Raw genomic sequence first — 125,563 nt, 5'->3', positions numbered from 1 at the left:
TCCTGGTTCAGCCTGCACAGTGAGACCTGGGGGCATCGCATGGGGGCTTCCCATTCCTCACCCTTTGGGGGAAAAAATTAACATTAGGTAAGATCAAAATGACCACGTTCTGGTCACGAAGAAATCAGGCTTTTAGCATCCTGGGTGCAAGTTAGCAACACTTCTCCTGCAGCTCCTGGGAGTTTGCAGAAATGAAGGCTGGCTGGAAAATGGCTCAAGTGCCTCTGCAGCTTTGGGCACTCCCTTGTGCCACCGCCCCTGCCCCAGCACGGGCAAGCTCACACCTGCCTCTGGCCGCTGTTGTAGGGGCATCACTAAGGGAGCCGGGACTCCGTGCACACAAGTGTGTTGCAACATAAACTATACTGAATGGCAGGAAGTTCTTAGAAGGGATGGGAAAACTCTGGGAAAGCACCAAAAAGGAAGGGGAGGCAGAGGCTTTTTGCAGCGCTTGCAAAATCTGAACAGAACTGCATGTAAAGATTGTGTAGCCATAAGCATCAGGTTGCATATTTTGTGCAGACAATATTGTTAATGTGTGAAATGTGCTAAAAATTGCCTGATAGAAGCACCTGGATATCTCAAACATAAATAGAGCAGATCAAAATAGATACAGAACAGATGGCCCCTCTCCCTCACACCTTGCTGACCAGAATACTGCACCAACACACACAGCCAAAATCTTGCTGTCTTCAAAGCTGATCAACGCTTGCAAAAGCAAGGGTTATCCTTGTGCTACCCTGTCTCTGTAATGCACTAACGCTCCTGTGTGCACTAATTAATACATCCTAGAGAGATAAAGTTTCCCAGGCTTGCCTGGGCTTGCTAATGCCCCAGCAAAGGAAATCATCTGCTCTGGAGAACAGGCTCCCAAAAGTCAGTTAAATGCAAAAAAAAACAAAAAAAAAAAGGATTAAAATTGAGCTGAAATCTGATCTGTGATGGAAAGAGCCCAAAGCCCAGGGAGCTGGCTCTGCTCGGCAGCTCCCAGCACCGCCTGGAGCTGATAACCACGCAACAGGGGCTGTTCCTTGCTCTCGTTTTTACCTCGGATGCTGAGACCAAACACCACCAGGATGGATTAACCAGGATGTAAGGCTTTTCATGCCTTCTTGTATGGTTCAACAGATGTAAAAGGGAATTATCACTTCAACGTGATATCAAGACTTTTTTTTTTTAAGAGCTTATGGCAGATTACTAAGCCTGAATTCTTGTTTAATTTTAGTGTGTTAATTGATGGGATAATGAGCATTGATTATATGTGTTTTGGCTGCGTCATTGCAATTATAGGCTCTGTTTTATTCATGAGCCAGTCCTAAAGAACGCACTAGAGATCTAAGACAGCTTAAACCTCTCAGAAAAAGGCTCTGAATTGTTTGAGTAATGACACTCTTAGATGGAAAATTAAAGGTTCTCTTTTCCCATGCTTTTTAAGATAATTAAAATCCAGGAACAGTAAGGTGGTGAACATCCTTATTCATTAGCCTTCAGTAATTTAGCTTCTACTAAACGAGGAAAACATTTTAATTCTCTAGGCCATCTGTTGCAGTCTCCTTTGCGTGTCCTGTTACATAAAGTCTCATTCTGGGAAGTTTTGACATCGCCTTGTATCCTTTCCCCAGGAAGGATGTGCTGGATGAGGTAGCTGAAGACACCACCTTTTAACAGCCCCCCAAGGATGAAAATAGCCACTTGGTCCTCTAGGTCACTGTCACCCTGTCTGGACACCTCTTGGCAAAGGATGCGCGGCAAGAACGTGCCCAGAGATGGGCGGCGTGACAAGCTGTGTGTTTTCTGGTAGCGATATCCATGCCAACAAATAACAAAGTTCATCAGAGCCCTTCCAGTTCCTCCACTGCGCGGCTGCTCTGCCAGATGGCTCGGTGCTGCTTTTGGAGGCAGGCAGTGTCTGCTCAGGTAAAAACCGAAGCCAAGGCGTGGTGTTGGGCGCTGCCGTGCTAGTAGCTGGGGCACCAGCAGAGCTTTTTGTGCTGCTCTCCTAGGATGATGCTGGGTCAGGATTTGGGAGACACCTGGTTTCCGACTGCCTATAGGAGCAGCTCTCTTCACAGCCTGGGGCAAGTTACTTTATCCCACACCAGGAAGGCTTCTGATTAAAATGATAATGGGTGCTGCTTTGGTGGCTGAGTTAGTCCTGGTACAATTTTACATCCCACAGATGTAAGGGGATTCAGGCCCCATCCGAGTCTGGTTTGTTTCTAATAAGTTATCCCAGAAAATAAAGAGCAACTCTACCTGCCAACGTCACAGGGGCCGTTCAGACCCACGTACTTGCTGGTCCCGTGACCAGCAGGTAGCACTTACATTATTGATGGGGCACGGCTGCAGGCAGGCTGCTCGCACGGGGCAGAGCCTGAATCCACCTGTTTGCTGTTACTCCAGTTGCTTAGAGATCACAAACAGCCTGCCCTCACGATGTGTGGCTGCAAGGCCAGCGTCCCCAGCACAAAGCACTACTCCGTCAATCCTGCCTCCCCCCAGAAGAGCCCTCCAGCCGCGGCAGGGATGCCCAAGCGGTAAGTGACTGCTCTGCTCTTTGCATCTCTGGTGATTTGTTCGTGAAAGGCTTTATTTGGATCTATTTATCTGCAAAAATGTTATATTTATTATCAATGTCTGCTCCCAAGTGGGAGCACCCCTGGGCAGGGGATGGCAAAGCCCTCTGTGCTTCCCTGGGGACAGGCTCAAAACCCAGGAACTTCTTCAGAACATGAAAGAGCTCCAGGAAGAGACTTGCCGCAGGCTGCAGTGCCTCTCTCCAGTGATCAAGTTATTTAATTATCATCTCTAATAAAAACTCCAGGCTACTTGCTTAGGTTAAGAACTGGGAGCTGTGTGATGTTGTGTGCCGCTTGTGAGGGATGTTGATCTTCCTGCTGTGAAGGAAAGAGAGTCTCCTTTGGGAAGCCTCAGGTTTCTGGGGGATTAAATAAAATAAAAGTGAGGAAGCTTATTATGGAGAAACTATATGCTTGCTCAATTCACCAGGTGGTAACTGTGTGTCCTTTCTCTCTCCCTACCAGCATGCCTATAGCCAAGCAGCTGGCATCAATAAAAGGTAAGGGGACCCTTCACTGCCCCCGGATGCCCCAGCATTCATCCATGTCTCTTCTGCTTGTCTTTCCCTTAAAATCACAGCCCAAACCACCTCTGGTACCTGCTGGGAACTGTGGGCTGGGAAACTAAGGTCTTTAGGATGTGGTTTAGGAGGGGATGAACCCAGCCAAATATTTCAGCCCAAATCCTGAACACACTTCAACACTGGTGTGCAGCTCTATCACTGATACTCAGACATGGGCACATCTATTGGGCCACGTTTCCCCTGCTGGAGGGCCCTGAGAGTCCTCACACACACAAGAGGTGTCTGGAGTGGCCTATCCCCATGGTGCAGCAGGTCCCCAGAGGGGACAGCCAGGCAGGTCTCACCCCCAACCCTGTGTCCCTGCCGGCTCCCACCCTGGCCATGTGAAACCTGCCTTCGGGTGTGTTTCCACGGGACAGGAGGTGTGTTGCTGGCCCACTCCAAATAAAATCTAGGCCAGGTCCTCTGTGGGTACAAACAGTTTCAGGCTTATTAACTTTAATGGAACTACACTGATTTCCACCCACTCAGGATGTTTCTGACACATTCCTTTCAATTATACCTCAAACACTGCTTTTTCTGATAGGCTGGCAACATTTTTCCCCCTAGCTCTAGAAAAAGGCTCAGACCTTGAAAAAGCTGTTGCTACTGCTGCGCTGGTGTATAACAACGCTGCTGACCCTGAGGGCAAACTCAGCAAAGCTGAAACCAAAAACCTGCTGCAGACCCAGTTTTTGAGTTTCATACAGGTAAGAGTTTGGGTGAGCGGGCATCTCAGGCTCTGTCTCACTGCTGTGTGTGCATCCATCCATGGGGTGAATTGGTAAAATGTCTTTGGTGAATTAGTTGCTTAGTGCTGAGCCTGAGTCTGGTGTGGGGCTAAAGAGGAGCATCAGCAATAACCCACTGTTGATGTGCCTGTTTGTATTGTTGCTGGAAAAGGAGGGCAGTTGTAAGCAAACAAAGAAAAAAAAAGCTCATGTAATGACAAGTATTTGTGTGTTTACGGGATAAGAAACCCATTGCATTTAATTAGGGATTTGGGAGTTTGCCAGAACGCTGACCCCATGCTACAGAGCCATGAGCACCTCACCATCCATCGCCCTCCCTCCAGTAAAACCAGCAGCCAGCTATGGTGGAAAACCAGTTACATAAGTACTGGTGGCTGCAAACTTCTTGCTTTTTTTTTTTCTCCCTTTCTAACCCAAAAGAGAACAGGAGTTTTATCAAGTGGTAGGAATGCTGCAGTTACCAGCTGCATGCATCACTACCAGATTTGCAGTCGTGATCAGGGATCTTCTAGAAGATGTATTCTGGATCCAGGAAACTTTGGGGACTAGTTGTTTTCCTGTCTGATTACAATAATATTTCTGTTTGAGTTTCTTGGGATAACTTTAGAAAAACTAATGTGCATGTGAACATAAAACCCTGAATATGAAGATATGAAACAAAAAATGATGCTGCTTCTTTTTTCTTTACAGATGATACAATAAAAAAGGAATGTAACGTCTTTTTTTTTTTTTTTTCCTCCATTTAAAATTCTCCATAGGGCCAAGAAAACAAACCAAAATACCAGGAAGTAATCTCTTCCCTGGATGAGGAGACAGAGAACAAAATTGACTTTGAAGATTTCATGATCTTGCTGGTCAGTCTCACTCTAATGTCTGACCTGCTGCAGGAGATCAAAAACATGAAAACCACTAAATGACCAGTGCTTTAAAAGAAGAAATAGCTTTGCACTTTACAAGGAAAGCGGGTGTGAAACACGCACAGAGATAACACCGAGTGCCTGAATCCCCTCTGCTGTTCCCTTTCAAATGGAATAAAGTCTTGTCCAAACCCTCCTGACCTCACTTCTGTGCAGAGAAAGTGCCCGTGAGCGGTGTCCTGGCAGGAATGGCTATGAAATAGGGCCGAGGGCTTTCTGTCTGTCCCAGGGGGCTGAGCCTGGGGTCAGCTCTTGCCCTGCGGCCCCCAGGGAGGTTGGTGGAGCAGCACCCCTGCCACTGCCACCTGTGGGGCAATCTGCTGCAGCCTTCAGTAAGAATTGAGTTTAGTCTGTGTGCTTTTCAACTAAGCCTTCTGAATGGAGCTTTATTTATTTATTTGTATTTTGTCCTCCAGCTGGCCTGTTCATTGAGCAGTCACTGCAGAAGGAATTTCCAAGTCCAGCCTTTGCAATGTGTCCTTGGCAGAGGTGTGCTCGTGTGAACAGAGCGGTGACTTGGTTCAAAGAGTCAGTCAGCTGGGCCCGTTATTTTCTGAAAATGTGAAGAGGAGAGAGCAGATAAGGTCAGGACCAGGGGAGGTGGGAAAAGGGCAGCTAATGAAGTGCAGGTGTTAGAACTGGGTGGGATCCACCACCCTGCTTGGTTAGGGCCAGGGCCTTGGTGCCAAATGCTCATCATCCTTGTGTTTGTTTTGGTTCCTTCCTATAAGGTCCTGGCTCACAGCCAGCATTTACCCCCCTGTAATAGTACTCTGGGGCACAAAAAGCATTCTCATACCCCAGTAACAGATCATCCTCCGTATGAATTTAGCAAGCCTCTGGGCAAACCAGCAAAATAGTGCAACTCCTTTCCTTTTCTCCTCTCCCTTGCTGGAAAAGGTGACATTGATTTAGCTTTGGTACATAAAAATATATATAAAACAGGATGGGATGAAAACCTTCGGTGCTAAAAGAGGGAAATTAATGTTAGCTGAGTAACCAGATTTAACTCCTTGGCATGAAAAGGTTCTTAGTGTTTGCAGAAATGAAGAGGATGTTTTGCATTGGATTTTGGTCAAGCTGCGGTAGGAGGACAGCAGCCAGCTGTTTGGAGAGAACAGGTCTGTGTCTTTCTGCAGCTTGGGAAGGAGCTGAAAGAAGTGATGTGAATGGGTTTGGGAATGGAGCTCAGCAGGGAAGGGGCTGGTCCCAGAGCAAGGGCCTGGCCTGAGCTGGAGGCTAAATATTCACAGATCAAAGCAAGGCCTAATTCTGGTATCTTCATCCATGTGGGCATCAGAGATTTGTACAGTTAATGTGTCCCCAGTCTCTTCCCTCAGCCCCTTGCTTTTTGCCCAGGCAGAAGATCTGTGGAAGCTTACAGAATAAGCAGATGCTCCTTCTCCAGGATAGAAAGATTGAATGCAAGAGTCCCTAGAAGGCTTTTCCCATTACCAAAGTAAAGAAATCGTGGCATAGCCCTGAAAAGCTTGTTTGAGAGCCACTGATGACTTTGAAAACATGAATTTATTAATATCCCTCTGTTACAACAAAAAGGCAAAAGGAACAATATTGTGAAGCCAATTAAGAAAGTGTTCTCTGAAATCGCTAAGGTCCTAACACAGTTTCTGTTATTGCTGAAACATTTCTTAATCTTGCGTGACTTGAATTAATGACTTCAGAGCCTTTTGTCAGATCAATTCTCTCTGTCATCTCGCCATGTGCAAACCCTTCGTATTCTAATGCAGTCCCTGTTGTGCACTAGCATCCAGAGTGCCTGGCTTCCATCAAACGCCTATTGTGCACAGCACAGCAAAAATCCAGAGTAAGAAGTAAGTCCTCAACAGCATAGATATTGAAAGGGTAGGGAAAGAAGCAGAGATGCAGAGAAACCAGTGTGTGCTCGGTGCGTGTAGCAGAGCTGGAACTGAGTGCCAGTCCGCACTGGGCTTCCCACACCAGCCTGGCTGGAAGAGCTTCTGAAGGAAGGGAATGGGATGTGCAAGGCTTGATCCACACGTGCCCTTGACAGTCCTGCCTGATGCTCAAAAGCAGGGTGATGCACTTGGAAGAGCCCCAGCATCTTCTTACAGGTAGGAGTAGGCAGAAGTTTGCAACTCGGCTGCGGAAGGTGCTCTTTTATTAGCTCAGACTATTTGTGGCTGCCCCGAGCACTCTCAGCTGACGACTTTGAAGCTGATCTGGCGTAGACAGCATGTCTGCCTTCATCCTTGGGGAGCTGGCTAAAAGCTTGCTTAAAAGGCTACTGTTGTGCTTTATTTTGTTCCTAGCTCACTCCTATTGGAAGCGATGGGAGCTCATCATCGATTTCTCATAGCAGAGCCCACGCAAGTGCTCAGGAGTCGAGCAGGCAGCTAAATTGATGAAAACTACAGACTCTTCTGCAAGTGTGAACATCGTATCAATATCTGATCCCGCTCCTAGAAGTGAAGGCAGCATGAAGCAGCTAGTCAAAACCTGACCTCTGTGGGCCTGGGCTGGGATTTTTACAGCTGTACTGCTCAGGTGGGCTCTGCAGGCTTTGGATCTGTGTCTCAAGGTCTGTTCGGAGGAGTCTGAGTCATCTCTGCAGGTCTGTGAGCTTTCAGATGACTGCCAGAGGAGAAATGGGGGTCAGGAGGGCTGGGCTGAAAGCTTCAGCCTCAGATCTTCAGCTTCTGGTTCCAAGTGTTGTCTCAGAGAGACAGCTTCATTCTCGTACTCTGATTAGCTCACCTAGAGCTACTGCTTCTCCCCATGAGGCTTACTTTGTATCTGGCTTTAGTACAGCCTGCTGGACTTGGAAGGTTTTGAAAATCTGCTTTAGCCGAACCACTGAGGTGCTCTCCCAGGGTGCCAGGGAGCTCTCACAGCCCAGCCTGCTGACTTTCGGGGGGTGAAGCACAGCAGAGTGTTGCACAGAGAGCTTTCTGCCAGGACCCTGAGGCCACACGCACTGTGCCAGCAAATTTTCATAAAACTTTTAGGAAAGAGAAATATGTTCCCCAAAGGGCTCGCTGTTGTTGCACCTTCAGTAAGGCCTTCTGCCCGGGACCTGAAACCTTGCCTGCTGAGGGACATGTTGCTCCATCCCTTCTCCCCTCAAAGCATTGTGTTACTTTTTTATGTAAAACAAAACTTGTCTGGGTTGCACGTCCCCAGCTGGGTCTAGTTGTGTGCCCACAAAAGCACCTTGGCAGCTGCCTGCCACGTGCGCTCCTGCTATGATTTCCACAGGTCACTGTGGAGGGGGCTCAGGTTTGCATGTCAGCCTACCAAGACAGCAGTTATCTCCTCTTCAGGAGTGCTGCCCTGACTCAGAGAGGTGCTACGTGGTGCATACCCTCGGGAGCTCGCTTCAGAGCGGATGAAAAGCTTTGTCTTGGAATTATGTTCCTTCCGAAGTGCTATAGTTTGTGAGCCACAAAGGAGCACTCTGAAACGCCTTCTGGAAAAAAAGAAAAGCTCTTTGTTTCAGGCTCAGTCAGGGAAGCTAGATAAAGAAGAAATGGTGTGTTTTTTTATGGCTTGCTGAACTGACAGCTTTTAATTCCTGCGCTGACTTTTACTGCAGCCAGTGCTTTACAAGGTTTCCAGCAGAGCTACGTCTCCTCTCCTCTCCTTGCTCATCTGCTGCTCCCTCACCCTCCGAGTGTTTATAGCCCTGGTCCCGAGTCCTCCTCCAGCAAAGGTAGACAGCAAATGATGCTCAGCAGCCAGATATATCGGGCTGTCTCTCCAATCCCCAACTGCACAAATCAGCCATTAGATTTAGATAGATTCAAAGCCACGGGACTTATCTTTTATTCATTATTATTGTAGGAGTGAGTTTATGTTATGTGTAGCCATAAAAAGTGCCAGCCCCAACCTCCCAGGCATACCGAGGGGGTGAAACCATGCTCCCCCAAACTGAACCAAGTCCAGAGTTGGGTGTCTGTAGCAGAGGCTGGTTGTGCACAGCTGAAACGGTGCCTCGTTTGTCATTCTTCCTTTCTTTCCCCTTCACCCTTGATCTGGCTTTCTCAGCTGCTATGTGCTGGATTTTGATGGTCAGAGCTACACAAGGCACAGCACACGCTTCTGTGAAGCTGCTGAAATCGATGAGGCCAGGACCTCTCATTGGAGGAAAACCGCTCCTCAGGTGGGATGGTTTTCAACCCTCCAGTAAAACCAGCAGTTGGATAAATGCAGAAGTTCATCAGCGGGCAAAACCAAGCCTGTGTTTATCCTGAATGATCAATAAATGACATCTCAGGACCTCAAGAGCTTCCCCACCCTCGCAACCCACCAAAAACGAGCAGCCTCTGGGCACCCTGCTGTCACCGGAGCAAAAGAGAACAAGTGTCACAGTAAGTGATCCTTAGTAGAAGTCTTGCCTTACTGCATATGATTACTGCGAGGCTCAATAAGTGTTAGTCAGTGTTACAGAACAAACTTTGAACTCCTTGAAAAGGCAGCTAAGGCCAGCATAACTTTTTTGTCTGGATAGGTCGACATACACCAGCCCTCTTGATTCTGTAAAGCAAAGCTGGGTACTGCTGGAGATTAACCGAATATTCCTTCAGTGGGAACAAGTAAAAATATCTACAGCCCAGCCCTGAGACCTTTCATTGTCCTCCAGCAGTGGTCCAGAGCCCTCCAGTCGTTTCTCTGTTTCCTTTTTACAGGAGTACAAGCATGGTTTGTTTTGATGCTGGGGGAAGTCTGTGCCCAAAGCTGACCTATTTCCCGCATCTGCAGGTGGATTATCCTTGAGCTAGCTGTTCTGTGCTTGGGTCCAGCCTCCACCTGATGCTCTTTTGGGGTTTGTTTGGAAACCACATGCACTTACAGAGACACACAGGTTAGGCTTTAGATGTGAGAGTTTGTTTCTTGAGAGCTGCAAATACTGCTGTGCTTGACAGGTATGAAAACCACGTCAGGGACAAACCACTGGAGGTGGAACATCCCCTTTCCTCAGACACTGCAGTTGGTGTCACTATTTCCTTGGGTTTGTGCCTGGCTACAAGGATTTTATAGGGTTTTGTCTAATTAATTAAAGAAAACAAATTGCAAAATTACCTTCTTATTAAACTGCTCTCACTACGGAAATAAGGCTGATTACTTCCTTGACAAACTTTAATTAGGCAGCTACAACAAGCTGTAATAAAGAGCACAAATTAAAAAGAGATCATATTAAAGGTGGCTTTGTCAAATCCTGTATTAATGCTGGGCAACACACACAGTGATTAAATGATATGGAGAAGCTCCTCTTTCCTACCCTGGTAAAAATCTATCATATTCCTGGAGGAAGAACAGTTTATATAAAAACATCACATTAATAGCCGACTCATCAATGAGTGTTTAGCAGCAGTTTCTTTCCATCAGCAGCTCTTAACTTGCATTTTTTTTGAGACTCAGCCTTTACAATGTTCTTTATCTTTTCTCTAAATTTATGCTTGTACTACACATGACCCAAGGGTACTGCAAAGCCTCTGAGAGATAGAGAAGCTTTATTACCTGCGCATTTATTCCCCAATTTGTCTTTCCTCTTCTGGTATTTTAGTGCTTAGATTCAGCTCAGCTGAAAACAGAACACAATTTGAGAGCAATTTGCATAAGAATTGTAAGCAGAGGCCCACACAAATTAGGCATTAATTAATGATCACCTAAAGCCTTCTGTTGAATGCACCCTGAGGAGAAGCAATGCTGAGAGTGCTCAAGTATATGTGAGGGAAAGAGCAGGTAAGCATATCAATAGAACAAGCAATGCTTAATTCTTCTCTAATATTTATTGTAGCCCTTGGGAGCAGAAGGGAGCTGAGGCTCTTTGCTCCCAGAGCATGGCAGGAGCTGCCCCCGCAGCAGAGCTGGGTTAGGAGGAAAGCTCAGTGTGTTTCAGGGAGCAGCTGGGAAGCTGGGCTGGGCTTGATGTTGGAGGCTGTGGTGTGGCAGAGGTGATGCCCTGGTGCCCTGAGACATTGGATGTGTGCTGGAGGAGGCAGGTCTCTGCTGCCCAGTGTGGGATCCAGGGGGGTTACCCACCATGGGGTAACCTCTGCTGCTGGTCCCTTCCTGCTGCTCTATGTGACACAGCTTGCCCCGGTCTGCCGGGTGCTGAAGCCAACAGGTCTCTGCACCCTGGCTCCTATCCCAGAGCTCTCTTGAAATCCAGTATTGTGGAAGTCATTCCTCATGCCTGTAGTGTTGATCTCGGTGAGAGCAGGGGCATCCATCAGCAGCAGTTGTGAAATATGCTCTTCTGTTTGTGAGCTGAGGACTAGTTTCTTTGTGATAAGAGTGTGAAGAATACAAACCCATCCATTTTCCTAACTTGGTTTCGTCTTCTCTCCTTCCCTGCTAGTTAGAATCCAAAAGACATCAAATATTTAATGAAGGATGTTTTCTGATGCGTTGTTTGTTCAGAAACTCCTCCGCCTTAGAGTCCATAAATTTATAGGGAGAATAATGAGGAAGGGGGCCCTGCTGACAACACAGACTTGCTGCTTTGCCTTTTTTTTTTTTTTTCTTCTGTAATACACTGCTGCATTGTAACTGCATCTCCCTGAAGGTAATTACCACAGAAGCCATCAGCTCACTCTCAAGAGATGCCTGTTCACAGGTGTGCATGGTGGGAGCCCAGCCCTGTCTTCCATGTGATGTGCACACAAGTGAGCTCTGAGATGCTGCTCTGAAATCAGGTTTCTCAATTACTCATTAGTTAATGGCTCCTTGGGGAGGGCTGGGCTGGGACTGGGGAACCTGTCTAGTGATACAGGACCAAAACCATAAAGGTTTTATGTGAATTACAAGAACAGAGGCCGCTGGTGCTGCACTATTAGCCCAGCCACCTCCTAGCTCCCAGTGCTTTGCTGGTAGGTTTTCGCCTGTGTTCATGGTGCAGGCTGCAGACCCTCCCCAGTGCCCACCAGCTGGGACAGCCATCCCACAGCACACGTACCACCCCGTTTCCAAGCCTCCATGCATGTCGGAGCCCAGCTCCTGGCTATCTGTGACTGTGGTGCTTGGGGAGCCCTCCTGCCCAGACCTTGGCCCATCCACTCCCTTGTGTGCCTGGTGGCCAAAGTAGCCAAAGTAAACCTGCACGGAATACTTAAGCTCTTTTCCAACTTTTTTTTTTTTTTTTTTTCTCTGCTTTACTGCAGGGCTCTTAATTTGATGAATTCATGTAAGACATGCTAATGTAGCAGTAAAGACAGCAGGCAAAGCTCTGTCTGCTGATCCCAGACACAACAGACTTCAGCTGCACCGCTGAGCATGGTGCATGCTGATACCACTTAAAAACTGCCATAAAGAGAACAGCAGTGTCTGTGTCTCTGAAGAAGGCGATCGTGGCTTTTCGGTTCTCTTCTCTCCCTGTGAAAGGACTGCAAGCAGTTGTCTGTGCGACAGGAGAAGGCTGCGGGGCTCTGCTCCCAGGTGCTGAGGGCAGGCCTGCATTCTACCCACTGGTACAGCCAGGTCCTCTGCTTGGTGCCAGGCTCTTTTATGCCTGAGGATATCAGGGGGTGATGCTGTGTGTCTGCAGCTCAGTACAATACAGCCACTGCAGTGTATATTTTGTGTGAAGTGTAGCAAAAAAAAAAAAGGCTGAGACCACTTCTGACACCACCACAGAGTCTGTGTCAGGCAGAGGTGATGGATATAGAGAAATGTTGCTGTAACTATAGTTATACATGTATACACTTCTTCTGTTTGACTTTTTCTAGTGTTATCAGTCCTTGAGCAGCTCCAACTTCCCACACTTTACCTATAGAAATAGAGGTCTGTTACCGGGTTACAGAAAACTCGCTTATTGTGTTTCCAGAAGCAGTTCTCCTGTGGCCACTGGGCATGGCGACGTGTTGGTACTTCCACAGCACACAATAATTGTCATGGTTTGCATGTTGAGAAGCAAACTTACAGTGTCACTGTCTGCTTGAACTTGCCCACAGCGTGTTCTCATGTGATGTAGATTGAAATGAAGCCACCTTGGGATGCCTGTGCCTAGAGAGAGCAGCTCCAACAAGAGAGGACAAGATTGCTGGGTTGCTATTTTGAAAGCAATTTTTTTTGCTTAAATTTTTGCTCTATTTTGATAAATGACCTGACTGAGAGTGGCTGTCTGCTCATATAAGGAGCATTTAGTCATGTGGCATAAAGCAGCATATCTAGAGATTAAGGTGTGTGGTTTTGCAGTGCCTAAATAAGTCACAAATTAGATATTCTGTGTGGCTGCTCACCCCTTGTGTGCAGCACTCCAAGTGATTACCGCTCTCCTCTTGGTCTAATCAAAGATCCTCAGCTCAGAGCAGGTTTCTAATTGAAACACTTGAGCACAACATATCTCACTAAATTAAATAACCTTTACCCAGACAAATCACTGTGTAGTTTTGAGTCTCATACACAACAGATTTTGCACCTACCCAATGTATTACTTTTTTTTTTTTTTTTTTTTTTTCCCTATCTCTGTAAACAACTTCTCCTGAAAGGTAAATACTAATAACCTGGACTCTGCAGTATTTCATCTTCACACAGCTCCTTTCAAGATACCTACTAAAAATTATAGCAAGGCATTTAACTTTAGATGAGATGCTTGGACACACTTGTGCTGGGAGAGAGGCTGCTCCTTGCCCTCCCGGTGGTTAAAGTGAATTAACTTAGCATGCTCTAACTTAGCTTGGGCTCTAACTCACATCTAAGGATGGCTTTGAAGGGCTTGTGGGCTTTCTTCCTCCCTCTGTCAGGGGCAGGGACATCTCAATCTGTTGCTGAGCTGCTGCAGCACGCAGCTGAGCATGTAAAAGCATGGCAAGCTGGCTGGATTTGCTGAGCTGGGGCTGCAGCCCCAGTAAATCAGAGCTGGCTGTGCATGCATGCAAGCATTTAAAGTCACAAATGCAAGCTTATGGCTTGTGCTGAAGATACGCAGCCATGCTCTCATGCTGCCTTGAGTCTGCTTGTGTTTTAACGCTGCAGCCAGAAGACAGGCTTTATAGGTGGAGGTCAGTGGTTAAAGAGCTTATCCTAAAAGGATAGTGAAGCAGATCTCTATATGCAGGAAAATATTCAAATATATGGCTGGAAAAGGTGCATAAAATTGTGTCTCAAAAGAGATTCTCTTTGTGAGGTTATAGGAGGTGGGACCTTGTGTGGAAGGGGTCAGCCCCGCTCTGCCTCTTTAAGAGCTCAGCTGTTTGTTGTCTTGGGAAGAGCTGCTGATTTCTCTCTTTCTCTCTTGGTTCCTGTATAAAAGTGAACCAAAGTGGTGTGTGGCCAAGGCTGTCCCAGAGAGCAACCTGCCCAACCCACGTTTCCTCCCTCTAACAGAGCAGAGGGAGCTGGGCTCACTGCCCCTGCCTTGCCACCGTGGCCATTTGCCATTTGCCCAGCTGGATGTATCTGGGCAGAAATGGTGTTACTGGAGCCTGCAGGGCTCATCAGTGCTGTCTGTGCTCCTCTGTGCAAGGAACTCTAATGCTCTGGATAGCAGCAGCACTATTTTTTGGCCAGGCTTTCCCCAGGATCATGACAGCAGCACCACGGGCTGGAGGAGAAGTGCCATCCATCAGTAACGCGGTGGCAGCTATTGATGGGAGCTGACACAGCCAGGTGATAAGCTGCAAATTAGATCTCTTTCTCAATAAGCAGTCATTTACAAGGCACTTTTGTATCTTTCTTTTTTTTTTTAAAGTGTGATCAACAGCTCATCACTTATGGATGGGTATCCTCCAGACAAGGGACTGCTCACAGACAGTTCACTGGAATTGTTCCTGCTTTCTGGTTTTGATCTAAACCATCCGCTGATGAATTAGAAATATTTTTAAGGACAAGAGGATGGTCGATGCCATATTTCTGGTGTAAACTTTAAATAGGGAGGCATGTGTTAAAACTCATGGACAATTTGTGAGCATCTCTCAGACATGCCAATCTTTCCTTGGCATCCGAATCATCCTTAATAATGAATAAAGCTGCTGATATCCCCAAACAAATGTGAGCCTGGAGTTTGCCAAGGGAACAGATGCTGAGTTGCATCCCATTGTATGGTTAAAATCCCCAGAAAAGGCTTCTCAGAAAATCTACTAGCCACATAAAATTGTTCTTGGGGTGAACGTAAAGGGGACATGCAAGTATCCCCAATATACTCTGCAATGGTATAAATTAAAAATCTGCTGTAACAGCTGATAATCTCTGGAAAACAGCATCAAAAGGAAATGACTGGTCATCTTTGTGCTGGCTAGTGTTTTTTCATGGCTGCCTTGCAAGCTTTTTTTGGTCAGTCTGCATCCTGATATTGCCCCCAGTTCATACAGAAACGTGTTAGCTCATGGGCAGAGCTTGCTGTGTGCCAAGGTGTGCTGAAGTGTCACCCCTGAAATCCAGCCAGGCTGCCTGGGGCTCTGAGTGTGCACCCTGTGTCACGGAAGGATGAGTCTATATTTCTTACTTAAAGCAAGGTGTAAAAGAAGTGGCAAGTGCCTCTGGGGTGGTGATCAGGGCTGCTTTTGCCTGGCTGTGATTCACCCCTGCCACTTCTGAGGAACTGCACTGCACCCGGCAAAAGCTGTGCATTTTTTAATCATGATAACCTAAATGAAATTAATGCAGTTAATAGGCTTGTTATCTACTCTTTTTAATAAACTCGGCTTTCTAAATGGCACGAAGGACCCCACTGTGTCAGACATGGTAGAAGTTTACCCATGAGATGTGACCAATAGCCCCTCAAGCAGTTGTGAGAGGGTCTGCTAATTACAGCACTGATGGACCTTCTGAAATGTAGGGGTTTTGTTTCTTTTCTCAACCTGATACATGGGCTGCAGAGCATCACTCTGTCACGATGCTGAAATGCAATTGTATTCCCCCACACATGGAAATCCCTGTGTCTTGGCTCCTCCTGGAGCTCTGGAAGCTCTCCCTTCTGACTGCAGGGAGAAAGCAGAGCCTGGGGAGCCTTCCTCTGGTGCGACGCACCTCGCAGCCCCTGCCAGCTGGATGACAGATGTTGTCACCTTGATGTTCAGCTGCAGAACTTGATGGTTTTGTGGGTGGGTGGGGAAAGCTTTTTATTCACATTGATTTGTTTGCTGTGTTTTAAAGGACTGCTGTAGTTCAGTGTCTCCTAAAAGATGAAATACTGCTCATGGTGCATCCTAATACCCAACCCTTACGCTCGTTTCCATAGGGTACTGTTTGCTCAGGAAAATGGGATAGTAAAACGACAGACTGTGCTTGAGTGAGCTATTAGGAGAGTGGAGCTGTATCAGAAAAGTTGTATGGGGATGTGGGAGACTGACGGCAAACAAGGCTCTGGTTGTTCATAGGAACTTCTTCATCTGAGATTAATGACAGGAGGTTACTGGCATCTTGCTCCGTACCCTTTTTTGGCTCTGGGACACTTGCCAAAGTTTAGACTCCAGCTCTGAGTGTTGACAGGCGGAGAGATCGCTTCAAAATGTGTTATGGACATAATTAGTTACTGTTATCACAGTTTTCTTAATTAGAATATCATAAAAAGGGGAAGTGTGATGATTTACATGGGGAAGATCAGGAGAGCAGCAATTCTAAAGGCCAGAGACTGAATGTCAGATAGCAGCAGAAAGGTTATCTGCCTTTTGGATGAGCGATGGTGCTCACCTGGGATGTGCAGAGGGATGCCTGGAGGTGCTCTCGCTGGGCACTCAACTTTTTTTTTCCCCTACTTTCCACTAACTCAGCCAAATTGTGCAAGCCTTTGTTCAGCAATTGCCCATCCATCTCCTGCAGAACGGCTCACCCCTGCCAGGATCCTCTGCAATGCTGATAACTTGTAAATGGTAAAAGAAAGCTTAATTTTACAAAGGCAGCAGCTTCTTTCATAAGCTACATTTTCTTCCTGCTGCTTCTAGACAAGAGAACGTAAGACATCTAAGTTATTTATTTTTATAATTACAGGGAGGAACTAGAAACTTGTTCAGAACAAGAAAGGAAGCAAACTGAAGAAACTCAGTTATTTTACTGATACCTTCCTTGGCAGAAATACTTAGATCCCTGGCAGATCCTGTTCCTCCCCTCCCAGATCCCTCCTGGGGATCCTGGGAGGCCACACGTGTGCCAAAATCCTGTGCCCCCAGTGTGTCCCCTAACCTTGGGGAGCCTGCAGCAATGCCAGGGCAAATTGCCTACTCAAGGGAGCACCATGAATTCCTCCATGCACCTTGCAGAGAGCCGTGGCACTGGGATGCACAGGGGTTAACTAACCCTTGCCTCCCCTTCTTCCCTTGACAGATTCTGGTGAGACTGAACTTCAGGTGCTAAAAATTCAGTGTGACTCTCCTCCCACCCATCCCATGAAGTAGTGACTGAATCATAGTTCTCCTGAAGGCAGAAGCTATGTTTTTTCTGACTGGCTTTTCCTGTGCATACAACTGCACCAACTCGCTCCTTTATATGCTCGGCTCCTCCGCCCCCTCATTGAACACTCACACACTTGTTGCTCCGAGAAGTAACGATTGCAGGAGCCAGGAAGTGTCTGTACCCATCAGGGACAACAAAAACCACTGCTACAAATGCAAAGAATTGGGATTTTGGCTCTGAGCTCGTTCCAGGGAAACGTCCCCATTTGCCCTGGGATGAGCGTGGGATGCTGCAGCAGCATCCTGTGCACTGAGCTCCCAGCTGTGGTGCTGGCATCACCTCACAGCAGCCCACGGGCGATAAGAAGGCACGGGAAAGGAGCCTGGCCTCATACATGGGTTGCTTTCCTCTGCTGCTGTGCTGTTTCTTCTGCTCGGGAAGAATGGAAACGCAGCGCGGGTTAGCAACGCACCAAGCCCTGCACGTTTGTGCGAGGGGCCTGCAATTTTCGCATTTAACACTCCGTTAGAGCTAATGGAAAGCTGATATTTTTCTGTAGGTGTGAAATTAACCTTTCAATAAAACTAAGAGCTATCTCACGCATTTTTTTCTGAGCTGAAGTTTAAAATAGAGCAATTATGAAACTTGCTGAAAGACTGCCAAGTTTTCTTGTTGAAAACTGCTGCAAATGAATTATGTTTCCCTTGTGATTCACAGCATAGTGTGAGGCAACTTTAGTTTGTATTTAAATCTGCTTCCGCTGAAGACTATTTACAGCTTAAAGAAATCTAATTTTTTGGACAAAGTTGTCAGACTCCATCAAATAAAATGGGCTGCAATGTCTGATACTAAATTGATTTTAAAAAGACATTAAAAATGACATTGTTTTTATGAATGCCACATGTAGTAACTCTGTCTGTACAACAGAAGATTGTCTTTGAGCAAGAATGGCTGATGCTGAGCAGAGCGGCTCCTGTCCTTGTGGAGCCTGTTGCAAGCAACATGGAGAAGAGTGGAGGCTTTCTTTTCCTTAAATCCTAGCAAAGGGCAGTTACTGGGCCAGCCCTTTATCCTCGTAGCCTCTGTGTAGAGGCCAAAGTATGCCAATGGGATTGCCATGGGACACTGGGAAACTAATAGAGCTCACATCCTTTCTGGAAATTCAGAGGGCTTTGCATCCTGCTCCTAAAAACAATGGGTTAAACATTACAGCTCGCTGCTCTTTTACCCAGTGCCATTCGCTCTGGGCTGCAAGGAAGAAATTCCTGGGAAAATGGAAAATGTCAGCTCTGGTCTGTGGCAGTGCCACAGCTGTGGTGTCTCGAGTGAGCTGAGAGCTGCTTTGCTGGCCAGTTTGCTGGGAAAGGGATTGAACTTTGTGAAATTTGGCTCACAGGATGTGAAAATGAAATGGGTCTGCAGAATGGATTTTAAATAAGGAATTAACATTTGAAATGTTTCTGTGTGGAAAGGCCTTGTGTCACCATATACAAATATCTTCCTTTCGTGTGTACTGACACCTGCACCTTGAGTTGGAGTCCCATAAACAAACTCCTTGTGACCCTGAGAGCCTGACAAAGTGATTCTTACTGGTGCTTGGGGGTTATGGAAAATCCACATACCTAGAATCATAAATTCCATGTAATGGCAAGGTAATTCTTTGAGGTATTTATATCTGAGGTTAAAAGAGCACTTACCGATTTATTTTCTAATTGCTTTCCAAAAATAATCCAGAGGAGGAAACAATCTCCTGCCTAAAGCAGCCCCAGCACTCAGAGGTGGCAGCAGCAGGTCTGAGGGCAGGTGACAAGGCCGTGCCTGGAGGCTCTGCTGCAACTTTTTGCTGGGTTCTGGCACGGGAACTGGGCAGGCTACCTCCTGAAGGTGGAGATGAAGCTTACAAGCCAGAGCTAAGAGCCTTGCTGCTCTTGGGACCCTGGCTGCTGCCCATTGTGCTTTCCCCACTGCCCAGGGACCCTGTCCCTGCAGAGGCAAGGCAGGGTCTGCTGTGACCCCGTTCACAAAATCAAGGTATTTTGCCACTCACTATAGCTTAAATAATTACAGGTGTGACTGCTGCAGCTCACACACCGCATATGACTCTACTTTTATGGGAACACCGTGGTTTATCAGCAAATCGTGACCCAAACCCCATCCGCCTCACCTCCGGTTTGGGCCAGGCTGGGGCACCACTGTGAGCAGGGCAGGTTGGGATGAACAAGGCATGTAGGGCTGGGTTTTGGCTCCCAAATGGTGCTCCCAGCCTTGGTCTTGCTGAAGGACTTTCCTGTGCTCCATGGGCTGCTCTTTGGTGCAGAGTGAGGTGCGTCTGGGGACCTGTCCCGGTAGAGAAATGTCAGCTCAGCAACAACTGAATTATTTGCAATCACCTCTGTGCCTGTGTATCTAATTAAAAAGAAACCATTAACATGTCAAAGTAACTGATATTCTAGCAATCTCCATAATTATCCTCTGGAAATGTCTGTCAGCTGTACCAGGTTCATATATTGCCATCCACCCTAATGGGAGGTGTGCTTGTGTAATGGGCTTGGTGCTAGCAGCTTGAGCAAGGTGAGGATGATTTACTTCGCTGGAGACCTATTTTGATAAATGTAATAGCTAGTAGATAATTGATTTCTTGGTAAAATTCAGCTGAGTGTGTCATGATTCTTGAAAAATACAGCCAAGTGGCTTCTAAAAGTGATGAATAATGTTTCTGATCTCGTTTATGTCAGCCTTGCATCAGTGTAGCTGCAAGATCTAGAGGGCGAAGGCTCAGCACCAAAGTCAGCATTGATTTAAAGGATGCTGAAAGTAGGCCTGTTGTCCCACAGCCATTTGCACAGCCCCATGATGGGAACAGGCTCCCGAAAAAGCAGAGGACCTGGTGCACAGCTGATGGTGTTTGGAGACACTGGAGTGAACCAACCACCCAGCACTGCTTCTGAGCATGAGAAGCAAGTCCTTACAAGAGCAGAAAAAAAGGACTTCTGTTGTTGTGGACGGTGTGTGTCAAGTCAGAGTAAATCACAGTGCAGAATTAACAGCCACAGAGCAATGCTCACCCTGGAGGCTCCAGTGCAGAGTAGTGGGCATGCAGGGAAGTCCAGGTTTCACAGCCAGAATATTGTTCTACAGGAGCCAAACCTCATAGTTGAGATTTTCTATGTACTTTTACCACAAAGAAATTCACTAGAGGTTTTAAAGAATAGAAGTATGGAAGTTCCTTTATATCATAAAGGAAAAAAAATATGTGTTTTCCCCTCACGCTCATGTTCTGCTAGAGCTGGAACAGCAGGAGCTCTCTTCTCCATACGTGTTCACATGGGAGGGTCCTGACCCAATGGATAATTCTGGGAAATTACCTTGTCTCCTGTCTGAAATCACTTAACTGCAATAATAGTAAGTTGTCAAAAAGCTGTAACATGTGGATTTTTTTATTTTTTTTGCCAAAGGTATTCTTGTAGAATGAGCTATGCCTGGACTTGTGCTATAAACAGCAGCAAGAGCTCATCAGAAAATCCCCATTATAATATTGAAAGTGTGACCATACCGATGATAGCAGAAGCCATGAGTTTGAGCCCATCCTGGCTTATGGAGTGTTGTCAGTGCCAGGGGTAGTTTTGGGCTGTCATTTATTAAGGGGGAACTCTCAGCTGTCTTGTCTACGATTCTTTTCTTGCAGCTTGATCATAATCACCAAATTAGCTCAAATTAGTTGCTAATTTTTTATGTAGCCACTTTGTCTGAACAGTTTTCTATTGTAAGATGCAAGAGGGAAATATTTGTGCTGGGTTTCTGAAAGGATTAGGTTCTTGTACAGCTATTAATCTTGGAAGCTGATCAAAAGAAAATTGCATTTCTTATTTCAGTGTATAACACTGTTCCTTATGTAGTTAATAGCACAAGGGGCCTCGTGTTCATGGAAACCTCCAAACTTTTTAGCTGTCAGGTGCCAAGCAAGTAAGATGTTCTCCAGTACACCACCTCTCCCCAAGGTCCTTCAAAATTTCTGTTTAAATAAGAAAATTAATTTTACTCAATAATGCACAGTTGAGGGATTTCAACCAGCTCTCATTTTAGTCAAATAAATTAGCAGAACTCTCTCTACCTTGGATAAAAGAGATTTCTCTGGTAGTGAGTTACCTGCTGGTGCCAAATCCTTCTGGTTTTGAGTTCCTTGAGTGTCATCGGTGGGGGATGCTGAGCTGCAGAGAGGGCGAGTGGCTGCTGCAAGGTGCTTCAGACCTGTCACGTGCATTATTTGTCATCATTATTTCCTGTTCTCACCACCAGACCACCCTGATTATGACCTCATGTGAAAGAGAGAGAAAAATTCTGCCCGATTTAAATTAAGTCTCCACAAAGTGGAGTAGAGGGTGTGAGGTGTGGGAGTTTCTAAATCTGCCACCAGAACAGGGGCAAAAGCACAATATCCATAGAGCTCCCCAGGAGGCTGCTTGGGGAATTTCACAGAGCTTCCAGAGGCAGGATAACTCATTAGGAAAAAAATTGCCTGTTAAAAACAGATCAAAAAAAAAGAATAGATTTCTCTACTTAACAAGGCCAGGCAATATTAATATGCAAGTGCAGGGAAATGGCTAATGAATAGGATTCATCCTTACGAAGGCAATCTATAACCTCTCTGAGTGCTACAAGTGGTGGGGAAGTCACTGCTGAAGTGACTGGAATTAATGAGCCGTCACAGGAATTTTATCAAGTTTTATAGAAAAGTCTTTCACTTGCTCCCGAGGAGATGGATATATTCAGCGAGAGGCGGAGAAAAAAATCCTTTGTATCTGCTTAAAGGTTGAATGATCATGAAGGCTATAAAACCCATGAGCTTAGGAAGCACTTGATGCTGAATTTTTATGGGAGCTTTGAACGGCATCAGTCCCATTAGTAAAGAAATACATTTAACCTCTTCAATCTGCTGGTTTACCTCCTACGGCTCCGATCCGTCAGGATTCTTCAGCGCATGAGCGCGTTCAGAATGCGAGCGGTGGCATGAATAGGCTGGACGGGGCGTGGGCTTTGATGGAGGTTTTTAATAAAGACGCTCGTCTGCAGCTTGCACAAAACTGTTATTACTTAACGTTTTCCCAGGGCCAGGCAGATTGAAGCAGCCTGCTTTATGCTGATTAGCAATCGTAATAGTGTTAGTGGAAAACGAAAGCTTGAAGGTCTAACGTGCTGTGTCGGTGACTAGGTGGCAGGTCAGGCTGCCTCAGTTCTCTGCCAGGTATATTAGGGTGGAGAAGAAGTGAAACCCCACTCTTTCTGTAGCTATAAGGTGAAGCTCACAGTTGCCGTGCCAGGTAGTTACCATCCATGTGTGTTACCTTACATGAACTGGAGGGTAAACATTTATACCAGAGTGGCTGTGCTATCAAGGACAACTTATTTGCATGCCTCTTTCATAAAAATACATGTCCTCTTGGATCAGAGCTCATGAGAAGTGCTCGAGTGTACATTCGTCCCCTTCTTTGCTGCTGAGCTCTTGGTTTGAGCTTCACCCTTCTCTAGAGGTATTTCCTTTGAGAAATTGAAAGGCTTCAAAGGATCAGGATGTGTTTGTGTATGCATACAACTGCTCGTAATTTCCTGTAGCAACTGTCATCCTCTTTTTATTAAAAAATCTCTCACCCATATCTACAGTTATATACATATATAAATTGCATGTAGGAGTTGCTCTCAAGTATCCTAAGAAGAGTGCAGAATAAATAAGGGAGGACACAGTACAGAAATGTGCTTCCCTGACATTAACATTGTGCCTGTGTGTAAGAGCACTACAGATAATCAGACGGTGCAGGCAAACAGCAGCAGTCTTTCCCCTGCTTTTGCTCAGGGTCAGTCCTCAGTGGCACAAGGAGACAGCCCAGGATCTGCCCCAAGCTGGGATAGATCCAGACTGAGCTCTGCTCCAGCACCGTGCTGGATGCAGCAGGGAGCACTGCCAGGGGAAGGTGCTGCTGGCCAGGCAGCCGCATGTAACAGCAGAGACACGGGCAGAGGGGAAAATAAATCCTTTCACGGGGTCTTGATGAGGAAACTAAGCTGCTGCTTTTATTTCTGATATGAGACAGGGCACTTGAACAAAGAGCTGGGAGTATGTAGATAAGAACTGCATGATACCTGGAGAGCTGGATGTGCAGAACAAGTGAATGAACTCAGGGTTTGCCCCGTCAGCCTTCTAGAGATGCAACTTCAAGGTTTTGGGAGGGTTTTTTCTAATTAGGGAAGGGGAAAAAAAAAAGAGGCAGAAGCTGTTTTCATTGGCTGTTTATGGTTTTAGAGGGGAAATGCAAGCTGTTCAGGGAGGATTCTCTGAGGAGTGATAATCACTTTGTTGAAGCTAGTTGTAAAAAGAGAGCTAGCCGAAACACTTTTAGCTAGGGATAAAATAAATAGCTTCCAGACTGAAAGAGGATGCTGTACAAATGGTTCCAGTGTCATCAGCAGCAGATGCTTTGTTCCTGGATAAAAGCTCTAGGCAGTCCCGTCACATACACGGAAAGGAAAGATGCCACAAATCCCATAGATGTAACCCCAACGTTTCTTAGTGTCTTATACAGAGAAGAAACTGAGGCCAAGCACAGGTAAGAGTAATAACATGCCACCATTTACCGTTTGGAGAGAGCCTTCTCTACTAGCATTGAAGATCTCTGCAGCAGAACTTGAAGCAAGGGCTGCACTGGAAAACTTCATTGTAAGGTTTTAATAACATGGAAACTAAATCCCGTGTCAAACGCTGGGGCTGCCTGGTGTTCTGAGATGTCTTTATGCAAAATCTGCTGCCAGTTCAAATTAACATCTCGCATAAGCAGCCCTGGCATGAGAAGTGAAGAACAAGCTGTGGTTTCTGTCCTTGCTCGTGCCCTGCCCTGAGGCTTATCCTCCCGCCCTCAGCCCAGCACCTCAAAAACTCCCATTCAGCTTACGGAAAAGGCACCGGGCTGTGGTTTGTGGGGTTTCAATAGGGGCACCATCCCCAGGCAAGGAGCAGGGACATTTCTGGGCCGCTACCATTGCATTGCTCTGTCCTGTTAAACCCCTTGCTGCCCAGCCTGACCTTGCTGGCAGTGCCTGGTGTGCTCGGGGACAGCTCTGCATGGTCTCATGGGCCCACCTGGGCAAGCACCTGGTGCCACGTGGTGCTGGGGGAAGCTGCCACCCACCCAGCAGGCTTCGTGTCTCTCTTCCCGTGTCAGCAGTGCCAGGGAACACCGGCTCTGGGTAACAGACACAGCACACCTCATTCAGCAGGGTTTTTACCCAGGTGTTGCCTCTGCTGAGCTCTGTGGAAACCCTTGTGCCAGGCCTGAAGGACACGAATCTGCTCTCAGAAACCTGTGCCAGCGTGGGTGGTGTTCCAGGCAGTGGATGTCTGTGCAAAGATGAGCATCTCCATGTGCCCCGAGGCAGGGGGAAAGGGAAAGCCCGACCCTGGCCCCCCTTAGAGGCTGGTGCTGCGAAGGCAGGGAGGTGAGGGGGGCTGTGTCCACCTGGGGCTGGGCCCAGGACCAGTATGCAGAATCCCAGGCTTCAAGGACATCTTTTTTATCTTTTTTTTTTTTTTTTTCACCTGGACTTGGCTTGCAGCAGCTTGACCTAGTGGCATCACTTACCCAGTGGTATTTCCATGTCAGTCCTACACAGTGCAGTGGGGCGGGCAAGTTTTCTGCAGAAAACTCCCCAAATAGGTGCTGCCCCTGTGTTCTGGGGTGGCTCAAGGTGCAGGAGCCAAGCTTTGCCTGGTTTTTAATAGTCTGGATATTGCAAACTGGTGAGTTCTCAGCTGCCTCTTTGTGCTTAATGAAGTTTTATTTAAAACATATTCTTAAATTTTAGATAAGGATAAATAAATGTCTGGTGGTGCTTAGGGCACCTTCTAGATAGAGTTCAGCAGCACTGAGCAATAACTGGCCCAGTGCTCTGAAGGCACAGTGTCACAGGCTTCAGTCTAATAGGAGGCCCTGGAGGAAACCTAATGAGACACTTGGTGGCTTTGGGATGTCCCCACCCTGTGCCGGGATGTAGGAGTAATGGAAAGTTAAAGGAAAGCCACTATTCATTAACATAAGGACCTTGCTGAAATTTCCCCAATGCTTTTAGTAAGCAAGAAACACATCTTAATTAGCAAGAAGTCGGAAAACTCCCTAAAACTTTAATCGCTGCTCTATAACTCTGGAACTGACAGTCTCATTTTTACCATTCCTGCTGTACAGCTGAATTGTCAGCTGCTGAAGATATTAGTTTATAATTATAATGCTGGCAGTTCCTTAATTATAGGCACTGCCACAACATCATTCATCACTGTAACTGTTTACCTTTCTGATGGGGAACATGACTAATTATTTCTCTTTGGGATCTTCAAATACAATATTGTTGGGCAGCGTACTGTCACCGTGCCATCTCCCTGCCAGTCTCCCCGTTGGGCTGGTGCCATGCATGGTGTGAGCACTCAGCGGGGGACTGCAGGCAAAGCTGCTTCCAGAGGGAAAAGTGCAAGGGGAAGGTTTTCATCCACCCAGGGTGGTGCCAGTGTAACACCTGACATGGTAAATCCCAGGGCTGTTCTCTGCCCCCATGCTGTAGGAGGGCAGGGAGGTTGTGATGCTGTCCAGGAGCTCAGTTCCTGCGTTATACAAAGTCCTACCTTGTCATCTCCCCTTTCACTGCAAAAAATAAGAAAGCTGCTCATACCATTGCTTTTTCTTTTTCTTTTTTTTTTTTTTTTTTTTTTAATTTTTATTTTTAACCTGTCCAGTGCTTTGGCTCAATGAACAGTTGCAGAACTGCATACTAACATCAGTGGCTGGATCCTGGCTGTGGCAAGCACAGCTGGTGCTGGGGAGGGAGGTCACATCCAGGTGATGCTCTCAGCTCTGCAGCAGCCTTACCATTACCTGAAGGCTAGGACGAGGCACAGAGCAGGTTGGTTGGTGTGCAGGGCAGGAGGGATGTACATACCAGATACTTTGGGTGCACACCAGGAGCTGCTCTGTTCTGCGGTCCTGGAAACAAAGACCTCAATGCATCTTTCGGGCTCAAACACACCAACCAAGGAGGTTTACAGCATTACAGTGAACACACACAGCCTGCTCCTGGTGCACTCGCAGGGAATTGTTATTGAAATTAATGAGCAGAAGGAGGGCTGGGGGCTGCAGCCGGCCCATCGCTCACTGCCCCACTGCAGCTGACATGGGTAATCAGGGGCACAGCCACCGGCAGGTAGCAATTTGAAGATAACACAACCGGGAATCTTTCTTGTCTCATTTGCACTGATGTATCCATGTAATCAGTTAATTTTGGTCTGTTACTATTATTTCTTGGCAAAATTGCTACTCTCTGCTCCCCATACCCAGTCTCTTCCCCCGCTGCTCCCCGAGAGATGAGTAATTGCGCAGCAAACAAGCGGAGGAAGTTTGACAATGGGTAATAACAGGACAATGCAAAATAGCAAGGTAGCCTAACTTTCCAATGCTTCCTCAAGTGTCGTGACAAATAATAACAAGTATTTACTCATCCACTGGGGCTCTGTTTCTGTATCGCTGGCAGAGGCATGAAAGCGCAGAAGCAGGGGGGCTGCAGGGTGGTGGTGCCAGGGCTGGCTCAGTCAAGAAGCCGCAATAACGTGTGTGAAGTTTTGAGGTGTAGGTGGGAAAAAAAAAAGGAGCCACTGAGATGTGTAATTCCCTCCGTTTGAGTTTCCAGAGGTGCTTTTGTACAGTGTGCCTGAGCATCTGCAGGTTATGCAGTTGGAGGGATGTGTGTGCACATGCACCTGTGCCTACAGATGCACATACAGAGGCTAAAGGTCTAGTCCTGGAGAATGAGAACAAGGCAGGGACAAGCAGCTCACAGTTAATATTCTTGGCTTTTTCTTGCTGCTGCCTTTTTTTTTTTTTCTTTTTTTTCCCTTGTTCTTCTCCTTTCAGCTCTTCCAAGAAAATAAGCCCACTGGTTCGCCTCTCTTACTTTGTCACTCCCTGCAGGCAAAGCAGCACTGGAGTGCTACAGCCTGTCTTTGAGCACTCTGCTCTGAGGATCTGTTAGGTTTTAACTGTCTCTCCCTATGGAGCAGTGTCCCACAGCTCCTTTTTGCACTCAGCCAGGCTTGGTTTGCAGCTTGCTGCACATAGGTTATAAGGTTTTTAAAGTTGTCTGCTTGCTGCTTGCATTAGCAGGAGAAAGTAAATATTCCCACTGCTCTTTAGCAATTCTCATCCTCAGGCACTGTTAATGGCATAAACCATCAATCAGCTGGCAGCAGGCTACAGGGGGAATTGGCACACTTGAAAACACCATGACATTGGATTAAAAAGCATCCACGGGCTAAGCAAAGCCCTTGCCCATGGGAAGAGGGAGCAGGCAGCTCCATGCCAGCAGCATCCCTGCAATCCCTCGCTGCAGCACCAGGGCTGGCCTCACGCAGCTCAGCCTGCTGCCCATCCTGCGGTCTGAGCTGTGCAGAACAGTTGTGCTGCCAAAATGGCCTTTTTCCTTCCCTTGGGACCTTGCCCTCAAGCCATGCTATGATCTACGGTGTTTTCATTCTTTCTCACTTGGTTTTCTTCTTCTGCTGAGTGGTTTTGCAACCTCCTTGCATGGTTTTCAGCACCCAGAACACGGGATTAGTGTTGTTTCTTTCTTAAGATTTGTTCCTAAGGAGAAGTGCTTGTTGGGTGCTAACTACAGCTGTTAATGTCTAGCAGATCAGCATCATATGACAAGCCTGAAATATATGTGAACTGCTTGGTTTCATTACGTATTACATTATTTGGTGTAGGAAGGCATAGGCATGTCAGGGTTAACTCATGTATTTGTAGATTTGGGGTTTCAGCTTAGTCCTGCAAAGCTTTAGGGAATGTCTCTGCATCTTGGCACTGAGAGAGAGTGCACTGGAACACAAATCCCCTTTCAACATCTATTTAAGTTTGGTAAATATGCTGGTTATTTACTGTGTTGGAGCAAGGAGATTACTGGGGGGGTGTTCTCTTGTGCCTTGGGATCCTTTGTCATTGTTTGGTGTACTTAGTCAAGCAGCTGGCAGGCTTGATGAGTTAGACAGCAAGGAGGAGAAAGGCAGAGAACTTGAGCACAATGTAAATACAAATATAATCATATAATCTACCCATTCAAAGAGGGATTTGCTGTCTCTTACAGAATCCTCCTGAATGGGTATTACGGAAAAGCCAAACCCCAAACACACCCCGAAACACCACTCTATTCCCCCAGCTCCTCCGCACTGTGCAGACGCCCAAGCAGGTGTCCTGGAGAGCCCAGCTCCCTGTGCCCCCTTGCCATCACCCCCTGCCCTGCATGCACATATTTTGGCTAATATGCTCTCTGTTCACCCAGGGGCCAGCTGAAGCTGCCTCTGTGTCAGACCTGCCCGTTGCTGCTCAGCAACTTGGGTGACTGCAGATGCTGGCCTAAGGTATGGAAGATGCATGTATCCAGCAGTTCGGGGGTGGTTATAAGCAAAGGGGCCCACAGATGTTGCTGAAGCCCTCTCAGTGAATTTTACAGGGCCTAGAAAGGTTTGTCCTGGGGCTTTTTTTCTCTCCATCAATGTGCTGGGAAGGAAGAACCTGCTTTTATGTATGATAAAATGAGTGAAAATGCGCCCCTGACAGGATGAGTCCCAAAACACAGAAGTTACTTCATTCTTCCAGTGAATCATGCTGTTGTCACATACGGGCAAATACTTCTAGGTACTGGGGACAATAATGACACACGTGGCAGGAGTGGTAGCCCTGATACTCCCCAGCCTCCATCTCTATCAGTCACAATAGCAGAGCAAAGCAGAATTGATTCAAAGGCTTTTTGCAAGTTCATGCAGAATTAAGTCAAAGGTACCAATGCTAACGGGGACTACTAACAAACAAAGATATCGAGACACATTGGAATATATATATGTATATAGGCTTCTTATCCAATAAATTTAAATGCCCCCACCTCTGAATTTCCACCAAGTTGTGGAAATTTCCTGACTGTTACTGGGAGAAGCTGCTCTGGGCAGTGTTTGTTTCCATGTGTTGTGTCTAAACTCGTCTCTTGTGCTTGGTAAGCAGAGGCTTTTGTTTCCAGCTTTAGAGCTTCGTGGTGTTGGGAGTTTTGTCAGCAACAACACAATGCTTTAGGGAAAATGTTTAATTTGGAACGGGAGCTAATGTATGTGGAATTTGGTGCAGCAAGTTCAGTGTGAAGATAGATTTCACAGAGGCTCACATGAGGAGATTTAAGTGAAATGATACTTCATCTGAGGCAGTGGAAAGGTGGCTGCAGACAACTTGCCCTGCCATCTCATAAATTATATGTTGGGTTTTGTTCCAAAAGGGCTACTAATGGGGCCTATTTGTAACATGAAGTACACTCTGTTACTTCCAGCATGTACTTATGATGAAACTGTGTTTTGTTGAGAAGAGCACGATCCTTTTCTCCTCAGAGAAAAAAGCATCATTTTAAAATCTCTCGGTGGTGACTTTTTCATTACAAGGCAAATTGGCAAAAGCATAAAAAAGGTCGTTTAGTTGGTTTTGTTTTGTTTTTCTTTAATGTGAGAACAATTTTAAAAGCTTATGTCTCTGCTGTTGCCTATTTTAGGAGTTCTCACACAGTATAACACTTTCAGCAACTTTTGCCAGGTTTCTCATCGTGATGCTGCAAATTCTGAGTATCCCAGTAACAAATGATCCCCAAATGGCTCTTGCCTTGGCCTCGGGCTGCCGGGGCTGAGTGTGCTCAAGGCAGGAAAGCCTCGCACACCAACACGTCTGTGGGACCGGGCTTGGCCCCGCTGCCATGTTCTGCTCTTCTTGCCCTAATGTGGGAGAGACAGCTGGAGGATTTGCTCTCTGCTCTTTAACTTCAGTGGGAAAATGAACTATTGGTTACAGTCTGCTTATGTTGTGTCCAAGGGTGTTACAAACAGCAGTGGTTTTAGCATGGCACTGTGGTGGTTTTACTGTGCTAGGCAGTTGAACACAACAACCGCTCTCTCACTCCCCCTCCTCTTTCACGGGGAATAATTGCAATCCCTTTTCACACCTTCACAGCGTTTTATATATTTGAGTGTTTTAGGAGAGGTTTTAGGGTATTTTAGTAGAGACTTTGAGAAAACTAGGGTCGTTTATGTGAGACACTGCAAACCAACAACGCTGGGTAAGCAGAGGAAACCCAGCGTGGTTTTTTTTTACAACTGCAGGCAGTGGTGTGGGACCGATGGCACACTGCAGGCTACAGGCAGCACCGGAGCTCAGCTAGGACTCGCCAGGTTGTGGAGCAATGCCGATAAAACCACTTGTTCGGCCTGTTCCCAACGAGAGGCTGGGAGCACAGCAGCGTGTCTGTGGGGAGCCCAGAGCCGTTCGCCACTCGGGCAAGGCTGGCGTCTGCTGCCCCCTGCCGCTGCCGAGGGGCCGTGCCGGAGCCCCCCCCAAACCCCAGGGTCCCCCGAAGACCCTGGGGACCCCCGAGCAGCCTCCCGGCCGGGCTCAGGGCCTCCTCCTGCCTCCTGTCCTCCTTCTGCGGTTTGGGCCTGCCCAAAGAGGGCCGCGTCTCCGCATGGAGACCAGGGGAAGGTGTGCCAGATAACAGGCTGGCTTGTGGGGGCTCAGTGGTTGGTTTTGTGCTGTTTGGGTGGAAACCGAGCACTCCCTAAGTCATCCTTCCTCTCTGGTACTTCAGTAAACGCTCGCCTGCATGGCGATGAATCATTTCAGGTGCGAATCTCAGGCCCGGCCATGAGCACAGGGCCCAGCCCCAGCTTGCCTGGCTCCCAGCAGCTGTGAGACTTTTTTTTGTGTGTGTGTGTGGCTCCCTGTGAAAGCTACTTGAAACACAAACTTAAACTCATTTCAGAATCCTTCATTATGTGTTCCTCAGTTAATACTGGCTCCTGCCATGCAGGCGGCAACACCAGCAGTGCTGCCTTGTGTGAGGATGGAGCCACAGCTCCCTTGAAACAAGCGCTCCCTCATTTCATCCTGCACAGGGGTATGAGGCCACTCATCCTCTTCAGGATGCTGCTAACCTGGACAAAGACCACAGCACACCGTTGTCCTTACTTCAGGGTTACTCTTGAATGGGTGGAGAATCTCTTCTTTAACTTGGGGCCAGGCTGCTGAGCCCCCTCAGTGGGTAGGTGCTGGCCCTGGTGCCCCCAAACGCACCCCAAAATTCAGCCATGGGGGGCTGGCAGCAGGCAGCTGAAGGATGCTATGTCAGGGCAAACAGCAGAGTGTTTGCAGGTGAGCCACTGTGTGTGCTCTGCTCAGGGCACTGCTCCAAAATGGTTTTAACTGTGCTGTCCGGTGCCTTTGGGGCAGGAGTGGCTGCTTTGTTCTGCCTTTGCACAGCGCCTGGCAACACGTGGGCCTGGGCTGCGAGTGGCACTTCTAGGGACATCTAGACATGGATAATAAAGTTTATCTAATAGACCTGGGAAATGAAGGTTGAGGTAACCCAAGAACATGTCTGGTAACTGGGATGAAGCATGAGAGATACAGAACTTCCCTACTTCTGACTTGTTTTCTCTGGTGTCTGTTGTATATATGTTTTCAGTGGCTCATATACTAGTACAGGATTTCCCTGATGCACATATTCTGTAAAATAAAAAGCACTCAGGTTCCCAGAGCAAAACTAATACAACTTGTACTTCTTTTGCTTTTCCTTTCCCACAAAAATCTTCTGAGACTTGAAATAAAGGAGTGGTGGAAAGGATGGTACAAGCCAGTTGTGACAGCTAGAAAGCTTGCATGACAAATATCTAATATAATTAATTTCTATCATAAAATTTTGGGCTGTAGTTTTGCAATTTTCTTTACTGTCAGCAGCTGTCTTCAAATTACCATGGTTTCAGAGGGATCCCATCACTTTGCAGTGTGTCACTGTGACCTTCTTTCTCTCCCTTCTTGCTAAATCTTTGTCTAAAATTCTGCTCAAGTTACCAATTCTGTCCAGCGTTCCCCTCTCCCTCTACCTCTCTTTTGTTTGGAGAGGACAGAAAAACAGCATAGAAAATGTCAGCTTGTCACTTCAGCATCTCTTTCTGCCTGTATTTTTGCATCTGTATGGCAATGAAATTAAGATACAGCATTTAGATATCTTTCAGCTCAGATAGGGATGAGGCAGATCATAAAAACAGGAAAGATTTCTTATTTAAATGGCTTGGCTATTGAGACCTGGAGTTTGTAAGTGTACAGATCTTTATATGTGTACATCGAGAGTCAATGAAGGTAAGAAACATCATAGCAGGGCAGCTTTCCAGGCAGGGATGAAACAATGACAATCATCTGTGCCTTGGAAATATGACAAATTAAAATTCATCAGAAGAATAAAGAGGGAGGCAGTTATGTATTTTCAACTTATGCAGAGCAGATAAGAACCTGGAACTTGTGCTTTAATAATGGAGTGGTTTAAACACTGCCTGGCATTAGAGCCTCATTTGGTTTTGTTTCTCTTTGGGTACAAATCCAGTGCTCAAAAAGTTAGAGGTATGAATACTGGAAAAAAAAAAAAAAAAAAAAAAAAGAGCGAAGATTGTGGATGTCCCTCTGAGGCTGCATTTGCAATGAATTGATGTCATACTTTTTGTGGTTACTCTCCAAGGCAGTATGGTGACACCAACCTCTTGCTGCCACACTGCTCTAGGGCGAGTTGATTTTCTAGGGCAGTAATTTTTTTCGAGATTGCATCACTGTAATCCAAACTAGAATGTATTCCTTCCTTTGCCATACATTTGTATTGCTTCTCTTGAGTACAAGTTTCAATTCTGTGTATGTATTACTAGGTGGGCAGACTGACACGCTGGCATGTTTCTGGTCAGGTTCAGTGCAAGATCCTGAGATTAATGAGATCAGTCCAAGTTCCTGGAGAAGATACTTGAGTGGTCCAAATGATTTCCAAAGAACAGTGTAAAATAATGAATAGGAAAACATGATTATTTTTTTCATGCTGCTGCTGTTACGGAAACCAGTTTTAGTTGTTAAACGTCACCCACTCCTGTGGCTAACAGAAGGCCTTTCAACAACAAAAAATTTAATACACTTTAAAAGTGTCTTCAGACTTTGTCATTTATGATCCTCATAATTCATGAAGGTGACTCCTCCCTGATTTAGCAATAATTTAGTATTGCTGCTTTACAAAATATTTTGCTGTTCACTGTTGTTAGGAGTGGGGGAAAAAAACACAGAACAGTAAATACTTTGACAGTGTATTTTTCATATGAAATCCTTTTTGTTTGCTTACTACCACCCCCGCCCCAGTCTGCAAAACCTTAAGAGCACAAGAAGCAGTGCATGTCTACACAGGCTCTATCGTATCAGCAAACCTGAGCTTCCCCTGTGTTCTGAGTTGACCAGCTGTGAAGTGGAGGACTTTTGACAGCTTCTAAGTCCAGGGCTGCACCATGCTACTGAAGTTGTACGACTTCTCGTTCAGCTGGCTTGCCTCTAGCAAACTTGGAATGCAAGCAAAACAAGCTCAGATATGTCTGTGCAGCCCAACACACGCAGATCCACCGCCACTGAGAGTGGGAATTACATGGCATTTAGACTACAGAAGTCCAATGCTCAAGCCCCAGAAATCCCTCTCACCTGCCACCCAGTTTGAGGAGTCTCCATTCTGCGTAATGTTGTTTTACTTTAACCACATACACTTACATCACAGTCTGAGCAAGATCCAAAATGTGTTCCTTTACCCAAGCCACGGAACGGTTGATTTAACAAGTGGTTTTAGAACACAGCTAACAGGTACTGACATGACCTGCTACTGCCCCTTGTTCCTTGCCCCTGTCTTACAAAATCTTATAAAGCATGCTCAATTCTCTTCTCCTGTTGGGATGGTAGAAACCTGTATTTCTTACCTCCCAGCAACCTGCTCAGCTGCAAGCTACAGGACAGTCCAGGTGGATACATTCCACCTATTAATAACAAAAGTATCTGATATTCTTTAACATTACAATTGCAGCTCTACAGCTTACTTTTGTCATCATGAGGAAGGAAGGGTTCCACCGTCAGCGTCTACTGTTCCTGTTTCAGGAACTATGATGCATTTCATAATATGTTTAAACAGAGAAAATCCAGAAGCAGATAACAAGTGTTATCAGGATTAAACTCCTGGTTCTACAAGAACAAAGCACTTACACAGCACTTTTAAATGTATCAGTTTCAAATGTGACTTTTGACACGGTTGCACAGATTGCTGCAGTTCTTTGCATCGGCTTAAAAAACAGTACAGTACGATTTTTGCTGTCTTGCACCCTTTGACAAATACTCACTCACATAAAACAAATAGTCTCTACAGAATTAGATTAGCAAATGCTAGCCTAGTCACACACAAGTTCTAAAATGGCAACTCCTTCGAAAAACTAAGACCTTGGTTCTGTTTTAGATCCCATCTGGACTACGGTATGGAAACTGGGACTTGTGCAAATGTGCACTGACACCAGAGCAATATCAAATAACAAAGAGAGCCCTTGCTATTAGACTCATGGCCTACTAAATAATAGAAGAGTGTTTGTAAACACCTTTTATTGACACTGTTTTGCAAACACCTTAGTTCACAAATACTGTACAGAAGATTCACCCTTTGACAAGAAATGTGTTTTGGTTTACAAAGTTTGTGGACTAACACAAAGTGTCTGCCTGTACAGACCTGGAACTGTTTTTACCTGAAGCATAAGCAAAACAAAACATAAGCAAAACATTTTTGTATAAAAATTCAGAGGAGCAATAGGAAAAAGTTTTTAGCTCCTGCTCTTTCACTACTGGCTTGAACACAAAGTGAAGATATTTGGACATTCTTCAGTGGTTTTCACAACGTATCTACTGTTTGGTCTCTGTTTCCATCTGGGTTTCTTGAGATTCTTCAGCTTCTGAAAGTTTTTCATCATCTAAAATAATATATTATCGTTAGTCAAATATGCTTAAATTATATTTATGGACTATATTGGGAAAAAAAAAAATCCTCCTGAAGTTTAAGGCTGATATATGCTACAGCTACTACAGAAAAAATTGATTAAATTCTATAGGATCAATTAAAGCAAATAGTGCCAGACTGCTTCGAATTACATGCCTTATCTTTGTTTATTGACGGTTTATTTATTTCATATAAAGTTGTGCCTTCCACTAAGCTGTTATTTCTTTAACAAAATTCTGGACACTGAAAGGTAAACCATACATCCATATGAAAATGTATTTTAGAGACTAATATTTAAGCAAGTGTTAGTAACACTTTAATAACAGTAACCTTCTGCAAAAGTGCACCTAGGATTAACTGTTCATTCTGCTTAAGAAGATCTAAAGGGCCTTAGAGAATGGAAGTCTGCTCTTATAGCCACCTATGTATGTTAATCAGGTCACATTCCACAGACTATACCAACTATTGTGTCTTTAAAAGGCATGGCAAATATCCAGCAAATAATATTTAAAATGATATTGCCTATATTAGAGCATGAGCTGTAAACATCAATTTAAAAATATTCTTTGTACGATAAAAGATTAATGACTGCATTCCTGAATTTAGCTCATGTTTGACAGTTTTAGTTTCCGCTCTATTACTGGATTCTTGCCTGAGTAGGTAAGTCATTTGGCTTTTCTATATTCCAATTTATTTTTAGTAATACCTCCAATGATACCATGAGGACAGTGACATGTTCACTATTACTGAAACCTGAATTATACAAGAAAGTTTGGAAACTATGCACAAGATTATTTTTTTTGTAAAACAAACAAACAAAAAAATCACACTTGAAATAGCTATTCTCAATCTCCACATTTTCAAGTTGAAAGAAGTCTGTTGCCTACAGCCTAAGGCTAGTCAGGAGATGACATAGTGGCTAGCTCATAGAATTAAAAAAAAAAAAAAAAAAGTCTGAACTGACTCAGATTGGAAATAGATGTTGCCGATGCAAGAGGTCACCATCTTCAATTGCACTTAGCCAGTCCACTGCTAGAAGCTGTCATTACTTGTGATCTGCTGACACCCAACCCCTACGTATATCACTTAAGGACACCACTTACTTTCCAATGTTTGCTGAAGCTCATGGATAGTGCTCAGGAGAACATGAAACTGCTTTCTTCTCAGCTCCAACTGGAATGATAAAGTATATATTTAGAAATCTGAGAGCACATACAACCAACCAACTCATAGCGGACTATCAATTATTTATGTTCCTATTAAATAATTATATAACAATCTCTATGAAAAACCTACCTTATCTTCAACGTTTTCCTTAATGTGAGAAAGATGTTGAAGTTCTTTCCCCAAAGCTTCTAGCTGCCTGAAAAGAAATTGTCACAGTATTTTTAAAGTTCTGTGAATGTCTTGAAAAATAAATTTGAACTAAGTAGAGGAAAAAGAACCATTAAATAAATAGCATAGGTAATAGCAATGCAAAGGTAAACAAAGTATAGTAAATTAAATGACATACAAGCAAGGCTACTTCACTTAAGTGGTTAAACTATAATGTTATAAACTTATAATTTCATGACTTTTATAGAAAACAGGGCTACCAAGCTGGAATACAACTGCACACCGGGCATTCTGCCTGTATACATATTATTTCGTGACCATAAAATAAAATTTAAAGAAGCGGGTTACACTAAACACCTGTGGTATTTTCCCAGGCCTTGCTAGTTCACAGTTTCTCTATGTTGACAGGAGTAGATTAATAAAAAACATAGCATCAGTGTGGAGAACATAACTGATAAACTGATAGAGCCAACAAACACACACAGCACCTGCCAGACTTGACTCAAACACATAGCCAAGTACCTTATCTCTAACAATGGCAGACAGAGCAGTGGATAACATGCAAAATTCACAGCAGAATATGTAAAATAATCCATATTTTGGATGATACTGCATGATTTAGTTTGTCACAGCAAACAAAATTTAATACTTTCATTAGTGTGATCCATATAAACACTTCCTTCTCCAATCCCAGTTCTTATTTTAATGGAAAAATAAGAGATAATGGAATTAAGAGATAAAGGAAGCATGCAACATCTATATTCTTTGTTATTATTCTTATCCTTTTGACATGTAATCTGTCAAGACCTCTTGAGGACCTTTCTGCAAGTATCTGATTGGTTTTGATTCTTATTTGGACCCACTGTGGTCCACCAAAATTCCTTTTTGATAGGGTAAATAACGTACTGTAAGTTAGGTAGCTTTCAAATGAGGATGAAGGATAACTCCTACACTCAAACCTCCAGTTTGGCCCTTCTCGATTTCCTGTAATGTCTACTATAATTTATGCTCCATAAGACGAGAACAATGTTTCTTTACAGGTCAGGTGGATTAAGGCTGACCATCCCTGATTAATTAGCAGGCAGAGACATATAGAGGTCAGCAAGGGAATAAAGGCTTTTTTTCTGGAGCACTGACAGCTATTGCAACCAGTCTGGGTAGGGAATCACAACAGACCTTCCAGTCCTGAGTAACTCATGATGGTTGGGGAAAAGTTCTGGTTTAGTGCTACCTAAGGGTATTGTCTTTTTCTTTTTTTTTCCTTTTTTGTTTTTTTTCCTGAAACTCTGTACTGGTATCTTGAGGGGAATGCTTGAAAGAGGGCTGGATGTCACATTTAAACCTTCCTATAATGGAAACAGGTTAACAGATTATGGACTTATTCAATTATTTCACTAGTATTTGGCTTCTGGTTTCTGAAAGGCTTCTATTTTGCCAAAGGTGGTTGTTTATGCCATGCTGTCAGCTGTAAGACTGTGAGAAGACATGTAATTTTCTAGCTACATCCAAGCTACACCTGGTGTTTTACTTCTTTTACTTTCAGCTCCAGAAAATCTTTGCCTAATCTTCTCATTTTTATATCTCCTTTTCTAAGACAGTGTCTTTTCTCAGTGCTGTAACAGCTCTTCTGATACTGCAGCTAATTACACCGTGGGCACTATCATTTAGTGGTTCAGCTCCTGTCACTTCCTGAATTGGCTACTGTGCATTACTCTTGACTAAGTCAATAACTACTTCTCTTCTTTTGTGCTGCAGGACTGGTTGTTCCAAGAAACAGTCCCTTAAAAGCATTAAAAAACTATTTCTCTGAACTTTGTCCTATTGTGTCATATGACCTGCAAAAGCTATAAATGTAACTCTTGCGATAAAGTATGACGTTTTTCCTCACAAGACATTTTCTCTAGTGTTTTCAGTGATTGAGTTCAAGACATTGTTAGCAAGGCTTCCTCCACTCTGATTTAAGGGTGGTCTTTCTTGATTAACAGTACTTGATTTTTCTGTACCTCCCTCAAACTGGAGAGAAAGGAAGCCTTGCAATAAAAATACTAGAGGAAAATTTCATCTAGCTTCTGTATCTAGTGTTCACTTGGAGAGGTTAGTTAAAGCTAAAATACCTTTGAAGCAAGTTCCCTTCAAACTTTTTTTCTATTATGTTCCATTTATAAACTCTGTAAAATGGAGACTCAATCTGTTGTAGTTCAAGTCTGTATCTTTGGCTACAAATACAAAGGACTAAGGACAAAAGGGCATATATTGTAGACACTCTTACAGTGCATGAGCATGCTGGTATTTCTAACAATATATACCCTTCTAAAGAGAGGAGAAAATGATGTTTAAGAAAAAGACAAAATGCTAAATTTACTAGCTGTAAGTTACTGCCATTCCTAGCTTTGCTCAAGAAACTCACACCTAGATGTGTTGCACAAAATTAAAACTAGCCCCAAAAAAATCTAAACAACCTGGAATTCTCTTTTTTAAAAAAAACAAAACAAAAAAAAATATATATATATATTGTTTAGTTATTTCCATTCTTAATCAATTGACTTATCTGAAAAAGCTTCACTTGTAATAATTCTTTATTAATGAAGTGTCACTTGATAAATGGCATATGCTGACTAATGAAGTGAGAAGTAGCTCAGCCACATGAGAATGGACTGAAATAATCCAAATTGTGGTAGTAAAATCGAAAGAAAAAAAAAAAAAACATTCAAAAAAGAAGTGTGTGAAATAGTCCCAGAAGTTTATAGCCATAAAAATGTTTATATTAGGGTAATGATATGATCAAAAAGCTTCATTTTGCTATAAAACACCATGAAACGTGAAATAACAATTTTACTGAAAGAAGACATCAGGATAGGCACAAGTTGCATTTAAATGAGAAAGTAATCCAATGCTACATCTTCAATCATGTAAAGAACAAACTCACAGATAGAATGTTTTTGTGGCTTGATAAAGTTCAAAAGATGATCTCCCCATGATTATTCAAAATGACCCAAAAGCACAAGCAGTGATCCAAATCCAACTATGACACAGGTAGTACTGTAAGTTATAATCAGGACACACCGGACAGCAGGTAGGTCTAATCTACGTGCTAGGGCAGGTTATATTGTGGTATATAAGGTAGTGATTTATAACCGGGCATGCAGGAACAACTACTACAAGGAAAACATAGAACAAGCCTAAAAGCTTTCTCCTGCTTTCTCTAATTCTATCTTACTTGCCTGTGTGATACATATTCTGCATAATTACTTGCTGGTGCACTTTAGAGTACTGCCGCGCTATCTCTCTTTCCTGATCAACTTGTCACTGATAAACTGTCGTGCATTTACATCTGAGTTCACTCATTCACCTTAACAATGGAAAAATTTCAAATACAAAATTATTAGCAATGCTTCTGAATCCATACAGATGGAGATTAATTAAAGAAAGCTCATATGGGCACAATTTTAAAATGAAACCTAAGTTTTTCTGGTGTCAAATTATTTAACAGTAAGGAAAGGTCAAACTGAAACCAAGGAAATGTCAAATCTCATGATTTGTAACTTTCTGGGTTATTATACTTTAATGCAGTCTCATACTTACTTCAGTGTTTCATGTCTGTCTGGATGATGCTGTATTACTTTGGCCAGTGCATCATATTCTGAAAGAAATGTAAATGTTATTAGTCTAAGCAATTCTGAAAATAGAAATTGAAGAATTAAAACTTTCACACCATAGCATAGTGCCAGTTCTTTCTACTTCTTGAAAAAGTGTTTTAATATTTTCAAATTTGTACGTAATATGTTATACACCTAAAAAAAGTATTTGTGCAAATATACATATTAAAATGTATGTTATCTGTCATATATATTATATACGCATATAATATATAAATGTATATAATTTATGTCGTACCATAACATTTAAAAGTAGATGATCACATCAAAAGCTGTTTTAAATAAACTTCAGATATGATTGTAAGCTATTATTTACTCACTCAAACTTACCCAGTACTAGAGCTTTGCAAAAGATGAGGCCAGAAAACATGATCTTTAGATAACTGCACTGTTGCACACTTGGTCTTGTGATTCAAAAATACTGCTTTTAGATACCATATTTTATATACATATTTAAAAAAATTGTGTTGATAAGATACTACACAAACATTTAATTTTTTTAGAGAAAAATACAAAATACTACAAGAGAAACAACTGAATGTATTTATTCAATATTTTGCATGTTAAGAACAACATTATTGTCATATAGGCAACTAACATAGACGTTTCCTAATGGTAATATTGTACGTATGCTGAACACCTCATTCAGATAGAAAAAATTGTGTAGTAGGCTAAGACTGTATCACAAGGAAATGCTTTAAGTTTCAACTGAAATTACCAGCATATACTTTTAAGAGCAGGGAACAAATATGCCTCTTGTACCTGGTTTAAAGGTATTTTGTAAGGCTACATATGGAGACGGTGGGTGTGCAACTGGCACAATAGTTTCAGTGTTGGATACGTCTTCTTTTTTTTTTTTTATCTTGCTGTTAATAATACGCTTTAGTTCTTATGTCACCTGAATTGCCATTGGATGCTTTTTTTTTTTTTTTTTTCTTTGGCCTGAAAACAACTCCCTGAACTGCTCTTCAGGTTTTCCTGATGTTGTATGTCACTGAGATCTACTGGCTCTTCCCCCAAACTTATACTAGCAGGTATGAAACCCACCAGGCTACATATAGTATTGACGATGCTAGTATTTTCCCCTATGTTTTCAAAAATTTATAATCTATTTTCTGGTACAATGTATGAAACCACACAGTGTAAATGTGTATGTTGCTTCTTACCCTGGCGATTTTTTCGAATTCTTTTTGCTTGCAGGATTTGTTTCTTGCATTCAGAAATCTTCTCGTGTGCTGCAGCTATACTATTTTCTTTAACAAAAAGATGTACAGAGTTAGACTGAAGTCAAACAACACATGTCAACAAGCCATTCTACTAAACTATAAAAATATAAATAGCTGTTTTTGATATGGTGGCCTGCTAGTTCCTTAAGCTTCAAAACTACATACTCTTCAGTAGATTTAAAAAGCTTTTATTTATATGTATTGTACATGTGGATGAGAGGCTTACAAGGTAATCATGGGTGCTATTTAAAAAGAAAGAAATTACTCATCATATGTATATATTATGCTCATCAGAACTGGCTCTAGTTTCTTCATGAAAGAGAAATAGTCAACAACAACAACAAAAAAACAGATAGTATTTTCTCATCTTTACCTATATCCTTATAGATTTTTTCATAATTTTCCATTTCTCTCAGGTTCATATCATATACCAGAAGAGTTTTTCCCATTGAAAATTCACACTGCGATAAAGTACTCAGCATCCGTTGGTACTGACTGTAACTGAAAGCAGACAAAATATTAATTCCTAAGCAGCATGAAAATACCTGTCTATATAGCAAGAAAACAAAGCCTCAGGTAATGTAAGAAACAGTTAAACAGTAATTACTAAACAAATAAAATATTTCAAAGATTCAATGTATAATTTTTGGAAGTGCAGTCAGAAACACTGTATCAAGTAATTCTATCATGATGTTCTATAAAGTTCAAAGTTGGTATTAAAGCACTGCACAGGCTGATCCAGGCATTGTACGCTCTGTGACCACCAAGATTAACATTTAAATACTCCAGTGCTTCACTGTACCTGCTATCCTTACCCGGTGTCCTCCTGGAATTTACATCTGTTCTTAAAACAGCCCCCACAGCAGAACACTGTATTATCTCCCCCACTGCTTTGGTCTGATTTTTAAAAAATAAAGACCAGCAGAAGCAGACACAGGAACAGCACTGCCCTTACCTAGGGGAACAACTGCACAACCACCACCTAAACTATTCAAGTCAAGATCCTGCTATGATATCGTGACTGATGGATCGTGAAGCAACAAGGCAATCTTGAGGACATTAAGAGCATTGTTAGATTTCATGAGGGGGTTGTGGAGTAATTTTTGAACCATCTCCAGTCCGCATCTCCTACCCTAACACCCCGTCTTTGTCCTGGAAACACCACAGAGCCAAAGCAGAGCAGCAGATGCATGCATTTTAACACAGCAGATTTGCTTTTTCAAAGCAGATCAAGCCCCATTTCCCACAGAAACGCAGACTAAATAGTCCAAAACAACAACAACAACAACAAAAAGACAACAAATACCCTTCCTCCTGAGATCCGGAATTGCACCACTTAATGAAACTCTTCACCAACAAATTGATCCGCCTGTCGTCACCAGCCCCGTCGCCATCGATTAGAAGCCGTTTGCGGATAACTTCATCTGAGGGAAAGAAAAAATAAAAAGAAAAATAAAAAGGTTTTGTTTTGTTTTTTTAGTGCCTGTCCCGGGCCGGGTTAACCCGGGAGGACCCGCGGAGGAGAAGCAGCGGGAGGGGAGGCCGCGGACAGAGGAGGGCGGCCGGGAGGGGGGCGGGGGGGAGAGGTTGGGGAAAGGGTCTGGGGGGTTTGTGGGGTCGGATAGGGCTGGAAGGGGGCACGATGAAGGGAAAAGGGCAGGAGGGAGGGCTCACCGTCGGTCACGGCCCCCATGGCGGCGAGCGAAGGAGGCGGCGGGGCGGCGGCAGGGAGTGAGGTCAGCTCCCACAATGCAGCCGGCGGGAGCGGCCGCCATGGAGGGGGAGGCGGCGGCGGCGGCCGGGGCCTGAGCGGCGGCGGCGGTGGCAGCGCCGGTGAAGGAGGACAGGGGACGGAGGAGGACAGGCGGTGGGGAGGGCCGGAGGGCGACGTGAGCGGCCCCCTGGCGAGGGGCGGCCCCGCCAGGTGAGGGGATGAAGGGGGAGGGAAGAAAAAGGGCCCCGATCCCCCCCCCCCCCCTCCCCCGCCCCGAGCCAGGCTCCACCTCTCCAGCCCCGAGCCCCCCGGCACATGGAGCCCTGGCCTCGACGCCTCGCTGAGCCCCTCAAGACTTCATCCTGAGGCTTCCACCTCGGTGTCTTCGTCCTCTGGGTCCTGTGGACCCCGCTGTGGGGTCCTAGGGGTCGGGGTTCCCCGAGGGTGGCTGCAGCGGGGTGTGGGGATGGAGGTGTCCTTGGGGGTGTGTGGGGGCTGTTGGAGCCCTGGGGTTGTCCCTGTGGGGTGTGACACCGGGAGGGCAGGCAGCAGGGCTTGGAGCAGGATGGCCTGGCGTCATGGGATGGCTTGGGGTGGAAGGGACCTCCAAGCCCATCTGGTTCTAGGGATGCAGAAATCTCTTTTTCTGGTGCTTGGGTGTCCGGAGATACTACGGTGTTACCGGTATCAAGCGTTGAGTTTTAGCTTTTTGGACCACAGGCTTGGACACCTATGCCATCCTAAAGTTGGCAACATTACCATAATTTATGTCCCACTGTAGTAATGGTACATCCAGGGTTGCCACCCTGGTACTCCCTCGTGGTTTTGGCCTCAAACCTGCAGGTTTGAGGACTTGTTCTGTGCAGGGCCGTGCACTGACAGCCCCAGGGTCATGCAGAAAATGGAGGTAAGAACAAAATCACGTGCAGCGTCATCTGTTCTCCTGCTTTTAGAGCTGTGGGTGATTACCGGTTCTTTTTTGTTCTGGACAGAGGCATTTAACAGAAATTTACGTATCGCTAGGTGGTTTCAAGCCACTACTTTGCCTTCAACGGTGGCAACTGGTCAGGTTCTTTGGAAGGTGCTATTGGGAAAGTGCTTCAGTGAGGGGTCATTGAAACACCAACTGAACTTTTGAGAATAAACAACTTCCAACACTGAAAATCTAGATAAGCTAGATAAGTAATTTCTGGTTTTGACATCTACGTATATTACTCAATATATGATTTGTGAGTGATATAATTTTATGTGAAAATCTGACTATTCAGTTATACAAAGTTTGGGCCAAAGAATGGACCGTGCATACATGAACTGTGTTTGTACTATGAAAAATAAGTTCTTTTCTTCAATTGTTGCCATTTAATATACCTGATTTGACAAAACCCTTTGCTTTTCCTAAGACATCAGTCCCTCTGATGCAGCCCTTATACTCTGGCACAGGGTGAGAAGAAAGCTGAGGTGAACTCCTCTACACAAGTTTTGTACAGTGCGGTTTGTTGCTGCCTTTCCCTCTTTACCCATTGGTTGCCTCTTGGAACTAGGATCTTCAACGTCTTGAAGCATCCCAGTCTTATGAAGGCTTAATATTCTTCTTGACCTTCTGTATGCTCTTTCTGTTTCTATTGTCATGAGAAGTTGATCAGAACTGGAGAGTACTATAGGTGAGAATCCACAATTATCTGTTTTATAAAGTTAGAAAACTTTTGTGTTATTTTCTGTCTTTTAATCCAGTATAATCTCTCACTTTTTGTTTGTCATTCCAGTGTTGGTCAGATAGTCTTATCAAACCCTCCACAATGACAAATTCCTTGAGTAATTAATTTAGAACATAGCAGTCTGTATAATTAGTTAATAACACTGAATTACTTTTATGCCATTCTTGTCATCGTTCATATTACTTATTACAAAATTCTTGGAAGTTCTCTGTTCTTGGTCTTAAGGATTCAGTATTGCAGACTGATGCAGTAGGAAAAAATGTCTTGCGCAGGGTATATGGCACCTTCCTCCATGCCAGGTCATTTGGAATAAGTACCTGTGTGTGCAAGCTTTCAACCAAGCTAAATGTGAAGTAGTTTTTCCTCTTGCCTTGAATTCCTTTATGTGTGCCATATGGTAAGACCTTGAAGCAGCTTATACATAATAATTTGTTACGCACCTGTCCTTGTCAGAAGTGTGAAATGATCCTCTGTAATGTTTCCAGGTGACTCTGGGTACGAGAAGTATAAGCTAGGTAAGTTTAGCACTGCAAGATGTTACACGTGTGTGGAACTGGCTCAGATTTTTCATCGTTATCCTTTTTTTTTTCCCCTTGAAAAATGGCTTTTAAGTACACCTGATTTATTTTGTTTTAATTGAGGAAATCTGTTAATGTTGAGTTTTCTTTCTTGAAAAAAATTTCTGAACTTATTTCATAAATTTTAAATTACCTTTATAACTTCTCCCCTTTATATATACTCTGTGTATACATATATTTTCCAACTGCAGAAAAAGTTAAAGGGGAAGAAGCTTTTCATAATATTCAAGGGTATAATGAGCTATGATTTTTAGAGCTAAGAAAACAGCTTTAACTATTGATGAGGTGGATTTAAAATATTTTTCCTAAGCTACCCTAATAATTTATGAGGTGGTTTTAGGTTCCAGGTTTTCTTCGTGTTGAATAACTTCTAAATCAGACTTGCGTGGCACTAAATCTTACAGAGATCTAAGTATAGCAGGTCAGAAACTACAAGGTATTTTTATCCAGTCCAACCTATATTCTTGTCAGAAAGCCACGCCGCCTTTATTTAGTGAGACCTATTTTCTGTAAGCCTATGTTTAGCGTTACTTTTTACCACCGTCCTTTATTTCTTTGTTGATTGTGTTCCATGATTTTGTGCAAGACAGCTGTCAAGCTAACCTACTGGTGTCACCCTCTTTTCTTGTCTTAACTTAGTGCTGTGTTTTCTTTGCCATCGTCTTTGGCTTCTTTAGCCTCAGTGCTTACTGAAAATCAGCAGCAGTGTTTTGTGCTTGTCATTCCGTTCCGTAAAAATTCTTAGACACTTGCTGCCTAGTTCTGCAGATACGAAAATATTCACTTTTGGCAGATAGAGCTGGATGTTTTCAGTCCAGTGATGGGAAGAAAAAAAAGTAGTAGGCTTTTTTTTTTTTTTTTTTTTTTTTTTAGACACTACACAGTGTGGTTCTTAGCCTTGTGAAAAGCTTTCCTAACATGGACCCTTGTGTTTCTGCAGAGCTAGCACATTTTCAGAGAATTACAACATAACAAGAGAAGGGAGAGTAAAAATGCTCATTGCAATTGGAACGACAATAGCAATAATTTAAAAATGCTACGTTTTGTTATCTGAACAGAAATCAATTTTGCTGTCTACTGCCTGTGTTACCAAAATTGATTAAATGTATCGTTAACACTTTACATTATTATCTGATAGAAGGCTGGGTTTTAAAGTAACCACAAGTTGTGGCTATGTGTTTTTTTTTTTCCTTGTTTTGCTTTTTTATTTTATTTCATATTTTTTACTTCATTACTGAAAGAAACATGTAAAATTCCAGATTTTTTGATAGAAGTACTTTGCAAATACAAGTCCTGAAAATATTTTTTGTGTTAGAAACATTTCATTACTACTGCTGCTTTTCTCATGAAGGCTTATTTGGGGAAACAAAATTTCTCTTAGTCATTTTTTGAAAAAACAGTGTGCTGCATGGTCCTTTTAAGTAACTTTTTCCCAAGTAAAGGCTCCGTGTCTTGGGGAACGTGGCTTCCACAGGTGGCATTCTGGTGCTGCCCTTTGTCAGAAGTCTTCTCAGGAATTATCTAACTACTCCCAGCATTTCATATCTGGATCTTACTGAATATTTATGAAGCTTGAAGATCAATTATTATATGTTTTAAGGTGATCGGTTACTAATTGAGTAAAACTCATCAAACCCGAGTTGAAACCAAGTAATACTGGAAATTGAGGTATTCAGTGTGGAAAGCAGAGCTTGCAGGTGTAGGGGTGCTGCCAGCAAAGGAAAGCATTCCTCACACATGTACCAAAAGGTGCGTTAGTTGTGGCAGTGGAATCATCAAAGCTTAGGGCTTTAGGTGATTTAGGTGGCATGCTACATCGTGATGCTGCTACTGGGAACTCAATAGGCTCCTACCTGGTAAGGACGTCAGGGAGTTGTAGCAGGTAGCTCGCGGATGTCAAAGTATCATGAAACTGCTGCAAGGTGTACTGGATCGTTAGGTTTTGTTTTTAACCTGGAAATGATTAACAGCAGAGCTTTCAGCTGTGCGATGCAGAGGAGGTTCCGCGCTGTGCCTGCATTCTGTGGTTTACAATGACTTGGGGAAATTTAGGGTGGCACTTCGTGTTTCATGTATTTTGTAAGGAAGCAGCTATTTACGCTTTTGGAGCTGTTTTGACAGGTTTAGTCACTTATCTAGTAGCCTCTTTGTTGGCAGGATGTTTTTAGTGTGGCCTTTATCATTATATTTATTTATTTATATGAAAAAGAGCACATGACAGATTTGGTGGCATTCATGTTGTGCCCTGAAGATCACTGATGGCATTGCAGAGTTTTCAGAGGAAGAGGTGGGCGTTGAAAGAGATTTTCCCACTAAGAAGCAGAATTGTCCTTGTTGGCACTGGCCCAGCTGGTAAACGTTTATATTTAACCGTGCCTTTAAACAAGGGATGAACAACCAGCGGGTTGTGAATGCCATATTTACTCCTGTGACATCTAAATAAATAACTGTTAGTGCTCCTGAGGAAATTTTGCAAAAAGCTTCCGAGGAAAAGCCTCGGAAAGTTTCCTCCTGTGGTAGGCAGCTCGTGCCCGACCTCCATCATGAGCATCACGGTGCCCTGACTTGCCAGGAGAGCTGAATCAGAGCTATTGCGCAGCTTCTGAGTCAGCCCCTCAAGTTTATAGAAGGTGCTTGGTTGGTTTTCTTGTTTGTTCCAGTTTTTTTCCTTTTCAGAAGCAGTGCAGATCTATGAGAGAACACCTAGAAATTTTTACAAGGCTTTGAGCTTGGCGAAGTAAGGCCCCGTGCTGTGGAAAGGTGTTGGAAGAAGCATTTTTGTCTCAGGAGATGGAGAAAAAGAGTATCAGGTCTATATTGGTAATCTTGTGGTTCTGATTTTAAAATGGTTTTCTATTTTGCCTTGGATATTTTTATTGTTTAAAGTATATTTTCTTTTAATAGAGTAACTCTGTCAGTTTGAGAACAGCTACAATTTACGGTTCCCGTAAAACATGATACAGTGAAGCACGTGCTCATACCCTGATTTCTAGCTCTGAGCAATGAAACAGGCATGGTACACACTTTGGTGATGCCTGCTCATCTTTATGCTTTTCATATGTCGCACGTCGAGTGGTAACACCATGCTTTGTTCCTGAGCATTTTTACCCTACTGAGAGTGACTGGGAGCAGGGTAAAACTGCAAAGAGAGGCTGAGGCCTTCTTAGGGAGAAAGCATGCTCTCCTCTGTCTCGTCTTCTTTTGTGAGTGGGTCAAGTGTTGCTTCTAAAACACTGCTTCAGTTGCCGTGAAGACAAAGGGTTTACACCGATATTTCAGGAGATGTACGTGGAGAAGATAAGTGGTCTTTTCCGGCAGAGTCCCGGCCCCAGATGGGGAGATGCAGGGCGGGCAGCTCCTCACTCTGCTCCAGCTGGGTGTGCCAAAGGGAAGACTCGGTCTAGCTGGGGCCAGATGGGTGGTGTTACCACGAGAACGGGGAGAGCCGAATGCCTCAGAATTTTCTGGTATTTCATTAGAATTATACCAGCTGAAGCAGCTTGAAGGAGCTGATGAATCTGCACATTTTCTGCGCAGTAGCTGAAGAAGGAATGTGCTTAAATCCTGCCTATATCCAGAGCTAAGCACCTTCCTCCGGGGAGCATTTTGGATTCACGCTCTCTTGAAATTAGGATCATAAGCTCTTTCTTTCAAACAAGGAGTAAAGGTCAATCTTTGCTTTCAAAACCCAGGAGGTGGTAATGGTTCTGGTTCCCTTTTTGTCATTAGCGGGGCTGTTATCCGCTACAACGCTCGCCACATGTGTGGGGGACTTCAACCCAGCCATCCTCCATCCGGAGGGGATTAATGCCCCTAATTCTTTCCATCAGAGTGAATTTTGTAATCACCGGGCTGTAGACTGGTATAAGGTGGTGTTGCTGTTGGAAAGTCAGAGTGAACACGGCTCTGTAGCCCAGCACGTAGTTATGAGACGGCTCAGGACTGAAGCATTTAAGGAAATAATCCATAAAAGCAAACCAGTGGTTTCAGAAGTGCAAGAGCAAAACATGCAAGCGTGGCATGGCATGAAAGATCACTTTCAGATTGAAGATCAGATTCTGTTCAAAGGCATCCGAGTGCCTTTGTGGCCACTTCCAAATTTTATGTGCAAGCAGGAATAGAATTTGGGCTTGAAAAGTACAGGCAGACTGAGAAAAACACCTCGTGGGGAAAAAGATCTGCTTCATAAGCTATTTCAGGGAATTGCAAAAGGTAAATAGAAAAATTAATTTCAAACTTACTGACAGAGGAGAGATTGGCCATAACATATGCTATATATGTGGAGTATGTATACATGTATATTTATTTTGATATATTGCAAATTTGCAATTGAGATACGAAGTGGTGATATGTGTGGCTATGAAAGCAACCATGTATGCAAACAAATTCATATGAAAGTCAATACATTCAGCCCCAAATGTTATTTCTCTTTAGGATTTACAAAACACCCAGTCCAACTTGTATTATGATAATATTTTAGTAGAGACTTGGTGTAAACAAACATTCTGTTTTGGTTTTGTTTTGCAAAACGTTAGTGTAGAATGTGTGAAATCCATGAGGGATTCTTTCTGGTCCTCTGCCTTTTGCATTTATTAAGATAAAAATGTACATGTTGATTACATGTGGATAGTAATGATCTAATAAAAGAAAAGAAGCAGATAAATTGGATTTTACTACTGATATGAATAAAGATTGGCTTCTAAGAGTTGAAAGTAGAACAAAGCCATGCTACTAATAGCTACAAGTATGCACCTGTGATTTTGTGGTTCATTGTAAATATTTTCACTTCGGTTTCATTCCAATATTGCTTTGGCAGTTACGTTTATTTAATGTTTTTTCTTTTTTCATTTTTGAGATCTGCTTGTGGTTTTTGGTGTGTGTGTGTTTATGTAAAGCTAGAGCAGTTTTGAACAATATAATATTCTAAAATAAACTTGTGCATATGTATATTAAAGCAAAACATATGGGATTTTTTTTACATGATGTAATGAGTTTGAAATTATTATTTTTTTTTTTAAAAAGAAAAAACTAAATTGCACTTGAGCTGCAGCCGCTTTGCCAGGCTTGGAATAGGAGGGTATTTACAGGCCAGTTTCTAGTAAAGCTTTTCTTTCCTACTATTACGTGAAAGATTTGTACAGACAGGAGCAGCTAACTGTAACTGTAGATAAAATGTCATCAAACACATGGAAGGAAGTAGCTCACGAGCTGCTATTTTCAAATGTTTATGTTAAAGAAATCTGTCCTGGTCTTGCAAGCTCTTGAACTTGTTCTGAACTGTACTAGTGAAAGGCATCGAATGATTTCAGTGGGATTTTATGCAGTACTAAGGTAAATGACTAGCTTTTTTAAAAAACAAACAAACATTAAGCCCTAATTCTGGAATTAGCTCCTTTTTTTCTTTCTTTTTTTTTTTTTTTTTTTTTTTTTTTTTTTTTTAATTGTGCATAACTTAAACTGCTGAGGTTGTACTTTTCTTTTGGATGAATTATTAACACCATGAGCTGCATCCTGTGTGTCACGATAATAATAGTACAGGGCTGCGTGGTGTTTACATTTCAAAATAGCCTTTATCTTTGAAAATGTCGACAATAAAATGTACTCACTCTATGTAATATTTTTGGCCCCAAGTGTGTAAGACTGTTAATTGATTTTCCCTTTAAACTGGTACAGTAAAGCATGGTGGTTACTTCTTTTGGAGGAGCAGGCATATGCCACCAGTGATCTCAAGCATTGGCATAGATTTGTAGTACGGCAGTAACCCAGGTATTGAGTTTCCTAATGGCTGGATTATTCATACTGAATCTTCTTTATTTGTAATTGCCTCTTTATAGAGCCTGTTCCCCATCATGTCTTTCTAGGACTGGCTTCCTAAATTTGGCACAGAGATTGCAACTCTAAGAGAGCCATTTTGCAGCCTACGTTTTCTTCTCTTTCTGCTTGCATCAGTGAGTATGACCGCTGTTCTGGGTCTCTCTTGCTGCTTTTCTGTGGAGATGGGTGCTGCGAGAGGTGTTACTCCCTCGGAGAGATCTCTCTCGCTAAATAGTTGTTCTCCTTGGCTTCTGTGCAGCTGCCATTGCTTGGGGAAAGATTAAAAATGACCAGCCCTAGCACAGGACAGCTTCTAATAGGTATGGGTAAGGACTGTTTGGTGTGGTTGCAGACAACATTACAGTAATTAATATCAAAATGTAATTCTTTTCTTTGACAAAGCTGTAGAAATAGGAAAAAAATATTAGCTTAACTACATGGCACTGTTGTTAAAGGGGAAGGATTTCTGCTAATCCAGTTGTTGGTGGGGCCCAAACCTTACTAGGCTCCATTGTCCTGATAGTTGAGAAAGAAGAAAAGAGTCATTTGAAATTCCATTATTTCTTTTGCCAAAAATCATCTGATGTCAAGTCAAAGGTCTTCCCAGACAAGTGTCTGTATTACGAGGAATTGGAGAATTTAAAGCTTAAAGGGTAAAATATGCCTTAGGACTACAAATGCTTCAAAAACTACAAACTGTATCTATTGGGAGGTTGTGCACAAAAATACAATGTGGCTACATTTTTCAAAGATCTACTTTGAAGCTTTCTGTTTATTTTTTGGCTTTTTATTTTTCTTCCCATTTGGCAAGCAGTTTTTTATGTTTCTAGTGCTTCACCAGCTCTTCTTTGTGCACCATCTGTGATGTCAACAGGAATGTGCATAGTTCTGCTGCTGGGCAGTGGGGCCAGCCTCCTTTTTCTATTTGTGCTCACACCATAATAATGACGTTTTATTATCTTGGGAACAGAACTTGAGCTTTTTAAAGTGATAGGAATATCACATATACTTCTGCTAGGTTTATTTATAAGTATGGACAGCACATATGGAAGGAGTGACTATTGTGTTCCAGATGAGTTTCCTAAATTTTGTTAGGCAAAAAATAAATAAATAAATAAGAAATTAAGGGTCCTGAGTTCATGAAAATCAGGCTGCTCAGTCTCCTTCAGTTTTGAATTAAAGTATTAATTAATAAAGTATTAATTAACTACACACTTGCAGGAGACCAGAGTCTGTGTTGAATGAAATTAGGAAAGAGGAAGTGTGGAGATGCCAGTGAAATTGCTTCAAGAGTTGAAGAATGTGACGTGTAAAGAAGTGCCTAAAGAATGTAATTCCTTAGTTTAAAGGAGATTTAGGGACTGAGAGAGTGAGAAGACAAATTTATTGCAGAGCATTGCAAAGTGGGGGCTTTATTTTTTATACAGTATAATAAAAGCCCTGTAGACTATGTAAGAAATCCTATTGGCTTAAGTGGGCTTTTGTAGGCATTTAAGCCATTAGTATGTTGGGGTCAGTATGAATATATTTCTTAAAAATGAAACAAGGTTTTAAAATTAAGGTTTATGTACTAGAAAGACGTTTTAATGTCATTAGTATCTCTAATGCCATCAGTGTTAAAGTTTTTGTCAGTGTTTTTACACAGGTAGTCTTATAAAGGTGTGTATTGACTTACATCTTCAGCTGAGGATGAAAGTTCACATTCAGATTATTAACATGAGCAAACAGTTAGAAACACAGGATTTACTTGAAAAGCGGTGTAGCACTATTTTATATTGAAATATCATGAGAAAATATATATATTTTCTCCACATATACAGGCAACTTCAGTGTTTACAACAAAATGAAATTGCCTTTTCATGTTTAAAAAGAAAAGCTGGGAGACATGGACCAAATGCTCATTAGCCAGAAGGCTCGTTAAGAAGAGAACCCCAAATAATTTTTTAAGGTAGATGTAAATTTCTAGAATATGAATTCTTTCTTTTTTTTAGTGGCTGGGATTAACATTTCTCTCATTGCTGTAACATTTTTCTCCTCTCCTGTGAGCCGGTGTCTCTGACTCTAGATGGCAGTCACTGGTAGGCGGAAGGGAAGGATCACTTCGGGTGGTTTGGCTTGAACCCTGCTAATCTCCGCACTGGCTGGCTTCTCTAGTTGGAATTTTTATGGTGTTGGGTAGCAATAAAACTGTCACCTCAGCTTCTCTCCCTTCTGAACTGAAACAGAGATGCTATGAAGAAAGAAAAAAAAAAGAGAAGAAGCATCGAGTAAGGGTAACTGAGGAAGTAGTGCAGTGAAACATTCACAAAAGAGAGCTCAAGAAATACTGAAAATAGTGAAGTGACTTCTTTTTAGATCCACAAGACTCTTGTTCTACATTAACAGAAGCAGATTTGTGTTTGTAATGGGAGGAATACTTGTCTCCCACTAAATTCCATTTCAGAGAGTAAGATAGTTTGAACAAGCTGCAACCAGGGATAACAGGAGTGGAGGAATGTGTGATTGTAATCTGATTTTAATTATTGAGGATTTCCTCACACTCTTCTGGGCACGTGGTGTTTGAGTAGTAGTTCTCTTCTTGCTTCGGATGCTGTCTTCCACCCCAACCCTGTCCCCCATCCTCCTTTTGCTGTGTCCATCCTCTCCTCTTAATTTCTAATCTCCCATTCTTTTACAGATAATCTCTTTCCTTCATTCCTGTTAACACTGTCTTTTGACTCTCAGCTCTCTCTTCTTTTAATAATAGGGTAGGCTTCCATTTTTTTCTCTCCTTTTCTTTACCTGGGTGCTGTTTACATGCCTAACCAGTTGGATATAACACTGCAGTTATAAAAGGCAGCAGCACTCAAGCAAAGGAACAGCAATTTGTCAGTACTCGCTGTGTAGGGATGATTACATTTCAGGAGATGAATACTGCTTGATAAGAAAGCTATTGTTATAATAAATACAGGTCAAAAGCAGGAATTAATCTATAAATTTTATTGATGTCTGGTTTCAAACTCAGTGCCAAATTACAGGCTTCTTTACGTATGTGCAAATCCCAAGAAACTCTTTGGAAAGCACTGGAGTCATTCTGGATTTACAGAGGTATACTTAAGATCAAATTTTGGCCTTCAGTCTCGATAATTAGAAAATGATTTACTGCTATATTGTATATATGTTTGTATACCAGCATTAGTAAAGGGGCTGTGATGCTGTAAGCACTTGGCAAATATTCTGCAAGACAGTACTTGCATTAAAAACAGTTACTGCAAATCAAAATACCTTGATTTTTGCTTACTACAGTCCTATCAACAAGCCTTATTTTTTTTATGTACTAGTTTAACTGTGGAAAAATGCCAATTTTTGAAAGGAAAGGCGATTTAGTTGCAGAAAAATGAAAAGGCAACTAAGGCTGCAATTAGGTCTTTACTTTTACATTCTTATATTGAAAAATACCATTGGCGCTTTATGTCAAGCTTTGCAGTTCACAGTCAAGTGCATTTCCAGAGACAGCTTGACAAATGTGGTTTATCATTTGTAAAAGAAAGCTTTCTGAGAGTTAGCAGTAATCCAGTATGTTTTTTTGTGTGAGGATCATATGCGGGAGAGACATGATAGAGATAATTTTGGAATTATGTCAAGATTATATGTTAGTATGACAGGTATCACAGTCCCTAATAGATTGCACAGTGCAGAGATAATGAAGAGTGATGCTTTCTGTTCCCAGCCCTGCACTGGGCCTGGTAACTGTGGCAAATCATTCTTTCTTCCTCGATTTCTCTGTAAAAATTATGATAACGATGCATATTATTTTGTCTTTCATTTTGATATCTAAAATGAATACATAAAAATGAAGTGTTATGAACATGATGGGAAATAAAAGGTGGCAAAATAAGCATCTGCATTACAGACAGCTTTATGCTGGCAATCGGTAACAAAATTACTGATCCTGCTGTTCTTCTCTCCTATTGGGGGTGTTGCTATTTACTTGCTCACAGGAATGTGGAAGAAAAAAATCTTGCTATTTCTTATGCTACTCAATCCTTCAGCTTCTCATTGGGAATCTACCGTGATGTTATTCTGCCTTTATTCTTGTCCGTTACCGTCCTCATGAGGGACAGCTAAAGCTTTAGTTAATGGAGGATAAGGACAGAAAAGGTCTCTCTGTCTTTCTTTTCTCTATCTCCTCCCTTTCTATCTCTCTGTCTCTCTTTGGCCATTGAAAATGTAGGTCATATTGCATCACCATAAAATGGAACAGTCAGAAAGGTGTTTGAAAAATGCTGACATCCTTAGCCCCGGGTGCACGCCAGTGTCCTTTGTTTACATTGAGGATGGTGTTGGACCCGAGTAGGAACCAACGTCTCTGCTCAGGTTAGTGGTGTGCTACCGAAATTACGAGTCAGATTTTTAAGATGACTTTCATCTGCCTGCAGTGATATAAAAGCAGACAGACAAAATGCAACCACTCACAATAATGATATACATGAGGAGCTAATTTGTAATCTTTAATCTGCAATAACCATGACTGTGTAGTTTGAATAATATTATATTTAACAGGAGCTCAGTAATAAATTTTGCAAATCACGTTAATTGTGTGCTCTGCATTGGCTTGATTAGCTGTGCCTTTCTGTCTTGAATAATATCTGTTTATATTATATGTTTATGCATCCTTTGTAACACTATTGTCTTACTCTGTGAACACTTTTAAATGAGCTAATCGGGGTTTCATTTATTTTTAGAAAAATGGAAAATTCTGATGTCCAGAATCTTTTTTGCTTGCTACCAGTCCTTTGTTGCTTGTGTTTCTGATGTAATACAAGTTGTAACTGGTATAAAATGTTCCTATTATATAAAATACTGAACGTAGAATGTGTCTTTTTCTTCTCTACAGTTGTATACAAATACACTTTTTAAAGAAACATATAAATACAATTTCAACTGTAATTATTTATCTTAGCTTGCTGCAGTAAGCTAACGTGTTTTATAGATTGAACTTCCAGAGGGTGACATAAATCACAGAGGATAAGAAGTAGGTATTTTGAAATGGAAGACAAGATACCTCCTTATAGAGTATTTTTATTTCTGAAACCAAGTATTTTTTAGCCTCTCTGTTCTGTGCTTTGTCTGGTTGCATTTCCGCAGTTGAAATGCAATATTCAAAGGCTTCTTATGACTTTGTTAATTGTACCGCTGAAGAAAACTTCTAAGATAAAAGAAAAATTGCTGCAAGATAAAACTAAAATTAGTGATGAGTTGCTGAGGAAAATAATGAATGCTAATCTTTTTTTTTCTGTTGTAATTAGGCAAAGGAAAATGACACTAATCAAAGTTAAGATAGCTCAAGTACACTTTGCTGTGCACAATTATTTTTTTTCAGTTTTTATCAGTTTAGTGTGAATTGTTCCAAAAGCACTGTTACTTCTCCTTTGACTAAGGTATCGGTTATTAAATAAACTTAACTAGTATCTTAATTGACCCTTCTCATTAGCTACAAAAATGCCTATACACGTTTGACATAGTTTTAGAGTAACCGTGCATCATTACTGTGTTTAAGCACTGGATATTCTGTTACATTTGTGTTTTTATAAATACAGAGGAAATATTTAAGTACTTGTGAGAAATATTTAGTATTTTCATACTAATTATGAAGTCTTGAGAGGCTGCAACCTTCTAATTGGTATTTACAAAAGTTTTGGTATCTAGTCTCTATTTGACGCATGTAACTGGTACTTTGTTTTTCAATCTGTAAAGATGTAAAGAATTACATCTCCAAAGGGATGTAGGAGGACCAGTTATGTAATTAGTAGAGTTTGTAGTTCTTTTATCTTCTTTGACCCACTGATACTCTGTAATGGGCAGGTCAGGAGTCAGTTTCCAGCGCAAATGAGATCAACCTCAGAATTGCTGTTTTACTCTTGAGCTACTTGCTAGCCATAATGGCAGCCCATAGCCTCATCCTGGCCATCTCCTGTTCTTTCAACACAGACCTCCCCAACCCACTTTCCTAAGGGGCAGAATAAGATCTCATTAGGTTATGGCCATAAGCATAATATATCAAAAATAAAGCCCAATTTTGGGATGATTATGCCTAACACACCTAAATCTTTGTTTACATAAATGTAGATATATAAACATTTAAGACAAAATACAATTTTGTACCTAACAAAGGAGAAGGAATGCTCCACAGCTCAGGTATGTGCTGTTACATATTTCTGAGATTCAGTTTGTAAAGGAGTTAATGGCGTTTGGCTAGCTGAGGCATTTGTTTGGATACTTTCAGTAGTTAGGGATGCTTTATCACAGACATTTACATTTCTTTATTTTGATGAGTTGCTTTGCAATTGCAATTTTCATGTAACTATATTTCCCCTTAAATGGATAATATTCATTAGTCATCATGACTAATTATGTCCCAGCCAAAACTGTATATATAGCTTTTACTCTGCTCGATTGTGGTTTCCTGTATCTCGTAGTATTAAGTAGCAATCGCAACCAGATTTCTTTGATATTCAGCCATATACACTAAGTCTGCTTCATTGGTTTGAAAATGCCTTTTTTCATTTTCTTGGATTGCCACTTTGACTGTTTTTGTCATCTTTCCATCCTTCAGCCAGCTCTTCCTTTCCCAGTGCACCGAAGTGCCTGCCTTCTGGAGTGAGCTCCTCCTGCCTTATTCTCAATCATCCCATCTCTTCCTTACAATACTCTTTGCTGACAGTTGTGGTTGTAATTGACCTGCTGTAAATCCTCAGTAAGAATCATTCCTGTTCTTTGCCACCTATCATCCAGAGAAAGAGCTCTCTTTAAGAGTCGTTAAGCTGTCACTTTATTCTTTTGAAATTTATTCTGTTAACTTCCTTCAAACTCCACTCCAGATGTAATCCCTACAGCAAAATTCACAGGTGGTGACATAGTGTGCTCTGTTCTCTTGTATATAGGAATAAAAATTTTACTGTTCCTTCCTTCACCCTCATCTGATTCATTGTTTGTACTTACCACTTACTTATTGCCCAATTCCTAGATTTTTAAGTCTTTGGAAAGCATTTTATTTTATAGGTAGCTTTTTTTGTTTTCATTTTTGTGTGAAGCGATGGAATTCGCCTTTTATCCAACTAGTGCCATTTAAATCAGGATAAAAGAAAAGGCATTTTGCATGCAGAGCTCCCATATCCCCTGAAGAAATTAGGGTAGAGATGAAGGAGTGAGTTACCTTCACAGCAGGGAGATGATATGCTTGAAGAGATTGAGGCTCTGAGGCTGAGCACTGAATGATCTGTAAAGAGGGAGGTCTGTATGAATTCAGTCTTCATGCCCTGAACAGACAAAGGGAAAAAAAGACTTTTGACAAACACCACGTTTCCCTTCCCAATGAGCAGCAGCAAGAGTTGAAGAGAAAGTTGTAATACTGTATTATTCAATGCGAGTTGTATGCGTAACAAGGAAATTAAATTTCTGAGAGATCTGGCATAGAAATTTGTTAATGATCAGTTACCTCGAGTCCTATTAACCATAAAGCAGAACGATGCAGAGGAAAGAGAGAAGTAATACAGTAGTAGCTGTCAAGAGTTGTCCACTAAAGACAAGATTTTTATTTTATTTCACTGATTAACTAAAATATCTTAAAGCTCTGATGTGCTTCCTAGGATCAAGTACCTCACTGAGCAGGGTAAACCTCAGTAAAGGTTAGAAATAGTAAATATATCTGTAGGTGATCTCAGTCAAAGCAGTGTCAGCTGGTAAGCTGCAGTTTGAAAGGAAAAGAGGGTTTTATTCTCACTGCATTAAAAGAATTTAAAAGCATGAACTTGGTTTGCAGACGGCTTCCCAGAGAAGTAGCAGAAGCCAAGAAAAGCTTCGTTCTGCACCTTCCGTTGGGGCAGAGCCCTCCAGCCTGTGGGGTGGCTTGGATGCCCTCTTGGACTGCATTCCTCTTGTCTGGACTTTAATCCTTGGAGGGGAAAAAAATAGTTCTTTATGAAGTGTCATGCGTCCCCAGCACTAGATTGGCTTATTTATAGCCAACTTCATGACTTCTAAGAAGATGAAAAAAAATTGCTAGTTTAATTTCAAAACACTTACAAAAAAACAATTATTTGATCTTTAATATAACCCATGCACGAGGATGGATGAAAATAATTTTTAAGTTTTAACTGGGCTTTGGTTTAGCTTTAACCAATTAAGCATTGATTTATGGTAAACCAAAGCAAACTGTGCTTAAATTTATGTAAACAGTAAGTTTATAAGCATTAAATGAAAGGATTTAAAACCCCCAAGCTTGCAATAATTGATGTTCCTCGTGCAGGAAGGGCCTCAGTTCATTTGTCTTCTTAATTTTTATTAAACTCTGCATCAGTTATAGAGTGATAGTCACCAATGACTTTTACGTGAGGGATCATTTTCAGCTATCTACGTTGTATGACATGGGGGTAAAAATGTCAATGACTGTGTACCAAGAGCTCGTGTTGTTGGAGTCACGCTGTATTCTAGAAAAATCCTGAGCAGAAAACCCAGTGCAGTGGTGTTAGCAGCTTGTGATACAGACACAGCCTTCTGCTCCGAAATCTGGTCAGTAATCGGCGATGTGAGTGCAGTAACTGGGCTGAAGATTGAGATTTAAACCAATGCATACCTTTCTGGTAATGTCAGGCTGCCATTTAAAGAGCTGCTCTGTACATAAGAGTGTATAACGGTTCCCTGCTTACCTTTCAGTTTTAACTCCATTGCAGAAACTGTATTTGTAAGAATTGATAAAATGCTTCATATTAGCATTTAAATAGATATAATCAGAGTTAGGGAACTGAGATAAGGTTTCAAATGCCTCACTGCTGTGCTCCTGTTTTGTTTCAGAATTAATCAGATACAAGTTAGAGAAAGCTTCCGAAATCTGAACAGATGAAGATCAATTGATAAATCAACCCAGCGATTCACCGTAATTTCAAGGTACTGTGACATGCTTACCCACATATTTTCCTTAAGCATAATATTCACATACTTTAGAAGTGAGAAGCGTGGAGAACAGGATATTAACAGGGTTGCAAAGCAAGTCTGAAGTGTTACCAGATGCAGTGGAGAGACTTAAAAAAAAAAATAAAATAAAATAAAAATGCAGGTGTTTAATATATGTTTCAGTGAGAAATAAAGCGACCTTACAATCCATCTAAAGGGAGTTCAAGCATGGAACAGTCAAACCTCAAGATAAAATCAAGTTGTATGACATATTTTGGTCACCTAGATGAAGTGAGCTGGTCAAGGAAGGTTTGGCATACAGGCAATTTAACATTTTAGATTTATTTATTATATTTTAGAAGGCATAAACTTCTTCTAAATAGTTATTTTGTCTATTTCAACATTTCTGTGGTACTTCAAGGTATTTGAAGGCTGTTATACTCTGGTATAAATCACAGCCTACCAGCTTCGTCAGTGCCATTGTCTGACATGTTCAGAAAGTAGAACTGTAAACTGAGGCGAGAACTGTACAGTTACTTGACAAAGAGAGAATTATGATGATAAAGTGAAGTTTTGGCTAAAAAGCTGGTACTGCAGATTATCAGGTACTGCAAATTCATTGATACAATATCTATTTCTTTCCCTGCTTCCCCGGTGTTTATTTCTACTCTATATCATCATACACATTTCACCATTTTGTGTACTTTTTCTGATTAGAACGAAAGAAAAGATTTCATTCAGAGTCTTCATTTTTCTTATGCACAGACTTGGATAATCCAGCCTGTTACAGTCTGACTAGTATTTGCTGTGCAAATCATCTTTTAATATATTTTTTAGAATAGATTGTAGCAGAAAGGACCATTACAGTTAGCATGGAGCTGGTCTGCAGAATTTATTTAAGTGGTGGAGTTGATCTGAGCTCGAGAAGAGTGAGGAATGTTTGTCATGGCGTGGCTCTTAAACTGCCCCGTTCTCTTGAACAGCTCAGCCAAAACTCTTTTTTTAACCTTTCATATTGCATTTGAAAATTCTTTTTGGAAAGTTTATGTGAAGCCAGGTGCTATTTCAGAAGGAGAAATATTATAAAACTGTTACCTTTGGGTACTGCTTGCAAGACTGTACAATTTCTGGCACGTGGAAATGGAAGAGCATTTAAGTCGCATTTGATAAGTAAAGAAGGAAGTGTTTGCAAGGTTTTGTTAGATACAATATATTTTATAAAACAGATACTATAAATTTTAGAATAAATGGCAATGGCATACATTTATCATTTGGGTCTTAAAATGTTAAGTTATTTTAATATCACAATGTAGTCATCATGAAGTTTAGTTAAACTTGTGGGGGTATCCATTGCATTCTTATCCCAACTCAGAACTCTTCTCAGATTTACTTACATTTAATTGCTTCCACTTCTTCTCCTCAGAAACAGATACTTCAAGTTAATTTCTAATCCTAACAATATTATTCTTTTCCCTGGTACACATAGGTTATAGTAAGTATCTGCAATAATTTCACTTTCAAGTATATAAGGTAGATGTATTCCAACACTTCTGAGCATCTTCAACTCCCTTTGAAGGGTTACTCATAAATAAAATTAAACACATCAACCTCTTTCCAGGATCTGTGGGAAAAGGGTAATAGACTGTTATGGTTTGGTGTTTGAGTTTTTATCACATGCTGCTCATGGTTATTATCCTGAGGGATCACAGTCCTGTGTATAAAGGGAGAAGTTGGTTGATTTCACTGGAGGTGAGATTGAACTACAGATTACCATAATGTATGTTAGTAATGTATTAATATTTTTCTGTGATGTGGCTTAAATGAAATGGTCTGTTTTGTTATGTCTGCGTAGTTTTCTCATCACCTGGACATGATGATTTATATGAACTTTTTATCTCTTGCCTCCCTGCTTTCCCAATTATATTCCTGCACATCTCAAACTGGAGACATATTTTAATATGCACAAAATGTGTTCCTAGTTCCACTGCTGTCAACAGGAGCTGACACCAGGGTCAGGATATTGCTTCAGTGTATCAGCTGCATGAGTTGTCATTTCAGCCTGAATCTCATTTACCAACAAGTCTTCGCTAATAGTTTTTGTTCTTAGTTTTTAAGTCCCTCTTGATCACATCAGATTTTTTAGCTATAATTAACTTACTTGATTTTCTTTAGTGCTGTAATGCCCCTAAGATCTTTTCCTCAACAGACTTTTTTATGAATTCACTTTTTTTTTCTTCTAAGTACTGATAAAATGACACCCTTGCAGGCTCTCCCTGTCTCCCCCTTCACGCTTTTAATTCATGCATCCTTTGCAGTCACTGTGGAAAATCACCAGCGACTCAATCGTATCGTTATCCTTCTGTTCGTAAAAGAGTTCAGCTGCAGACTCATCCTTGCTTTTTCATTCCAGATAAGAATTATCATATCTCAGGTCTTTTATGGTGGTTGTCTCATAGATTCTAACGAAACACCTGACTAAGGTGTTCCCTGTTTGAACAGCTTCCCAGGACCACCTGGCAAAAGGAGGAAACCTGCCAGTACAGGTGAAAAAATGCCGGCAGTGTCATGACACAAAATAACCGTCTTCTGGAGTTTTAAGCAGTCGCATGCTGTTTGTAGGCATGCATGTCAGCAGAGCATTACCAGCCGTGTTTAATATGTCGTTAAATCTGTTTAGTGAGCTTTGAAGCTGTGGTTTTCCCTTTCTTTGTGTGTTTCTTTTCCTCTTCCTGACTTTAATTCTTTCTTTCCTTTCATAGGCTGTGATGTATTTCTTTGTTTGTTTGTTTATGCTTTTTTCACCCCCACTATTTGTCTCTCTCCTCTACGTTACCTGCTGCTTTCTGTTTTCCTGCCTCCCATTTCCTTCTCCACTTCCTCTCTCCCTGAACTTAACTTACTCCTCCATGTTTGTTTTGTGTTTTTGTTTTTTTTCCTCTCAGCTCTTTGATGAATGAGTTGGGTATGTGTTCTCACTCACACACACAAGCAGCGTGTGGTTGTTTGATCACAATCTCAGTCCCAATGCTGCTCCTTGTGCTGTTTTTTTCCTTAGTTAAACCCCTTGAATTGTAGCATTTCTGGAAAACTTTGTTCTGTTAAAGGAGCATGTTTAAAGGAGCTATTCTTGACCAGATTCATCCCTCTTGACTCTGGGTGCCTAATAGAGGACCCTAATTCAGGTGCAGGGTCATCCTTGTCTTGCATGGTCTATGGGAAGAGAAGGGCTTCTTCAAAAACCGTTTGGGACCAGGAGGAACCAACCTGATCTCAAAAGTATCCCTGGCTCTCCACTGAGTGCCAAGGGAACTTTGAATGACCACGCTCCTTACCTGGGTGTCTCAGATTCATAACAGTCACCTGTTTAAAGTTTACAAGGTTTTGAATTCTGTCCTTCTTCTAACATGATGGATTTTCAGGGGTTTGTCCCTAAAATCATCCATGCATCCATGTATAGCACTACGGAAACAATATAATTGAACTTATGTGCCTTAAAAAACAAACAAACAAACAAACAAAACCATATTCAGCATAGTGGGTTTGTGGAAAAGAATATTCTCTCCACCTCCAGTCCTTTTAAAAGGAGTTTTTCGTCTGTCCCTATTCCTGCTCTCTGACTAATCGGTCTTGTGCACTGAACTGATGAACTGATCTTTCTGCTGCCACTTTCCTCCCTCTGCTGGAATACCGATGCATTCACGACACAGTGCAAAAAAAAAAAATCACTACAGGAAGAAAGTTTACTAAAGGACAGCCTGAGGCCCAGGCAGCAGAAGTAGATCTTGAGTGGGTATGTATAGGAAAAATAAGTTGTGAAAGAGGGACAGGAATAAAACACAACAACAGGTTTGAAAGAGGAAGAAGATCTTTGAAATAAAGGTACCTCTTTGGCTGGCACTTTTAAAGCAAGAGGCACTTCTGAGTAACTTGATGAGTATCAATGTTAGAAACTGAAAATTTGATAATCTATTAGCTTGTTAAAGTACTTGGCTAATCAACAGTAATTTTGCCAAATTAAGCCATTTTACTTTTATGTAATTTGATATACATACGTCAGTAATGATTAAAGAAAAGAGTCATGATGTAGAGCATTAATTAGATATATCACAGTAAAATCTATTGCTATTAAAAGGCAGGTGTTGGTGCTCTATGGCTCTGTATGGACACCCATCACTATTTGCTTTAGGATCAATGTAAAATAAATAATAATAGAGGATTTTTTTTTTGTAAATTTGAGGAACTAAGAATGAAAGAAATCAGTAGTAGATTTTTGTTTTCCTGTCTGGTTTTTACACCATAAAATTAGCTTAGGTTCTGCTCAGAAATTCAAGATTGCTTAGCACCTGACTGACATGTCCCACTGATGTTTTTAACTTTCATTATAAGTAGTTATTTATTCCTTTATTATGCAAGAATATACTTAAAAATATAGGGTCCTTCATTCATCATTTATCTTTCAGCTCTGGCCCCATAAGCACCTCCTGCTCATGCTGCGACCTAAAATGAAGAGAGAGTCCACCCTTTTGGGAAACTGCAGCTCAGTTAGGAACAGGTGTAACCGACAGATCAGGACCCAGCTCAAGAAGTCGATAGCCTTTGTTAGTCCTGTTACAACTTCCTGCGATAGAAGTTGTTTTTATCTAAATCTTGTAGAGTTTGAGTTATTTTAAGGAATTAGACTTGGAGTGACAGGGGAGAAGAGTTTCCCTCGCTGTTCTGCAGCAGCTGTGCAGTTTTACAATACGTCCTGCGTGTGACAGAAGTTATCACTGGGGCCGAACACTGAATCTCCTTATAATTACAGCCTGTCCCATCCCTTGCCACGACTGCCCGATGTGTGTTCAGCCCCCTTACAAACGAGGCAAGGCACATCCCTAGCGGGTTGCAGTGCTGTGCTCCCAGGCTTGTATTTCACCCAAAATAGCGAAGCCTGGGCCGAGCGTGCACACACACCTCCGCAGCGCTGCAACGGGGCCGTGCAAACCCTTCTGTTTACTGTTTGGCCTGCGGCTGCCTGGTTTTGCAAATACCAGCATACCACCTAGGGGACTGACGGGCAGCCCCCGGTGCTGCCGCCCGCGGTCCCACGCTGCCGGGATTTTTGTGTGGGACGCCGCAGGTTTGGGTCCCAGCGAGCGGGGTGGGTGCAGGGGGGAGCACAGGAACCTGGGCAGCAGAAAGGGTGCAGGGAGAGAGCAGCTTGCGATTAATAAATTAATTGCAATTAATAAAAATCTAAAAAATTAATAAAAATCTAAAAAATTAATAAAAATTAAAAAATTAATAAAAATCTAAAAAATTAATAAAAATCTAAAAAAAAACAATAAAAATCTAAAAAAATCCGTTTATTAAATAACTTCACGGTGCATAATCGCAGAACTTTGTTAGTGACAGTTTCTGGCCAGGAGAGCATTTTTCCCAAATCCTGCTCGTTTTTAGTGCTTAATGAGGGGGTAATTAAGAAGAAAGGCAGGTGGGGCAGCAAGGCTGGGGGCCCGACCCGCAGCCCCGGGACCCGCAGCCCCGGGACCCGCAGCCCCGGGACCCGCAGCCCCGGGACCCGCAGCCCCGGGACCCGCAGCCCCGGGACCCGCAGCCCCGGGACCCGCAGCCCCGGGACCCGCAGCCCCGGGACCCGCAGCCCCGGGACCCGCAGCCCCGGGACCCGCAGCCCCGGGACCCGCAGCCCCGGGACCCGCAGCCCCGGCCCTAACGGCGGCGGTGCCGGTGCCGGTGCCCCGGTGGCCGTGCCCTTAAGGTGGCTCCGCGTTTAAGGAGGCTCCGGCGGGGCGGGGCGGAACGGGCGATCCCGGCCCAGCCCCAGGCGGCCCCGTCGCAGCGGGGGGCCGGGCGGGTTCGTTACGCGGCCGTTGTTTTTTTTTTTGTTGTTTTGTTTTTTTGTAGGGTCGCCCCATGGAACCGGGGGATCCCCGCCGCTCTTGAGGCAGCGCCCGCCGGCCCGACAGGCGCCTCACTCACCTGAGCGGCGGAGAGGGAGGCAGCGCCCCGCGCAGCATGGGCACCCGGCTCCGGGCCCTCGGGCCGCCGCGCAGGTGAGGCCGAATCCCGGGAGGTGTTGGGGTGGACAACGGGATTTGGGGCAGAACCGCGGGATTTGGGACTTGGAGGAGAGAGGAGGGGGGGGGGGTTGAGGGGAGACGCGAACCCCGCGGCGCCACCTTAAGCGCGGCGCCACCTTAAGCGCCCGCCGCCTTGTCTCGGTGCATTGTAGCAGCGGAAAGAATGTCGGCGCGGGCCGCGGGTGACGTCAGAAGGGAGCAGCGCACAGCGGCGGCGGCGGCGCCCAGGCAGCGGCAGCGGCAGCTCCGGGCCCGGCCCCGGCCCCGGCCCCGGCCCCGGCCCGGCGAGGGAGGCGCGGGCGGAGGAGGCGGGAGCGGAGCCGGCCCCGCCGTCACCGCAGCGGCAATGGCGGCCGTCGGGGAGCGCAGGTCCCTGCCCAGCCCCGAGGCGATGCTGGGGCAGCCCTGGAGCCACTGGGTCGACGCTGCCAAACTGCACGGGAACGACGGTGAGAGCCCCGCGGGGGGTCGCCCGGCCCCGCAGCCCGCTGCCGTGCCCCCCAAACCCGTCCCCTTTTCCCTTCCCATCGCACCGGGACTTGGGGCAGCCCCAGCACGGCACGGCGGGGTCCCCAACGCCACCCGGGTGCCCCAACGCCAACGGGTTCCCTAGCACCGTGCCCCCAACGCCATCCCCTGCCGCCCCTCCGGCCCCACGGACGCCGCTTGTCACCGGGTGCTGTGCTCCCCGACCCCGTCTCGGCCCCACACCTGTCCCTGTCCCCATCCCGGGGGGCTGCGGGGGTCCCGCCGTGCGGTGTCACTGAGCTCTGGGGGTTTTCTGCTTGCAGGGGCAGCGTTAGAAGAAAGTTTCAAGGAATACGGGAAAAATCGAGAAGCGATGCGACTCTGCCGAGAAGGTGAGTGCGGGGTGTTCTTGACCGAAAGCGCCCCAAGAAGTTTTCCTGATGGTGACTCCTGACCAGAGGACACGTGTGGGGGAGAAAGGAGGCTTCTTGTCAGTGCTGGCGCTTCAGTTTGGGGACCTGTGGCCTGGCAACCAGGGACGTGATTGACGTTGTTATTAACACCTAACCAAAACTCTGAGGTTGAACGTAGGTCACTGATCGCATTGCGTTTATCGTGTTTTCAGTGGGATTTTCTTTGGCCCTAAGCAGTCCCGAGGAAGTTGCGTGACCAGGGCCGCTAATATCTTCTCTTGAGCCAGCCTATTTTCACTCGGAATATAATCCGTGCCGGTAGCTGGACGCAGGTCTCCCTCCCTGTCATGTCAGTGCGTTGTGTTTATTTGTTACTGCGAAGCGAGAGTGACCTTTCACCTGTGATTAGCAAAAGCACACGAAGGGCCGGGTTCGCTTCAAAAGTAGCACTGCTGCTTGAGCTTGTAACCAAATGATGAATGACACCGGTAGAGTATGGTAACTGTGTGGCAGGGAGTGGGAAAAGCAGCAACAGCCTGACTTTTGATGTGCAATTTTATTTCTTTCCTTTTTATTTTTTTCTTTTTCTTTCCAACTTCCTAAAACTTTCATGTTATTGTTAATGCAAGTTCACTTCAGCAGACTTTGTTACTGAGAAGTGCAGGGTGCAATAGGCCTCACTGCTTTAAATACTAGCTCAGTTACACTCGAGTCACTTATTTGACACTGTTTGAAATGGAAGACTGAGTTTGTAAACTTCGTTTACAGTTGTAGAAGGTGGGACTTGCCAGGGACCTTAGGGGACGATCTGATTCAGCACTTCTCTGTTTGTGAGCTACAAGCAGCAAGTGAAAATTACAGAGGCTGTGCCAGTGTGCTTTAAGATGGGGAGGCAGTACAGAAGCTGATTCAAAATGTCTACTTATTGTAGAATTTGTAGTGTTGCTAAAATTTAGAAAAAAAAAACGATTATAGGACCAGATTCAGTGGGCACTGGGCTGTAAGAGAGATGCAGTAGAATGCTATGCTGCGGTATACAGAAACGCTTGTACTGTTTTGCCATCACTTTTGTGTGTGTATAAGTTCTTGGGTGTTTGAAAAGCACCTTATTACTTTATTGCTGAGTTCTTGTGTAGTATTTCTGTTGGATGTTTAATTTATTTTTCTGAATTGGCAAATCACTCGTGCTAAAACAACGCTTGTAACAATAAGCACACATTATCCTAGCAAAGATTTTGCTAATAAGGATTTTCAAACATTCTTTCTTATTTCTACCTCATAAAATACAAGCATCTAAGGTTTCCAGTTTTTAAAGATTAGCTGGCAGGGTGAGGAATAATCTTTTTTCTTTTTTTTTTTTTTTTCCCCTGGAGAGAGATCATGAAACTGCTTTTTTTGCATAGGCTGACCACTGAGACACAGCTTCTCTCCACGGTCTCCAACCATGTGAATGACTTGTAGGATTATGGCTTGAAGGAAGTTTGTAAAAATTAAAAAAAAAAAAAAAGAAACTTCAAGATCTAGAAATGGAACTTAGTAGCTCTGTCAGACATCCAACAGTCTTTTTGACTGCTGTATGACATGTGAATGAGACACTGACTTGGCATACACCTATAGTTGGTCTGCAGGGAGCTCAGCCTACAAATTAGAGCAAAAGATAAAGTTGTGCTAATTAAGTGTGCGCTTAAAGAACTAGGGGAGTGGCAAAACGTGCTGGCATGTGTATGCATTATGTTATCAAATAAGGTTTTGAGAACATTGTAACTGGTTCCATTTCCCAGGAAGAATTTTGCATTCAAAATTGAGGAACTGACATTTATTAAGTAATTGGGCTGTCTAAACAATGGATCTTAACATGGAAAATATGAATCAAATTATAAATTTTACCAAATCAATAAAAACTTCAAGATTTTTGTCATACCACACAGTATTTATGTAAGGTTAAATACAGAACTCGCTGTATAAAGTTTCTTCTCTTCAGATTGGGCGTTGAGTCAGAGGCCCAACTCGACAAAAGGATTTCAAGGTTATTTAGACTAATTTAACCTTGTATTGCAACTCTTCCAGTTTGCATAAAAGAATTAAATATTCATGGCCTGGAGAGGGAGAGAAGAAGGGAATATGAATTTACAGTCCACTTATTTGAAGTGGGTTCAAAACCAAGAGCTGTTTTCTTTATTTAACAATTGTCAACTTCCAGATCAGGCTCCCACTGGCCTGTACCCACTGGGTTGTAGCTTTGTAGCTGTTTCCTTTCCCACATGGTCTTTCTCTAATTTCAGTCTTCTGGTGGGAATTAGCTTCAACATCAGTCTGCCTGATGGTGAGAGATGTGTTTCAAACTTTCAGGCAGCGGAGCGTGGATCTCCTGAACGAGGAGTGAGTGTTCTCATTGCCGTAATGCTGTATGGTTAACGTTACCAGCTTGTGTTTTGACGGAAAAGAAGCATGCTTGTTATTCTTTTACAGGAATAAAGGACACGAATATGTAATTCCAGGACATACCTGTAAGCTTTGAAGAGAGGCAGGGTTTCAGGCATTTGTCACTGGAATTTCCTACTTACTGATCAGGCAGCTCCTCTCAACGTGCTGGTTGTTGCGAAGTCTGATGAATCCTTAATACCTGTCAGGAATGCCAGTTCCATGGAGGGATCAGGAAACCAAAATTAGTTCAAAGTCTCAAATGTGTTTATTATATCAAACCCTTCTTGACATACCCAAGCTTGCATTGAAGTAACAACTAGAAATTGGGTTGTCTTCCCTAACTCCCTGTGTTCCTCTTGTACTTCCCCAATCCACTGTTCTTATGTGCTTTCTCTTCTGCTAATCCATAATGTACAATCTTTCCTGCTGGGCTCCTCGAAGACCTTCACGAAAGTGAGAATTTCACTGGATGCTTTCCCACATGTCGCTTTCTGAGGCAGTAAGAGTCCATGCTGAGCTTTGATGTAGAAATTAGAACCACGGGAATATGGTACAGGCCCAAAGCACTTGGCTCGCTTGTGGTATGGAAAATCCCCAACAGATGGAAACGAGAAATGGGCATCCTTCAGCATGGGAAAATCTTATTTTAAGGTACACTCTAGGCCTTACTTTGTCTTCGTACACTGAAATCATCTCATGACAAACTGCTATCAATGCACGGCCACGTTAGAAGCAATTGTTCTGCAGTTATTTTCACAAGTAGTTCATACGACAGAACTTAGCTCATCCCAGCACTTAATTGCTTGCTATTTGCGAACCAGCTGAAGGTGTGACTTCTCTGCCACATGGTTTGCTGCGATGAATAAACAGAAACATGTTGCATTACAGTCTGTAAATGCGTTTTAAAATGAGGCAGAAAGTCTAGTCATGTTCATTTGTCTTACATTTTAAAATACGACTCACGTTATAGATATGTGGTTCATCTTAGAGATGCAGTAGACATCAAAAGGAGGTTGATGCATTTGTACCCTATGACACTTTCTTTTTTGTGTTAAATTCTTAGTGTTAAACTGTCATACTCTGATTACAGCAAACATAATAATTTTTCAGGAGATTCTTGCTGCCCATCGTTGGATTTGGTTTGCTTTTGAAAAGCATTTTCTAACCTATTCTTGTTGCAAAGATGATCTTTAAATGGAACTGTGGTTGCAGGCGTAGAGTTCATTCACCGTAACTTTGTCAGGCTCCAACAGAATGAACTTTTGCTTCTTGCAGAATTTGACAACAGGTTGATTCATTTCAATCTGTGGATCAGGAGAGCTTTGAGTAGAAATGATGTGGCCTAAACCTGGTCCTTGGACTGGGGCTTAACCCTCCCATGGTCCCTGAGACTCCCCGAACCAACCAGCAACCCCCACCCCTTCCAGTAAAGTTTCAGTTGCTACCAACTGTCTCGTACGTTATTCTAAAACCCCGCCCTTCAAGAAATAAACCAAAACCCACAAGGCTGTATTAGGAAGGCAGAGACAGAAAGAACATGGGTGCTCTTAGCAAAGATGTAATCATTACATTTGCAGTAATGCTTCTTAATGTGTAACACCCCTTTGGAGTGGTTGGGGTGAAAGTCTGTCAGATTGGTGCAATGGTTTATGAAATAATTTAGAAACATAGGTATAATAAGAAAAATGCTAAGGAAGCGATAGCATCTGAGGATGGAAAATAAAATAGTGGGGAAGAGAGATTGGGTTAGACAATTTAAAGTTCTTTGAGTGCATGTGTTTTTGATAACGTATCCAGTGCATGCTGAAGTTTTGGGCAGTCTTTACTAGAGCTTAAGCATCTTTTTCTTTCTGTTACACATACAGACCTATTTCTTAATTTATTTTTTTTTAATTGTGAGCCCCTTGGTCCTATCTATATCTAGTGCTTCAGTGGTACTGTCACCACAGTTTACAGATAACTGGCAAGAAAGTACAGGAAGAGGAGGAAGGTGACAGCGATTGCAACTTAGGTCATGAGCTGGGTTTGATCAATTATCATTGAAAGGCTGTTGCGTCTTGTCTAACAACTCCTTGTCACCCTTACAGCATCCGTAAAGTCTGGCGGTGATGTAGTGGTTTGTACTCGAGGCTCTGAGGTTCCTGAGGAGGTTTGATTGCTCTGTGTGTGTGTGACAGCTGCTTCAGGTGAAGGGGCTGTGGAGGGAGATGCCGAGGAGACAGCTGTGGTATCGTAGGCTGAGGTAGGTTCAGCGATGGTCCCTGATGTGTTAGGTGTGCTCGGAGGGTTCACAGCTCAGAACTGGTGCTGTCTGTGTGGCCGGGTGGCCTGGTACCACTCTTACAGTTTTTAGACTATACTTGTCTTACTTAGTAAAGCACATTCTGAATTTTCTGTGAGAGCACAGACTGTCAGTTTTTGGTAGGTGGCTTCAGAAGACTTTGTTACCATAGGGATCTATCAGGAGAGCAGGTGGGAACAAATTCTGTTCAACATCGTGTCACCTGATAGCAGTTGAACTTCTGGTCACGAACAGTGTCCTGGGGAGGCAGAAGGGGGCGAAGGAGGAGGGCAAAAAAAAAAAAAAAAAAAAAGACTCTATGAGCCTCTAGGGCATTCAGCAGACAGCAGAAGCTTTGGGATTTGATTATATTAATTGTTATTAATGGCCGTTAGCAGAGCTGTGAGAGTACTGAGAGTGGTGTGATGAATTCTTGTTCTTCTGGAGCCTGTGCTCAGAAAGGCTGTGCAGGGAAATCCAGGGCTGGGCCAGGAGGGCTCCCTGGAAGCATCTTTAGCACATAGACGGACCCAAGGTCTAGAATTTTCCCAGCAGCAGGTTTAATAAATAATTAAAGTGTTGGTGAAACTTTTATTCCAATATTAAGTTGTAAATACAAGTGAGAGACAGCATCTTATTTCAAATTTAAATTTGTTTTTATTCAGCCTTGGGAGGTGCTCTACTGAGTTGATTTTTGTTGTGTTAAATCATGTCAAAGATACTTAGAGGGCTCTATAGTCCTTGACTGCCTGCAAATACACTGTGAGAATTTTTAATAGACTGAAATAAATATTTCAAGGTAGCAGCACAACGTGCGATGCTTCTTTTTTGGCATTCTGCGTAGCTATGCTCAGGCTGTAATCAGATAAATCTCTTCTTCATTTCATTGCATCTTAATTGACTATTTACACGAAGAATTTTAAGCATTTGTGGACTGATTATTGTAAAACAGTTACAAGGAGACTTTAAAAGTGCGTTGAGCTGTTTAAGAAAATTGTAGAGACTTTACGAGAGAGCTTGAAAAACACGGAATTTGAAAGGTTGCTAATTGTGAGAATATCTGCAGTGCCTGGCCCTGGTTTTCTTTCTCCTTGTTATTTTTTTCACTTAAAACCAAGTTCTGTTTACAATATTTAATTATTTCTGGTGAGATGAGTCACATGTTATAAATAGAATATTGTGATGTTAGCCTGCAAGTTAGAACTGTGTCATCCTATGCTGTGAAGCAACTTTGCAGGTTTTAGATACTACCAGAGTATTAGACTGTTATTGCAAGGCCTTGGAGACTTCCACTGGAAGTGCAGCTCCAAAACTGCCTCAATCCATCTGTTAAATTCCCTCTTTCTCACATTTTTTTTTAAAGAACCTTTGAAATAGCTGTCTATGCACGTACAGCCAGGAGTTCACCCTTATCTACCACTTGTTAAGTTATGTATGATTAGCTAGGTTGTTCCTATGCAGGAGAGTTATGTCTTGATAATAATTGATTAAGTATTGCTTTTTCCGTAGTTTCTGTTCTGTATTTAATGACAAACGCTCAGTAAGAGAAGAGCACTGCAAGAAGTATTGCACAGAACTGTGATTTCCATGTGAGCTGGTAACACAACGCTCTTCTAAATAGAGCAGGAAAGACAAAAAGGCTTGGTGAAGGGTACTTCTAACTAAATTGGGTTAAGAGGATGCAGATTGCTCTCTCTAAGGTAACTATTTTAAAAGCTATTTCTTCCATTGCAGGGGAGCTAGAAAAGGAAATGCACGCAGTTCTTACACCTCTTCTCACTATGCATAGCCTATGGCTATAACGGCCAAGTGCCAGCTGGGGTTACGTGTGATCTCATCGCTTCTTAGACAGGAAAGATTTCAGCTTTCACAGATCATGATAATATTTAATTTGTAATCAAGTATTCTAAATAGTATTTAAGATGCTTTAAAAATATTTTCTCCCCTTTTAATGAAGGAAATCATCACTGCAGAGTAAGTTGCCTGTCTATTTGATACTCATCATTATTCCCTAAATGTTCTTGGGGTGCATCACATGGATGAACACAGCTTTGTATTTTTACTCTATTTGTAAGCAGCACTAAAATCTGCTAATTCAAAGTATAACGGAGAAGAGTAGCATGAATGTAAAAGTGGTTGTCATGCAAGGCGAAGAATTTGTTGTAATCAGTGTTCCTGTTGCTAGAAAGCCTCCTGCAATCCAAAGTTGTCCCTGCTTGTGCAGGCTGTGTGTGATGTGAGCTAGGATGGGTGGCACGCTGTCTCTCCTTGTAAGTTGGGTAACCCCAGACACTCCGAGGTGTGACTTCATCAAAGGAGCTTGCATGCACAGCTTTCCCACGTCACTTGGATTGCTAGCTTTGCAAACAGTCACTTTCCTGGTAAATGTACTAACTTACTTGGCTTGAGTAGAAGAGAAGTAAATACTCAAATACTCGGTTATTTGTGTGTAAACACTGCTGTCAGCCTTTGTGGAATAAGCTGTGCAGTGGTAACCTGCTTTCCCATGAGAAAGATTGTTTATTTACAAGCTCGTTCCAGTCCTGATTTCTGCTGTCAACGATAGCTTCAGCCTAGCTAGCAGACTAACTTCACTGGTAATAAGAGGTGAAAGAGATAATTCGTTATGCCTCCCTTCTCTTCTGCTGGGATTACAGCAGTCAGAAAACTTACGCAGTATTCTTGATCTGCTTTTCTCTGGATAAGCAGGACTTTACTTGTACCTTTCATCAGCTACATTTGTAGTGTAATAGAGAAAGCAGCGTTCTCAAATGGCACTCTAAAAAAATGTATACAAAATGATTGAAGTGCTCAAATCCCATAGGGAGCAGCTGTGAGGTTGTAAATCTGTGATGTGCACTTTTTCTTAAATCCAGCGATCGTATGGTTTTATTTGCAAAACAGTTTGGACTATTTGACGTTGGTATGGTTGCCTGAATGTCCTACAGCAGCTTTCATTAAAAGGAAGTTTAGAAGCCTTAATGAGTTAAATTTGAAAAGTAAATAGTAGACTGAATGCACAGTAAATGGGATGTTTGTTTTCCTTTACACTCACATTCCATTATGTTTTGGCCTTCATAAATGCAGTTTTATGTGTGCAGGGTTTTTTTCTTTCACTGGTTGCATAAGCTACATAGTATTTGTTGTCAGTGGGAAAACTGGAGTGCTGCCAGCTTATAAAGTGGTATCTGGGGATGGGAGCTCTTGTCATGAGCCACTGAAGTCAACAAAGGTTTTGCTTGTGACCGGAGCGAGGACGCAGGATCACGTTATTGGGCTCCGCAGGCGAGAGTTTGCGATTTTAAGATAGCCACATTCACTAGAATTTTGTGATCAAACAAGCAGTAGAGAAATACTTTGCTATGCAAACATTTTAATTGTTCCCCCCTAGACGTTGTAGCCATCGCTTTGTCAAGGTGCCTATAGCCTGAATGACACCCTCTGGCCTTGGGCTCAGGCTAAAACACAGCACCAGATCTGCACCAGTTTCCACCTAGGGTGTGGTTCTGTGATCTGCTTTCTCCCGGCAGTGCTGCTTAATGCAGCCCCTGGTCTCTGCTGAATGAACCATTTGTGAAATAATGGTTGCATTCCAACTTTGAAGTTGTTTTCCAAAACATGATGGTTGCTTAATGAAGAAAAAAATAACTTTTCCAGCACGTATTTTGTTTGGTAATCTTAAAATCCATTGGGCCATGCTTGACTGTGTATCTTTTCAGGGTGAATCTGACCTAAGTTTTTCTTTGACTGCCTACACGGTTTTATCATATAGTAGATCTCGTATCTTGGTTATCTGTGAGAGTGTTAGAGATGTTGTATCAGCGAATAACTACAGTACAAATCAGGATTAGTTATAATACATGAGTCTGTTGTTAAAAGTAAACAGCAAGTAAGAATTAGTTTGCATTGTTTAATGGTTAGTATTAGCTATTTTTTAGCTAATGACTGAAAACAAGTTGTTATGTCAGAAAACTAGGTATTAGAAATGATTTTTTTCTCTGAAATTCCTGAGGTAGTTCCTGGTAAGTTTGTGAACAGGAGGGACAGCATTCGAATCTAGGTTACTGCTGAGGAGGACTTGGTGTCACCCATGTCTGTCTCTTATCAGACAGATGTTGCAAATGATGCCAAAAGGAAAAAAGAGACATCTGTATGGTATAGGTAAATGCAAACCATACCAAATACACTTCTAAACGAATCCGTATTGGTGTGGGATATCCAGAGATTTGGGTTAACTGACTTTATTTTTGGTGGATATGTCAAAGGAATGAAAATTGTGCCCAATAGTTGGACAGTGTGTGTCAGATAATTAAGACAGCCTTGCAAAATCATTTGGAAAGCAGCTTTCAAAATAAGACATTTTCCCAGGAAATGTTAAAATTGTCTGTTTTGTTCCTCTTTAATTAAGGTTACTCTTGAAATGTATTAAAGTAGTTTAACTTGCTTCGTACAGCTGGAAGGCTTTGTTGGCCTTTGGTCTGTAAAGAATATAATTCTGGTTTTTAGGTTGCTCTGCTAGCTAATTTTTATTTTTAATATAGTATCTGTGTTTGAGTGTCTATGTTCTGCTCTGCTGGGAGAGATCACAGTCATCCAGTTCTCCCTGGGACTACGTGGAAATATTTGAGAGGAAAAGCTTAAACAAACCTCCTGATAGGCAGCATTTACTTCCAAAAAATACTTTAAAGGTGAATTTCAGTGGGGAAATTCATTTTCATGTCTGTGTAAGTTGTGCTGACCCAAAGCAACAGTCTAGAAATCGTGCTTGTTACGAAGCTCCTGTTCCATATTGCAGTTTATAATTTACAAAGAAGTTTTGAGCCAAAGCGAATATATCTGTATTGCTTACCCAAGTTAGTGTAATACATGCTTATGCAACAGATTGTAAATTTTTGGTCTAAATACTCTTTTTCTTGGCTGAATGATTGAAGGGGGACTTTTTATTACTGAATCTGATCCAGGACTTGGGGAAATCCGTTGTCTGAAGTGCACCTGGTGCAGTTTGTGTCAGGTCGGCGGGCTGGCTGGAGCCCTCACCTGTGCTGGGGCTCCTGCAGGAGCTGCCCCCATAGCCAGCTGCCTGGTTTGTGGGGTCTGGTCGTTTTAGGGCTGCTGTGCTGAATGGAGCGGGGACAAGGAGCCCAAAACATGAAGGCCTCTGTCTGGGAAGTGTCCCTCTGGTTCCCCAGGCAATCAGCTTGTGTCCTGAAATGCAGGGGCCCGCACCGCTGCGTCGTTTGCTGGGATCAAACCAGCAAGTCCCTTCAGTCATTCCTGTGGCCTGAACATAACCATCTGAAGCGCTGGCTTGATAGCCTTGGAGATAAGAACGCTATTTTTATCCGCCGAGTAGGTAGAGCACGGGAGAAGGGAGCGAAACGCTGAGAGCTGGCTGTCGCTGTGCTCCTCCGAGCCTCGTGTGTGACTGCTGGGGATGGAAAAGGATTTGGGGTGCGAAATCCTTTCCTGGGTTGCGAAAAGGATTTGGGGGCTGCCCTTCTCTGCCACCTCTCCAGGATCCTTGGACATGGCTGTGACCGTGTGCCAGGCTCCTCAACGTGAAGGCGTGAGGGTCTGTAACACCATCAGAGGCTCCCTGTTGTGGGGAAGGCAAGGCAGGGGGGCTGCGTGCCAGCAGCTCCAGCTTGAGGGGAGCCCCCGGGGGTGTCCATGCCCTCTCGCTGTGCTCCTGTGGTGTCTTTCTTGGGGTGCTCAGCGTGGTGGCAGGGAGCAGGAGCTGGGAGCCTGCTTTGGGAAGGTGGCCGTGTTTGTTTTCAAAAGCCAGAGGCTGGTAAACTCTACGTGTTTTTGAGGGTGTCAAAGGAGCCTGTTTACCTTTCAGTTTGCTGTTATCTTTTAATCTCGTTCACCGTTGTCATCCTGTGTCATCTCTGAGCTGCTGCACTCCGGGCCTCTCTAATGCTGGCTCCGTGTGCTCCTTGCTGTGTGCTCCTCTTCCTTCTGACCCCGCTCATCCTCCGTGCCACCACCCTGCAGGCTTGTGGCCGGGCCCGGCTCTGTGACACCGCTGCCCACAGCCCCTGCCCTGGATGTGTCTCCTCTGCTTCCGTCTGCACAAGGATGATTTCTCTGGCTTGCTGCTGGTGTAAGCGGGTTTGTTCTTCTTGCAGCCTTCTTGACCAGTTCAGGAGGATTTTTTCTCCACAAAAGTAGGATGTTCTGCTACTTTGCTGGCATACAAAAGAGAAGAGTGCTTTCCTTCATCCCCCTGTACGCCTGGGTCTGTTCAGCCATGTCCATATACCTTCCTCCCACGTGTACCCAGAGGACCTCTAGCTGCAGTGGGGCCAGAGGAGAGAAGTGGTCTTAGAAGTGTCTGTCAGAAGTGTGATTTAAACCAGCCCAACCAAATCAGTGTGTTACATAGTCCGAGTAAACTCTGCTTTCCTTTTCCAATACATCAATTTTGGAAAGTCTTAGGGTTTAACAATTCCTCAGCTAGACTGTTGAAATAATTCAGTCATCTTTATTTCTCTAGTCATGCAATGTCTAAGTTTCAAAGTAAGTGTCACTACCTGTGTGTTCAAACCTACTAGAAGTGGGTTAGCTCTCTTACTTTACTGTAACAACAAAAACGTTGTTTTATTTTCCACTTTATCTTTTAATCCTATTAAGTACCACAGTACTGTTGTGGGTTTTTTTTGGCTATAGGACATTTATATGCCTGTTGCTGTGCAACTTGCATAATTATTTTTTTACATCGTATCAAATTAACTGTTAGGAAATGTGTGAAGCAAAGGAAGTAAATTTTAATGGAAGAACTAAAAGTACTTGCCAAGCTGAGAGGGATGCAGAAATGTAAGGTGGTGTTCCAAAAACGACAGGCATCAGTTTCCTTATAGTTATATGAAACAGGATTGAAACACATTCGTTTTTGAAGTGGATGTGCGAGTGTATGGAGAATGGGAGTGGCAGGGTGGGGTAGCTTTAGGTAACTAGATTACCTATGGATTGCCTAATAAAAGAAAATACTGAAATAGAATTCAGTTGACAGGTCATTTGTATTTTCCTTTTTTTTTTTTTTTTTTTTTTGGCGTATGCTGATGTGCTGCCTCAGGTATCAAGTGCGTGATGCAAAATGCATGCGCAGCATTCCCTGCAGAGGTGAGGAGCGATGCCCTGCTGCTCACCCGGGAGCTGCTGGGCTGCGGTCAGCAGGGAAGAGAGCAGAACAGGTTTGCAGGCGAGCACGGTGCGTGCACTGTGTGGGAGGGAGAGCAATGTCTCACCTGCTTGTTTGGTTTATAATATGGAGGCTGCAGTGATGCCATCGTGCACAGGATGCGTAACTGTCTCTAGTTCGTATTTTTATTGGTTTGAAAGACTTCATCTTTTAAAAAGTTAGATTGACTCCAGTGTTTCTGGTGCCACTTCTCGAGTTTACATTCTTTTTAAATATTATGGTATGTTTCGTTGTTATTTTCTTACCAGAAATGACTTAGTTGTCTTTACATTGTATTTGTCCAGTTCTCAGTTAGTAAGAAAATGTATAAATCTAGAAGTGAATGCTCCTTACTGCTCTACTTCCTCAGTTGCTGAGTGCCAGGGTCTGGCCAGCACCGAACAGCATTGCTGTGGTGTGATGTGGGCAGGTAGTTACACAGGGAAAGATTACAAGAACTTTTGTTGAGCCACACATGCCTTTTTTTTTTTTCTTCAAAAGCACGTCTAGATAAGAGCTGGGAGAGGGTGAGGAACTTGGAACGCACTCACGATTTGCAGTCATAATGCATCAAAATGCTGCTGCTGCAATGAGCAGTTTTATGTAAACCATAAGTTTAGATTTAAATAAAACAAACTTCCTTTTACCTTCTACAAAAGTACAGCTGCTGCAAAGTTCACAGAGGGCTGTATATAAAAGAAGATTTAAAAACCTGTTAATGTTAAAACAGTAGCATCCTTTGAGGTATATGAAAAGATATAATTTAAAATATTCACTGGATGATACAGTTAATTTTAATTGAGGCTAGGGTTGTGACTAATTGCTTGGCCAGAACTTTTTTTTCCCCATGTAAAAGATCCTGTTCTTCTGCATAGCAAGTGAAGTGTGACCCCTGATATTAGTATTACTGGGTAAACCTCTTTTTTTTTTTTTTTTTCCCCTTAATTCCAATTTTTATAATACAAATACTAAATCAAACTCAATGTTGAGAGTTCCTAAACTTATTTAAGGATTAGATAAGTAACTATTTATTTATTTTTGCCACGGAAACACAAATAATAATTTTCTGGCTTCCCTAAAATTGCATGATGAGATCATGTCACCTAAAAATAATGTATGACTTTAAATGAAGATTTGTTATATGGAGAGCGATGACAAATTATATGTTCAGCATTTATGTAATATTATACAAATTGGCTGGAGAAGTTTAAAATATCCTCCACTCTGAAAACTAATTAATGAGTAAATGGAATAGTTTTTGCAGATGACTGACTTCATTCAAATAGCTGATGAAAACCTAATTTAACAATACAATATGTACAGAGAGACTTTTTTTATCTGCTGAAAAGCTTTAAATATGGTACTTGTATTTCATTGGGAAATTTAGAAATCGGTCTTTCTAAAGACAATCTGCTGGAAACGTGCTCACTGAAATTTTTTGTTATTTCGTAGGATCAGCTTTGAAAACCCGTTTAATAGTTCTGAACTTCTGAATGAACAATTTAAAAATATGTTTTGTGTTAGATTTTTAAAAGATTAATTGCGTGTAGCTGAACTCACATACAAAGAATTTAACTCAATACTTGGATGTCTGCTTTAGTGTGTTTTAGATATAATTACAGGAACATTCAAATCTTGGCAGCCTAAAATTAGAACCCCCAGCTGCACACTAGGCTGCAGGTGCCTGCGTGCATGACACACTTCTTGCTGGTGATTGCTGCTCTGGCTTTTGCCAGTGGGCATGCTGTAGAAATACCCCAAGACTGTTAAATCTTGGAGAAGGTAACGTGTTTCATTCTGCAAGGGAGAAAAGACTAGGGGAAGAGTTGCAGCAGTCATGTGCTCATAACCTCGCAGAAGGGCTGCTGTTTGGATTTGCTGCTCAGTTATGCGAGGAGGAGTTTTGCTGCCTGCAGGATGCTGGAGGGGAAGGCGGAGGGGGTGGTCCAGGGGATGCAGTATGGCTGAGCACGTGGAAAACACGAGCGGTCGCAGGTAGGTCATCCTCTCCCCTTTCAAGTCTCGTGGTGTGAAATTCTGCCTTAAATCCGGGGAAGCAAAATAATAAAAAACATACTTTAATTGATCCTTGCGGAATTGTAGCTTGTATTCCTTTAGAAAACTAGGCTGTTTTGTGCTCAAAAAGGAGGCTGGAGAGAAAGGACTGTGCTGTTAGAAATAAAGCGCTGTAATACTAGTAAAGATCTACAACTGATCAAATCTAGTAATGCAACTACTGCGCATGGTTAAACTAGGTTCTGTTTTTTTTTCTCTCGAAGTGAAAGTCACTTCTCTGCGCCAGAACTTTGAGGTTTGGGTATTCTTAGGACTTTTATTCAAGCATATGTAATTGCTACATTTGCCAAAGAGGAAAATGCAATAAAAACATTTAATCAAGACTTCAGCTGTTCCCTCCTTCATCGTATCAGTCAGCAACTGCATGGTGAAACAAAGTTCAAACACACTTGTGCTCAGAGCCCAGGAAGAGCTGTGCCTTTCAAATGTCTTCTCAAATAGCTGTGCTTTGAAAACTGTGTGTGCAAAAAAAAAAAAAAAAAGTAAGCTACGTAAGGATGTACAGAGTGGAGTTGGAAATGAATTTGAAAGTTGGTAACCCTGCAGAAAATACTTTGGCAGCACCACTTCTCTTTGAGCCTAAATGAAGCAGCTTAGCTATCTTCTGGCTTTTCACTTTGGCAGTGTGGAGGCTGGGAACGTCCATTTGTTTTGCTGTATTTTGTATTAAAAGTTCTTTTTTTATCAGAGGCAACATGAGAGTAAGTTGTGCAGGCGAGGATATTTTGATTTTGTTTTAAAGTGTTCCTATATGTAAATGGGATAGTTTTATGGTTAGCTTGTTTGATTATGCATTTATTCTTTGCAGGCACATATTTGTTGTGCCTGCATGTATGGTTCATAAAACGCGCTCTATTAATATGCATGTGTACGTTACTTGGAGCTCTGCACATACACCCTCAAATATGCATATTTTACTAGTATCTCTTATTTTGGTTTAAATCTTGCATAATTGGTCACCAGGCACTCTGAATATTATGCAATTTTATTTATTTTGATCATGATATCTCCTTAGGAATACTCTTCCTTCTTATTATCATCATCATCTAGCATAGTACCCAGTTAAAACTACTTTGCCAGTAGTTTAATTTCATTTTAACATCGATAAGTCTACAAAAGCAGATGTGTGTTCGTGAATGATAAGTAGTTGGGTCTGTTTCTGGAAAACAGTTTGGAAAAATATTGGTTAGAAAATAATATCGTGGTTGCAGAAAGTTGGATGTGTTTGTGAAAGGTACGTTTTGATATGCTAACTTAGATAATGTGTGGTTGTTTTATTTTTAACATTCATATGAGTTAAAATGAGGGGGCTATGTGAATTGTTGGAGCTTTAGTTCAGACAACTTACCATGCAGTTGCTGTTTTTGTGTGAACGAGGCATAGCCTGGGGACAGATCTGCTGTAGTGCTGTTGGAGCAGAAAGCTCAGTGCCCCAGGTTTACATGTCAGATCCTCCTCCCACCTGAAAATTGCCTGTTATTGGCAACTGACATCAGCAACAGATCGTGCTGACTCCTGTCGTGCACATTTCTTGGCAGAATTGTGGCTTTTTGGACTTAGTGTAAGCCGTTAGTCTGATTTTTAACCAAGCGCAGCCCTGTTTGAAATCTGCCCTTGTGCAGCGCAGTCCATTTCACGTGATCCTAAATGCCGCCTTAGTCGCCTTCCTTCTCCCTCCTCATGCCTCTTTCTTCAAATCACAAGCTTTTAAAAATTGTTGCTTGGGAGTTCTTGTTTGCTTTCAGATATGAAATTGACATTCATGTTCTCCACAACTGGAAAGGGTAAGGCAGGAGAAATATTTTATTGCTTTAACAGGATGAGGCGGTACCTGGGGCAAGTGTCCTGAGCAGATTATGGGAGGTGGCACCACAACTTTTTTCCTTCTAGGTGTCAGCTAGTTTTAAGGTACTGCACCTGTGTCTGAATTGCCCTGCCAAAAGTTATTTTAGTATTATTTTTTCCTCCCCTTTTTGACATTCTTTCAGACGTAAGTGATAGATTGTCTTATCTTAAGTTCTAATAAAAGCATGCCTTTAGAGAAAGAGATTTAAGTCCAGTTAAAAATTATGTTTGTGCACATTGTTTTACCTTAGCATGTTCAAGACAAATTCTGTTCTAACAAGAGGAGAAAACACAACAAGTGTGGCGTAAACGTATTCAAGATAGCTTTTGTGTACATTATTTGAACTTTAAAGTTCTGGTCCATGAAGTAATTCAAACAACTCAGATTTGGCAACGTTTCAGAATAATGGGATATATTTGCAGTGTGTGGACATTATAGCTCCAAAACAATTCCCTGATACCTTATTGGAAAGCCTTAGTGGATCAGTGAAAGCTGGGACGTTTACTCAAAGTGGATTTGGATCAGGCCCCAGTAAAAAGAAAAACAAATTCCGTGGCTGGGGAATTGTAAAGATAACAGGGAGTTAAAGCTGTTTTGAGCGTAAAGTTAGTAATCTAGCACAGTGCATTTTAATGGGGTTGCATCTGATATTAACTGGAGTTGATGAAAACACTCTGGAAGTGTAATGGGGTTGGTGCTGTGCTTCAGGCACGTTACGCTGTGCTGCGGAGGTCTCTGTAGTCAAAACTTGTTACTGTCCGCGTTGGGCAGCAGCATGTGAAGTGTTCCTTGTCAAGCATTACTGCACGGGGAGCAGTACATGTGTGTTATGATAAATCAGACACAGACATTTAAAAGCAATTCTCCTAAGCAGATGTTTGTGCTGGGAATGGATAGGGAAGAACTGAGCATTAGCAGTGGTCTGTCTGGAAAACATTTATGCAGTACTTTTATGTATTGCTGCCACTTTTTTTTTTTTTTTTTTTATCATCAAGCTTTCTGTTCTTTTACTATAACTCCGAGAGTTTATCTTTGCCCTTTCGTTTCTGTCCTCAGTAGCTTTTGCTTTCTCTTCCTGTGTTTCACTTTTCACTCTCCTTGTTTTCTTAACTGTGGTGAGCAGACTTCTGCAAAATAGGAAACCTGCCTTCTGGTCCCTGAAAACAGCCAGGATTTGGGCTTCTTTGACTGTCTTTCTTTAGAGGTTGCTGGTTTGGAGATTTTAACCTCACTTTTTTGTGATGTTTTGTCCATGGTAATCCCAGAGCGGATGTTGTCTCACTAAATGCTAGGAGAGGTGCATTGCACAATGATCCCAATCGAAAAAGGGACAACGTTTGTCGGAAATTGGGTAAATTTGAAGGATTAAAAAAAACAACTAAACAAAAAAAACTGTGCAGTGGAGCTGTGTTAGTCACTGAATTCCCTGATTCTAGTGACTCAGTAAACGCAAACTGTCGCCCTGTTATCGAACTGCATGTTGCAGTCTGTTTTATTTGTTCTGTTGTCTGTGACGTTAAGTAGTAGAACTGAGAGTACACACACAGGTACTTTTAGTGACGACGAGCATCTGTAGTGTTACAGTCCTGAAGAAGAATGCTGAAACCCAGTGACATTGCTCGCTGGCTTGTGTGTTTCCACGTGCCGGGGTAGAGGAGGAGATGACAGCTCAGTGTATGAAAGTCTTTCAGAGTAGATATGCTGAGCTCCTTGTTACTTGACGAAGGGTATGTCAGGTTGTCTGTTATTATTGTTTTTCCTTTTTTATCAGAAAATGTGCTGACTTGGCCCTTTCTATATAAAAAGCATTTCCCTTATTACATAGTCAGCAAATAACGCAGTTGAGATACCTCGGAAGTATCTACGGCACGTGCTTGTACTATTCTTGGGAAAGAGTACAGGAATATATCGTTTAAATATATCTCCTTTTAAAACACTGTAGTTGAGTTACATTTAAACGAATTCAGGAGGTTGCAGTGTCCAGAGGTCTAATGTTATGGAGGTAAATGAAGTCATTTTTCTTTTCAGTGCTAATAGAATTAATGCGACCAGCAGCTCCTGTAACACTACTTGTGTGTTGACACCATATAAATACCATGTTTATGAAAAATAAATTGAAAGGCTGAGGTCTCGCTTTAAGTTTCTCGTTTGACCTTGAAAAACATTCCCAGATGGAGAGAGTTAAATGAGGCCAGCTCTGAAAGAGGAACATATGAATCATGGTTGCTAGGCTCTTCCATCAGAGGCACGGGCTTTACATTTACAGCCAAGTATTTCAAAAAGTAATCTTTCAACCCGGAGGAACAGAGCATCTGAAATGATACTGGTGAAGTACCATAAACTTCATTAGACTTTTAAAATAGCGAATTTGCATGTCGTTAAGTGAAATAGGTATAAAGTACTAGGAGAATATCAGCTGCAAGACTTCTGAACTTGCACGAGGGGCGGGTTGTGGGGGGAACAGAAACATAAAGCATCCATCTCCAAGTTCTGTTAAACTCTGCTGTATATCTCTAATATTTGCAAGGAATATTTCTTGTCATTCTCCTAGCAATGCCACGTCGGTGTTTGCTGCATTGGAGTGCAGAAACAGAAATAAGACTTCCCTGAACCCTGCTCTTGCTCTGCTTGACTAGAGTGAAGTGAGGCACATTAAAAGCACGGGAGCTTATGTGACTAAGACAAGCTCTGTTGAGCGATGTGGATTCGGGTCGGAGCTCTTTTCTAGTCGTCTTAGCTGGTCTTGGCTGGATAGCAATCTTTAGAGTGTCAAACCCATTGTTAAACTAATCTTTGGATCTCCGGGAGGTGTTCGTGCTCCTTGTTGCCCACTTACCCTTTGGACTGTCTGTGTGCGTCCGTGCAGTGCTCCGTATCGGCAGGTGCCATCCTTACTTAGTAACCCATAGGAGTCCATAACAAAAGGATTTCTGGCATCTATCTTAAATGCTTTGATAATAAAAAGCTATAGTTTATTTGCCAGGTAGGAGAAAACAAGGGATTTGCGTTGCCTTTTGGTACTCCCTCACTGGCTGCATTAAATGATGCTCGGTTATCAGTAGTCATGGCGCACTAGGGGGAGGAAGGTCTTTGAAACTGGCTCCTGTGGTCTGGCTGCAGCCTCCTGCCTGACTTCCTTTGGAATCAGTTGTGATTTTGTGTGTGCAGCAAATCCTTTTTTCTGTGTCAACTGGTTTCACTCTTAGAATTTGATCTTTCTTATGAGTTTGTGTATTTAAGCGTTCTGGCAGTGGTGTCTATCGCGTGGAGCTTTGATTTTAAAATGCTAAAGAAGTGCTTCTCGGTGTAGGGGGGTGCTTCTAAATGCTTCAGATTTCTTGGGATCCCGAAACTGAAATGGGAAAACACTTTTGTTTACACTGATGTCTGCTAGTTTGCTTCACTTGTAGTGTAAAATGAAAGCTCTGTATTTCCAGCAAATATTCATAAGAAGGTGCTTGAGTAGAGAGAGCGTGACTAATGCCAAGGAGGGCTTTGTCTTGGAAGATGCACAGCAGTAGGAAATCCTTCTCTCGGGTTAGAGGTTTTATTCCCCCAGCCTTGCGTTCTGTACGAGCTGGTGTAGAGGCCGAGTTCAGTGTTGTCTGAAAAGGCTTGGTTATGGGAGCAGGTTACAGGGCGTGGATTTACAGTTCGTTAGATATTATACAGTAGTAGCCTGTCTGTGTGCTATTACCAATGTAAATAGCAAGCAGTGTACACTGTTATTGTCCCATTCATCATGGCGTATTAGGAGTCAGATGGAAGTGACCGTGGAGTATTTGTGGAAACTTTCATGCAGGCGTACCCAAAGAACTCCTGAATGCAGTATTAACCAAAGGCAGTTAGGTTTATACACACATATTTTCCTTAACCAGCTTAATGTTAAATCACAGAAAGTAGACATTGAAAAACTTTGCTGTTTCTATCTCATTTTCTCCTGGGGGCTGCTTACAGGGTTTTGCCTAGTTAGCAGTAAGATAGGTGTGCCTGAGGTCTTGAACCATTTCTCTCTGCAAAAATATCATACAAATGAAAAAACAATGGAAGACTCAGTACTCAATGAAGTGCAAATCAGTTTATAACTTTTTTTTAATGTAACCACAATTGCTTGAGAAGTGCCTGTGATTTAGATAAGCATAGCTGTCATCTGTCACAGCCACTTAAGATGTCCATGGTCATTGTATTTGGGCCCAAATGCAAAATCTGGTTGCAGCTGTTACTACAGGTATGGTATTTAATTGTAATAGAGCGCTAATAAGGTTCTTGGAAAACCTGGGAGACCTCTTTATTTTTTTTAAAGAGAAGTAATTACTTTTTCTTTTTCTTTTTCTTTTTTTTGAGGAAAATGCTTATCACAAAGGGAGCCCTTAGTTCTGGAAGCTGTTCAGTGTGGATGCATTCTTTTGTCTGCGAGAAACAAAGTGGAGTCAGGGGGGCTCTGCAGGGATGACAGCATTGTGCTGCTGTTGTTTACCTTGGGTTGTGTCACATTCATTCTTAAAATGTGTCCTACTCCAGTTATTTAACAATTGCTCTTCCATTCATGAACAAAGATATTTTTCTTATCAAATGTAGCATGTTGCTAAAAATGCACATAGACAATAACTTTAAAATGAAACTCTGGGGTCAGCTCTAGCACACAGGTGCATAAATTTAACTTTCTTAATTTCGAATTTACTGTTAACTTATAAATTGATTGCTGAGTATTCTTAGAAGAAAATAAGTTTTATTATATTGGTCTTAATTAAATAGTGCTGTAGATCTTAGCCATGCTCTTTGGCAATAATGAATTTATACACTATTATGTGTGCAGTTTCCTTTTTTTGGTCTTCTAGTGAATAATATTTAGTTGTATTAATGCAATAGACCTTTAAGTTTTATAGTAAATGTTGTACATAATGCCTCGGTAATCTATGAATGCAGTTTTAAATGTTAAACTGTACTCTAAACAAACTGTATTCTTAAAAACAACATTGCAGAAACTTCTTTTTATTAGTAAAAGTCTGCAAGTATGTGTGTTATCTCCAAAATCCACACATGCTCTGACATACTGTTATCTCTCTATTTCTCTCTCATATAGCTGTTACACAGATCTCTGGCAGCAGATGGCTGGACTATAATGCACTGTTAAACAAATAAAACCATTAGGCATGTAATACTGCCTGGTCAATGACTGTTCATCTAAAATGGTTAAAAAATAAATAAATAGAAAATAAACTTCATTTTAGAACTCATTTAATGAAATTGGAATAAAATCCAAACCCGTTTCAGCACACATAAAGCATCCTCTCTTATGTTGTGTCTGTCATTTGAAGTCAGTCTTTTATTCCGTTCTTACATCTGGTATAAAATAATAAGTCCTAAATCAGATTTCTAATAAATGTTTTCTACAAATAATCGCTTATTTTACATTTATCTTTGTAGGAAGATTTTTGCTTTTGTAATACTCCAGCACAAAATTATCCATTGCATTATATGCTTTTTTCTCATTTTCAAATTTTAAACAAATGTATTAAAATTATGATTCAACACTAGTGTCATGGCTCTGTAATTAAACTGTTCTTCAATAATTGTAAGCAGCTGAGAGATATGCCATTTTGTCTTTTTGTTTTTAGATATGCCAATATTTGGTCTTTGCCCGGCTCATGATGATTTCTATTTGGTGATGTGTAACCACTGTAATCAGGTCGTAAAACCACAGGCATTTCAATCACATTATGGTAAGTGCTTAACTATTTTTAATAATTAAGGGTGAGGTTAAATCAGGATTAAGCCTGGCAATTTTTTTTTTTTTTAAATTGATGGTACATGGATCATTACATTATAAATAATGTCAAAGAACATAACCTGTGTTTAATCATTTTATATACATTGTAATGCAGTTACATGAAGATCGTGTTCCTTTTTAATTTTTTAATGTCTTGAAACACTGCAAGCCTGCAGTTCAATTTTGAAATGGCATATATAGTGTATTTCACAGATGGTTTGTGTAGTGTGCTTGTGTCTGAGTGTGTCATTTCTCCATGTCAATTTACACTGATTATTTTTACACGAGGTTCTGTTGCAGTGTGAACTTAGCTAAAAGCTAAGCTTACAAATTCTGCCCTATAACATAATACGTTTCCAAAGGAGCAGTAAGCTTATTTATTTATTTTCAGAAGTATCAATCTGTATTTGTTTTAATGGTCAGATGGTTTTGTATATAAACTGTGCTAGGAAGCTCTCATGTTGGTTGGTGCTAGCCAATGTTTACAGAGGACTGACAAAACGTGAAGTACTATGCAAGTTCAAGTGTTCTCTCACTTCCTACAGAATGTAACCGGGGGAGGTAGGCAGTTCTTCTTTTCCATACACCTCTCAAGCCTAGTAGAAATTAATATCACACATTTTCGTGTCAATATTTGAATAGGAGGTTCTTGGTGTTCAGCTTTTTGTTTCTGGAGAAATCGAGGAGACGTATTGGCACTTGGTTAGGAAACAAAAGATAGACAAATATTCTTCTGAACTACTCCCTCCTCCCTCTGTGTGTGTCTGTTTGTGTGAGTTCCCTTTTTTCCAAGCTTGTCTTGCTGCTTAAAAGAATAGAGGATGCTGGATATGGGTGGGAAGCCTCTCCCAGAGCTCAGAGCAAGGCATAACTTTTCTTGCATCTTAAATACTCCAGCCCTTTGGCAAGAGATGTACTTGCTCCTGCTGCTTCCTAGAGACTGGGAAAGAGTCTTCCTGTGCTGTGCAGAGGGTGCGCTGCTTATTCCTTTCCACCTCTCCTTGGTTTTTGTGTTACGATGCCATGTGGATTATGTCCCTAGCCTTGCTGCTGGATTTCTGCAGTCATGTTGCACAGAGTGACTCGGAGAAGAATCCGATAGGTGTTGTGATACAATTCTTACTGGTTTGCTTGTCATCTATCGATGGCAGTAGTAATAAAATAAAATATAAAAAAAAAAAAAAAAAATAATAATAATAAAAACTTGTCTCCAGGGCTGCAGGGAGCCAGGAGAACAGAAGGCAGCATGCTTTTCTAACTCTGGGTGCTCTAAGCCTTTGTATCAGCTGAGAGTAAGTCCAGTCCTTGCCAGTGTGATTCCTCACCTGTCACTGAGTATCAGTTTGGGATGTCCAATAAGTCCTTCTAAAATATCATATTAAATTGATTCTGACAGTTAAAAATAAATGTATGGGGGAGGACTGGACGGTACCCAGTTCTGAGTGCTGGCATATTGAGTCTTCCGTCTCAAGGTCAGGAGTACAGGGCTGGCGCAGGTTGGTACTGATGGAGAGCTGCTGGCATCTGCAGACTCTTTGGGCTGACTTTCTGAAATGAGTTGATCTCCAACCACCCATCTTTGTAAGGGGGTATCCATGCTCTAGGAGCCAGTATTGCAGTTTCAGGCATGACAACCTTGTGGGCAGATTGAAGAAAGAGTTCAAGAACTGAACAGGCACAGCATCGCTCCTTGGCCATGGCTGGATGCTGTAATGCTGCTTGTATCAGTGGTAAACACGTTACAAGAGGCTTACTTTATTCTAATTCAAACCCTTCTGTAAGCAATACTTGCAATTTGAAAGGAACAGAGTGAAGAGGAAATTACAAAGTGAAGGTGTAGAAAACATTTCTAAAAGATTAAAGAAGAAGTACTAATGTGATGTTCCTATTCTGTATCACATTGTAGGAGCACGATCTCTAAGTAGTAAGGTTTCTCAAATGTAAACCTATTAATGGCAGATTGATACTTAGAAGTGTAGAAGGAAGGGATGGAAATGACAAGGTTATTCTTAGTATTTCTTAAGCCCATTCTGAACAATGAAGACGCTAAACAAGTGCTGCAGCTTGCAGAGGAAATGGGAGGAGCCAATCTGATGAGAAAAACAGGCTTGGGTGGGGTGTAAATTATTAAAAGACCTTAGTTTGCCAAACTAATAGCCTTAAAAAGGTAAGAGGGCTGACTTTGATTTTGTATAGAGCTATCAATCTTGTCTCCTTTTTTATCAGTCTTCACATTCTCGAAACACGCTTGGCCCTCGTTTTACCAGACCGAATGTGAAAGCTGGTAATAGGAGAGGTGATTGATTACCTCAGCAGTGGAGTCTTTTGCTCAGTATACCGAATTACTCAGGAGTTAGGAAATTACTCAAGTGCTCAAAACATAACAGTTCTCCTAAAAGAAATAGTACAATATCATGATACCAAGAGGGGGAAAAAAAAAATTGGATTCACCAGAGTCTGTTTTCCCTGAGTGAGGTCTTCGTCTGTGGCTTTATTTCAGAGATTTAAAAAGGAACGATTTCTTTTAGCGTGTTCTCAAAAATTACAGTGCATCACTGAAGCTGTACCTTTCTGTAATGTTCTCAGTCTTCAGAAGTTATTTTAAATTGTTACCAGAGAAATGGTAATCTCTTAAAATATTCTACAGTTTGCAGTGGTATGTGTTGCTTGTACTTGGTGTTCTTTAAAATCTGTCACATGGGTTTTCTGAATTAGAATATTCTCTGTTAAAATGTCACTTATGTCAAAGGAATGGTAAACAAACTATTAACTAAGCCTAATGAGCTAATTAATTTCTTCCAAAGCATATTTGTGATAAACTGCTTAGGTAGGCTGAAAGTGCATTGCAGGACATTTGATAGTTCGCTTTTTTTCTAGAGAATGTGCAGTCAGAAATAGTTTAAATGTAAATGTATTTATCAGAATATTTTACCTGTTCAGTAAAATACTTTACTGATACAAGTCACATATATTTGCATAAAACACGCTTTTGTATTTCATGGTTTTTAATGCAGCTAGAAGAGATACTAATTTAAAATTAAATTTCGCTTGAGGCAATCGAAGTAGATGTTTGGAGTATGAATTGCCATTTTAACAACTTATTCTGTACTATGGATTTATGCTGTCATTGATTTGTGAAATTGTGTCATGTTTGGTATGCACAACACTGTGTGTAGTGGTCAAAACCTGTCAGCAGTTTTTAAAAGCAATCTGATCCAAAGAATTATCTGAAGTCCACTTTTGATATTCCTTCGATATGGATGGGCCATTATTAAATGTAATTGCCTACATGGTAAACAGCCTGTTTTTAAGTACATAGAGCTAGATTTCTCCTGGTCTGTGTACAACAGCTGCCTGCCAGCATGCTCAAATTGCTTTCCCCTCTTGCTGTAGGGCGGTAGCAGGGCAGGGGAGCCAGCCGAGGAGGGGCTGGCCGGCTTTTCAGAACAAATCATCACTCTGTCAGACCTCAGCTGCTTCATCCGCGGGACTGAACAGATGATTTCAGGACTTTACTGCCAGTATTCTTGCTGCTGCTTTTTGAATGGCTGCATTTTTGTGGTATCAGCATCTTCCTTGGATGAGTCAAGATCAATCAAAGGTGGAGGACTGACAAAGCTATAAAGTGCAGGCTTTCTGTCCTATGGGCGAAGCACCTGAGATCTCTTATCGTGCTGACCTCTTCTGAAAAAACACAGTGTTTTTCTCCAGTTGCACTTGTCAGGCTGGGTGCCAGCCTCTCCACCTTCCATGCAGCATATTCTCTCCTTCTGTATTTAAATTGGGTGTGTTTCTGGAGTGCATGCACAGTTTCCACTTGTCCTATGTTAATTCTTACAGTAAACATGACTTTGCTGTCTGTCAAATTGCTCACCCTCATACTTGTCTGGAATACCTCCTTGGCAGCTAGCAGGATATGTCTGTGGTAGGACCAAATGTGTTCCTTTTGTTTCTTCTCTCTTTTTCCCATTAAAAGCCATTCTCTTTATGTAGATGGTTGCTGTATTACAGCAAAACGTTGCTCTTTGTGGAAGCCATTGCTACAGCTAGTTCAGGTAGCTCATGCAAACCCTGAAGCGACATGTTTTTGGGGCCGTATGACCTTTCACTGGTATTTCAGCCGTTCCACGGGTTTATCGTGTCTCCCTGTGGTTATCAGCTTCTCGTCTGGAAACAGCTGCTTCTCTTCACCATCCGTGCTGGTTTGTGGCTCAGAGGAGCGAGGAGATAGCTCGCTGGTGTGGATGGAGCATCAGTTTAGAGATACAGGTTTCCTTCCCTCTGATTTTTCCTTTTATTTCTTCCTTCTTCTGCAGAGTTTCTTGGTTCACTTGTGCTTTGGCTTCTGTAAACATGAAGTGGGGTTATAACTTCCCAGCAATCTGTAGGAAAACATAAGGAAGGATACCTGTGAAACATAAGCTGATAGCGCTTGTGAGTCATGCGGTGATTGTGGAAACCATTAATTCAGCGAGCACTGGAAAGAGACCATTACAGTGTGTCAGGTTGTTGAGTCATTAAAGAGCTATGCCCAATGTTTTGATTAACTTTCATAGGTTTGGCATGCAGTAACAAAGGTGAGCACCTACCTGAGCATTGCTTTCTGCTGCTCTGTGAGCCAAGGGGAAACTCCTAAGCATTGGAGTTTCTGCTCAGGGCACATTTCAACCTGAAGGAGTAACGACATGGATTTGCACACCTGAGCTGTCTAGGAGGTGGTGGGACTGGAATAGAGAAGATCAGCACCCAGTTTTTATTCTCAGCCTGGAGAGAGGAACAGGGCAGATCCTGGCAGCAGGGACAGACGTTCACATGCTTGGATCCAGAAAATCACTGTAAAGTCTCACACAAATCTTTCATCTGTGTGTACCTCTGGTTGTATAACCGTATTCCTTCCTCCCTCGACCAGTTCTCACACCCACCCTTAGTTAGCAGGCTTACTGATATGGCTTGTCATAAGTAGTGGTGTTTTTTTTTATTTTGTTTTGTTTTTGGGGGTGGTGGTGAGGGGAGTGTTAAGTGCTTGCATTCAGAGGGTGATAGTTGTTGTGATATTAATTGGGATAAGTGATCCGTTTACTATCCCTGATAATTGTCTGTTGTTTTTCAGATGTTATATCACAACTAATTTAAGTATTAAAGGCTCTGCAGCATAATGCACTTGGTTTCTTTTGACACAGTGTGAATTGAATATAAATTTGTCCTACCCTTTTTTTGTTATCTCAAATTTGGCAGCAGCTAATTGTTCTGGAAATCTGACATGAGTATTTAATAATTTAATTTTTTTTGAAGTTCTGCAGATGCTGCATGTTTAGAGAAGTATAGAGAGACTATCTAGCAAGTACTACAATCAAAGATAAAGTGTCTGTACAAGGCAGCGTTTGATGTAGATATGAAAAGAAAGGAATGTACTGAATCCTGTTCCAAAGCCATTGGACCTGAGGATCGGGGTGTGGGGGGGTGTTGTTTGGTGGGGTTTGTATTGTTTTTTCTTTTTTATTGTAGGAGATTGCAGGAGCTCATCTGTGTTTTGGAAAGATAAGCCTTCATTATGGTTTGCATGCTTTTGGCAGCAAGTAATTTGTTTCAGTAAGTAAGTGTCCAGTGTTCACTAATGACTTTTAAAGCAGTATGAAAATGCTTGATATAAATTATAGGAATCTTCATGGGTATCGGTAATCTTCTACAGTAGTCTAGTAGCCAAAATAAAAGTTTGATATTATCTGGTTGTTTCACAGATGTGCTGGAGCAATCTGCCAAGCATATTGCCAAACACGCACAGGTGGCATTTGGCGTATTATAGCCTGAGTTAATGTATATGATTTAACAAATTATCATTGGCAGCTTCATCAGCTTCTGTTCAAACACGGAGCCCTCTTGCAGCAGTTCACACAGTCTAAATTCCAGCAGTTGAATCTGAGTCTCTGGGTCCAGCAGCAACTAGTTTAATTTCTTGGCAGAGATAGGTGAAATTCTCTAACTTTTGCAAGAGTTGTCTTGGCGTATTCCCAGAGAGGAATGGGCTCAGAGGTCAGTACAGGATTCATCCCAGAAAACTGTTTCAATTGATTATTTACTAATTTAAAATGAATGCATCATTAAATAAGAAAGTGTTACCACCTGGAAAGAGATTGTAAATATGTTTGGGGTTTGCAATGTGTACCCCAAAACCTTTGCTGAATGCTGAATGTGTGAGTTGGGATTTCAAGTCACTAGCACTTCTGCCACACAGGTTTTCAGGAGTAAAGAAGTTATGCCCTGTGGTTAATTGTACCATTGCAGGCAGTTCGTGTGCAGCAAGCTATTTGTGCAGGCATAATGGCTGTGGTCTTGTTTGATTACATGAAAACAGAGGGAGTTTAAGAAGTTGATGGCACTTTTCTCTTAAAACTTCCTTTTTTTTTTGTTGGCACCTAGATTTGTAGAGCTGAAGATGTAAAGCAATAATAAGTATCAATAAACGCGAAAATTATGGTGTTCAGCTTCAGATTTAAAGAAATTTGTTCAGTTTACCACTTAGGATGTAACTCATTCTGTGTACAGCACCACATGTGCTGAAATACTGTGAACTTTAAAATGCTCTGGTGTGCTTTTGGCTTTTCTTACCTTCGGTTAGCATGAACCAAATTTCATGCTGCTCTGCTACAGCAGAAGGCCTACATGCAGAAATCCTTGTGTTTTGTTACTGACTGGACAGAGAATATCTTTGCTATTCTGTTCTCACTGAAAGGCTGAAGTACGTTAAACGAGGCTAACATAGATAATTATACAAGTGTTACATGGGAACCCTGCTCCTTTATAACAATTACCTTGCCAAGGATGCAGGGACTGAGGCAGACTACTCCCTTTTCAAGGTAGACATCAGCACGGGGAGAACAAGCGGAAAGAAAGAGAATAAAGATAGTTATCTTTGTGGGAAAAGAGGAAGCACGGCCGTGTTCGCTGCTGCTGTACAAAAGTATTTGCTCAGCGAGAGGGACCAAGTTAGTGTATTGATTGACAGATTTAGTAAGATCTGAAGAAAACAAGTAGTTCTCATAAAGCAGCTGTTGAGTGTATTTGACTTCAGTTTCACCTTGGAAGAAGCCAGCTGGAATAGTCGCATTAGGCTTATGGTTAAAAGTGATCCAAAATGAGAAATAACACACCTAAAATTCAATGCTAAGTTGCATCATTCAAAATTCATTTGGCCCGTGGAGCAGAACACAGCCCTCAGAACTAGTTCAGACTTTCTGCAGATGCAGAGAAGGCAATTCTGCATCGGTTTACATGCTCCACATCCTTGGAAGGTTTCCTGCCCAGCTAAAAGGGCTCTTTCTAGCGCCTAAGCCACTCCTTCAAGCTGGAGCTCGGCCAGAGGAGGTGGCATGCATTGCGAGGGCAGGCCATGGGCACGCAGGGCTTGGCACGGAGCCCTGAGCTGAGCACAGAAGAATGAAGCTGCAACCTGTTTAGGAGCTAGGGAGCTGAAAGGAGCCTGGATCGGTTTTTAAAAGCAGGATTTCTGCTGTCATGGAGGAGAGCTGGGAATGTGTTATAGCCATCGAGATGCAAACTGGGTGCTGGGGGGGGAGTGGGGCTAGTAGTAGTTTAATTTCAAAAGCCAACCGCATGCAAAGCACTTACTTATTTATTAGGACTTCCCCGTTTATTTTGAGGGAGAAGCTTGTGTTCTCATGCAGTGAGGAGATGATTCCAAGAATTGCAAACCTCAGATGAACACCGCAGCTCTTCCTAATTCCAGGGAGGAGTGTTCTGGGAAGCTTGTAAAACAGTGTGGAGTATTGAACTGTCATAAATAATATAGTTTTTCTTTTTTTTTTTTTTTTTTTCATGACAGCACCTAGTTTCACATTGCACAGATTGTACCTCTCATCCCACCACCCACCTCTCAAACAACTGCCACGTTCGGAAGAGAGGGGATTTGCACTTAGCCTCTTTTTCTCTGCGAGCACAGCTACGGGTGGCAGATAGGTAATCTCAGCAGGACCCATCGGTCAGGTTAATTTTTTGCCAAGCCACCACTGCTCCCAGCAACCAGCCGTGATGCTGGAGGAGGGCTGGGAGCTGTGCAGCACCTGCCTGAGGGCGCAAAGGGGCCGTGGTGGCAGTGGCCAGGCAGCACGGGCAGGAGGATTGCAGCTTGGCAGAGCTCTCCCTGCAGCCACAATGAAGTGGTGTGCAGTCTGGGGGCGTGTGTCCGAGGGGGGGGAAGGAGAGAACACAGGGGAATTGCTAAAAAGGGAAATGTAAAACAAAGAGCCGAAGTAAAACATAGTTAAAAAGAAATAGATGGAGACAATAAAGAGGAAGCTAAGTAAGGAAAGTAGGGGAAAATGACCTCATAGATGGGAGCACGAAGTAGGTAGATTGCTGAGTTCATTACTCTGTATTGAGGGAAAAAGTGGAAGAAGGGAGAAGAAAACAGGAGACGTTTAACAAGAGGAAACAGAAGCTTTTTCAGTATTTTTTCTCTTAATGTTTTGGCAGCAATGTGTACTAGTGTGATTTGTGTAATGGCACTCTCAGATTTGGTGTGGTTTGGTGGAGAAAAAAATAAAAAAAAAAAAGTTTTTACTTGGGACACCGCTCCCAGGTCTATGAGGTACTGACCATCAAGGAGGGAAATGAATAAGTGCACGTGTGTGTGTATGTTGTCTTATGTTTGTTTTCTTCCCACACCCTCATTTTTCTTTTCTGGATTTCTTAAGTGTATTTTTAAAATCTTTTTTTCTATAATCTAAATAATAATTCTTAGAGGTGCGTAGCATGTGTGTAGCTTTCACGCTGCTTTTGCAGTAGAATAGGAGGAGGAATGGCCGCCAGTTCTCCAAGTGGATACATTTAAAATCTAACATTTGATACACAAAGCCTAGAAACTAGATTTCTTAAGATGTTACCAGAAGCGGGAGTGTGTAGCACTTTGTATACGGTGAAAATGAATGTATTGATGAGTAAAATCTATGAGGAAGATAAATATGCCATGAAATTGTACATAAGCGTGTGATACTGTTGTTGACTGGATGGTGTTATCTGTTTCAAGCAGTAACAGCCAAAATACCTACAGCAAACCCTGTTATCTGCTGTTCGTGGAACAACATCCCGAGGTACTGCTCGTGTAGAAAATTGAGATGTTTACCCTATAACTTACATAGATGTTCCTTTGCTTGTGCAGCAGAGCAACAGCTTAATCCTTTGAACGACAGCCAAATGATGCAGGAGGAGAAGCCATCAGTGCCTAATACATAAGCTCCCAATAAACTCGCCTATTCTGCTCCCACGTAAACATTCTGCGATGGCTGAGGGAGCTGCTGGCCGCAGAGATTACAACTGCATTCTAACCAGTTTCCCTAGGTTGTGCCAGAGAAAGAAGCAGCAGCATCAAGAGCCTCTAGTCCTCTTTCCTGTTCTCTGTTCCACCAGTAATGAGTTGTCACTGTCGGTATGAAACTCTCGCTCTTCCTGCTGGTTTCTAAAGGATGCAATTGGACAAGGCTCCAGGAGAGTTAAAGCACTTTCTACATAACTGGGTTTTTCTTCCCCGTTTGGGAAGATTGTCAGAAAATCTTTCACTCAAAATTCTATATATAGTAGCTTCCCCAAGGAAGCCTTCCCTTTTAGTCAGATGATCCTCTAATGTTTTTACCCCGTAGGAGTTTCTTCCTCCTCCGGGCAGGAGTTGCATTGTGCTGTCTCCTCTGCGGTGACCCTGCAGGTTCCAAAGCAGCTGTTTGTCGTATCTGGCAGCCAGCAGAAGCCCTCGCTTCTGTGCTGTATTGCAGCTAATCCTGCGGGTTAGGTGGATGATGTACCCCTTTCCTTAAGCCTTTGCACCTTGGGGTCTGAAGCTTTCCAGTGTTGGTGCTTTTATTTGTAGAGCTGCATTTGAGCTGATCAGAAGTTTGGCTTGGTGTATCTGGATGGTTTTAAAAGCTATTTGTAAGCGTCTGTAGATACTCACGTGGAGTTCATGACTTGTCTCCTTGCTAAGAGGAAAGCTGGCTGTGCCTCCTTTGTTACCACATGGCTAAGGCTTTGTTCGAGTTAGGCTAAGCATTTTGGTGTTCTTATAACTGTCAGCTGTATTAGGGTGAGCTTAGTGAAGTAATTGTTTTCATTTCTTCCGTATGTCTAGATCATAATGAGAAACCTTACAGTACCACTCTGGCCCTTCTTGTTATTGGCGTGGGACTTGTTTTCTTCAGTTTGGTTTTGATTTACAGTCTGTGACGAGCCACTCGTAACCATATATATGCCTGGAATTGTGCCGTGTTGGCCCTCTCCTGCTCTGTAAGGTTAAAGGAAAGCCAGCTTCTGGAAATACTGATGACTGCTTTGATAGCCACAGAAATGTTATAAACCCATACATGCGGGTAGTATTGCAAGGTGTGATGGTTACATCTCAGTTGTCACAGAATGAGAGTGACAGATGGCGTCACAGTTTTGGTAGTGACCAGTTCCTTTCTCTATCCAGACAGCTTTCCATGGGATTGATCAATATTCAGAACAAAGATGGGTACTGACGTTTAGTACCGTATGCATCACTTTTTTTTGTCATCAGGAGGAGGTAGCTGGGGCAGCTGGATACTTGACAGCTACTTAAGATGAACTGAAAGCCCTGACCAGCTCCTGGGCTGCTCACTATTTCCTCTGCCCTGTCCCAGTTGTCCAAGTGGCAGAACTGAACAATAGCTGTGCTTGTACAATTGAAATCTAATGTACCAAATGTCTTTCTCTGTTCCTAATCTGTGACAAAGGCACAAGTCTATACAGAAGGTATTTTCAGTCTTTGCTCTGTGTACACACATACAATATGGGTAGCATTTATTTTTTGTATTTCTAATAGAGGCAAGCACCCTGTGTAAGTGGCGTTGATGCTAAGGCATAAAATGCTGTCACTTGATTGCGTACTGAGAAGCCTGTCAAGTTGTTCTCTGTACTCAATTTGTGCTCATTACATAAAATGTAATCCATTTTGTTTTGGACTCGTTCTGCTTTTCTAAAACCCAAGAAACCTCTAAGCACTCTGGTTTGGAAAAGAAAACACCAGAACTGGAAATCTTGCCAGATGTACGTGTGTTTTCTGCAGCACATAAGACGTGCTCCAAAGCAGCAGCTGTGCCAGATGAAAACACGCTGATTTCCAAACCCCTTGCCCCACGGTTCCGGAGGGCTGGAATGTAATTCATGATGCTCCTTCAGGGTGCTTCTTTCCAGCTTCGGGGGAAAAAAAGACACGCAAGACTTCAGAGACAAGTCAGTAGCAGTATGTTTTATATAATCCTGCTGCTCTGTATGCTGAGGTTGCTTTCAGGGTGTCACAGCGTATGGCAGGGTTTGTTCGGTGCCTCCCCCCTGAGCAGCACCGTGGGTTTTCCGAGTAACCACACAGGAGTTCTCAATTGACCAACTTCAAGAAGTTTGGTGCTGGCTCAAGGCCTGTCATTCTCTTCCTTCCAGGAAGAATAATAATAGTAACCAGTAACCAAACAATCTCTGTGAAACAAAATATTTACAACAAAATCATTTTAGAATGTCCTAAATGTAAATCTAAGCAGGCTGCAGTGTAAGCAAGTCCAGTTCGTGCCGTCTTGATATCAATCAGATGAAATTCCTTGGAAGTCCAAATTTTTACGTATCCCTCAAAACTTTTAGGATCTAGTCAAAATAATCGTTACCGCAACTCCCGACCCGGTTCTTTGTTGTTGCCAGCTGTTTAAAAGTTGCTCTTGCCTGTAGCCCTTTCCATGCGATCAAGTCGCTTTTTAATACGTGCTAGTCCTCACTCAGTTAATTGCTAGCTTTGGCACAATAAGGCATGCGGTTTGTGGGGCTGTCAGGTCTCTGAACTGATCGTTTTGCTCTTTGTTAGGAGGAGAGCAGATGGTAGGAAGGCTCGAACCGAGCGGTCAGGATTGGGGGAGAGGGCAGGCACACTTTTTGCTGTGGCAGGACGAGCTTGCGCCAGCCAGCTCAAAGTGATTGTGAAATTGGTGCCTGAGATTGCTGAATTTTTAGAAAGGATAAATGAGTTAGTTCGTGTGCAGTGCCGATAATGAAGCCTAGTCGTCACTGCCTTTGTCCTATGTGTATTTTGCCATCACTTGCCCTCCCGTTGCAACACCTCCTGCCCCATGTGTGCACACAGCGTCAGGTTGCACGTTGTGTTTTGCATTTTTTTTTTTTTTTTTTTTTTTTTTTCCCACCAGTTTAATAAGACATTTGCATGCCAGGATCTGTGGGACCTGTGTTGGTAGTGGAGATGCTGGGGAGCATGTCAAATCCAGCTCTCAGTTCTTGATAAAATGCATTTATTTTAAAATACAGAACAGAATGCTAAAATGTGGACAATGGAAGGAGAAATGGCAGAGTGGCATTTGCCTCACTTCACAAGACCAGATGTGAAAATGCAATGTAAATTAAAGTTAAAATCCTTCAGCCAAACTGAAGAAGTATTTTCATGGCAATGCAAGATACACAGAACATTTCAGGTTGTAGCATGATTCGGGAGGGGGCTATTTCTTAAGGTTCTGCAGTACTCCTCCATGCTGGATGCGTGTGCTCAGTGATGGCATCACACATGGTATAAATACTTCACGTTTGTGTTCAGTGAGTGAACGTAGAAAGGTGTGGTTAACACGTTTCCAGTTGTCCTTCTCCTGGGTGATTTTGCAGCAGCAAAGACCTGGAAATTCGGTTCCTGATGTCCAGCAAGCCACCCCGAGCTGGGTGCCCTTCCTGCAGGAGGCCGGCGCTGCGAGCTAGCAGGCAGCAGTGTGTGCCTCTCCACAGCCATCTGTGTGTTTAGGCAGGTGGCTGGATGTGCATGAAGCATCCTCACAGCTTTCAGGGCTAATTTTAAGCCTCTGAACTTGGATATTCACTGTTGATTTCAGTGTTATTTTGAATCAAATGATGTTGCTTCGTTTGTGTTGTGTTTTTTTTTAAATGACTTTAAGTGGAGTTGCTAGAAAACAGAACTTAAAACCTTTGTAATATTTAGACCAGGAAAATGATTTTAGCATTCCCTTGCCTTTTATAACAGGCTGCTTTTACTTCAAGAAGTAAAATTCCTGCTGCATTTGTCAGAATACACATTCCAACTTGTCATTTAGCTGTGCCACACGCATCAGTCCGCTTCAAGGTGAAATCCTACGAATGTTTACTGTATAAAGTCGCTCAGAAACCTTTGGTCCTTGGAAAACAATAAAAACACATGCAAAGATGGAAATAGCCAGCATATATGCTGTGACATAGCAAAGCCTAAAACCCCAGTGCATTTTTTCAGCACTTGTGTGCCGTCTGATGGGCCATCACAGTTTTCTCTCGGTGTGAATGTTCCGTTGTGCCTCTTGCTTCCATCCCGGCCCTGCTCTGACACCCAGCTGCTGGGGTTTCTTAGCGATCAGACTCTTTGTCCTCGCTCTAACTCAGAAGGAAGACAGCTTACTACACTGTGCAGTACTGGAATTAAAAGGCCTGGTCCTGGTCGGTTTATTTGTGGAACAAGCAACCAAGTAAAAGTTACCCTCTTGGTCCCAGAATGAGAATAGACCAAATCAAAGGCTAAGGAAGGATAAATTCCAGTTGGTAAGAAAACAAACACATCAGTGCTGGTTTCCCACATGGTAGTTTCAAGTCAAGAATTTTGTGAACCACTAAAAGCTGTTAGGGACTTACCCGGCTTTAATTATAGGCATCACTTAGAATAGCGTACAATAAAAACAAATCCTCCAAAAGCACGCGTGACTGGTGCTAATTTTGACAATGGAAGGAGATGTTTTTAAAACAGCACGGCCCAAGGAGCTGTCTGTGTGTCCCTGCGCTGCCCTTTACTAGTGGATGGGCGATGGGAGCTGTCAGCTTCTCTTGAAATTCAGAGCGAAAGGGGAACTGATGGCTATCTCAGAGCCTCGCTGCAGAGGCATGGGAAAGCTGCTATTTGATCAAAGTGTTTGAGGGTGCAATATGTGTTTCTCAGCTTGTTAATCAGAGGTGCAGTCTCCGGGCTTCTGCGTGTTCCTTTAAAAAAAATAAAAAGCAAAAATAAATGCAAACCAACCGCCCCTCCTCAAGTGGTGCTCCCTGCTTCTGTTGGCCTGTTCTTTGCGTACAAGCAGTGCGCTGATACCGATAGCTGAGGGCTTTTCCCTTCAGCAGCCTTTCTATTTCAGCGGAGAAAGGGTTGCTCAGCTTTAAACGTGACTTCGGTGAGTGAGGAAAGGCCAGAAATTTCAGCTCGGGTTATGGTAATTTAAAACAAGAACGAAAGCCGCGTGAGCCGTTTCTTCCTCTTTTTTTTTTTTTTTTTCTTTTTTTTTTTTTTTTCCTCAGCAGCTCCGCGTTTTGTTTTGCTTTGCCTTCGGCCGAGCGTTGACCTGCGAGGGAGCCCTGCACCCACCCAAACCCTCATTGGGGGGCTTCCAAACCCCAAATCCCCCTCCCCAGGGCCGCGGGGCGGCACGCCGGGGGCCGAGGCCTCCCATGGCGGCCGGGCCCGGCCTGTCAGCTCGCTGTGGCGAGGGGAGAGCGGCCTGAGGGCCGGCCCCACCGCCACGGCCATCTCCGGGCGCCGCCGGAGGTAACGTCACCGGAGCCGCTTGGCCAAAGTCCAGCAGCCGTTGGGGTCGCGCCGAGCCCTTTGGGGAGGGCCCGGCCGCAGCCCCAAGGCCGCCGTGTGCCAGCACCCCGGGGTGCTGCCCTGGGCTCGCCGCCTTAGTGGTTTCCAGAGGCTCCGCCGTGCTGCCATAAAGCTTTAATGGGCGCAGGGGGTTGGAGGCATGGAGCTGTTGTTTCGCACCGATTATGGTTGAGCGGTGTTAATGAGATAAGCTGCAACGAGCCTTGTCATGACCGAAAGCTGACCGGTGCCCACAGTCGCTGTATCAGGGTAAAATAACATCAGGATCTGACTTACAACCCCAAGCCATCATATTTATTCTCTTTTCACTGATGTTGCAGCCTGGGCATTGAAGTTCCAAGAGAGTTCAAATTTTGGAGAGGTGTTGGACTTTTGAAGCATCTTTTGGAAAACCATCACAAATTACCTTACCTTAGGTTCACCTCCTTTCTTCCTTCACCCTCTTGAAATGTCAGTTTTAAGTTAAAATCTTGCATTTCAAGACCCAAACCAGAAAACTCAGCATTCGCCAGCATGCAGAGCCCCAGGCCCGATCCCCCGCACCCTTCTGGCTTCCCCCTGTGGCATTTGGGCCTCCGGCCATTGCAGCAGCTACCAGGGCTCGGTGACGCTCCTGTCCCAGTCACCCTACGGAGCTCTGGGCTTGTCACAGCCACACAGCACACGGTCGGTGCCGAGCACACGGAGGCAGGTGTGAGGAGCCTCAGTTGGTGTCTCTTTGTGTCTTCAGCCCTGGGGTGGAGTGGCTCTTAGAGTCGACATTGTGGCTACTTCAATGCATCCTTGTACACTTGTTTTTTTTAATCTTACAAGGCTTTCGTGTCAGGTGGCAGTGGATTTCACTGGTTATTCATGTATTAGTAAATAAGAAAAATGTGTTCAGTGTCTTTTCTGTCCTGCAGCTGCTTAATGACAACACCAAGGAATCACATTTACTGATACCCACTTCCTTATACCCAGGACTTTGTCAGTTAGGCCATCAGCCCCTTTGCATTTGGGTTCTGTAATAGCTTTTAAGAAGTTTTCAGCCTCAGCGCATTATTTTGTAGCAGAGCCGAGTCTGACAGACAACCTGCAAGGATTAAAGTTGGCTACATGTAAAGGAATAGCTACAGGCAAAACACTGAAATTCTGTAGTGTGGTGTGAATAGGAGCATCAGCAAGATGAAAGCCAGGCAGGCATCTGAACATGTGAAGTCATACGAATACATTACACCAGTAGCATAACATTATGCAATGAGGTCTTATAAGAAGCTGTGTCGATCCTGAATGGGAAGGACATGATGGTAAAGGTGTGTCCTAACTGCTGGGCAGCAAATGGAAAATCAGGAAATTATGTGGGTCTTCTTACCTTAATTTCTTATTCCCATGCTGTCAACACAGTTTTCTGTTGAACTTCTGTTTATTCACCTTTTTATGAAACTCTGGAATAATGCCTCTTATTTTTAACTTGCTTTATGCCCGTTTTGAAAAATTGAAGTGTTTCTTTAATGTCACTTGGATTAAACATACATGAGACTCTTCCCATGAGTTTTCCAGCTGTATTTTGGAAGAAGCTGACCAGTCCTGCATCTTGGTATGATGCTGGGTTGTACAGCCTACCTCTGTTAGTTTATGCTTTTGTTTATTATAATTTTAGTTTCTCCAAAGTTTATTCTAAAGAACAATTTTTAACAGCAAAAGTATGGTTTATTCAGCACCCGTTTTTTAATCAGACAGCGCAGGTATTGTCATGTCGTCAACGGGCTACGCAGAGATTAGTGCTTATAGCGTGGACATTATAATCTCTGCATGGCCCGATTACCATCTAAGACACTCTGCTGTCTTTCCGTAATAACTCTGTGATATTTATATGCCCGTGCTTGGCAGATTTAGAAGCCAGCTACCTACCCGGAGGTCTAGGGCCAGTTCCCTGGTGAGAAACCCATGCTCTCATCAGCCCCTTGTCAAGTGGCTCAGGAAAAGTGTTCCAGAATTTCATTCTTGCATGTTATGCCTTAGTCTTTTTGAAATGACAGGGCCCTTGCACTTGGGTATGCCTGGACAAAGGGGGATAGAGAAAGGTGGAGTGAAGTGTGATATGTCTGGAGAAATCACCAGCCTCTGGCACCTGCTTTTGTCATGGCCCCATTTTGCTTGCGGTTCGCTCCATCAGCTTTCCCACATTGCTCTTGAGAGTTTTACTCCTCTCCAGGAGGTTCTGAGGAGCTGAAATGAACCTGACAGGAGTGTCGCTAATTGCAGTTCACCACTGCGGGTGAGAGCAGTATAGCAGAAAGGTGCAAAGCAAAACCCTGGAGTCTTTTTGCTGGCTTGGGCTAACAGCACTGCGCTGGTGGGTGCTTCAGAGGTTATTTCCCATCTCTTAGGCAAAACCCATGTATCGTAAAGAGTAATTTTAAATCTTGTTGAAATTGACTGCAGAACCACTCATGTGCTCTGAATACAAGGCTTTGGAAAGGATTAGTAACAAATATGGAAAAATTGAAAAACTGGCATTAGTGGTGTACAGCGCCTTGTGGGAAGGAAGTGGTGGAAGAAGGGATGCGCTTGAAGGCTGTTTATTTAAATGCATTTCAGTGTTGCTATTTTTGCTCCGTTCTTAATACTGCTACTTGCAATCTGCTCCCAGCTCTCCTTTCTGTGGTGGTAATCTCGGGGGGATGGAGGGTGTGTTTGGTTTGGGGCAGTTTGCTGCAGTTTTTGTAGTGGAGAAAGCCATTTCTGCTGAGTTAGTGTTCTGCGATCAGAGAATTACATTGTCCTGGCTGTGCTGTAGTTATGTTCATAGCATTTAAAAAGCATTATTTAAATAGCCTAAATTATGGTTAAGGAATTGTCTCCTTTTTGTCCTATGATTTTAAAGCATTAAAATTGGCGTTTGGATTCTTACTGGGGAAAATGAACTTTCTCCTACTCCCTCTGTTTTCTTCAACAACAGCAATAACAATGTAATCCTGCTTACACATCATTTCATACTCCCTTATCTAAAACATTTGCACAGCGATCACTTGTGAGTGGCTTTCACTTCTAGTAAGTAAATCTCTAGGAAATCTTTAAACATAGGCATTTAGAAATCAGAGAGCAATTGCTTTTGCAGTTTTGAAAGCAGACAGTGCTGCTCAGTAACTACTGTAATGAAACAAGCAGAATAATAATAGCTAACACTTGTATTCTGATTCTGCTCAGAGGGATGTGGTTAACTAACTACCCATCAAAACACCTCTTGGGACTTGAGTAAATAATTTCCAAATATTCAAATTTAAACGTTGGGAAATTTCAGAGGGCTGAAATAGCACACCTGATGCAGTGCAGCGAGGCCAGGGAAGAAGAAAGGCAGCGTCCTTCTCAAGGAATAGTTTGCTGGTTCCTGACTTTGCTCTTGTTTCCAATGTTAAGTGCTCTGGTAAACTTGTTTTTAAAAAACAAACCAAAATGAAAGCAGAGCAAAAACCTTAAATACATCATTCAAAATGGTCAGTGGCTTTTGCTGAATATAAGTTTGGATTTCATGAGGAACCATAGTTAAGGGTGCTGGACCATCATAAACATGCAGATATGTTTTATTGAGTTGTCTTAAAGCAGTGCAAGTTAATATGGAGGGATTTCAGAACTGAAACGATACACAAATAATGGATTTTTAGGGTATGCGAGAGCTTTGGATTCTGAATTGTGCATTTGTAACCAAAGCACTTCTTTAAAAAATGAAAATAATAATAATAAAAAAACAACTTTGTTCCCTGTAGTTATGAATTTGCATAATAAATGTAAATTCATAATGCACTCTAATTAAAGCAGAGGCAGATTTTATATGCTCTTTTGGGAGACTTGTGTGTGTTTTTGAGATGATTGACAAGGGAATGTTTCAGGAATTCACGTCTGGAACAATGAGACCTTACCCCTGCTTAGGAGTGCTGGACAGCAGAGCAGGAACATACTGATGCTTCTTTCAAACTGAGATGCAGAAAACAGATGACATGTAAAGCCTAGTGGTGATACCGTACTCATATGAGAAGTAAAAACATCCTCCAAACTGACAAGTAATTTTGGAGCACACCCAGTCAGGTCTGATGCGTGTGCTTTATTTGTCTTTGGCTTCAGCAAAGGATTTTCCGAGAGGAAAATGATTTTCTGAGCTGGGAGAGTGTAAATGTTTCATGCAGCATCCAAGTTGAAGCCTCCAAAAAGTGCATCAATGCGAAAGAACATTTTAAAGGGAATTTTAAAAACTGTTCGTTTCTGCAGTTATATTTTGCTCTATAATGTATGATTTGACCTTAAATCCTATTTTTGCCTTAAGGAGATGGTTTTATCTTTTTAGGTAGTGCCATCTCAATGTAAATGTAGGACTGTCTGTGTGAGAACAATGCTGTTACACCTGTGGGGCGCAGGTGCTGTGCAAACGTGCACGAACCAGCACCTTTTAACCCCCTGCTAGGCACAGCAAACCTTTTAACACATCAAGTTGCAGAGGTGAACCTGGACTTTAAAATAGCCTCTTCAAAATTGGTTAGGTATTGCATTTTGGTGGATTTTTGAAAACATCAAGAGACATACTTTAAGTTTTATTGTTGTCTCGTTAATTGTCTCGTTACGGGATGGCGTGACTCACAGGCAGTAAAACATCCTCTGTATTGCAACGTGCTGAATAGCTTCAATGCGAGGAAGTGCGAGACACAAGGCTGCAGCAGTATGGCTAACGTGACCGTAATCTATATGAGAGATATTACATAAGACTATTTCTTAGATAAGCACTTTATGCCTATTACTACTTATTTACAATATCCAAGAACTCTGGTGGAGATAAGGAAGACCATTGTGGTAAGTGATGGAAATACAAAAAGAGACGTGATGTGTTTGGATGTGCCGCCCTGACTTGCATTTGGTATGCTGCAATACATTTATATACCTCCTTCATTAATTATTTTTTTTTCTCCTGCTAAAGTGTTGTGTTTCTGTGAATGGAGTGACATAAGCACGCATGACTATCAGTCAGCCTGTCTTTGTGGTTTTGCTAACGCTGAGCGTTAAACAATGATATCAGCTGGTTGCAAGCACTATTTTTATTTTTTTTTTTGAAACAAGAACTCTCTCTAGAGACATGACAGATTGTACTGGTGCCAATCAAACCGTGGCAGTCTGTCATGCTGATAGCTTGCGCTCTTTAAATGTTCTCTTCTGCAACTTCCTTGCTGGAGAGAAGAATCTGACTTTGTTTAGATGCTGCCTAGTCAGCTAGGGGTGTAAGTTCAAACACAACACAATTGGACGTGCAGTGACCTCATCCTGACTTGCAGTGCAAACACAACTGATCAGATGATTAAAGGGACATCAGTGGAAGATTAGGGCGGAATCCTTGGTATCTGGGCCCAACGATTAGAGCAGGATAATGAAGCAGCAGTAAGGGAGTGAGCAGCAGATCAAGATCCTGCACAGGCGATTGCTCCCAAGCAGCTGCACGCTGCCAGGGTGGCATCAAAGGACGAGTGATTTGTCTGCTGGGCTGGTGATTGGTTTAGCTCCTGGCTTTCCTCTGTAAGATCTTCATAGACCTGTTTTTTTGTTGTTTTTTTTTTTTTTTCTTTAATTATTTTTATTATTTTGTCATGGTGAGGTCATTGTTCAGCACAGGCATTTAGGTTAGAGCTGCAAAAGGGATCTTAGCTGGCTGCTGCACTAAAATCTGTAGCTGTGGTGAGATCCTCTTTCAGAGCAACTCCCAGTGCGGTGGCTGAGGACCTGAGCTGGCAAACAAACAAACAAACCAAAAAATGCAGGAGAGGGTTGTGTCTTAAAAACCCCTTTCAGAGCACAGGACTTTTGGTTTCCCTGGTCAAATCAAAATTTACTGCTCAAAACTCTCTTCTGGATCTGTGGCCTTCATTCATTTGTTGAAGATGTGGTGTAGGAGTGGCTCTTCTGCCTCCCTGTATGTTCCTTGTGATAGCGTCCACTTGTATTAAATTCTTCCGCCGTTAAGAAGAGTGCAGCCCAACAGTGTGGGGAGGTCCCTGACTTCCAGGCCCCTGGCTTTCATCTGCCAGTTTTAGTCTGTGCTGTGGAGGCATGGTGTCTGTGCCTCGTGATAAAATGTCCTGCTGTGAGCATTTTAGAAATACCTGCAGGTAAAAGATTCATCTAGCTGCCAGCCATGCTGGAATGGCAGCGATCCCACACATGCACAGAAGCAGAATTGTCAGCATCTTGCAGCTTTTAATGTTTAAAACTTCAGCAGCTGCAGACCTCGGATGCCTTACCAGGCTGCTGCTGTACTTGTGTAAGTCACCTCTTCTCGCGTTCTCATGTCAAGTCATGGATCCGATCCTTCTGGAGCAATTAGAAGATCAGGTAAATTAGTTCTCCACAATTTCTGTAGAAATCTAATATTCGTACTGACACAAAGTAAATTTTATCCCCACTTAAATGATGTTTGTTTTAGTGGGACTGCACTAATTCATTTCTAAAATGAAAAGTCAAATAATAGATGACTATGATGGAAAAAAATTAAGTAGCACTTTTGTCATGCTTTTACTTTGGTCAAGACATATATTACATAATAATTAGATAATCACGAACTTGTACGTTGCTTCGATGCACACATTTAATTCTATACTCTGAATAATACTCTTACACCTAAACTAACCTATGGTAAAACTGTTTTTCTGAATGTTGACTGAAGTTACAACGTATTTCATTGAACTAAACTTGCTTGTGGTTTGAATGGGTGTGCTTTATTTTTAAGGATGGTTCTGCTAGCACTGGCACAGGTCAGTTTGACTTTTTGCCCAGTACTTACGTAAGAAGACAGTATAAAAAAAAATGGGTTTATGAAACTTGATCTGTACATCTTATGTTTGCTGCCCAAAGCTATTAATTGATGCACACTGAGCGAACACCACGGGGCTCTTCCTAAAGTTTAGAAACTGTAGTATATTTGTGAATGTATTGCACGTCTCCTGCAAGTCTGAAAGAGCTCAAGGGAAACTTTCCAATTCTTTGTCCAAAGCCGAAACTACTTCTTTCTTTAAAAGCAAACAACAACAAAGCAAAGGCAAACAAACAAACAAAACCAACCCTCTGAGATCGTAGAGCTTAGAACCGTGTCAGACAGGTGCAGTATTTGAGGGATCACTGCCCTGTGTTGCAAAAAGCAATCATGGAGTTAAAAAGGAAAGAAAACTTTTTTTTTTTTTTTTTTTTTAAGAGTTATATGAAGGGAAGGGACACGGATGTTAACTTTAAAAATCTGAAAACTGAACACCTGGAGGTAATTATTTTTAAATATTTTCAGGCTGAGTCAGAGTTAATGGCAAAGGGGAACTACATAAGAAAGAACATTGGTATTCTTCAGGTATTTTATGAGAGATTAAACAGATCTCACTTAAAAACATGAATTTTATAAAAAGACTGAAGCACTAAACATGTTGAGCAAGCATTTGGCAGGGTTCAGCTGTGAACGGGACCGCTGTTCTTTCCCATGGTCTTCTCCCAGGCAGGCAGGCACTGCAGCAGCCCTGCAGGTCGGTCAGTGCCAGACAGGCCCAGGCAGGTCACCAACAGTGAAAGAAGAATGCTCACAATCAATTAAAAATTCTTCTTTTTTTGTTGATAGACTATCATGTGGATCGATAACACAATTTGTATTTTGCCCAGTTTATTCCTAAAAGAGGGAGGCAGGGAGGCACTGCGCTCAGTCTTATTCTAGCTCTTTTCTCCTCTGCCAAGTTTTCTCCAAGGAAGTAACACCCTTCTCTTCTTACCAAAGGGAAAAAAAAAATCGAACTCCCAAAGATAACGTTAGTGATCCACTGGATTGTTAGAGATTATTTTTAATTCTGTTAGGTACTCAGACTTCAAAATGTATAAATATACAGAAGGTGACAGAGTATTGAGCAAGTTTTCTCATTATCTCACAGGGTGATCTCCCGGGCTGTAGCATCGCTGAACTAATGGCCCCCAAATAGCAACTTATCAAAGCCGCTCAGGGATTCTTGCCATTGCTATAAAAAGACATTTGGCAATAAGCTCTATGTCATATTAGAAGCGTGGTCATTTACTAGAATATAAATATGCTAATGTACTAGAGAACCCTTCAATGGCGTATGGTCCTAAAAATTCAAGCAGACGATACTGAATGCCAGGGATGACAAGTCATCTGAAACCTTACCACTTTAAAGCAGTTATTTCTTGAGATAAAAATTACATTGCTGCATTTGTTATGTATTTATGTTGGGCATTTCGCCTGACCTCTTGTAGCTTTTCATAAATGCTAATTAAGGAGAGATGATTCTGTAGCTGAAGGCTCGTTAGGTAGTTTATGCCCATTTCACAGACAAGTAGAAATGTGCATCACATGGCTCAGTCTCGGAGACCATTTCTTGACTGAAGTTCTTGGCTTCCAGTCTAAACTGTATGTTTTTCATCTTTTTTTTTTTTTTTTTTTATTTTTTTCCCTGAGCTAATGAACATATTTAAAGTGCTTTTTCCCAGCTCTGTATGAAATTAGCTTGCCAGGACTTCAATTCATGTGCCTACATCTTGTGCTGCTTGAGCAGTGTGGCTTTTTGAATGGACCAGACTGGTTCGGGGCTGGTGAAGTCTTGTTCAACAGCTGCCAGCTACGAGTGGAGCCCCGCTCAGCCACCATCACAGTGCCCTCTGATAGCTGTATTTAGGGCCGGAGGGAAAAAACAGGTCATATAAGCAGAACGTGGATGTATTACTTTACATTTTCCAGAGTGCCACAGACTCCTGTACAGGTTGTGCCGGACATGACTTTCCCTTTGTTGTAACTTGATGAGGAGGCTGCTTCCTCGACAGCTTAAGTAAATTCAAGTCAAAATCTGTAAGCTGTGTCTGGGATTGGTGGTGGGTTTGGGCACCGTTAATGATACCAGGTGGGAAAGAGGTGTTATCACTGGCAAGGAGAAGGTGCCTTTGGTCTTCACAGAGGGACCTGTTAATTCTTGGTTCTCTCTTAGATCCGTGGTTTGCGTGTACTTGATTGCCAGAGAGAGGTCTCTGAGCAGGAGTTGATGACATGCACAGGTCATCTAGGAATCACAGGTGTCCAAATATCAGTGGAGCAAATGGTCAATTACCATGTCTGAAGGCAGAGCCAGGTACTCCAGGAAGCTGTCAAGTGTACTGTGACTGAGAGTTCATTGTTGCAAAGAAACGTCTTTAAAATGTGTGCTGTTTTAACTGAAAGGGTGCTAGGAAGATATTACTGTTAGTGGCTAATCGTTAATGCCAGTGGTATAATGTTAATTAAATCATTTCTTCTCCAACATGTTCGTTGATGGAACCTGAGCATTCAAATGTTCAGATATACTTTTTCATAGCAGCACATCCATTACTGGACACAAAATTTAAAGTTTTTGCTCCAATATCATTTTGCCCCCTGGGTGACACACTAACAGGTAATTGTTACGCCTTTAGGAGATCTGATATTCAGGCTTGCTTGGCCTGAGGATAGGGGTCTCTTTGCTTTGTGCGTTGGAGGTCTGGGTTTGATTCTCACTTTCTTGTTCTGCAAGATGGAAAGAGAGAGTGGGGAGCGTATATTAAAAGCTGAGCTTTAGTGGCTGAGGAATGTAGCTCACAAAGTTAAAAGAGACTCCTGTAACTGACTGGGGACCAACAATGAATGGAGCCTCATGGTTTATAGTGAGGCTTGAATCCTCTCTGCTCCGTGTGTGGCAGAGGACCTCCCAAGCCAATAAAGGAAAAATGTTAATGGAGTAAACGACAACATGAAGTATTAAAGAATTGTTTCTGCATGGGCCGTGGGAGTTTAAAACCCCTTTTTTTTCTCCTTTTCAGAAAGAAGACACAGCTCCTCCAGCAAGCCGCCTTTGACTCCTCCCTCCTCTTCAGTATTTTCCATCATTTCATCTTTCCCTTCAAAAAACAAAGGTAGCAGTGGAAGTGGTAGCAATCGTTCATCCAGTGGAGGTACTAGTGCATCGTCATCATCAAATTCCAAGTTGTTGAAATCACCCAAAGACAAGCTGCAGATCAGCGGAAACAACAGGTTAATGCATCCGGTACAGCATAGCAAAGTTCCCCATGATAAAATGTGAGTATGCATTTTGACAAAGAATTACATATTACTACATGTGTAGAAACTGCTGTATCAGTAGAATTTGCCTTTGTTTCAGAGGACTTTTGCTTTGAGAGAGACCACTTTAAACTCCTCCAGATCTTTTCCAGCAGCATAGTCTAAGATCATAGGTATACTGGTGAAACTGTCAAACGAGACACTTGCAAAGATGCAGCTTGAATCGTTATAAATAGAGGTCATTCTACTAGGGGGTCTTTATTCTGTGATCCAGTCTGCATATTTTCACTGTAAGTGAGTTTCTGAAGTTTCTGTTGTCTCTGAAATACTTCCAAGGCAATGGGGACAAGAGCACAGAAGAGATAGTGGACATCACCAAAAATGTGAAAACAAATAAGGAAAAGAATAAAAATAAGAAAACCGGGAACAAACAACAAAGGTCTAAAATTGAACTGTGAATAGATCAGAGTATTGAGTAACATGTTTTAAGTACTTCTTGTAATTTATGACTCATGATACTATCATTTACAATTTTTCCCCCCTTTGTTTTTCATAAATAATAGTATGACTCCATCTGTCAAAGTGGAAAAGATTCATCCAAAGATAGATGGTGCCCAACTGAAAACTGCTGTTGGTCCAACTTGTTCTACTACTGTGAGTTCCTCAATAAAGACTGGCCTTAATTGTCCCTCAATACCAAAGCCACCCTTGCCTTCCCCTGGACAGATACTGAATGGTAAAGGTCTTCTCTCTGTGCCTCCATTTTTGGAAAAGAAACCTGAAGAAAATACAAATAATAGGAAATTTTTACATAAAAGATTGTCAGGTAATTGCTTTTAAATATTTTTTGCTATATTGTTCTTATTAGTGTATGCGTCAAAATACATATATAAGATATATAAAAATAAGCTTCAGAAGTAAATGTTTACTTTTATAACATTAAGTTGTAATTAAGTACATTTACGTACTAGAATTTAAATTTGTCTTGACGAGTTGATAAAGGATGCAATCAACATGAAATGTGTCTGTTGCTTTCAGAAACCATCCAGGTGTTACAGGCCTATCAGTTCTTAGTTTTAAAATGTGTTATATTTGAAAACAATTTCCAGTATGGTTAAATTTTCTAAAGCAAATAAATGTCAGTATCTCAAGATGTCTTTATGAAAGCTGTTTTCAATAATTGGCTTATTTGTGCACCTTTGACAGAGAGAGAATTTGATCCTGATATATACTGTGGTGTCATTGATGTGGAAACCAAGAAACCCTGTACTAGGTCTTTGACATGCAAGGTAGGATGTCTTAATCAGAATAAAATTTTGTAAAGTTAACATTTAATTTCCCAGGGAATGTGACAGAAAAATACTAATTTCTCCTGTCAGTAATTGTTACTGTAAATGGTCCCTCTCAAAGCATATTATCTAGGACCATGAAGGAATTGTTTTCAAAGTTAAGCCAATTGTTTATTCAAAAACTTATTTCCCACAGTAACCTGGAGATCTTTATATTTGTGTAAACCTTTTACATGGATGCTGACATGGAAACAATTATGTTACTCCACATGTATGTACTAGAGGGGCCAGCATGTTATTTCGGGGGATAATCTTTGGGTTACAGACCATGGATTTTTAAAAGTCCATTGTAAGCATTAGAAGTATTACTTGTTTATGTGTGATTCCAATAAATCAAGCTTCCTCCACTCACACCCTTTTCCTTTCCCCCACCACAGCCTGCAGCAGATACTTAGCAGGTATTTGTGCAAATGCTGGTGCTGCTGGATTTACCTACACAGCTTACTCAGAAATGAGTCTTCTGAGAAAGCTACAGAGTATGCCTGAAGGTCAAACTCTGAATTAAACTATCTTTTAAAAACTTTAGATCAGTATTAAATGTGTTATTTTGCTGAAAAGTCCTGGAGAGCATGGTGTATAAGTCTCAAAGAACGCAAAATCCACATCCTATGCAATTGTGTAATATTTAGCCTTTTTTATGCAAAGCAGCTAAACTGTCGGTAGGGGAAGCATCTGGTAAATAAACCACCTCCAGAACAAAGGTACACGAAGCTGGCACTAATGACCTGCAGGAACTGAACTTGAACACATTGCCCTTTTGGAATTACAGTGGGGAGGCAATCCTTTTGCTAATAGAGAAGGTGAAAAGTTTCAAGACTTTACAGGAGAATTAGAGAAACCAAAATTTTAAAAGATAAAAGAAGTAAAAAAGTTTCTCAGCAATTGCTTATATTGCACCTACTCAAAATATTTTTTTGAGTTGCTATTTTTATCTAATTTACATGATAATATTTTTACCTATGAAAATTAGCCAATCAAACCTTTTATGCCATATGAAAATAAGGTATTGTATGTGACTTCAACAATTCAAAAAAAAAAAAAAAAAAAACAGGTTACACCTCAAAGTATGCTCAAAGTACTTAGAGTTCTGTCTGACTCTGGATTCTGCTGTATTTTTTTTGCATTCTGTAATACCTACTCTGTTACATTGGAAGATATTTGTTTTCAAGGGATATATTAGTAAACAGAAGGAAGCAAATAGTTTTTATAAATATTTGTAGTGTCTCCCATTATAAGTCTGATTTTAAGTTTTTTTGTGTTAAATATTTTAAGTAAATATTTGGTATTTTTTGGTTATGCACTAGGGTGAGAAGAATAGATACCATATTGGCAATTAAAATATCAAAAACAATGTTAAAAAGATTTGAATTCCAGTCTTAGAGTAGTTTCTTTGGTAAGGTCTTCTTTAAAAAAAGAAAAGGAAGAACTTTGGAAGAAGTTTTGAACTCAAGTGCTGTTTTTCATTATTTTGTATCAGGAAGACATGTAATCATCCACCAAAAAAAATGTCCAAGTTTGTTTTATAAGTCATTCTTCCATTTATTTACTAAACCACAAATGTGATTATTGTCTGTATTCTGGAGCTCTAGACATGTGTTTTGAGTGTTTAATTTCCACAGATCTAATAGCCTGGGATTAATGATTTATTCATGGATTTGCAGACACATTCCTTAACCCAGCGGAGGGCTGTACAGGGTCGAAGAAAACGATTCGATGTGTTGTTAGCCGAGCACAAAAGCAAAACCAGGGAAAAGGAACTTCTTCGACATTCGGATCATCATCAGCAGATGCCCCCTCTCAGGGAACCACATCCCTCACCTACTAAAACTTCCCAGGAGCTGCACCAAAATTCTCATGGAGTTACTCTTACAGAATCAAAGCCTTTATTACCTAATAAACCCAAACCTCACCCCCCCAGTCTTCCAAGGTAAGACAAATCTGTGTATCCAATAGTACAAAATTAATGCTGGTGGCTTCATCATGTGGATTTTGAAAGAGAGATAGGGATCTGTTGGATGGGGTAGCATTTTTGCTCTAGGCCTGGTGACTGTCTGTCTGCAATTAGCAATTACATGCTGGGCTGTAACTCATAGCAAGGAGGGTTTGGAGTTTGAAATAGCAGAGGCTGACTTGCATCAATTAAAGCAGTTCTGCAACAATTGGGCAATTCTGCTTTTCCAGGGGTACAATAACTCCTGGCCTTTCTCTCGGTAGATGTGTTACGAGACTCTTGAAAATACTGGGCATCAGTTAATGTAAATTTCCTTGTGTCAGTGTTGAAACACCCACAGTGAAGTGCTTGCTGACGAGCCTCGCCTCAATAACACCTTTACTGCTTACCTTGCCCAGGCCTCCAGGCTGTCCAGCCCAGCACAGTGGAAATGCCCCTAGCGATTCTCCTTCTGTCCACGAATCCCCTCACCCTCCCTTGCCTGCAGCTGAGCCAGCATCTCGGTTATCCAGTGATGAGGGAGAATGTGATGAAAAAGAAGAGCCTGTTGAAAAACTGGATTGTCACTATTCAGGTCATCATCCTCAACCAGCCGCTGTATGTCTGAAGTAAAAGTTAACCTTGGTCTCTCACTGCCTCTGAATTTGTAAACAAGTAACTTGGGGGGCTTAAGGGTGGTTTTCTATTGTTTGTGGGTGGTGTTTTTTTTTCAGATTTTGAGGAAATTATTTTGTTGGCTAATCAATAGTGATGGTATCAGTGTATTTGCAAAGTAAACATGCCAAAGAAATAGGATTGGGCCTCCCTGTTGCCATGCAAAAGAAATGAAATTGCCAGAGTACTGAAGATGAAATTGGTAACTGCTCTACAGGGCTGTAGTTTTGGGGTAGGAAGGCATATGAGATTTCCAGGAAATAACAGCTGTGGAATAAGGACATGCAAATACTGCCTTTTTAGTGAGATTTTGTTATGAGACTTCTTTTTCCCCTGACATTTTTACTCAGGGTGCCAGTTGTTGCAGTGAAGGTAGCGATTGTTTTAAATGGTTTTAGCGATGGTTTTAAATATTTAAATCTTGACAAAAGCTGGCATATATGGTGTACTTTTTTCAAACACAAAATATTGAAATATTTCTACATTTGGCAAAACTCGTAGATTCATTTTTTGAAGTATCAAATACTTTTTTTTATTATTGGAAGTTGTTTCTTGCAGTATGCTAACAGACACCTTTCATGTGAGCCTGATCTATTATCATTGCCTTCAACAAAATGTTAACAGGCTACTTGAAGGAGTGAACCATAATGTGCAGTAGATGAACCTTCCCTCTAATTTCTGTCTTCTTAAGCCATTTACTTTATCTAAAAGCCTAGCCTTCCTTTTTTTTTTTGTTTAACAAGCTATGAGCAAATAGCTGACAGCTTCTCAGAAAGGAATGTTACATGTGTGTATATACACCTGAGTGTGTACGTATACACATATGTATAGAAATGTGAAATACACTATTGTCCTTCCCTGTGTTAATCAGAGGGATTCAAATCTAATTGCTGCATTCATCATAAATATGGGAATTTCAGATGGGGGAAGAAATGATCCAAATGTACTAAGGCCAAAAATTTAAAATAGTGTTTGTAATGTAGAAATTTGAAATCAAATGTATATTTTTTTTATCCTGGGTTTAAACATCTAAAATTCATATTAGTCTAGCATATATATTTTATAAACAAGTGTGTTGTTGTTCAGAGAAGTTGTCACTGAAAGTAGAAAATGCCAATAAAAATCTGTCTTTCCAGTTTTGCACATTTGGTAGTCGGCAAATTGGAAGAGGTTATTACGTGTTCGACAAGCGGTGGAACCATATTCGATGTGCACTTAACTTCATGGTGGAGAAGCATCTTAATTCTCAGATGTGGAAGTGAGTAAAAATGGAAGAGTTCTGATCCTGGTAGTTGTAGAAATATGTGAGGCCTGTGATTCTAGTTACAGCAAAGTGCACTGTCAGATTAATGAAGATCAGAGGTTGATAGTGTATGCTTTACTTTTTTTTTTCTCAATAATTAACTATTGGTAAACTATTCTAGTGCCGTTTCAATCTCAGTTTACAGTCACCTTTCATCAGTATTTACTGGACTGGGTATTGTTCCAGAGAATGGTTGCTACCTGGGTTTTTGTTTTTCTTTTTACCCGCAGGAAAATTCCTCCAGCATCTAGTAACACAACGTCAGTTCGTGCCCCACATCGGACAAACTCGATGCCTGCTTCACAGTACGGTGTCAGCGCAGCAGGTTTCCTCTTACCCACCACGGTTATGTCATCGCCAGCGCTGGTGTCTCCTTCCTGTATGTCCCTGAACAGCAAATCGGTACCATCACACGGAACTACACTAAATGCAAATCCTGCTACTCTGGGTGCAGTGGATCCTGTCTGCAGTATGCAATCAAGACAAGTGTCTTCATCCCCTTCAACACCTACAGTGCTTTCCTCTGTACCTTCACCTATGCCCAGCAAACCTCAGAAGTTGAAATCCAGCAAATCTTTTAAACCTAAGGAATCTTCTGCTGGCAGTGGCACCTGTAACAGTACCGGCAGCGTCAGTAGCAGCGGCGGCTCAGGAAAGAAGCGTAAAAACAGTTCCGCACTGCTAGCACCTTCTCATTCCACAGAGTCCTTTAGAAAAAACTGTGTGGTTAACTCTGGAAACTCTGGGACCTCCTATCATCCATCGGTGACGTCTTCGTCCCACAGTGTTGGCCTCAATTGTATGACTAGCAAAGCTAACTCTGTTAGCCTCAAACATGACCAATCAGGGAGGGGTCCTCCTACCGGGAGCCCTGCAGAATCGATAAAAAGAATGAGTGTGATGATGAACAGCAGCGATTCCACTCTTTCCTTAGGGCCATTTGTTCATCAGTCCAGTGAACTGACTGTAAACTCGCACAGCAGTTTTTCACATTCGCATACTTCCCTAGACAAACTAATAGGAAAGAAAAGGAAGTGCTCACCTGGTTCAAGCAGCATAAACAGCAGCAGCAGCAGCAGCAGCAAGTCAAACAAAGTTGCCAAATTGCCATCGGTGAATAATGTTCACGCAAAACACACTGGTGCAATCCCAGGGACACAAGGACTGATGAACAATTCTCTTCTTCATCAGGTAGGAGCTCTTGTCTGGAAGTAAGCCAGTATGAGTGTGTCACTTCACATGCTTAGATCCAATGTGTTCTCTTAATAAGTAATAGACAATTCCAGATGTTCTTCAGGTAAAAGACAGTTCTCTTATTTGTTCAGTACTGTTTTTGAGTCTTTTTATAGTACATTTGCACATGATTTGTATAAACGCTTGATTCTAGTAGTGTATGTTTGTTTATTTACTTATTTTAAAGTAACCTTAAATATGACATCCCAAGTTCCCATAGACACTGCCTCTGAATCACTCTCAGATGAAATTCAGTCCTCGCATTTAAAAATAAATAATAATAACAATAAAATCGTGCAGCCAGCTCTGGAACTGAGCTGAATGTCTCAGCTGAAAGACTTGTTTCTGTGTCAGTAATAAACATGCCACAAAGTGGAACATAACGATGCTGATAACAGAACTGTGATACTGTGATAAAATAAGCCTATTATCCCAAGGTGTCATTGACTAACTTCTTAGTATTAACGAGATTAAATCTTATAAATAAGATATAAAAGATAGAAACCTTTTTAGTCTGTAAAACAAACATTTACTATAAAGGAAGCAGATCTCATGAATATGTAACTTTTTAAAAGTTAGTTTGAAGGCTTGTTCTTTTAAACTGATTGCACTGGGAAAGAAAGTTCTCGATATACTAGAATGAATTTAGACACAACTTGAAGGGTCATTTGGAGGGGTAAAATAATTTGATGTAGCTTTAAAAGAATACCGAAGATGGAATTTTAGAGAGCAGATATGGAACTAAAATTTTCCAAAGTGTAAAGCAAGATACTTCTTGTTTCCTCTGGGACTAAAGCACTGAAACCCTAAAAGTCTCTGTGTGCCTGGAGAGGTTAGGAGGTCAGTGAGATGTTTTTCAGAATAGTTTCTGAATTTTCAGTTTCAGCCATAAAGGAAGATTTTCACCACTTGTGTTTTCTAAAACAAACCAAAAAAAAAAAAGCATTCATATGACTAAAGAAACCTTGTTTTCGGCCTTACCTGATAGTTACTGCTTCAACTGTGCAATAGAAATAAAGGAAAAATATAATTTGAATGAAGGAAGGAAATAATTTCTAAAACTATTACAACTTGAAAAACCCCAGCTTGAGAATCGTAAAGTTTTCAGTGGTGTGCCAGATTCTGCCTGCTGATCCTCCCCAAAATATGCTCTCATTGTCCAGAGAATGTCTTTGAAGGGCATCTGCTATAGCAGCTTGGCTCACTCACTCATCCTTCTCTTCCATTTATTTGCTTAAAAGCCAAAGGCGCGTCCCTGACAGCTGACTAAACCATGGTGAGAAAAGAACTGGACACTTTTCACTACAAGCAAAACCTCCATCTGGAATTCTGGACTCCAAGATGCCTTGAGTTTTCCCAGCTTCCCATGGTCCTCAGGTGTGGAAATCTACTGGACTGTCACTCAAACAAGGAATTTCCCTGAAGCCATGTCTGTAGCAGTGAATATACTAGAAATGGACACTGGATGAAGTTCAGCCACATAATTGCTCTTATCAGTGTTAACGGTGGTCTGGACTAGTTTGCTACAAATCTGTGAGATTTTCCTTACAGGAGTACATCATCTTGCCACTATTTGACATAGATTGGCTGGGCAAAAGAATGTTTTCTGGGGGGGCAAATAAACATTACTGTGGACTTATTTTTATACTGATGGTGTCTTTTATAGGTGATAGCTACCAGACAGACACTGTCAACAGAGAGGACCCCGCAACAAGGGGGAAAAAACAAACGTGTGAGGCACAATGGAAAGAAGCCCTCAAGAAGGGAATATGGCTTTAGTGTTTTTATAGCAATGTTCCTTTAATGGAATATAAAAATAGCACAATTCAAAAAATAGTCTGTGTTTTGCCCAGCCTTTTGCAAGTAATTTGGGATAAGAAGCTATCAGGAGTTAAAAATATAAAATATATTTAAAAAAAAACTTTTAAAACAACAATAACAACAAAAAAAAAATCAAAAAATTTGTTTGAGGCCATTGCTTAAAAAGCAAGTATAAAAAGTTGTACTTGTGAGATAGAAATATTATTTTCTATTCTTTTTAATAAGATTTGATTGCAAACGAAAATTAAAGTTAATTGTTTTTAAAAAAAAATACAAAAATATCAAACAAAGGCAAATAACCTCTAAAACTATATGCCCAAAGAACATATTTCCTGACCTATGCTGTATACCATAAGCCTTTGTTATTTTAAAAAATAACAACTGTATTGGTTAAATTAGGCTGGATTTGCCTTCCAGCCTGTATAAAAAATAAAATAAAAATGCAAAAAAAAATCTAAAAAGCCCTTTTAAAACTAAGTATTTAAAGTATTTAAATATTTTCTAAAAAAAAAAGTAAAATAAAAGTCAGATATTTTATGCCTTGTTTGTATAACTAAATCATTAACGTGTTATGCTTTCAACCACTCAGTGAGGGTTTCCAAAATTCTGGAGCATTTGCCAATTTGACAGCCGAGTTCCACGTAAAGTGCAGCTGTATGCATCCCCGTCAGCTCACACCTCCCGAGGTTTTACGAATAAAGGGGGCTTGACACAGTTTTATATAGTCCAGTCAATTTTTACGAAGTATTTTGTCTTGCTTCAAAACACCTCCAAAGTGAATTCCGCTAAAGGGCTTATTGTAATAGGATTTGGTTCGTCTGGATGTTTTCTGTTAATTTTTTTTAACATCAGGTAAAGTCTCAAAAACTGACTCAACTTTTATTAAGGGGCAAAGCAAAGGAAAGCAAATTACTGACCAAGAGGATATTTTTCTGCCTTAAAGGGGCACCAGCTGTCGCTGAGAACAGACAATCTGAGCCTGTCCAATAGTTCCCGTAGCCCAGCCTTCCCCCGTTTCTGGTGGCAAAGAGTACATCAGGGAATCCAAAGCCACTAAGAGTAGCAGTTGCTTAGCTGTTTACCTACCGATGCTTTCAGTTTCACCCGAACTTGCTACAAAATCCTTGCTATACAGCAAAACAACAAGAAGCCTCTATGCAGACACTTTAGCTTTTGAATTGATGCGAAAGATGACATTTAGAAAAGCAATGTGTATAGACTCTTATTATGCAAACTTTAATCAAAAAACCAACAAAGATATTTTCAGGAACAAAAAGATTCATAATTAATAAGATGCCCTGTTGAAAGGATTGTTGCTGTGATTGGTTTAACATAAAAGGAGCCAAAGTAACATGCCACAAAATGAAATCAATATTTATTAAATCCTGCCCGTTTGGAGTGAAATCCGTGTTCTGATGAAGTCACTGGGGCAAAAATTTCACTTCAGGACAGTCTCAGTCACAAGTGCAATTTGACTCGATCGATGTAAATGTAAAGGAAAAAAAAAAAAACTTGGCGAGAAGGAGCGCTGGGGAGTTGGTGACCGAACTCTCCTCTTTTTTGAAGGTTCTGTTGATCTGAAAGCATAATGGCAAATTCACGCCCGCTCAATAGCACGCAGACCTTTTAAAAAGCTAATTCCTGAGCGCTGTGCTCATGTGGAGCCAGCCTCCACAGACACCTGCGTTGTGCAGTTCGAAGCCATTGGGAGTCGAGAATTAGAACATCGTAAATTCTGCCTGCCCTTGAGCACAGACCTGCTCAAATATTATGTTTTAGATCCTGGTTACAAGCAGAACGTTGTTCCTGAAGCTTTTATTGTCACGTAGTTCTTACTGTAAATAACTAAGGAAGCTGAAATGCATTTTCCTTGCAAAATTGAATTTGCAGTGGCTGGGTTGTTTCTAGACAGATTTTGGTATTAATTTAAGAGATACAGTTTTTATAGTCTTTCCAACTTCTCGTTATGACTCCTGCAGTTTTCTTAACCTAAAAAATTGCTGCAATGATGAACAAAGAATTATACAAGAAAAAAAAAAGCATACTTTTGTATCTTTATTTTGGAATTTCTTGTTCTATTATAAATATTGAAGTATCCCTATTTCAGAAGACATATTTTGTTAATTGATTGTACATATTTAAATATGTATTTTTGCACAGGTCTTTTTTTCTTATATCCAGTTTTGGTACAATTGAGATCATCTAGTATTTATTTATTAATTAATTAAAAAAAAAAGAAAAGGAAAAAAAAAAAAAAAAAGCAAATACCTTTTTATAATTTGAAGTGGTTCACTGCCAAGCCAATAGTATACCATGCCTACTTTTTGCAACGGGGAGGGGTGCCTCCGTTTTGTGAAAGCTGTGTCCCTTCTCACGTCTCGGGAGCTCTTGCCCAGGTCCTGCAGCCGGATCCAGGCGGCGGCAGCAGCCCAGGGAGCCTGCCTGCAGGGCCTGCGGCCGCAGGGTGGCTGCGGCGTTGCTTGGAGGTTGCCTGATTCCCAGAAGACTCCGTTTAGCTAAGTGACACACTGCTTCTCTTTTTGTAGTGCTCGTGTGCGTGCGTGCGCGTTCGTGTGGGTCTCACGTGGTTTAAAACTAACGGAAAAACTGAAAGTGCCTGATCTAACTAGTTTTAAGCTTGGACTGTTTAGACAGCTTCTCCTTAAAAGACTTGAATGTTCAGTTGAAATTCTGGAGCTTGCTTTTTCCACCGATATATTATATATGTGGGTGTGTATATATATGTGCGTGCATATATATACGCATCCACGTTTATACATATATTTTCTAAAATAAGATGGGTTGACAAAAGGAAGCAAACGATGCTGGTAACTTCTGTACAATGTTTTAATTGGAATACCTTGTGTCGGAACAATCCCATTGATAACCCGTATTTGAAATAATGCCAAGGGTTTGAAACGTGGTTTTAACCAGCAGTTTATTTATCTGTCCCATTTTGGGCAGGGAGCAGAGAGAGAAATGTAAATGAAATAGTTTAGAAAATGTTCAGAATACTTCATATTCCAGGAAAACAAAACAAAAACCAAGTAAGTACCTCGGAAAACCTTTTAAAAATAAAAGATGTGATTTCCAAATGACATTTCTAAGGCAGTTGTCTTCCTGTAAGAGTTCTCTTGCCAAGGAATCTCTCATCTTTCACTCATTCTGTCCTGGAGGAGGGAATTGGGCTTGGAAAGATTCTTAATGTTTCACTGTTCAGCGGAAAATAATCATTTTTACATTTTGTGCAAGATATTTTACGTTTTAAAGATAATTTTAAAATGAGCACTACATAATGTCAATGTGAATGTAGGCCTTGAAAGCATCTTGCTCTGTGTTGAGCCTGGTTCTAAAAGCAATCTCCTGTGTAAAATGTGTGAATAGTTTGATAATTTGTATACATAATCAAGAGCATCTGATCAGCTGAACTCTGTGTTGGCTGCTGTATAGTACATGAACAAATGTCATGGGATAGAAAAAATTACTTTGGATATTTAAAAGAAAAATAAATATATAGTCTATTTGTTTTGTAACAAGTTTCTGTAAATAAAATAATTTATACTATTTATAAGAAAAAGTTGTGCTTTGCTTCATGAAAAAGATTAGTTTGTTGAACAAACATGTTACTAAACAAGGCAATAAAATTAGGACTTTTCAATAAATGAGGTTGGTTGCATGGAATACATTATATGTTTCTGCTTCGTTATGAAATCATTCACCATTAAAGGAAAACATTATCTGTGTCGGTGCCTATGTGAACTAATTTCAGAGAATTGGAGAATTGGGCAAATCCTGTCCTTTTGCCTCAGCACTGCGTGAGCTGCCCCAGGAGTCAGCCTGCTGCAATCTGAGCCTGACGTCCTGCGAGGTTTTGTGGCATCTGGATTTTGAGAGGTGCCGGGAGTAACGCCGTGGTTTTTTCCCCTGCGAGTTCTGTCGCTGAAGGCTCCTGCTCTTTGGTTTTCTAAACAGAATAACAAGAAACAG

General features: G+C 42.0%; 3 protein-coding genes and 1 long non-coding RNA gene across 7 annotated transcripts in view; 3 read left to right on the top strand and 1 right to left on the bottom strand.

Moving 5' to 3' along the window:
- Positions 1-4,945, top strand: part of SNTN (sentan, cilia apical structure protein) — a 5,040-nt gene extending 95 nt beyond the window's left edge. The window contains exons 1-5 of the mRNA XM_084530332.1: positions 1-87; positions 1,623-2,537; positions 3,045-3,079; positions 3,713-3,852; positions 4,653-4,945. The exon at positions 1-87 is cut by the window's left edge and continues 95 nt beyond it. Coding sequence (XP_084386458.1) covers positions 2,437-2,537; positions 3,045-3,079; positions 3,713-3,852; positions 4,653-4,811 — 435 coding nt within the window. The 5' untranslated portion in view covers positions 1-87; positions 1,623-2,436 and the 3' untranslated portion in view covers positions 4,812-4,945. The remainder of the gene's footprint in view (positions 88-1,622; positions 2,538-3,044; positions 3,080-3,712; positions 3,853-4,652) is intronic.
- Positions 4,946-10,369: 5,424 nt separating this feature from the next.
- On the top strand, positions 10,370-18,262 carry LOC311442103. Its single transcript, XR_014696445.1, has 2 exons — positions 10,370-10,535; positions 17,055-18,262. It is a non-coding gene; the product is annotated as an uncharacterized lncRNA (long non-coding RNA).
- Positions 18,263-34,646: 16,384 nt separating this feature from the next.
- Positions 34,647-43,186, bottom strand: THOC7 (THO complex subunit 7). The gene is made up of 8 exons (XM_084530901.1): positions 42,943-43,186; positions 42,575-42,692; positions 41,642-41,769; positions 41,209-41,295; positions 39,969-40,026; positions 36,348-36,414; positions 36,155-36,224; positions 34,647-35,025 (listed from the first exon to the last, which is right to left on the bottom strand). Exons 1-8 carry the CDS (start codon positions 42,959-42,961, stop codon positions 34,958-34,960), a joined length of 615 nt encoding a protein of 204 aa, XP_084387027.1. The 5' UTR covers positions 42,962-43,186; the 3' UTR covers positions 34,647-34,957.
- Positions 43,064-125,264, top strand: ATXN7 (ataxin 7). Of its 4 annotated transcripts, XM_084530895.1 has the most exons (15): positions 43,093-43,192; positions 51,137-51,223; positions 59,922-60,014; positions 65,925-66,073; positions 66,253-66,549; positions 66,892-66,960; positions 88,410-88,514; positions 113,028-113,283; positions 113,829-114,091; positions 114,472-114,554; positions 116,276-116,541; positions 116,964-117,162; positions 118,356-118,477; positions 118,753-119,713; positions 120,997-125,264. In XM_084530895.1, the coding sequence occupies exons 5-15, from the start codon at positions 66,264-66,266 to the stop codon at positions 121,012-121,014; spliced, it is 2,628 nt and encodes an 875-aa protein (XP_084387021.1). In that variant the 5' UTR covers positions 43,093-43,192; positions 51,137-51,223; positions 59,922-60,014; positions 65,925-66,073; positions 66,253-66,263; the 3' UTR covers positions 121,015-125,264. The 4 variants fall into 4 exon arrangements, with proteins under 4 accessions (XP_084387022.1, XP_084387020.1, XP_084387023.1 ...); XM_084530896.1 differs by lacking the exon at positions 51,137-51,223 and having other exon boundaries at positions 43,064-43,192; positions 66,256-66,549; XM_084530894.1 differs by lacking the exon at positions 51,137-51,223 and having other exon boundaries at positions 43,064-43,192.
- Positions 125,265-125,563: the final 299 nt, after the last annotated feature.

This window comes from Aythya ferina (genome assembly GCF_964211825.1).
Source record: "Aythya ferina genome assembly, chromosome: 10".
Taxonomy (NCBI): Eukaryota; Metazoa; Chordata; class Aves; order Anseriformes; family Anatidae; genus Aythya; species Aythya ferina.
This window is presented reverse-complemented; position numbering and strand designations above follow the sequence as displayed.

What these genes read in the sequence shown, in the direction of transcription:
- THOC7 (XM_084530901.1), bottom strand. An exon ending in AAAAATCTATAAGGATATAG is followed by an intron (nt 41,296 to 41,641) that starts GTAAAGATGAGA and finishes TTTTTGTTAAAG; the next exon opens with AAAATAGTATAGCTGCAGCA. An exon ending in AGGAAAACGTTGAAGATAAG is followed by an intron (nt 36,225 to 36,347) that starts GTAGGTTTTTCA and finishes TTATCATTCCAG; the next exon opens with TTGGAGCTGAGAAGAAAGCA.
- ATXN7 (XM_084530896.1), top strand. Translation starts at nt 66,264, where the DNA reads ATGTCGGCGCGGGCCGCGGGTGACGTCAGAAGGGAGCAGCGCACAGCG. An exon ending in AAAGTTCCCCATGATAAAAT is followed by an intron (nt 113,284 to 113,828) that starts GTGAGTATGCAT and finishes CATAAATAATAG; the next exon opens with TATGACTCCATCTGTCAAAG. An exon ending in ATCATCCTCAACCAGCCGCT is followed by an intron (nt 117,163 to 118,355) that starts GTATGTCTGAAG and finishes CTGTCTTTCCAG; the next exon opens with TTTTGCACATTTGGTAGTCG.